At 53.8% G+C, this 136,377-nt stretch overlaps 6 protein-coding genes, 1 long non-coding RNA gene and 1 pseudogene across 18 annotated transcripts in view; 4 read left to right on the plus strand and 4 right to left on the minus strand.

Moving 5' to 3' along the window:
• Window positions 1–2,370, minus strand: part of LOC132672889 (uncharacterized) — a 6,831-nt gene extending 4,461 nt beyond the window's left edge. The window contains exons 1-2 of the long non-coding RNA XR_009607755.3: window positions 2,145–2,370; window positions 1,680–1,772 (exon numbers count right to left, since the gene is read on the minus strand). This is a non-coding gene — a long non-coding RNA (uncharacterized LOC132672889). The remainder of the gene's footprint in view (window positions 1–1,679; window positions 1,773–2,144) is intronic.
• A 15,945-nt stretch (window positions 2,371–18,315) lies between these two features.
• LOC144617038 (actin-4-like) lies at window positions 18,316–20,200 on the plus strand (annotated as a pseudogene).
• A 5,467-nt stretch (window positions 20,201–25,667) lies between these two features.
• On the plus strand, window positions 25,668–27,699 carry NPPB (natriuretic peptide B). The gene is made up of 3 exons (XM_060625271.2): window positions 25,668–26,235; window positions 26,472–26,727; window positions 27,305–27,699. The coding sequence occupies exons 1-3, from the start codon at window positions 26,110–26,112 to the stop codon at window positions 27,319–27,321; spliced, it is 399 nt and encodes a 132-aa protein (XP_060481254.2). The 5' UTR covers window positions 25,668–26,109; the 3' UTR covers window positions 27,322–27,699.
• A 6,276-nt stretch (window positions 27,700–33,975) lies between these two features.
• Window positions 33,976–35,497, plus strand: NPPA (natriuretic peptide A). Its single transcript, XM_060625270.3, has 3 exons — window positions 33,976–34,251; window positions 34,353–34,679; window positions 35,188–35,497. The coding sequence occupies exons 1-3, from the start codon at window positions 34,129–34,131 to the stop codon at window positions 35,197–35,199; spliced, it is 462 nt and encodes a 153-aa protein (XP_060481253.1). The 5' UTR covers window positions 33,976–34,128; the 3' UTR covers window positions 35,200–35,497.
• A 2,821-nt stretch (window positions 35,498–38,318) lies between these two features.
• On the minus strand, window positions 38,319–70,987 carry CLCN6 (Cl-/H+ antiporter 6). 2 transcript variants are annotated; one of them, XM_081796455.1, is made up of 23 exons: window positions 70,789–70,987; window positions 69,946–70,005; window positions 63,606–63,671; window positions 63,183–63,248; window positions 60,893–60,959; window positions 58,138–58,244; window positions 57,428–57,554; window positions 56,596–56,663; window positions 55,154–55,212; window positions 54,295–54,427; window positions 53,597–53,710; window positions 53,116–53,282; window positions 52,449–52,575; window positions 49,664–49,790; window positions 49,223–49,376; window positions 48,966–49,125; window positions 48,750–48,856; window positions 47,407–47,593; window positions 46,379–46,533; window positions 46,073–46,229; window positions 44,328–44,435; window positions 44,059–44,184; window positions 38,319–41,293 (listed from the first exon to the last, which is right to left on the minus strand). In XM_081796455.1, exons 1-23 carry the CDS (start codon window positions 70,873–70,875, stop codon window positions 41,213–41,215), a joined length of 2,610 nt encoding a protein of 869 aa, XP_081652581.1. In that variant the 5' UTR covers window positions 70,876–70,987; the 3' UTR covers window positions 38,319–41,212. The 2 variants fall into 2 exon arrangements, 1 of the variants encoding a protein (XP_081652581.1); XR_014138125.1 differs by lacking the exons at window positions 38,319–41,293; window positions 44,059–44,184 and having other exon boundaries at window positions 46,073–46,195.
• A 165-nt stretch (window positions 70,988–71,152) lies between these two features.
• MTHFR (methylenetetrahydrofolate reductase) lies at window positions 71,153–85,354 on the plus strand. Of its 10 annotated transcripts, none has more exons than XM_078452415.1 (12): window positions 71,153–71,268; window positions 73,754–73,996; window positions 75,167–75,405; window positions 76,238–76,348; window positions 79,506–79,699; window positions 80,410–80,660; window positions 80,941–81,075; window positions 81,291–81,471; window positions 81,723–81,905; window positions 82,853–82,954; window positions 83,859–83,978; window positions 84,305–85,354. In XM_078452415.1, the coding sequence occupies exons 2-12, from the start codon at window positions 73,764–73,766 to the stop codon at window positions 84,518–84,520; spliced, it is 1,965 nt and encodes a 654-aa protein (XP_078308541.1). In that variant the 5' UTR covers window positions 71,153–71,268; window positions 73,754–73,763; the 3' UTR covers window positions 84,521–85,354. The 10 variants fall into 10 exon arrangements, with proteins under 10 accessions (XP_078308541.1, XP_078308538.1, XP_078308543.1 ...); XM_078452412.1 differs by having other exon boundaries at window positions 71,155–71,268; window positions 73,751–73,996; XM_078452417.2 differs by lacking the exon at window positions 71,153–71,268 and adding an exon at window positions 71,334–71,753 and having other exon boundaries at window positions 73,751–73,996.
• Window positions 85,355–85,727: 373 nt separating this feature from the next.
• On the minus strand, window positions 85,728–110,899 carry CC1H1orf167 (chromosome C1 C1orf167 homolog). The gene is made up of 21 exons (XM_078452408.2): window positions 109,995–110,899; window positions 106,392–106,554; window positions 104,225–105,474; window positions 103,984–104,027; window positions 103,600–103,789; window positions 102,817–102,953; window positions 101,413–101,507; window positions 100,797–100,983; window positions 97,758–97,933; window positions 97,032–97,200; window positions 95,227–95,413; window positions 94,969–95,123; window positions 94,033–94,241; window positions 92,767–92,911; window positions 91,191–91,412; window positions 90,228–90,486; window positions 87,539–87,626; window positions 87,265–87,427; window positions 86,924–87,059; window positions 86,535–86,645; window positions 85,728–86,048 (listed from the first exon to the last, which is right to left on the minus strand). Exons 2-21 carry the CDS (start codon window positions 106,471–106,473, stop codon window positions 85,866–85,868), a joined length of 4,188 nt encoding a protein of 1,395 aa, XP_078308534.2. The 5' UTR covers window positions 106,474–106,554; window positions 109,995–110,899; the 3' UTR covers window positions 85,728–85,865.
• A 6,080-nt stretch (window positions 110,900–116,979) lies between these two features.
• On the minus strand, window positions 116,980–131,037 carry AGTRAP (angiotensin II receptor associated protein). Of its 2 annotated transcripts, none has more exons than XM_078452422.2 (5): window positions 130,890–131,037; window positions 122,944–122,978; window positions 121,103–121,208; window positions 120,042–120,216; window positions 116,980–118,661 (listed from the first exon to the last, which is right to left on the minus strand). In XM_078452422.2, the coding sequence occupies exons 1-5, from the start codon at window positions 130,914–130,916 to the stop codon at window positions 118,546–118,548; spliced, it is 459 nt and encodes a 152-aa protein (XP_078308548.1). In that variant the 5' UTR covers window positions 130,917–131,037; the 3' UTR covers window positions 116,980–118,545. The 2 variants fall into 2 exon arrangements, with proteins under 2 accessions (XP_078308548.1, XP_078308547.1); XM_078452421.2 differs by having other exon boundaries at window positions 120,021–120,216; window positions 130,890–131,036.
• Between the last annotated feature and the right edge of the window lie 5,340 nt (window positions 131,038–136,377).

Raw genomic sequence — 136,377 nt, forward strand, 5'->3', positions numbered from 1 at the left:
CTCTGCCTGTTAGAGGGCTGTGTGACCTTGGGCAAGTTGCTTCATTTCTCTGAACCTCAGTTTTACTCATCAGTAAAATGGAGCAATAATGCCTAATGCTCAGGTTAGCATCAGGATTAAACGGGTCAGCATGTAAAAGCACCAGATTGTAATAGGTGGTCAGTGGGGGTTGGTTACCTCCCCATTCACAGGCCTGGGGTCGGTGGCCTGTCAGTGGTCAGACCCCCGCATGCAGCTGTTTCTTACTCTACACTGTTCCCTGAGTAAGGATAGAATTGGGATCCTGGTAAGACAGAACTGAGGGGTGGGACAAAAAGAGTCCCAGAGACTGCTTTCTCAAGTGCATTTATAATCACAGTAATATAGGCATCATCCTGATTTTCCGATAATTCTTGCTTCTTTTACAACAGGGCTGGAGGGGGGGGCCTGGGTGGCTCAGTCGATTACATGTCCGACTTCGGCTCAGGTCATGGTCTCACGGTTCGTGAGTTCGAGTCCCCTGTCGGGCTCTGTGCTGACAGCTCAGAGCCCGGAACCTGCTTCGGATTCTGTGTCTCCCTCTCTCTCTGCCCCTCCCCCGCTTGTGCTCTGTCTGTCTCTCTCTCTCTCTCAAGAATAAATAAGAAAACACTAAACAAATTAAAAAAAAAAATAGGGCTGGAGGGAAAATTCTACTTCAACAATAGTGGCTTTTCTAGAAAAAGCCTGGCAAGACAAACATCATACTGTCTATATGTGATGTTAAAACATATCAGAGGTCAGGGCTTTAAGAAACCCAACAGAACCGAGTCCTGTGGGTGGGGGATTTTGGTTTCGTTTTCTCGGAAAGACCAGGACTGGGCCCCACTGACAAACTGGTGGGTGCTCGGCCATATGTTTGTGAGCGAAGGGTGGGGGGCAGCAGGGGCAGGGTTAGCCGCCAAACAGGTGTTTCCACAGTGCGTTTGTGCCCGGGGTGTCCAGAGCCTGGAGCCGCCTGTGGCTTCGCTTGGGTCTCCTTTAGGGCACCAGGAATGCTGGCTGCTTTCCAGTAAGGCAGGGTCTGCAGCAAATCAGTTCATCCCTGTCCTGAGGACGGATGAATCCAAAGGGAGGCATCTCTGCTGCCCTTCCCCCACAGGGGATCTCAGGGCTTTGGAGCCCCAAGAGGCAGGCAAGCCCTGGTGATGTGAGGACGGTTTGGGGGGTGAGCGGCCAGGATTGGGGGTAAAACAGGAAGCCTACAGATGGGGAGGTGGCCTCGGAGGTGGGGCGGGTCTCAGCCTGGAGCTCCTGGGATTGACATCTGTCAATCTGTCCATCACTGACGCCCTGTCTGTCACCTGACCCTTCTTTTCTGTATTCCACCAGCCAGGCCAAGGAGGGTGGGGCCGCCTTCCGAACGACAAAACTCTGAGTCACCGGCCTCATCAGCACCTCCGAAGCCTTAGCTCCACCCTGAGCTTTTCTCAGGTGCTGAGAGCTGGGAGCCGGGAGTTCAGGTAACAGGGTAGGGTCAGCTCGCCCGGTGCAGAAGTGCAGACTGTGGCTCCCTCTCCTGCAGGCGGCCCCACCCCTCCCCTCACCACACAGCCTTGACCTATCCAAGCAGGAAGAGCACCCCTTTGGAATCAGAGAGATCCGAGTTTAAATCCGTGCTGTCCCACTGCTGTGTGACGCTTGCAAAGTGCTTCACTCACCCGGGCCTTGGTTTTCCCAATCTGTCAAATGGACACGGTGGGCCTGCCCAGCCTGCTCACAGGGTCGGGGTGACAATTATACAAGACACTGTGCTTTGTAAACAACAACAAAAAAAAAGCATAAGCTCACAACAAATGCTTCCCCCCACCGCTCACCGGTCCTCCCCATGGCTGGGTACCACCCACATACACGTCTTGTTAGAAACTCAGCAGTCAGGAAAGATCTTAAAATTTTTGGCCAAGATTGAAAAATCAGATTTTTACAGAAGGTTTTGAATTTTCCACGGCATCTGACAATACAAGGGCAACCCCCCAAAAGATTCTCCAGGGTTAGGGTTAGGCTGGCCTCCGCAAGCCCTGCTGTGTCCCTGGCACTGAGGTCACAGGTCAAGTACTATTTGTCACCCGGCTTGCTTTGGTCCACCTGCCCTTTTGATAGGTGTTTGTAGCAACTGCGTTATTTACATGGGAAGTGCAGGGTTATCATCAGTCCCTCTGGTCATTTCAAGGCTTGGCACCACTTCTGGCTGAGTAACAGCCCCCCTTCTCCTCCTGGCGAGCGTGGCCATCTGCCTGGCACTGGGCACTGACTGTGGAGGGGACAGCATTTAGGAACGTTGCTGGTCTCTGGCTCCTTTCGGAAGAGTGGCTGGCTCTTGGGGCGCCTGGGTGGCTCGGCGGGTTGCCCAACTCTTGAGGGCTTCCCGAGGCCCTGATGTGCTCCGCTCTGGCTGGGTAGTTTGCTGTGTGACCTCAGGCAAGCGGGACGACCCTTCTGGCCTGCTCGCCTGGGATGCCTAGAAGGATCTGAGTATCCGGGACACGGACTGGGACAAAGGTGGTGCAGAAAGGGCAGTGGTGAGGATCCAGGGAGGGTGTCTGTGTGGTGACACCGGTAAAGCAGAAGGCGGGGGTCAGATCTCCTGAGTTCAAATCCCATTCCGCCCCTTGGCGGCCCCACAGTCTTGGGAACACCACCAGCGTCCGCCTCACAGGGTGGCTGAGAAGGTAAATGAAATAAATCATGCACGAGAAGCACTTGGCACCACAGAAAGTGCTCAGAAAATAATAGCAATAATTGTCAGCAACACAAGAATGGCAGAACCTGCAAAAAGGAAAATAGAGGCTTCCCTGGGTCGAGGGGTCAGCCGACCCATACTTCCTACGGGTAGAGGCTGGGCGGGGTTATTCAGGTTCGATTTCCAGGAGGGTGGGGACCTGAATTTGGGTCACACCTGAGCCACGGCAGACGGACGGGGAGGGGGCAGGCGTGAGTTCTGGCTGCTGGGGCATCCTGGCCCGGTGGGCCCAGTGAGCCACCCTCTCCAGAGGCCAGCGCTCTGGGTCAGGTCACATGGAACCTGGACACATGGTCACATGGACACGGGTTCCTCTAACAAAACCCATACAAGGCCTTGGGCCTGAGCTTACCAACCCGGACCGCAGGGATGCAGGGGGTTCACCTTCTCCAAGGAAGGGGCAGGGACAAGAGGGAAAACAGGGAGCTATTTTGAGAAGGTGTCGAAGGCCGGGACACTAAAATTAGACCCTTGGTTCCTAAAAAGACATTGGCACCAACCAAGACCTTGGAGAGGGGCTCTTCAGCGCGGAATGTGACCCCAGGAAGCGCTCCTGCGGGCCTGGGCAGTGAGGTCAGCCTGCAGGACCAATGGGGCCGCCCGATGGCTAGTGGTCACGGGCACCTCTCCCCCCAGCGGCCCCGCCTGCAAAATTCTGGAGCTGGTTCCAACCGCTTCCTGTCCGCGCCCAGCGAGCACGAGGGCGAGGGGGCAGAGCCGCCCGTCCCCGGGGCTGTCTGACCTTCCCAGCCGTGTTTTTCCTTTTTTGACTGTCCCCTTGTCTCCCCTGCTTTCTGTTCCATGCTGGGGGAGGGGGTGCTCAGGTGAACAGCCATCTTGGGGCCTGGGGCTCCAGAGGCCTGGCTGGGAGGGTGCAAATGCTCTACCCCTGAGCTATACCCACTGCCTAGCTGGGAGTGTGAGCCAGAGGGGCCTGGGGTTCCGGCCGCTTGGGCCCAGGCCTCTGCTCCGGCCCCCATACCCCTCCCCTGTCTCCTCCTTCAGTCTGTACACCTCACCCCTGCCCTCAGGGATACGGCCACCTCTCAGGAAGCTGTCGAAGTCCTATGAAGCCACTTCCTGGAATGATGTGCCAGGAGCCCTCAGTCCCCCGGCTCTGAGACGACCCCTCTCTCCCTCTCCCGTGCCCTGGCCTGAGGCCCAAGACTGTCATTTGACTTTCCTCTCACCCCAAGTTGTTTTCCACGGCGGGGAGGGTGGCACCTTGGGTCTTGTCACCACACACGAGTGAATTCCTTTAACTCCTGCCGGTGGCTCTGGGGATACGATCTCGAAAGCCCCAAGAGGTCCAGCCTGCCTCCTCTCTCCCCACAGCCCAGCCCCATGGCGGTCTCTTCCATTGCCCAACACGCCGAGTCCGTCTGATGGAGCCCGCCCCCCTGCTGTCCCCCTCCTGTCCCCCTTGTCCAGATAAGCCCCACTCCCTCAACTTCAGTGTCACTTCCTCGGAAAGGACTTAGGCGCTTGAAGACACATGTTGAATCAGGCTGAGATGGAACCGGGAGGGCAGTGCCCCGGCCACTCTCGGGTAACAGGGGCCTCGAGGCCCAGGGACCTGTGTAGACGGGCTGCCTGGGTGAAGAAGGACCGGTCCGCCAAGGGAGGCTGCAGCCGGGACTCAGCGGGGAGGGTCGTAGCTGGAATAGGGTCTGGGGGCTGTGTCCATGGCGCTCCCCACAGCGGGGACTCATCGATTACTGGCCCACCCAACTGGGCTTCCTGTTCCTGTCCTCACCCTGTAGCCTGGGTTCCTGGGCTCTCACAGAATAGATACAGCAGGGGCGCCTGGGTGGCTCAGTCGGTTGGATCTTGGGACTTTGGCTGGGGTCATGATCTCAGGGTTCATGTGTTGAGCTCCTCACAGGCTCTCTGCTGTCAGCCTAAGAGCCCACTTTGGATCCTCTGTCCCCCCCGCGCCTCTCCCGCTCACACATGCTCTCTCTCAAAAATGAATAAACATTAAAAAAAAAAAAAAGAATAGAGCAGATAAGCAGATAGATCTTCAATCAACCCTCAGGGAGACTGCTGGAAGTTTTGAAGGGAAAGTAGGAGAATCCACAAGGAAAATGACATACATGTCCCCAAAGTCTAGCACACTGGGTTTCCCTAGGAGTCCCTCAGACTTGAGGACCGCTGAGGTGAGCCCAGCCTAAGGTGTCTCCTACCCCCAGGCCCGCTTAGAAGTCACGGAGAGCACTCAGGAAAGATGTGTTCGATTGTCCAACTGTATCCAACTCAACTTTGGTTCGGGCTTTTTCACAACTCCTTCTAAGACCTGGTTGTCTAGGGAGTCCTGGTTTTTTTTTTTTTTTTTTTCATTTTTAAAAAATATTTATTTACTTTTGAGACAGAGTACAAGTCGGGGAGGGGCAGAGAGAGAGGGAGACACAGAATCTGAAGCAGGCTCCCGGCTCTGAGCCGTCAGCACAGACAGGGCCCGACAAGGGGCGCGAACTCACGGACCGTGAGGCCACGACCTGAGTCCACGTTGGGCGCTCAACCGACTGAGCCACCCAGGCCCCCCTGGGGAGTCCTGGTTCTTAACACCACCCCATTTCATGCTCGAAAGCTACCTGGTTTGGACTTTGTGGCATGATTATGCCATGAGGTCTATACATTAGGTCTATATGTTCGTATAGAATGGTCTTTAAGATCATGTAATTCAGTAACCGAATTGCTGGATAATTTAAGCAACAAAGCGGAAAATGCAAAGGACTGGATGTCCATGCATGTGCCCGTGTGTGGCTGAGCGATCCATGCAAGGGGCTGTGAGAAATGCATCAGCGCGCATCCGGGATCCGAGTAGAGCTGAGGGGTGGGGATCCAGACGGGACTCTTTCCAAAGCCCGATTTCCTTTTCGTTACTGGGGACGTGTGTTACTTTTGCCCGAAAAATAAAATTAAAGGGGTGCCTGGGTGGGTCAACAGTTAAACCTCCTATTCTTGGTTTAGGCTCAGGTCACGATCTCGCAGTTTCTGGGTTTGAGCCCCGTGTTGAGCCCCGGGATTCCCTTTCTCTCCCTCTCTCTGCCCCTCCTGTGCACTCTCTCATTGTCAAAATAAATAAATAAACTTTATAGAAAAATAAAAAGAAAGAAAATTAAAGAAAACAAAAGGTCGATCATCTGCCACCGTCCTCCCCCTAGGCTGGACTCCCAGTTTTCTCTTACACGACTAGGGTTTTTTCCTTTGTTATTTTTCTATCATTTATTTCTGGACTTTGGCAGGAAAATTGGGGAGATCTGGCCTTTGTCATTCATCACGTAACAAAGCAAAATACAACAACAGAAAGATGTGTTGGTCTTTCCCTCCTTCTCGACGACGAATGCTTCGAGGGCAGGGACATTTTTGGGGTCCCCCTTTGTGCCACAAAGTGTCAGGCTTCTGGTCAGTGTTGCTGGACGTTTGCTGCGTCCTGCGGGTGGAGGGACACCCAGCCTGTCTCTCAGAAGCAACAGGTCCAGGGGCGCCAGTCCTTGGTCTTCCTTCCACCTCTTCTGAGAGGTTTCTCCACCAGACACGTCCATCCTGTCACGGATTCTGGTGGCTTCGTGGCAGCTGTCTCAGGCCCAGCTAGCAATGCCTGCCGGGCACCACGTGGGGGGCGTAGCGCTATCCTGCGTGGGGCAAAGCCATCCCGTGGGACAGCAGCTCAGGCCCTCTCACTGAGGAATCCCGGGAATGTGACGGAGACGCAGACAGTGCCTCGTGCTCCGCATGTGACCACCCACGTGACTCCCGCAGGAGCCGGGTGAGGGCCCCACAGCCCTCTCCTGACTCCCCAGTGTTCCCCCGCCCCCTTAGGGGGGACCTGGAGCGGAGATTCAACAAGGAGAGCCAGTCGTGGGTAGCCACTCCCCTCTGTCCTCCTGGGACAGTGGGACAAAGTCACCATCATAGTGATAATCAGAGTCACAACAATAGCTCATTATGGGGGGAATACAATGTGCAGAGAATGATGCTGGGCTGATTCCTACAGGCATCGTCTCACTTAGCCTCCGTGAAAACCCCATGAGGTGGGCACTATTGCTATACCCATTTTACGGATTGGGAAAGCTGAGGCTGGCGGGTCCGGAGTGATGTGCCTAAGATCACGCAGAGCTGGTGGGCTTTAGAACTGGGATTTCGACCCAAGCCTGTCATTCAGACCTCTAGAGCCCGGGGTTCTTCTCCTAATTACTCATCTACTAGTTCTTACTGCCTGGGTGGCCCAGATGAATTATTATGGAAAAAAAATTCTAGCACACCTTGGGATGGTGCTCACACTGATTTATTATTATTATTATTATTATTATTATTATTTAGCAGCATTATTTTAGGTGTTATGAGCAGCAACCAAATGAAGCTTCTGGAAGCAGAAACTTTACTTAAGGGACCTGCTAAATGCTAGGCTGTCTGCCCAAGTTTCCCCTGTTCAGAGGGACACCAGTTATATTGGATTTTAGGACCCACCCTAATGATCTCACTTACACCTGATCATCTCTCAAAGACCCTATCTCCAAATAAGGAAATTCTGAGGGACTAGGGTTTGGTACTCCAACGTGACCATGACGGTGACCTTGGGTAAGTTAGTTAATGACTCAGCGGGGGACACCCGGGTGGCTCCGTCGTCGGTGATGCCTCTGACTTCAGCTCAGGTCATGATCTCACAGTTTGTGAGTTCGAACCCTGAGTTGGGTGCTGTGCTGACAGCTCGGAGCCTGGAGCCCGCTTTGGATTCTGTGTCTCCCTCTCTGTGTGCTCCTCCCCTACTTACGCTTTGTCTATCTCTCAAAAGTAAATAAATGTTTAACAAATTTGTTTTAATAAGAAAAATTTCCTTGTCTATGAGATGAGGCTGGAGACAACCCCTTCCTCCCCAGATCGCTGTGTAGAAACACCACAAAGAAGAAAAATGTTCGATGCAATGCCCAGCTCATACCTGGTGCTCAGGAAAACAGCAGCTATTATTTTTTTTTCTTATTTATTTACTTAATTTTTGAGAGAGAGAGAGAGAGAGAGAGAGACAGAGTGTGAGTGGGGGAGGAGCAAAGGGAGCGGGAGACACAGAATCTGAAGCAGGCTTCAGGCTCCGAGCTGTCAGCACAGAGCCCGACGCGGGGCTCGAACTCACGAACGAAGAGATCGTGACCTGAACCGAAGTCGGACGCTCGACCGACTGAGCCACTCACATGCCCTTCAGCTGTTATTTTCTACGGCGTTCCTAGGATGAACTTGGCCAAGAGACCGTGGGGTCAGGAAGGACCTCGGGGAGACGCTGGCCTTTCCAGGGGCATTTGATGCCTGAAGGCAGGGCCCTGCCCTGGCTCTGGCCCATGCCCGGGCTTCCAGACAGTTGCTGGACTTGACTTCTGCATCTCTGGGTGAGGGATTTGAAGGCCCCACTGCCAGGCTTACTTTTCTGTTGTCCAGCCGGGGTTTCTCGATCTCGGCACCGTTGACATTTTGTCAACAAAATGTTGGGCTGATCGTTCTCTGTTGTGGGGGCTGTCTTGTGCACTGTGGGATGGTTCTCAGTTTCTCTGGCCTCTGTCCGTAGATGCGGGGAGCACCCCCCTCCCTTGTTATGACAACAGTGATGTCTTGGGCGTTCCAAATGTCTTCCAGAGGTCAAGGCCCTGCTGGCTTAGCTGGCTGCCTTAGGAAAGGCCCCAATGCTGCTGCATTTGGAATCCCGCGCCTACCTCTCTCTAACCACCACCCCCCCCACACACCCCCCAAACCAAGGAAGGTTCTGGAAATAGTGGGTTGGCCTGCACTTGGGGCAGAAAAATCTCTGGCACCGTGGACGCACTCCATATCCTGAATGAACTATTCTTCCCGATCCTGCTACACAAGCCTGGTTCTCGGGGGTCACCTCAAGGTGACTGTGGCCCGGCCTAGGCACGGTGGCCGGGGCTTGGCTGTAAACAGGCAGCAGGAAGCCCAGAGCAGGGGTGGGCCCAGGGAGGCTGGGCCAGGAGCAGGTGTGGACAAGCCCGCTGACAGGCCCACCTTATCAGGCGTAGAGGCCCGGGCTCCAGACGAGCAGGTCGCGGGGCTTTATCAAGCTGTTAGAGTGACAGAGTTGCAGCAATCATGTGGGCCAAGGGTGCTGACAGCCAGGGGCTGGTGGGGCGCAGCTTGGGCTCGGGGCCTCTGGCCTCCGGGTCCCAGCACAGGGCGGAGGCGCGCTTTGCAGGGACATTTGCAAGAATGGCGGTGAGAAGAGAGACAGAGATGAATCTTGCTTCCCCCCTCCCCCCACCCTCCCGCTGCTTGCCTTCGAAGATTTAAGCATGTGTTTGCAGTTTCAAAGCTGATGCCTGCTGGCTGCGAGTTATTTTATTGTATTATATTTTGCTAGATTTTTATCGATTAAAAAAAGTTTTTTTTAACGTTTGTTTATTGTTGAGAGAGAGAGAGCAGGAGGGGGCAGCGCAGGGGTGGTGGTGGTGGGGAGACAGAGGATACGAGGCAGGCCTTGCACTGACAGCACACAGCCCGATGGGGGGCTCAAACTCAACTAATGGGGAGATCATGACCTGAGCCGAGGTCCAAAGCCCGACCCACTGAGCCCCCCAGGTGCCCCTACAAGTTATTTTAAAAGGAGTGGGGTGTTGGAGCACCCGGGTGGCTCAGTCAGTTAAGTGTCCCACTCTTGGTTTAGGCTCAGGTCATGATCTCACAGTTTGTGAGATTGAGCCCTGTGTCGGGCTCTGTGCTGACAGTGTGGAGCCTGCTTGGGATTCTCTCTCCCTCTCTCTCTGCCCCACCCCCACTCCTGCTCTCTCTCTCTCTCTCTCTCTCTCAAAATAAATACATAAGTAAACTGAAAAAAATAAAAGGGGTGGGGGTACCGGGATGCACTGGCAGGGAAAGGAGGAGGGGAGCAGGAGAAGGGGGAAAGGGCAGGGAGCCGCATCAGGACCAGAATCCCGGCTCCTTCCCACTTCCGCTGCCCCTGCTGCTGTCCTCCCTGCCTTCACTCTTACCGTCTGGAAACTACAGGAACCAAGAACCGTGCTGGCTCAGAACGACGCAACGCTCATGGTTCTGGAGGCCAGAAGTCCAAAATCTGTATCACCGGGTTAAAGTCAAGGTGTGGGAGGGTCACACTCCCTCGGGAGGCCCTGGGGACAGTCCATTCCCTACATCTTCCAGCTCCTGGTGGCTGCTGTCCCTTGGCTCGTGGCGCGTCGCTCTGGCCTCTGCCTGGGAGGTCACGCGGCCTTCTTCCATTCCGCCTGGGCCAAGTCCCCCTCCGCCTCCCTCTTACAAGGGTACCTGTGACTGCGTTTTGGGCCCACTTGGGTGATTCAAGCTAATCTCCCTACCTCAACAGCCTTAATTTAGTCACATCTGGAAAGTCCTTTTGTGGCCAGGTAGGGTGACACTCACAGGCTGCAGGGATTAGGCTGTGGACATCTTTTGGAGGCCTTTAATTAGCCTTTCTCACCCTTGCTCTGCCAGCCTGCTGGCTTTCTGCTGTTCCTCAAACACAGCACCCCTTCCCTCCTCAAGGCCTGGCCTCTTTTCCTGCTGCCTGGATCACTCTTCCCTGGAGTCTTGGCTTCTTCTCATTCTTCGGGTCTTGGCTCCAATGTCACCTCTGTGGAGAGAACTTTCTTAGTCGGCCCCTGTGCCTGGCACACAGTAGGTGCTCAACGCAAAGGTGTTGAATAAAAGCGATGGAGAGAGACCTGTTCTGAGCACCTGAGTCCTGAAGGGGAAACCTGTCTTCCGGAGCCTTGGAACATTCCCTGAGCCTTCCCCAGAGGCCCCCGGGGACTGAGTGGTGGGGGACAGAGGACACTGTTGCCACAATTCACCCACCAGGGGCATTGGGCAAGGCACCTGGCCCTTGTGCACCCCAGCATAATAAAAATACGAGTGAGCATTTATGGAGTGCTGCTCGGCCCCCGGCTCTGCTCATTTCTTCCTCGCTGTAAATGACATGATGATTACCTTCAGCGTGTAGAACCGTTCATGACCCCCGCTATGTGCTCAGTGAACATTAGCTTGTCTCCCAGGGCCCCTTAGAGGGCTCCTGGTGTATGTGTGAGCACAGGGAAGAAGAAAGGAAGGAAGGAAAGAAAAGAAGGAAGGAAGGGAAGAAGGGAAGGAGGAAGGGAGGAAGGGTTGGAGGGAGAAAAGGAGGGAGGAAGGTAAGAAGCTGATCCCGTAACTTGGAACGACGGCTTTACCTCTCTGGGCCTCCGATTCTCTTTCTATTTAAATTGAGGGGTTGGAAATGGGTGATTTTAGAGCTCCCCATTCATTCATTTGTTCATTTTTGAGGCTGAGCTGTCCTGGTGGCATGGGCTCCATTCTCTGGGCACAAGTGGGCACCTCTGTGCAGCTGGGACCTGAGGCGACGAGGCAGCCGTGTGGTTCTAGAAGGAAAGACCCGTCTATGGCCCTCGCCTTGGAGTTGGAAAGAGCAGAACAGACTGGTGGGTCCCCAAGAGCAGGAGTCATCTGTCAGTGACCATGAATGCTAAATGACCTTTAGCAGGTTTGGAGTTCTGGCCAAGAGCTGCTTGGCATCACGCAACCAAAACGATCCTCTTGAGATGACCACAGTGGTTGCCGAAGAACGGAAAAGCTGTCGGTCGGCTTTATCCCTAAGTGTCCCCACCTGGGGACATTCTTGTCACTTTCCTCCCTCATCAGAGTTTCCTCTCAAGTGGCAAGAGCCTGACAGCCCCCCGACCCCCCACAACAGAGCAGTGGAGGGGGGGCAGGACTTCCTGTCCTGTTCACAGGTTGTACCCCTGGAAGGATCCACACTTCCATGGGGAGTTGTCTCTCTGGCCTCCAGTTCGGGTGTGGGCAGTGGGAGGTGAGCACATCAGCCTCCCAGGAATCACTTTGTATGTGGAGGGGGGGGAATCTCTGGGTGTTGGGGTCACACAATTAGAGCGAGATGGATAAAAGCTGAACCTCGGTTGTGTCACTTTGCTGTGGGTCGAGACCAAATGACTTAGCAGGTTCAGGTCTCCTGCTCTGTGAGGAAGGGAGTCCTATATTCTTTGGTGCCTGTTTGGCCCCAGTGTTAAGGTAGTGCCGCGTAGAGTAGACACTCAGTAAACAGTTGCCGAAGGGATGAATTATTTCCTTAATTTCCTCATCTATAGAACAGAGATGATAATATCTAGCTGTATTATAGTATTACCTGTATTAGTTAGCTGTTGCTGTGTAACAAAGTAGCCCAAACCTAATGACTTACGAAAACAGGGGGCACCTGGGTGGCCCAGTCAGTTAAGCATCCAACTCTTGATTGTGGCTCAGGTCATGATCTCATGGTTTGTGAGATAGAGCCCTGTGTCGGGCCCTGTGCTGACAGCTAGGAGCCTGCTTGGGATTCTCTGTCCCTCTCTGTCTGCCCCTTCCTTGCATATGTGCATGGGCGCTCTCTCTCTCTCTCTTTCAAAATAAATGAATAAACATTAAAAAAAAAAAAAAAGAAAAAAGAGGGGGCACCTGGGTGGTTCAGTCAGTTGAGTGTCTGACTTCAGCTCCAGTCATGATCTCATGGTTCATGAGTTCAAGCCCTGCGTCGGGCTTGCTCCTGTCAGCACGGAGCCCACTTTGGATCTCCTGCCCCCCACCCCCACCCCTTCCCACAGAGCCCGATGTGGGGCTCGAACCCATGAACCGTGAGATCATGACCTGAGCTGAAGTCAGATGCTTAACCGACTGAGCCACCTGGGTGCCCCTACATATATTATTTCATTTAATCTTTCAATCACCCCCTGAGGTAGGTGCTGCTAATATAGACGGGCAAAGGGAGGCTAAAGTGGTTTGCCCAAGATATACAGGTAGCCCTTGGTTATCAATCGCTGTGTAGTAAATCACCCCAGAATTCAGTGGCTTAAAACGACAGCACTCATTTTATCCTGTCTTAGGGTTTCTGTGGGCCGAGAGTTTGGGAAGGGCTTGTGCGGTTTCTGACTCAGGGTCTTGGATGCTACCGCAGACAGGCAGTGGCTGGAACTGGGGCAGGTGGGGCTGGCCTGGCGTTTCTCTCTCTTCGTGGGGCTTCAGGGCTTCTCCAGGTGGGCTGGTCTGGGCTTCCTCATGGCATGGCGGCCTCAAGGCAGTGGGACTCCTCACATGCTGACTCTGGCCTCCAGCACAAGTGATCTGCTGAGCAGGGCAAAAGCTGCTTCACTTTCCAAGACTTAGCCTGAGAAGTCGGTGTGACTTCTGCCATAACCCTGAGCCTGCCCAGGTTCCAGAGGAGGGAACATGGTGGACCCTCTTTCGGAGGGAAGGAGAGTTACAGATCCGGTTGTAGGAAGAGCATGTCCCGTGGGAGATCTTGTGGCCATCTGCCACAGAGGGAAGAGGCGGGACTGAACTCCAAATCTCAGGCAGGCTGACTCCCGGAACCCAGACCCTACCTTGTCCTATCAAAGCCTAAGCCCCCCGGAGACCTACGGCATAAACCTAAGGACCCAGGAGCCCAGGCCAAAGACGCTTTGTAAATCCAAGATGCTTGTGTTCCTTCTTGTGGTGGCCACAGCACAGCACCACAAACTGGATGGCTGCAAGCCGCAGAAATTTATTCTCTCCCAGTTCTGGAAGCTGGAAGTCTGAGATGAAGGTGTCGGCAAGGCTGGGCTGTCTCTGAAGGCTCTAGGGGTGGATCTCTCCTTGCCTCTTCCAGCTTCTGGTGGTTGTTGGAAATCCTTGGCTTCTAGACACATGGCTCCTAACTCCTAACTCTGCCTCTGTTTTTAACACTGCTCCCTCCCTCCCTCCCTGTCTGTCTGGATCTGTGTCTCTTCTCTTCTTATAAGGAGACCAGTCATATTGGATTTAGGACCCACCCTATTCCAGTATGATCTCATCTTAACTAATGACAACTGCAAGGATCCTATTTCCAAATAAAGTCATGTTCTGGGGTTCTGGGAGAACATGAATTTTAAGGGACACAGTTCAACCCAGCACAATGGCCCCTGTCTGATCTTCCTATCACCCCCGACCTACTTTCCCAGCCCCTCACATCATTCCCTTTTAAATGAGGGAACATGGCTCTGACGACGGGGACAGGTCCCCAAACATGTCCCGGAGGATGCAGCTAGCTTCGGAGGGCCTGGAACTCTGAGGCGCCCGGGGACTGCCCCCTTCTCTGGGGAGTAGTGTTGAGGGAGAAGAGCCAACCAGAAGGCCTTGGGTGCCCTGTTCCGGCAGTGGGAGTGTCACAGAGCTCTTTCCCCCGCACGTGGCCCTGCTCCTGTGTGACCCTCCCCAGGCACAGAGTGTTCTCTCCTCAAATAGCTCTCATGTGGAAGTTCCGGGACGGCCATTCATGATCTTGGCCTCACGTGTGCCCCCCCCCCCCCCCACTCCAAGCCATTCATGAATGTGACCCTCCAGGCTTGGCCGGCTCCCTCTTCCTCTCCTGTGGCCGTTTCTGTTTTCCACTCCTTCCCTCCCTCCCTGCCCTTTTCCATTTCCAGAGCCTGCAGGATCTAAGCCACGATGTGCTTGTTCTTCAGAGTGACCCCCCCGGAGTTAGAGGCTGCTGTGTTCACATCGCCCCGGAAGTGAGCAACGTCTGCTCGGAGATGTGCCCCGCGCAGCCCTTCCCAGGGACTGCCGTGTGAACGGTGCCCCCTGTAGGTGTGCGCGCAGCAGTAGGGTGCCGTTCTCTCCCCGCGTGTAAGGTCTCCTCTTTCGCAGACACCCCCACCACTTTCACGAGGGTCCCTGACTCCGCTCTCTTGAGCCTTGTGACAAAGATTGTCAGCTGCTACAGTCCAGTTGGGGGGCCAGCCCCTCATCAGCATTGAGAGTCCTGAAAATGCTCGTGCTTTCAATTCGGTAACTCTTTCTTGGGCACGTAGCCTAGTGAAATACAGAAGTGGTTCTCAACCAGGTGGGATTTTGCTCCCCCAGAGGACATCTGGTAACGTCTGGACACACCTTTGGCCTTCATTATTTGCGTGAGAGGGACACCACTGGCGTGTGGTGAGTGGACACCGTGGATGCTGCTAAGAATCCTACGGTACACAGAACAGCCCCGCCCCCCCGCCCCTGACCCCGACCAGGAAGGATCTGGCCCCAAACGTCTACATGTTGGAGGAAGAGGAACCCACACCCAAAAGGACAAAAGGCCTACATGTGTAAAGGTTTTTATAGCGGCGTCATTTAAACTAACGAAAAAGAAGTCTAGGCACTACCTATCAAATTAGAAAATAATGACATTACGAATACAAAATTCAGTGGATTATAAAACGACCATTTAAAAGGATAAGTATGAGGGCGCCTGGGTGGCTCCGTTGGTTAAGCATCCAACTTCGGCTCAGGTCATGATCTCACGGTCCGTGAGTTCGAGCCCCGCGTCGGGCTCTGTGCTGACAGCTCGGAGCCTGGAACCTGCTTCAGATTCTGTCTCCCTCTTTCTCTGACCCTCCCCCGTTCATGCTCTGTCTCTGTGTCAAAAATAAATAAACATTGAAAACAAATTTAAAAGAGTAAATATGACAGCTCTTTAGCTACATTGAGAACTATATGAAAACTTATATATAGGAATGTTATAGATAATTGTATGTACAAATGCCTCGAATGATCGAGCAGAGTTACTGGATGGCCCATCCATTCCGCTCCTAGGTATATACACAAGAGAGGTGAAAAAGTACGACCTCACAAAAACTTGTGCGACTTGTGCGTGAATGTTCGTTGACGATAGCCTAACAGCGGAAGTAACTGCAAAGGCGGAAGAATGGAGAAGCACAACGTGAGACGTCCACACAATGGAATATTGTTTGGCCATAGGGAGGAGCGAAGTTCTCATACAGGCTGCAGCATAGACGAACCTTGAAAACATTACGCCGTGTGAAAAAAGCCAGACACAAGAGGTTACACATTTATGATCTCAACTTATATGAAAAATCCAGAGTAGGTAAATCTATGGAGACAGGAAGATTAGTGGTTGCCTGGGGCTGGTGTCAGGGGGGAGGGGGTAATGGCTGAAGGGCATGGAGGTGTTTTTTTTTCTGAGGTGACGAAAATACTCTAGAATTGCCTATGATGACTGCATCTATCTGCGAGTATACTAAAAGCTATTGAATTACGCGCTTTCTTTTTTTTTAAATATTTATTTTTGAGAGAGAGCGAGAGACAGCACGAGCGGGGAAGGAGAAGAGAGAGAGGGAGAGACAGAATCCAAAGCAGGCTCCAGGCTCTGAGCTGGCAGCACGGAGCCGGACGCGGGGCTCGAACCCACGATCTGCGAGATCATAAAACAAGAGTCTGATGCTTAACTTACTGAGCCACCAGGGTGCCCCACAAACAGACATATTTGCGTATCTCTGGGTTAACACATGTCTAAGGAGGCCTCTTCCATGTGTCCAGACCTGTGCCAGCCATTTCAGATACAAAATGGGTAAGTCTGACCCGTGCCCTGTGCAGCTCCCACCCCGGCAGGGAAAACAGACAGCCGCTGAATAATTACGCTATAGTATCAGGAGCCTGTCAATGGAGGTCCGCACCAGATGCTCTGGGAGGCACAGGGGAAGGAGGAAATACAACTTCTAGCGTCTTCTGGGACAGTCATTCATGATCTGGGTCTCGGGTGAACACTCTGCTCCAAGCCATTCATGAGGGGGACGGTAGGGGGAGGGTATGGTTGGCAGGATCAAAGCCAGCATCCCAGCATCATAGAAAACATGATGCCAAGCTGAGCAGAGCTTTCCAGATGGAGGAAGCAGCCACAGTGTGAAGGGCCTAGGGTCTCAAGGACTGCTGGTCCGTCGGTTCAGGGCGTGTAGGTATAAAGACTATGCCCAGAGGAGAAGTGGAAAGTGAGTTGGGGCCCACCATGAGGGACTCAGGAGGCAGGCCAGGGCGTTAGGTGAGCAGAGAACGTGGGACAGTAAGACCGACATTTGGCGGTGGGGTTGGGGGTTGCATTATGGAGAATGGCGGTCTCCCAAAAGAATCTGTCCACGTCCTGACCCCTGAGACCCATGAATGTAACCTTGCTTGGAAAGAGGGCCTCTGGAGATGCAATGAAATTAAAGATCTTGAGATGAAGTCATCCCAGATATGAGGTGGGCCCGATGTCCAATGACAGGTTATCCTTATAAAAGAAAGAGTGGGGCACCTGGGTGTCTCAGTCGGTTAAGGGACTCTTGATTTTGGCTCAGGTCACGATCTCGTGGTTTGTGAGTTTGAGCCCTGTGTCAGGCTCTATGCTGACAGCACAGGGCCTGCTTGGGATTCTTTGTCTCTCTGCCTCTCTCTGTCTCAAAAATAAATACACAGGAGTGCCTGGGTGGCTCAGTCGGTTAGCTGTCTGCCTTTGACTCAGGTCATGATCTCACGGTTCTTGAGTTTGAGCCCCGCATGGGGCTCTCTGCTGTCAGTGCAGAGCTCACTTTGGATCCTCTGTCCCCCCGACCCCCACCCCGCTCTCTGCCCTTGCCCTGCTCGTACTGTCTCTCTTTCTCTCTCAAAAACAAAAATAAGCAAATAAATAAAAACTTAAAAAAAAAAAACATTTGGAAAAAGAGAGAGGATTTGAGACACAGACACAGAGGGGACAAGGTGACGTGAAGACAGAGGCAGAGATACATTTATAAGCGAAAGAGCACCTGGAGCTGGAAGCATCCTGGGAGGATCCTCCTCTAGAACCTTCTGAGGGAGCGTGGCCTAGCCAACACTTTGATTCTGGATTTCCCGCCTCCAGAATGCTGAGAAAATTCCTGATGTTTTAAGCTGGTTAGTTTGTGGTAATTTTTAAAAAGTGTTTATTTTTGAGGGGGGTGAGGGGCAGGAGAGAGGGAGAGACAGAGAATCCCAAGCAGCTGTCAGCACGGAGGCCACCGTGGGGCTCGAACTCATGAACCACAGGATCATGACCTGAGCCAAAGTCAGACGCTCAACCGACTGAGCCACCCAGGCGCCCCCCGGGGGGTAATTTGTAATGGCATCTCTGGGAACGCGAGGGTGGCACTTTCCTTCCTACCGCCTTACGGGGGTGTCCTTGAGGCTGGAGACCAGGCCTTGTTCCCAGGGAAGCCTTGCTGCTGGGCCTACTGCTAAGGGCTGGTCGGAGACCAGGAACCACACCAGTTATTTTAACAGAGAGAATTTAATGTATAAACTTGTTAACGAGGCGCTGAGAACCTGAAAAGGCAAACAGAGAACGCTAGGTATCAGGGAGGGGGGAAGCTGCCACTCACCCCCTTGCTAGGGTAACGCAGGGGGCCCGTAGGAATGCTTCAAACTTAGCAGCTTGGAGGAGGGGCCCCAGGGTCCCAGCCTGATGAGGAGAAGCAGAAAAGGAGGTGTTTGGGGTCAGCTCCCCGGAACGGGCAGGGCCACACTTAGAGTGAGGCAGAGCATGTCCTCTCTGACCTGAAACCCTCCGACGGCCCCCATCTCACTCCAGCTAAGGTTAGCCAAGGTCTTAACCAGAAAGCTGTGCACTGTGGAAACATCACTACCTCTCTGAGCCCATTTCTTTCTCCTCCTCCTCCTCCTTCTTCTTCTTCTAAAGTCTGTCCATGTATTTTGAGAGAGAACACACAAGTGGGGGAAGGGCACAGAGAGAGGGAGAGAGAGGGAAGCCCAAGCAGGCTCCACCCTGTCAGCACAGAGCCTGACGTGGGTCTCAGTCTCATGACTGTGGGATCATGACCTGAACCAAAATCAAGAGTCAGATGCTTAACTGACTGAGCCCCCCAGGCGCCCCGTCTCTGACCCCATTTCTTATCACTCCCTCCACTCCCCGCGCTGGCCTGTTAGCCATTCTCCAATGTGCCAGATTCACTGTAGGGCCTCTGCACTGGCTGTTCCTTTGTCCGGCCCATGCTTGTTCGAGACTGTCAACACTTCTGCCGTGGTTGTGGCCATCCAGGCCGTGCTGTCCCTGTAGATCTTTGGCTGCACCACTGGTGCTGTCCTGGGCTCTGGAGATGGGGTCACCCACACTGCACACCTGCCCAGGCCACCCTGCGTCCGGACCTGGCTGCCCAAGACGTGATGAATTACCTCACGAACGTCCTCTTGGAGCATGGCTACAGCTTTAGCACAGTGGCCGAGTGGGAAATCATGTATGACGTCACAGAGATGATGTGCTATGTCACCTTGGACTTGGAGCGGGAGCTGGCCAGCAGCCTGTCATCCTCCTCCCTGGAGAAAAGCAATGAGCTGCCCACAGGTGGGGATCACCATCAGCGCTGCCCCGAGGCGCTCTTTCAGCCCTCCCTCCTGGGGAATCCTGGAGACCTCCTTCAACTCCATCACGAAGTTGTCATGATACTGACATCCGGAAGGACCTCTTCGCTGACACGGTGCTGCCTGGTGGGGCCACCACGTATCTGGTTGTCGTTTCTGTCTTGCTGGTCCGATGGGGCTGGGAAAGTCTGAGCCTTAGGACCCACTTCCGTTCTTTCTTAAAAAATTTTTTTTTAGGGGCGCCTGGGTTGCTCAGTCAGTTAAGCGGCCGACTTCGGTTCAGGTCATGATCTCGCGGTTTGTGAGTTCAAGCCCCGCGTCAGGCTCTGTGCTGATGGCTCAGAGCCTGGAGCTTGTTTCGGATTCTGTGTCTCCCTCTCTCTCTGACCCTCCCCCGTTCATGCTCTGTCACTCTGTCTCAAAAATAAATAAACGTTAAAAAAAAATTAAAAAAAATTTTTTAAATGTTTATTTATTTTTGAGGGGGTGGGGAGGGGCAGAGAGAGGGAGACACAAAATCCGAAGCAGGCTCCAGGCTCTGAGCTGTCAGCACAGAGCCCATCGTGGAGCTTGAACTCACGAAATGCGAGGTCATGACCTGGGCCGAAGTCAGACACGCAACGAACTGAGCCACCCAGACGCCCCTCTTTTTTTTTTTTTTTTTTTAGATTTTATTTTTAAGTAATCCTTTCAGCCAATATGGACCTTGAACTCACAACCCCGAGTTCTAGTGTCATATGTTCCACTGTCTGAGCTAGCCAGGTGCCCCCTGTCTACTTTCCTTTCTTTTTTTTTTTTTTTAAGTTTATTTATTTATTTTGAGAGAGAGAGAGAGAGAGAGAGCACACAAGCAGGGCATGGACAGAGAAAGAGAGATTGAGAGAGAAAGAGAGAATCCCAAGCAGGCTCTGGTCTGACAGCACAAAACCCAATTCGGGGCTCGATCTCACAAGCTGTGAGATCATGACCTGAGCCGAGATCAAGAGTCAGATGCTTAACCGACTGAGCCCCCCAGGCGCCCCTCCACTTTGCTTTCTTAACTGGTGTTTTCCTGCCAGAATGCCGTGGGGTGTTACTTGCCCTGAGTTGAAAAATGGTTTGCATTTACACCTGTACATTTATTCCTCCTTTTAATTTATGTAAGGTTTTTGTATGCAATTCTCAATTCTTCAAGAGATGACGATAAATTTTGGTGTTCTACTGTCATGTGAGAACTTTAGGCCCCAGCGCTACATCATCGCGTGAGGAAAATAAAGTTCTGCAGTAAACCAGAAAAAAAAAATTAGACAGTGCCCAGCAATTTTGTTTGCAAAGGCTCCAGACTTTGGGCTGTTACTAAGGGCTGTGATACCTTGTTCTCAAGAAACTTTTCTAAGAAAAAGGTGTGCAATTTCTTTTGGGGACTGTGTCAGGAAGATTTGGGGTGGAAGTGACAGAAATCGAACTTAAATTGGTCTAGGCACAAGGTGGGGGGGGGGCAGATTTACTGGCTCATATAACTGCAAAGGCTGAAGTAGATTAACTTTGGGCATTTCTGGGGCCAGGAGCTCTAATGATCTCACCGGGATGTCAGCTAGAGGGACAATATGGTGAAGTCCTTCCTGGAGGTGGTGGGAAGGATAAGGCGACCCTTTCAGAACTCTTTTCCCTTATGAGGTTATAGAAATGAGAAATGTCATTTCTTTCTTTTTTTTTTTTTAATTTTTTTAATGTTTATTTATTTTTGAGACAGAAAGAGACAGAGCATGAATGGGGGAGGGGCAGAGAGAGAGGGAGACACAGAATCGGAAGCAGGCTCCAGGCTCTGAGCCGTCAGCCCAGAGCCCGACGCGGGGCTCGAACTCACGGACCGCGAGATCATGACCTGAGCCGAAGTCGGACGCTCAACCGACTGAGCCACCCAGGCGCCCCGAGAAATGTCATTTCTATAGAGATAGAAATTACGCTCAGATGCTGCTGGTGACGCTGGACACGGGATGGGAAGAATTAAGAGCTATTTTCTTCCAGGCTACTGATCTCAGCCTTCCCTCTGATAACCATCAGTTTAGAGATTCGCTTCACAGCAAAGAAGAGCTGCACACTCACGAACTCATGCTGGTTTCCAAAGCACCCCCAACACACACACACACACACACACACACACACGCACACCTGCATTGATGCCACAGCTGTGAAGGATCTGATGGCTCTTCTGCAGACATTTTCTGGCCTTTGGAGAAAGCGTAAAGAGTCACAGAAGATGCAGATACCAGCAGGGGCTGGGAGCCGGCGAGCAGACCTAACCATGAACGAGGGGCAGCTGACTCTCACAGGGCTTTTGCACCTGTGAGAAATCTTCATTTCATTCCTTCATTCTACACAAGGGGGAACAGAGTCCCAAAGCAGAGAAATGACGTGCATAAAAGCCACACCATGAGACAACAGCAGGCAGAGACTTACCACCTGTGGACCCCCTGGACAGTGTGCCTTGCTTCCTCCTTCCCCTTTCCCCGGAGGTCGGTGCTCTCATTGTGCTGCCCTTTCTGGCTGCCCAGGGCTGGAGGTCAGAGTCAGAGGGGAGCTGAGGAGAAGTAGTTCAGCACATTTGCCCCAAACCTTTCCTTGTCTGCGTCTTCTCCCTTCTGACAAGAGCCTAGATGCTATAGATTGAGTGTCTGTGTCCCCTCCCCCACAAATTCATTTGTTGAAAGCTATTTCCCCAATGTGAGGGGGTTAGGAGGTGGGACCTTTGGAAGGTGATTAGGTCGTGGGGGTGGAGCCCTCACAATGGGATTACTGCCCTTTTAAAAGAGACTCCAGAGAGCTCATCTGTCCCTTCTGCCAGTTGAGGTTATATAGGGCAAAGACGGTGCTTACGAACCAGTAAGAGGGCTCTCACCCGACATGGAATCTACTAGTCTTGATCTTGGACTTTCCAACTTCTAGAATCATGAGAAATACATTTCTGTTGCTTATAAACCACCCAGTCTATGGTATTTTGCTATAAGGCAGCCCACACTAAGAGACTAGAGGTGGTAGTTGGTCAGTTAAGCAGCCCTCAGCTCTGCCCAGAATGCCCTCCTCATCTTCCTTCTAATGGATAATTCTTTCTTTTGTTTTTTAATGTTTTTATTTATTTTTTGAGACAGAGAGAGAGACAGAGCATGAGCAGGGGAGGGGCAGAGAGAGAGAGAGGGAGAAGTGGGCTCCAGGCTCCAAGCTGACAGCACAGAGCCCGACGCGGGGCTCGAACCCACAAACCGCGAGATCATGACCTGAGCTGAAGTCGGACGCATAACCGACTGAGCCACCCAGGCACCCCCGTGGATAATTCTCTCTAATCCTTCAAAGCCTTAGCTCAGTAATAACTTCTTCGGGAAGCTCCCCCTTCAACTGAGTCTTCCTGCTGTGCTTACAGAGCACACCCAGGACTCTCCAGTGTCGGTGGCCACACCACCCTGGGGAGTCTGTGACTGCATCTTTCTCCCTGCACTGTGCATTCCCCAAGAGCAGAGCTTGTCTCGTTCATTCTGTGTTCCCACTTCCTAGCAGAAAGCTTAGTTTTGCCTGCACAGTCTCATCCCTCCTCATGACAACCATGTAACACAGACGTGAGAAAAGATGAAGAGATGCGCGGTAACTTGCCTGAGATCCCATAAGTAGCAAAAGGTTGAGGTGCTGTTGAATCCAGGCAGTCTGATTTCAGAGTCCGGGCTCCAGACCACGGAGACCCCACGCGTTCAATAAAGGCTTGTTGAATGAATTAAGGGGCTTCTTTCTTTCTCTGTAGCCAGCACCTAGCACCTAAGGTTTGACACTGGTAAGAACCAACATTGCCGCCACAACCACCTTTACGGAAGCTTATTAAGTACCAGGCACTATGCTCGGCATTTTGCGTATACTGGATTAATCGCACGTTACCATTGAAACAAATTGCTGCGAACTTAGTGCCTTAGAATAACAAATTTATTTCCCTACAGTTCTGGAGATCAGAAGCCTGAAGTATGTTTCAATGGGCTAAACTCAAGGTGCTGGCAGGCAGGCCTGTGTTCCTTCTGGAAGCTCTAGGGAAGAAACCATTTTTGTGCTTTTTCTTGCTTCTAGAGGCCAATTGCGCTCATGGCTTCTTCCTCCATCTTCAAAGATGCCAGTTGTAGTGTAGAATCTTCTCTCATACCTGATCTCCATTTCCATCCTTCCATTTTTCTCTCTCTGACCCTGATCCTCCTGCTTCCCTCTTATAAAGACCCTTGTGATTATATTAGCCACCCCCCCCCCCCCATAATCCAGGATAATCTTTCTACCTCCAGATCTTTAATCACATAGACAAAGCCTCCTTTGCCATATTAAGCAATATATTCGCAGTTTCTGGAGACTGGGACATGGACATCTTTGGGGAAAATTGTGCAGTCTACGACATATACCATCTCATTTAACCCTTGTACAGTAATGCTGTGACATAGTGGTACAAGCTCCACTTAATAGGAGTGGAAGACGTGTGGCACACAGGGGGTGCGCATAAGTGTTCGTGGGGATGATCTGGTGTGACAGCTGATTGATAATACATTGTTCTTCACTGGACAGAAGGTCCTGAAGGATGTATCCAGTCCTGTGTCTTCCCTAAAATCTCCTCTACAATCCTCCTGGCCCACCCTGGGGCAGGTGGACGCTCCGTCAGAGTGCTTAGCACTTAATTGTTTCCCTGGCCTGACTCTTCTCCCAGTGAGATCACTATCTCCTTCAGGGAAATTGTATTCCTAATTCTTTGTCTCTTCCCATGATGCCCTGGGCTTTTCACAGACTTCATTTTCTCTCTTGTAGTCCTTGAAAGGAGGGAGTATGTGTCCATTTTGCAGAAGAGCAAAGTGAGGCTCAGGTTACATGCAGGGTCATTTCTTTTTTTTTTTAACATTTTATTTATTTTTGAGAGAGACAGAGACAGAGACAGAGTACAAGTGGGGGAGGGGCAGAGAGAGAGGGAGACACAGAATCTGAAGCAGGCTCCAGGCTCTGAGCTGCCAGCACAGAGCCCGACGCGGGGCTCGAACTCACAGACCGTGAGATCATGACCTGAGCTGAAGTCGGACGCTTAACCGACCGAGCCACCCAGGCGCCCCCCAACTCTTTACTTCTAACGTCAGCATGAGGGACTCTACATTCTCAGCAGCCTCTGACCCTCTGACTCAGCTCTGCCACTTGACTGGATTTTGTTTTCTCTTTCACTTTCACTAATCTCTGGATATTCTTCCTGTGGTGTATGTACACACACACACACACACACACACACACACATACGCACACACTCCGGCCCCCAGAATCTTCCCAGGACTGGCATCTTTATGGAGCTCTTACCCCTTGTCCCCCCATCTTCATCTGTAAAATGGTCATCTTAGCCACACTTTACATCCTTTTTCTTGCACACAGCCACCAACTTACACATCCCTCATGGCACAGCTTTCTCTACCTTTGGAAATGACAATAAATTAATCTACTTTTTCTTTTAGTAGAAACCCCTTGCAATCACCCTGGCAGTGATTAAGAGGGTCAGGTCTGGAATCAGACTGCCTGGGTTGGAACCCAAGCTTTCCTAGTCATTAACTAAGAAAGCATATTAATTCCTCTGAGCTCTGTTTCCTCACTTTTTAAAAAAATAAGTATGTTTTTTTGTTTGTTTGTTTATAGAGCACAAACAGGGGAGAGGCAGAGAGAGAGAGAGAGAATCCTAAGCAGGGATTCAGAGTAGAGCCTGACGCGGGGCTCGAACCCACAAACTGTGAGATCATGACCTGAGCCGAATCAAGTCGGATGCTTAACCGACTGACCCACCCAGGTGCCCCTGTTCCCTCATTTAAAAAATGAAAAACAATAAACAGTATTTTTCTCACATATCTGGCAGATGCTATTTTTTGAAGGTAAGATTTGTTTAGAGGTCACTGCTTCTGCCCCTTGCTGCCTTTTTTCCATCACCCATACCCCATTCTCTCATCGTGCTGCTTGTCAACACAAGGCATCTGGAAGGGGTGGTGACATCAGTCATGTACGCTTTGGGGGGGGGGGGTTAACCTGCTGTGTCTCTTCCCAGGGCCATTTTTCTTTGCAGCCTCATTTGCAATCACAGATGGGAGGTCCAGACCATCTGCTAATGGGAATTAGGTCACGGATGGTCAGATGAGGGAGGCACTGGGGAGGGGCACTCCTCATACCTGTAGTGTCCCACCAAATAGATAACCATCTTCCAGTCATCCTTGCTTTTTTCCGTCACGTGTTGGCTTGGTGGGGGAGAGGAAGTGTTGGCACCTGGAGGAGGTTTGATAGAAGGCATTCCTGGATGACTTCATCTCTGGGCCTTGCCTCTCAAAATTCCAGCCAAATCAGTTCTACCGTTTAAGGGATGGAAGCGGGGTCAGCATTCCAGAAGTTCCTTGTCATACCCAGGCTTTTAATCAGATGATACTGGAGAATTAGCATCCTAGTGCAGGCAGTTGTGAGAGGGTGGGGAGGGGTCTCAAAGGTCCCTGCTGCATGCTTGTCTTTCCTGCCAGACCTGGGTTGAGGAGAGCGAGACCTCTTGGTTGAGTTTGCTCAGAACCATCAGAACCACGGACAGCGGTCAGGGTGCCCTGAAGACCCGCAGCGGCGCAGGGTGCAGAGAGCAGAGCCCGTGCCGAGTTACAGGCAGGCGAGGGGAGGGAAGACGCGCTCCGGTGGCGGGGGGTTGGCTGGGACTGTTCTGGCTCTGAGTCACCCCGTGCGCCCCGTACTTGCGTCGTGGGGCCTCGGAACGCTGGAGTTGTGTCTGCCTTCTCCGAGAATGGTTGGGGGTGGGGAGGAGAGGCCCTGGGAGTTTTGCAGGAAAGGAGGCAGCGCGAGGCGAAGGACCTGTTGGTGTCCCCCGCGCGCTCCCGCCCCCCGGCCGGGCCCATTGCTATACAAGGCCTGCTCTCCCCAGCATCCACCCCCAGCGAGTATGGTCGCAGGCGCGGAGGGGTACATTCCCCCGCCCTGAGCTCAGCGTGCCGGAATGCGGCCGATAAATCAGAGATAACCCCAGGCCCGGGATAAAAGGCCGAGGTTGTCCTAGGATCCGGGAGAGCGTCCGCCGGCCTCTAGGAGGTGAGACGTGACCCGGAACACAGCGCAGCGGCAGCGGCAACGATCTCTTTCTCTCCGGTGACATGGACCCCAAGACGGCGCTGCTCCGGGCCCTCCTGCTCCTCCTGTTCTTGTACCTGTCGCCACTAGGAGGTCGCTCCCACCCGCTGGGCGGCCCCGGCCCCGCCTCGGAAGCGTCCGCAATACAGGTGAGAGAGCTTCAGCCTGCGAAAAGGCTGCTGTGGGTAGCAGCAGTTAAACGGGTCCTGAGCTATTGTCCCAAAAGGTCCTCAGCCCCCCTAGCGAATTAGTGATAAGGGATTAGAAAGCAACCGGATTGGGTGCCAGGACCCCTACCTAAGGTGGTTGGTGCATCTCAGCTCCGTCTAGGGCGGTTTGGCCAGGTGCCGGTTGCTGAGGCTGGGGCTGTCCCCACGCATTGCAGGAGCTGCTGGACGGTCTGCGGGACACAGTTTCAGAGCTGCAGGAAGTCCAGATGGCCCTGGGACCCCTCCAGCAGGGCCACAGCCCTGCAGAATCCTGGGAGGCCCAGGAGGAACCCCCTGCGCGGGTCCTTGCGCCCCGTGACAATGTCCTCCGGGCCCTGAGACGACTAGGCAGTTCCAAGATGATGCGTGATTCAAGGTGCTTTGGCCGGAGGCTGGACCGGATTGGCTCCCTCAGTGGCCTGGGCTGCAATGGTAAGCCCCCTCCCTGCCAGCTTGATCCCCCTGCCCCACTCCTATGGGTCCCACCATCAGAACCACTTCTGGGTTTATTGTCTCTGGGAACCACATTCTGAGAAAAAGACACTTGGGCTTTACTCTCTCTTGCTGACAGTGCTTAGGGCCAAGGGGCACCTTTCTAGAAATATTAAATGTGGACATCATTCGTTACTATGTCCACGAGTCCCTACCACCTTCTCTTGCTTCGCTGACCAAAAGGGGCAGAGTCGCCTTAGGATGGAATCCAGTCATTCTCTGGCTGCATCTCCTTGGAGCAGAAAGAGTCCTAAACGTTTTCCTCCTGGTTTCCCCCAGCCTGTCTATAGCCTCAAAGGCAGAGGACGGGATCACCAGGGCAGCAATAATTTACAGTTTACAGATGAGGAGACTGAGGTCCAGAGAGAGGGATTATTCTAAAGCCTCAAACACCCAGATCAGCCGAGGATGGGGGTGGGGGTGGTGGTGGCAGGGATCACACCCAGTGTGGGGAAGCTCAGATCCTGCCTCAGTTTCCCACCTGACGCCGTCATCACCTTTTCTCCCCCCCACACAGTGCTGAGAAGGCATTAAGAGGAAGTGCCGGTACAGACATCTGCGTCTGATTCTTCGTCAACTCCCTGAGCCCCTTTGAAGCAATTCTTATTTATTTATTTTTATTTATTTATTTATTGTGATTGTTTTATATAAGATGATTCTTATCTCCGAGCACACATTTTCCACGGTGAAATAAAGTCAACATTTTATCTTCTTCTTTCGCAACTGATTTGTCCTGGGGCGCCTGGGTGGCTCAGTTGGTGGAGCTTCCTTCCGGATCTTGGTTTCAGCTTGGGTCATGATCTCGTAGTTCGTGAGTTCAAGCTCCGTTGTCGGGCTCTGCGTTTATAGTGCAGAGCCTGCTTGGAATTCTCGCTCTCTCCCTCTCTCTCTGCTCCTCCTTCTCTCTCTCTCTCTCTCTCAAAATAAATAAATAAACTTAAAAAATGTTAAAGAGAAGAAACTGATTTGTCTTAGTGCATTAGAAGAAATACATCATTAAAAAAAAAACAAAACCCACACACCAAAAAAACCAAAGCCTTTGTTTTCCTGAAGGTTCTAAAAGTGTTCTAATGGTGGGGTGGGGAGAAGGCATCAGAGCTGGTCAGGTAGGAGTAGGGGTACCCTGCTTCTCCTGAAGGGTTTTTCTTGTTCTGAAATGTCTACAAATACCTCAAGCACTCAAGACACTTTGCAGAAACTGCTTTTCAAAGCTGGCAGTTTCTCCCTGGGAGTGCAGATGGGCCCTGAGACGTTCACGCAACACGGGAGTGTGGGTCAGTGTTTGCTCACTAGCTTTCCCTCTGTCTGGAATTCTGCCATCGGAGACATTCTCCCTGGTGATTGTTTCCTTTAAAGCCCTGAGTTCAATAGCATTTTCATTTCCCCATCCCAGGTTTAGAAGTGTCTGACAAAAGGCCCAGCATTTAGGGTGCCCCTTTTCCGGGGGCTCCACATCTTTACTTCCTCTCTGCCCCAGAGAGAGAAACCTCTCATCTCTAGGGCCGAAAAGGAAACAACCACCAGAGTCATACTGGGTTGTCTTATTCAGCAGGGAGTCCTGCTGGTACGCTGCCCTGTACCCCACGGTCCCCCCTTCCCAAGCGCCCTGCCTCTCGAGCATCCCGGGCCACACTCCTTTGCTTTCAGGCTCCCAGGCCTCAGCTCCTGCAGTCCCCTTGCCCAGAATGCCTTTTAGGATGCTAGCTCCGCAGAAGGGACAGGACTATTCTTATCCCCGTTTGATGGATGAGAAAACTGAGACCCAGAAAACCGAAGCCCCCCTACCTGGCCGCATGTGGCCACGGATGCTCTGAGCTCTCCCACTGAGTGGAGAGCCAAGTGACTCTTGAGCCTGTGCCCTCTCCCCGCGCTCCTGGCCTTGAACTTCACTCTCCTGACCTTCCTGCTGTTCTCAGCTAATGTTGCTGCCACCGAGGGGAACCACAAGTGGTAGGTCTCTGTGTCGTTTCTCATGTCAGCCCAGTGTGTGCCAAAGGTTCTGGACAGCCGATGACATCAATTAAGGTTTTTAAAATGAGGTTGAGGAGCGAGTTGCTTTCTAATAAAACTGTGAGCCACCTTTACCTGGCGTTTCTGACCCAGGGAGTGCAATGAATACTCAGCGTAGTTAACTTTCACAAAGCCCTCATCAGGCACCAGCTACTGTCTCGTTAACTCCTATAGTCCTTGCAACAAACCTCTGAAGAGCTCTTACTAACCCTCATTTTAACAGAGGGGGAAACTAAGGCACAGAGAGGTGATGTGACTTGCTCAAGATCATGCAGTTAGTTAGTGGCAGAGCCAGGGTTCAGGTCCAGCACCCAGGTCCCTAACCACTGCATCACCCCGTCCCTCCCAAGTCAGTGAAGCAGGTTTGCTGGTGGGAGGAAAATTGCCCTCCTAATGGCATCATTCGGCTCCGCGTTTGGTGAACTGCCGCTGCCCGCTGGTGACCTCTCCCCTCTGCTCAGGTGATGAAGGCGGGCCTTTCCCAGAACACCCACTCCCCAAATCCAGCCAACGCTTCTTCCCAGTGAGTCTGGCTTATCCATATGTAGGGCTCAGGTGGGTGGGGTCTGTACATATGATACGTGTGTTACTTGGGTCTTCTCCGCAGGCAAAAGTCTGAGAAAGAGGACCGCAGAGAGAACAGCAAAGGAGCCAAATGTGACCGCTGGAGGATGGGGGTGGGTAGCCCGTGTACTCAATGGAGGGACCTCTCATTGAGTTCCCCTCGTGTTTGGTGTTTGTGGGGAGCAATGCAAACACGCCCTGTCTATAGATGCCCTTAAAATTCTTTTAAATGTTTATTTTTGAAAGAGAGAGAAAGCATGCAAGAGTGGGGTTCGGCAGAGAGAGAGGGGGACGGGGGATCTGAAGCGGGCTCTGTGCTGACAACAGCAAGCCTGACGCGGAACTCCAACTAACCGTGAGATCATGACCTGAGCCAAAGTCAGACGCTTAATCGAAACCAAATGAACCACCCAGGCGCCCCTTATGGATGCCCTTTAAAACCTGCCTTCCCTGGGGCGCCTGGGTGGCTCAGTCAGTTAAGCATCAGACTTAGCGTCAGGTCATGATCTTGAAGTTTGTGAGGTCAAGCCCGGAGTCAGGCTGTCTGCTATGAGCGCAGAGCTCGCTTCAGATACTCGGTCCCCCTCTCTCTCTGCCCTTCCTTGCCTCTCTCAAAAATAAATAAACATGAAAAAAACATGGCCCTCCCTAACCTGTGACCCTGACCCCTTCAAATGTACCCCCCCCCACGTAGCTATAGCCATGGCATTCACCTCCCTGACTTCCCTATTATCAACCTCATTGTCCAACGAAGCTGCCAGATTATATCTCTCCGTAGATGCTCATCACTGTCATCTTCCCAGAAAGATGTGCTGGTGAAAATAGAGCCCAGGAGCCCTAACCCACGTCTTCAAAGCTGGAAAGGATTTAAGTAGAGAGTGGATGGGCTTTGCTGGGTCCCAAGTGTTGAGGTTACAGAAGTCAGGATAGTATTGGGACTGAATGTTTTCTTTTTTAATTTTTTTAAATGTTTATTTATTTTTGAGAGAGAGAGAGAGAGAGAATGTGAGCAGGAGAGGAGCAGAGAGAGGAAGACACAGAATCCGAAGCAGACTCCAGGCTCCCAGCTGTCTGCACAGAGCCCGATGCGGGGCTCGAACTCACTGACCGCGAGATCATGACCTGAGCTGAAGTCGGACGCTCAACCGACTGAGCCACCCAGGCGCCCTGAACATCATTTTCAAAGTCAGAAACAACCATCCCTAAACGTGCAGCAGGATCTTGCCAATTTCTTCCAACTGGGGCTTCTGCTGCAGACCATGTGTGACATTGCTGGGACCTCATGGCTCCCCGAAGCAGCCCACAGCGTCCCCGCGGAGAATCCTGAGATGGGGACTCTGCGATAGAAGCTAGAGACTCCCCAGTTCTGGATCCTCCCCCCCATTTGCAATGTTCATTCCATTGTGTGACTGAGACAACTTCTTTCCAGTGATAAGGAAATAAAGGCTGTTGACTTTTTAGCTAGTGGGAGAGGTGGGGGTGGGGGTGGATCTGCTTTTCTGTGCCTTTGCTTTTCTTCTGCCTCACTCCTCCAGGCTGGCTTCTAAACACGCCGTCAAATATTAACTTCTCCACGCGGGCGGTGTGCACACCCCCCAAAATTGGGCCGGGGCATGGAAAAGAAGAGAAACTTCACATCAAGCCATTTTCTGTCTCAGGTGCAAATGGAAGGCTTCACCAGGATTGGGGTAATCAGACAATCTGGGGCTGGTCTCTGTTTCCACTAAGCCTTGTCAGTGCAGAAGGTGGTAAGTTGGTTCAACGTCAAGTCCTCGGGGCAGCAAAACTGAATATGCTCTTTCTTGCCACCCCCCTTCCACAAAATAGACAGCAATAAAAACCAAACGCAACCCGGACAAAAAGCCGAGGCTACTAGAAGAAATGCGACAACTGACACTGAGGCCCTCCTCGGGCTTCACTCCGGAAGAGGAGAGGTTACTTTAATACAAGGAGCCGGGAAAATTCTGAAATTCTCTTTCTGGAACCTGGAAGGGCATTTCCCCCTCTCCTCGGGCCACCTGCAGACTTCAGAAGTGGCTCAGGACAGAGGAGCAGCACAGGCCCTCGGGCCGAGCTATTGCAGGGACTACCTGCCACAAGGCCCTTCTGGAAGTCGCCGCCCGCCTCAAAGGCCTGTCTGAAAGGGCATCTCCAGGGGATCGGCCGTGTGACGCACACAGCAAGGAGCATCAGTTCCCCCAGTGTGGCTGCTCACTGAATCCTCTTTGCTAATAATAACCCTGCCAACCGAGCGATTAAGCTGTGAGCACATTCCAGGGACTCATCAGGATACGAGGGTTTTGCCCCCAGACTTCCTGTTCAGGGTTGCACCCACTCTGGATTTCAAGCTGAGTTCGGCTGACCCTGATAAGGTTCCTGGAGAGCGCTCCTTTCTCCTTCTGTCTTAGAATAAAATCACCCTGGATACCTCTTGTGACCTCTGGCCTCGTACTGCCCCGATTTCCTGCCCGCCCGCAGAACAGCCTCTCTACCTGACCAGCCAGGGAGGGGGCTTGGCACATGCATTTCCTGGCTTCCGGGGAGCCCCTCGAAACACATCGGGTGTGTCGGCCGGTCGCGGGGCTTGGATGACCCTTTCCGTGAGGTAGTCCACACACACACACGCATGCTCACGGACTTGCCAAGCACACCCCCTGCCCAGGAAGGGGGAGGGTAAAGGAGCTGCTCAGAGGTCACCTGGAGAGTGGGGATCGGGGTGTGTTTAATCAGAGACCGCACCGAAAGGGCTGGCAAGGAACTGTCATGCTAAGGGGCAGCAGCATCTGTGAAATGGATTAGGAATTACGGGCGCTGGTGTCAGACCTGGGGTTCCAGCCCTGGCCTCGCCACTTAGGCAGTGACCTTGGGCAAGTGACATAACCTCTGTCTTAGTTCTGCCCCTCTGTGAATGAGAACAATATTACCCACCCCATGGGGGCTGTGATGAAAATTAGATAATCCATCTAAAGTTGTCCACATGGTGTCGGGCATGTTACCGCTGATCAACACGGGCAACCGTTCTCACCATCTTTCAAACAGATAGCACTTCACACTTGAGAACGCGTGTGCAGAATGCACACATTGGTAGTTCATCTAAGCCTCATGGCAACACTGAGGGGGTGGGTAGAGCACGGGGAAAATAAGGCTGTGACGATGTGTGTAACCTGGTTTGCTCGGGGCTCTAGCACGGGCCTCTCAGCCCTTCAAATTTGGGGTTTTCCCCCCAAGTCCATCTTGCACCGAGTAGTACGCTAACATGGAGTTCAGTGCTTAGTGAACGGAGGGCGCTCATTAAATGTGGGCAGCCTTGGGGAGCCTGGCTGGCTGTTGGGAGGGTGTGCAACTCGTGCTCTTGGGGTTGTGAGTTCGAGCCCCACGTTGGGTGTGGAGATTACTTAAAATCTTGAGGGGCGCCTGGGTGGCTCAGTCGATTAAGCTTGATTTCGGCTCAGGTCATGATCTCGCGGTCTGTGGGTTCGAGCCCCGTGTCGGGCTCTGGGCTGACAGCTCAGAGCCTGGAGCCTGCTTTGGTTCTCTATCTCCCTCTCTATCTGCCCTTCCCCTGCTCATGCTCTGTCTCTCTCTCTCTCTCTCTCTCTCTCTCTCTCTCAAAAATAAATAAACTTCAAAAAAAAGTTAAAATCTTGAAAAAAAAAGGGGGGGGGAAGACTTGTTGCCTGTTAATTTTCTTTGGGGGGGGTGGGTCAGGAAAATGGAGGCCTCAGTGGCTCATCACTCGCCTGGCCTCATGGAAGGTCATGGAAGACATTAAGGGAAACTGGGTGCCACATTCACCTCCCCGTCACTCCACCAGCCAACTCGCCACAGGAGCTTTCCTGGGAGTGTTGGGGCCATCATAAACTTCAAACTCAGAGTCTGAGCTGCTCTAATCAGCGAGGTGACAGGGATGAAACCATTGGCCTCTCGAAGTGCCCACCTCCCTCAACACTGTGGAGGGGAAGGAGGAGGAGCTTGGCAGAGGGATGGTTGCGTTCCCAAAAGTTTTCTTGGTGTTTACGTGTGGGAGCTGAGTTCTTGGGATGTTCATCACATTTGGTTCCCGGCTGACTTAATATTCTAAATAATAACTCCCTCTTCACCTGACTGCCGAGAATGACTGCCAGGAGTGAGGGCAGCTCAGTTGGAGGGAGAGGTCTGCCCTCACGGCTGATGAGTCAGGTGTGAGGCCGGCTTGAGCATCTGGACTAATTTGTCCCGAGCTGCCGGCCGCCTGCCACTTCCTCCTCTCCCGCCCTTATTTGGAGCCCCTGACAGCTGAGCCGAAAAACCTACCCGGGGAGCTGGGGAGCTGGGCGCTGGCCAACCGTCACCCTCTGCCTCTCCGCATGGGTCCTGTTGCCCAGGAGAAAGAAGCCCCAGGCATCACTGTGAGATAACCAAGGACTCTTTTTTGCTCTTCTCACACCTTTGAAGTGGGAACCTCTTGAGGCAAATCAACAAGAATGTGGCTCTTGCAGCTGAGGGTCTGGGGTTGTTGGGGCTGCTCAAGGTGGAGGGGGCAGTGACAGGCTCTGCTGGGCTGATAGCTTTAAAAGGTCATCTTCTGCTGTTCCCTCATTCAGCTGCTTTATCGCTGCAAGTGACAGAATGGGGAGGGTTCCGTCCCTCTTGCGCTCTTGGAGAGCTGGGGGGCTATAAAAAGAGGAGGCGCAGGGCAGCTGGGAGACAGGCGGAGGGAGGCTGAGAGAAGGAGAAGAGAGGACAGAGAGGCAGCAAGCACCAGAACACTCCTTGACCGACGCCATCATGGGCTCCTTCTCCACCATCACCGCGAGCTTCCTCCTCTTCCTGGCGTGTCAGCTCCTGTGGCAAACAGGAGCTAACCCGGTATATGGCTCTGTGTCCAACGCAGACCTGATGGATTTCAAGGTAGGACCGGGACAGGGGCCACAGTCTGGGACCAGGGGGCTTTGTGACACTGTGCTGGTCACTGAGACCTCTCCCTTTCCCCGTGTGTTCTTTTTGTAAAGAATTTGCTGGACCATTTGGAGGACAAGATGCCTTTAGAAGATGAAGTCGTGCCCCCACAAGTACTAAGTGAGCAGAATGAGGAAGCTGGGGCAGCTCTTAGCCCCCTCCCTGAGGTGCCTCCCTGGGCTGGGGAGGTCAACCCAGCCCAGAGAGATGGGGGTGCCCTTGGGCGGGGCTCCTGGGACTCCTCCGATAGATCTGCCCTCCTGAAAAGCAAGTTGAGGGCACTGCTTGCTGCCCCTCGGAGTCTGCGGAGGTCCAGCTGCTTTGGAGGCAGGATGGACAGGATTGGAGCTCAGAGTGGACTGGGCTGCAACAGCTTCCGGGTAAGAGGAGCTGGGGGTGGAAATGGAGTGGGGAGGAAGGCGGTTATGGTTTCACTGAGACTCAAACTTTGTCAAAGAACACCACCAGGGGATGCCTCCTGCAGTAAAGAGACCAGAGTAGAAGCTTTCTTTTTGGAAATTTTGTGTCCCAACTTGGGGCAATGACATCATTCATCATTCTCAGCTACAGGCTGCTAAGGAAATGCTAAGAAAAAAAAAGTTACTGCCATGAGCACTGGGGACTTAAAATGTTCATGGAGCCAAGTCACCTTTGTTCTGCTGATTGGCAGTTCATGTGCCTCCCCAGAATTGTCAGACCCCGAAGGATTAAATGAAAATGACCAGGGTTGACTTATAGCTTCTAACAAGCAATTTGTGTACCAGTTCATGAAACTCAGGGTTGTCAGGCCGGAGTGGGGGCTGCTGGGAAGTGAGCACAGTCCTGTGAGGTTGACTTTTCCAATAGGGCCAGGTCACCAAGCCAACCTTGTCTCTGTTCTCTTTGTAGTACCGAAGATAATGGCCAGGGAGGAAAAGGCAGGCCAGGCCCTGCGCAGACTTCGAGAGACCCTCATCCTTTGGGGTCTCTCACTCAACTTTGTCCCATCTCATTGCCATCAAGTTGAGCCGTGATGAGCACCCTATTCAAGCTTCAGCCTCTTGTCAACGTTTCTCACATTTTATGCTGAATGTAGACCAAGTGGTTTAATTGTGGCTTCCCCTCTGCTCCCATCCTATGCATTAAATTTTAGGATAGACGCTCACCCATTACTGAAAGCTGTTTGAATCATGAATAAACTTCAGCACCACGGACAGAAGCCGAAGGCTCGGGTTGGTGATTTCTTTCTTTTTCCTGGGAAGAGAATTCAGCCTGATACCCATTTACCTTTTGTCAGAGAGAATGCCCGGTTTCTCTCTTCTTCCTTTTAAACATAATAGAATTTATCTTGGGGAGCCATTTAAGGTTCACAGCAAAATGAAGCAGAAAGTATAGAGGCTTCCCATAGGCCCCCTGCCCTCACACATGCAGAGCCAGCCCCGTCATCAATGTGTCCTACCAGAATGGAGCCTTTGTGACAGCTGATGAACCTACACTGACACATTGTTGTCACCCAGGGTCCACAGCTGACATTAGGGTCACTCTTGGTGGCATGCTGTGGATTTGGACAAATTCTTGCTTGTATTCCCTCCCACCTCTTACCCTTAAATTTTTCTTTGGTGGAAGGTGGGGCACAAACCACAGTTCACAGTTTACTCTCTCACATCGGCCTTATCACAGATCCTGGAAATGCCCCAGGAGACTGAAAGGGCATTTATTTTTCAGATTTGCTCATATTCAGGGCACTTATTTATTAAAAAGAAAACTTACAAACATCTGGGTTTTTTTTTTTTTCTGGTTACATCTAATGTAGCTTGTACCCCATAGACAATTTTGTACACCCAGTAGTTTTTTGTTTTGTTTTTTGTTGTTGTTGTTGTTTTTGGAGGCACATATATACTCAGAGCCTAAAAAAAAAAAATCAAGGCACATTTGTAAATGAGGGCACTAACAAAACTTTCTCTGATACATTTTGAGAGAGTTACTTGGCACAGCTGAGTGACTGCACTTTAAGAAAGTGGGCAAAGCATTTGGGTTTAAGAGGTGAGCAAAGCAGGGCACCTGTGGGGCTCAGTCGGTTGAGCATCCGACTTCAGCGCAGGTCATGATCTCGTGGTTCTTGCGTTGGAGCCCCATATCAAGGCTCGCTGTTGTTAGCGTGCAGCCCACTTCAGATCCTTGGTCCCCCTCTCTCTCTGCCCCTCCCTCACTCATGCGCTCTTTTTCCCTCCCCCCCTCCCCAAAATGCTGAGCAAAGTGAAGAAAAAACGTTTGCTGACGAACCGCACATTTATGTGCCTTTTGGGTACTAACACATAATTAAAAAGTAGCCGCCAGCTTTCTCTAATTCAGGCCCAAGGTGACGGAGCAGGGCTGCACTGGAGAGGATGCCGTTTCCTTGTGTCCGTTTCTGAAAAGCAGAGAGTCCCAGGCACTAGGTTCACCCACAACAGGGAACTGTGCTCGAACCTGTTTTCCCACCCTACAGGCCTCATTCTCCATGTCAGATTCTACATTCCTCTGACCAGTGGGCTCCCCCACCCCCCCCCACCCCCCCCGCCAAAACGTTCACTTCATGCCCTCCTGTAATGCGATTTAGCCAGCGTTCCTGGGAACATTCTACACATTCAAGGCTCATTGAAAATGCCACTTCAACCCTGAGATCACATGCCTGGTACTAATTAAGCTCTGCACCGGCAGCATTTTGTATAGGACTATTACAACACAAGACAATTTGCCTTGGTATGCGATTGTGTCTGTGTCCCTGGACTGGAAGCTCCTTAAAGGTGAAGGCCTGGTCAGCACCTCTGCAGCACATGGCATTCTTGGTGCCCTATAAACGTCAAATTGTCGGGGCGCCTGGGTGGCTCAGTCGCTTAAGCGCCAGACTCTTGGTTTCAGCTCAGGTCATGATCTTGTAGTTCTTAAGCTGGAGCCCCTTGTTGGGCTCTGCACGGATGGTGTGGAGCCTGCTTGGGATTCATTTTCTCTCCTTCTGTCTCTGCCCATGTACTCTCTCTCTCAAAATATATAAACTTAAAAAAAAAAAAAGTCAAACTGTCTTGGTCGTGTACAGAAATTAGGAAAAGAGGGAAATAAAGTAGTAATTCGCTCTTCGTAGAGAAGAGGGGAGGCCAGAAGTGAATTGACAGTTTGGGAGTAGAGGTGGGGAAAGACCTTTAATCTAACCACCTCTGATAAAAATATTCTTCATGTGGACTTTGAGCACAGGATGGAAAACCAAGAAGCAGGGAAGGCCTAGCAAGGACAAGAGCAGCGACAGGGAGAAGTGTCTGTCCAAACGTGGCTGCCGAGGTCCGGGGAGGAGGGGCTGCTAGGAGGGGAGCGTGGTGAACCGTGCACACGCTCCTGAGGGGCCACTGGGACACGGCGGGCTCTCGCGGAACGGAACTGACAGACAGTGCCGGATACACAGAAAGTGCCCCTGGCACTTAGGAAACCAGGGGACAGGGTTGAACAGAGACCATCTCTACTGCTGGTCGAAGGGTAACTTAGAGCAGATCAACCAGAGACAAAGAGAATCCTGTTTCTGGCAGAGCAAAGAGAATGACAGATGGCACCAGGGAAGCCAGCCCCAAGGTCTAAACATCTACAGACTCAGTATGGATTTCACTTCTTCTGCTGGGTGTCGGGGAACCTGTCGGTGGGGCGAAGTCCTACACGCAGCCCTTCAGGCCTACAAACGGATCCTCTGCCTCCTGCTACGGACAGCGACAGCGACAGCGGACAGGGGACAGCGGTAGCTGAGGGAGCGGGTGCAAAGCATCAGCAACTGAGATCGCACGGTGTTCATTGGAGGGGAGAAACGGAAGACTGGGAACTGGGTTGATTTTTTGCTAAGATCCACAGGACTAAGGTGGGAGTAGATGGACCCCTGGGGACGAAGCCTTCTTGCTGGCAGAGCTCTAGCAGGAGACAGCTGAGACGCTACATCTACTCTGTGATTTTTCCATATTAGAAAGAGAGCAAAGTAAAAGCGAAGTACAACTCCAAAGAAAGAGCACCGTGGGGACAAAAGCTCGAAGGAGACAGATGAAGACATTTTATTCTGATGTGTTATGGTTACAATGAGAACTTCCAAGTTCCAAAAGTCCAAATAAAAATAGAATTTTACAAATTAAAAAAAAATACAATTTATGTACACAACAGGATTAGCTAGTATTACTATACAAACCAACAGTGCAAACAGAGAAAAGGAAGCTGCTACTGTCGAGGTGACCAAGGTCCACGGAGCTGTGAGGCAACACTGTATGTACATTGACCCCGCAGGGCCCAGGAGGGCGCTTCTGGCCTTTCCAGAGGCTTTCTGGTCTCCGAGGGCCGCGTCAGTACGCGATTTTGCATCAGAAATGTCATAGAGTTGGTTGGGTCAAGCAAGCAAGCGTCCATCCCAGCCAGGAACCGTTAGTTAATCAAGGTCATGAGCAAATCACCCCCCAGAGCGCAAAGGTCCCACGGTCGGGAGGGACTCTCGCTCCCTAGCTCCCGATCACCTCAGCTGGGGAACCGGAAACACCAAGCACGAGATGAAACACAGAAAACTGTCTCTGGCCACCCCTGTGGTCCTCCTGTGGGTTCTGTTTATGGACATGCCATCCCACCCGGAGGCGACGGGGCTGGTGATGGGGGAGATGGTGACAACGTGGGCTTCTCACTATCAAAGGGGTGAGGCTTCCAGTTACTTTGTTATAAGTGGGGCAGTCGCTGTCTTTGGGCTTATCTGGGAGGGGCAGACGCCCACAAAGGACAGGAAGCAACGTGCCTTCCCAGAGGGAGTCTGGGTCGGTGGCGGCCAGCGGATGGAGGCAGGCATTTGCACGGTGCCATCTGCCTCTGGGCTACACCAGTGGGGCCAAAGTATCTGGTGACTTAAATGCAAGGCAGTGTGCACTGCGGTGTGGGGGGGGGGGGTACATTCCAACAGCATTCACCCAGGGCGGCCTTGAGGCAGGCAGCTGGCGTCCCAGACCCCCGGAGGCCAGAGGTCCCTCCGCAGCACTTTAGTTCTGCCGATTCCAGGGAGGGATGGGAAGAGGGGGTTGTTCCTGTGATGGGTGGTCCTGACGTTTGCCTGACTCGGGGAACTGCTTTCTTTCTTAATAAAGGGGAAGATTAATGTTGGCCAAGCTCTGAATGCTGCCTTAAAACACACTGGCAGCCGGTTAAACACAGTCACAGTCAGAAGGGCTTGCCGTTTTTGGTCCTTGTGATTCCCCCAACTAGTTATTGGGGGGGGAGGGGTCCCATCCACATCTCACAAGTCAAGTGCATCCAAGGAAACCGAAAAATGTACAAGTTAACGTACTTTTGGTCAAAGAGGCAAGAAAACGGGAAGAACGGAGGGGGCCGCAGGCAGGTGGGAAAGACCCTGAAAGCAGCCTCCTGAGTGAGCAGAGTGTGCTGAGCACAAGGCCTGGGCCGGCCCGGCCCCGACGGATGGACGGATGGACAGAAGGACGGAAGGACAGACGGACGCCCACCCCCAGGCAGAGGGCAAGAGGTGTTGCCGAAGCCCTGGTGTCCACGCCCTCAGGCATCTTCCACAATTTACAAAAATAACTTAAATGCGAAGGAATGGCCGTCTTGAGTCCCAAAGCGCGTCTGGCCCAGGGCTGCAGGATGGGCCTCGGATGGGGACACAATAAGGGGAGAGCACGGGGGTCGACAGGGGAGAAGTGCAAATACCTGACGGCAAGTGCTCACTTTGGGTGCCCAGTCAGAGGACCACCCGGCCCGGAGGGAGGCAGGTCACTGACAGCCAGAGGCCTCCTTCCTAAGGTTAACGCTATAGCCTCAGGGCCTGGTCCTGCCCACCCTGGGGACCGGTTGGCAGCAGGGGGCTGAGAGAGGTTTGTGAGGGGCACACACCCTCCTCCGGGAAGAAGCTTCATCCTGACACTGGCTTCTCCAGCTACATCACGTTCCTGCCGAGGTCACTGGCTCAGGGCTCGCTTCTTTCTGTCTGAGACACAACTGTACCACCCCCCCGGAGTTAGGTAGAGCAGTCTGATCGTGGGGCGCCCTTTTAGCTAACTTGGGGTGGTGGGGGGAACGCCAAGATCCTCCTGCTTCACTAGGCTGCTTCACCAGGAAGACTCACGTAAGAACTGAAGGAAAGTTAGTCAATGCAGATCAAAGGGACGAGGGACGGAGTGGAGGAGAGAGAAGCTGAAATGTTAAAAACTGGGGGGGGTTGTAAATCCGGGCGTATGGTCAGACTTATCTCAGGGACGATCAGTGGGACCTTAATGCTTTGTGCTTCTGGAAGGCGCCGCCCCCACGGAGACCGCGGCCGCAGGGGTGCGCCCAGAGCAGCCGCCTCCAGAAAACAGGTGCTTCCTCCAAACGAACTGCTGAGCACATCGAGTTGAGGGTCCCAACGAAGGAAGACCTCCCCGAAAGGGGTCATTTTCTCACTGCCCAATCCCTAAATTTGGGAATTCACTTAATTTTGCGACTGGCGCTTGCCCCAGTGTCTGCCTTGGTCAAAGTCCCTCCTGTTACAATTTAAGGCAACAGCTGGGCTCCCTAGGAAAGCAGCAGGAAGGGGCGGGAAAACTGCTCTGGGGGTTACTCTCTGGGGGGTGAGGCCTGACGTCCCCTCTGGTCCTGGCACTAGTGGGGTGGAGGGGCCTGGGGCCTGAGCCGATGCTGGACGGCAGGAAAGCAGTGAGCAGGAGACAGGAAGATATACTTGCTGAGAGAGTCAGGCAAGTTCACGCTCTCCTGGTGCAATACCACCCCCGGGATGTCTGACCAGCGAAGTGTTCGATGATTGTAGGCTTTCCGAGCGAGTGGGTGTGTGGGAATCTTCCGTGCCCTGGCACGGCCCCAGCCAGCCGTGGCGGCGGAGCATGAGTGAGCTGCGCCCTCAGGCAGCTCTGGGAGAGGGTGGGCTGGCCACCCTGGCCCATCAGATGGTCTGGTAGTGCTGCCGTAGTCGGGCGTGCAGAAACTCGAACGTCAGGTTGTGTCGAGTGATGATCCCAACGATCTAGAACAAAGAGAAGACCCACGTCACCTGCAGAATAAATTCACTGGGGCAAGAACAGGAGCAAAGGGAGCTTGCCCGGTCCTTCACAGTAGGCGGAGGAGACAGAGTCCGGGCCTGTAGAGCGCGGGGACAACCCGGTCACGCTGTGCACTTCAAGGTTACCCAGTTTCCAGCTGAGAAGGAGATCAACGTAACCAGGGCTTGTAAACTGGAGGCCAATGGGACAAATTCACCCCCAAGAGGAGTTTTAGTCGGGCCAGCTAAAATCTGAATTTGAATGTCTTAAAAAAAAATTGAGACAGAGAGAGATTGAGAGAGAGAGAGCAAGCGAGCACAAGAGCGAGTGTGCGCACGAGCAGGAGAGGGCCAGAGGGAGAAAAAGGGAGAGAATCACAAGCAGGCTCCAAGCTGTTAGCACAGAGCCCGATGTGGGGCTCGAACTCAAGATCTCTGAGATCATGACCTGAGCTGAAATCAAGAGTCAAACACTTAACTGACTGAGCCACCCAGGCGCCCCTGAATTTGAATGTCTTTTGGAGCAAGGCACATGCTCCCTAACCTTCTCAGTTCCCACCACCCCTAGAGCCTGCCTCACACACATGTCCAAAAGGCATAGCTCAATGCAGGCTTCTGAGAGGCCCAGACCCCGCTACAGCTCATAAATATGGTCTCTCAGCATCACCTGAGTCATTATGATCCTGTGATTTATAATGGGACTTATAATAGGAAATTTATAACAGGTCTTCGTCCTAGTCCCTGCCACAAGCTCTTGAAATTCGTGGAATGAAGTGATGAGAGTGAGGTGTCTTTAGTCATTCATAGCAAGCTCCTTTCAACCATACCTGAGTTTACGTGAATAACATGACTTTTAGGAAGCTCCTGAGGACACAGGCTAGTTGCCAGGGGGGCCAACCATGTGCCTACAGGATTGGATCTTCTAGCCCCACCCCCTATCTCGGGGGGTGGGGGCTGGAGGTTGAATCAATCACCAATGACCCATGATGTGATCAATCATGCCTACGTAACAGAGCCTCCAAGAAGATTCCTGAACTACAGCGTGTGGAGAGCTTCTGTGCTGGGAGGGCAGCGTGCTGCAGAGCGTGGACGTGTGGCGCCCCTCGCCACGTACCTGTCCTATGCGTCGTCTCTTCCCATCTGGCTGTTCCCGAATCACAGTCTTCTAGAGTAAACTAGTAATCAGGTAAGTAAACTGCTTTCTTGAGTTCTAGGAGCAGAGGATCATGGGAACCTCCCATCTATAGCCGCCGAGCCAGAAACACAGATGACAACTGGACTTTTGACTGACATCCGAAGTGGGGGGAGGGGCCGGTAGGGCTGAGCCCTTAACATGTGCGGTCACACGCTACCTCCAGGTGCATGGTGTCAGAAACGAGCTACGCCGTGGGACGCCGAGCCGGCGTTCGGAGACTCGGCACCGCCCGTGTGCGGAACAGGGACAGAAGTACAGCAGAGGATGCATCCAGAGAAACAGGTTTTTGTGACCGAGGCGGCCACACACATCTGTCACTCACGTGGGTACTCTGCACCGTGAAACGTGTCAGAACCCTCACTGCACTTGTGTTTCAAGGAACACGATCTGGTCCCCCACAACTACACCCACGAAGAGCAGGCTGTGGGGTGCCAGCGTCTGCCACGGGATGCTTCTATTTAGAGAGGTTTCATTCCCCGGGGGTGGGGGGCCACTTGGCGGCACAGATCCAAAGTCTCAGGGGGGTGAACACTAGAGTGACATGTAACAAAATATCCCCCAACAGAGGACCGCTGGGTAAGTGGCCGACAGCCAGCCAGTGGAATGCTATCCAGCCAACTAAAATACCATATGCCGGGGGGGGGGGGCCTGGGTGGCTCAGTCGATTCAGCGCCTGACTCCTGATTTCTGCTCAAGTCATGATCTCGTGGTTCGTGAGTTTGAGACCTGCATCGGGCTCTGTGCTGACAGCTGGGGGCCTGCTTAGGATTCCCCCTCCGCCCCTCCCCCACGTGTTTCCTCCCTCTCTCTCTCTCAAAATAAACATAAACAAACTTAAAAATATATCTATGCTGTAGGCCAACGAAGTTTTCTGCCACGGAAAGTCATTTCCTCTAGATTAAACAAAGCATTAGGGTATTAAACAGTATAAACTGATAACATTCTCATTAAAACTTGATACATAAAATCTCTACTCCTAGATGCGGAGAAGAACGACAAAGGATCTACCTTGGCTAGACAGCGTGGCTACCTCTTAGAAATAACGCTTTGGTATTTCTTTTTGTTTATATTCTGCTTCTCTACATTTTCTCATATACGTCTTTTTAGCAACCAAACAATACCTGTGTAATGAGAGAAAAAAAATGGGAGTTCTAAGAAGAAAAAAAGGAAAAGTCTGCAGCAATGATTACTAGTTGTACCTGGCTGTATCTTTTAAAACCGTTCAAGTGTTTTGCTTGACGTTCTCTCATTTAATGTTATAAATGCTCATCCTAGGTGGAGAGCAGAGCCCCTCCTCCAGGAAGTAGAGGCCCCCACGGAGGGTGACGAAAACCTGGAAACCTGAAACTGCGCTGTGCTAAGGCTGCCGTGACACTGGCGACACCTGCTGGCCGAGCGGAGTGTGCGCGTCAGCAACACGCAGGAGGCAAAGGTCCTCCGAGGGCTGCGGAGGAGGTTCTGGCCCCAGGAACCTTGCTGGTTGGGAGGGGCGCTGCGGTCACGGGGTCCTCTCCAGAAGAGGCCCGGCTGTGGGCAGACCGGAAGTCAGACTCACCTCCCCCACGGCATTCACCACGGGCAAGTGCCGCAGGCCCATTGTTCTGAACAGGTTGAAAACTTGAGAGACGTGGGTGTTAGGTGAAACGGTGAAGGGCGAAGGGTTCATGTACGGGGTGACGTCCTGCAGAGGGGACAACACAAGTCACCGGCGGCCACCGCCGCCCTAACCAGGATGAGGCGCGAACGGCGCCGACCAGCTCCGCGTGGGACGGGCTGCTGGCCTCCTCTCTGGGGTCCCCGCCCCAAAGGGACAGCCCCGCTCACCACAATCATGCGTGGGTTCAGCAGCGTCAGGTCCAGGTCGTGGATGTCCGGGTACCGCGGGTAATCCTCGGCCATCTCGGCGTACGAAAGGCGAGGCTGGCTGGCGCTCTGCAATCCCGACCGAGACACTGTCCTTGCTCGGGCACAGCGACCGTCAGGGTCACGTCTAGGGCCCCTCCCCCTTTAAGTCCATGTCCCCCCCCAGCCACGGCCCCACCCGGCGCAAGGAACGCAGAACAGAGCGCTCGGCAGAGAGCCGCCGCCATCTCCAGCCGGCTCCCCGCCAGCCCGCCACCCTTGCAGTCTCCTGATCTCTCGGAACCTGCTTCTCTTCACCTGTAAGATGGATGTGGCTTATTCTGGAGTCTAAATGAGAGAAGAGCTAGCCAATAGCTGTCGTGGGTTGACTTGTATCCTTCAAAAGATCTGAGTCCTAACTCCTGCTGCCTGGGAACGAGGCCGTATCGGAAACAGGGTCTTGGCGGATGTGAGCCACTTAAGGTGAGGTCATACTGGATTAGGGTGGGCCCTAGATCCAATGACGGCTGTCCCTCGAAACAGAGGAGAGGATGCGGAGGGAAAAGCCCACGTGACAACGGAGGCAGAGACTCGAGTGACACATCCACAGCCACGCCGTGCCAAGGATGGCCGGCAGCCAGCACGGACTGGAAGGCAAGGAACGCCCCTCCCCCGGAGCCTCTCCAGAGAGCAAGGCCCGCTGACGTGTGGACTTGGTACTCCGGCCTTGAGAATCATGAAAAGAATAGATTTCTGTGGTTTGCAGCCACCCAGTTTGCGGCAACTGGATACGGCAGCCACGGGGAACGGACACGGCAGCCACGGGGAACGGACACGGCAGCCATGGGGAACGGACACAGCAGCTCTGTTACCATCCCCGCGTTCTGAGCATTTTAGATTTTCCCTCCGCCCTCCCTGGGCTCCTGGGCCACCACCACTGGCACTCAGGCGGGGCACAGTGGCTGCAAGCGCCAGTCACTGCTCTGTCCTGATCTCTCTCCCCGGGACCCCGCTCTGTCTGCACACAGCGTCCTCCACCCGCCGCCTGCCGGGCGGCACCTGCTCCGGCTGGTTTCTGCTCAGTCACCCAGCCCACCTCACCCCTCCTGTGCCCCACACGCCACCTCCACCCTCATCCAGCCAGGCTGTCCTCACCACAGACCGCTCTCCCCCGTGGCCCCTTTTGTCCTGCCCCACGCTGGCTCTCTTCCACAGGCCACCAGGACCACGAGTGACCTCAGGCTGGCCTCTGTGGGCAAGAGCCGAACCGGGAGTGTCGGTTTGGAAACCGGGCCTCTGGGCAACCTTCAGGGTCTTCAGGTCGCCACAGGGACCACTTTGAACAAGACACCCCCTCCTACCCCTGCTTTTCTCCGTAAACACCAAAGGAAAGGAAAAAGGAAATTAATGGGAAAAACAGTATTTTTGGGTAACGTACGTACAAAAGTTCGCCCGAATCAGAAATCAAAGCGTAGAAACTATGTTAAAAGTCCGCAGGCTAGAAGGACACTCGACAGCCAGCGCACAGACTAAGGGGAAGGTGACTGGGAGAGTCCCCTGCGGCTCAGGGTCACCTGACAGGCACGGACCGCGGCAGAGGGAGCCGCGGGCCGCACGCACCCCTCACAGCAGCCCGCTGGCACCTGGCCTCCCCAGCGGAGGCACAGGGACTGTCCTCCCGCCAGCCCGCGCCTTCGAGAATCCCAGTGCAGACCAGAGACACTCACTGATTGACTTTCAGAGTAACAAACTCCTCGGACGAGCAGCGTGACCAGTTGTGACCGCAGGATCAGGCCGTGGAAGGTCAGAGGGCGGAAGCGCTCCTCCATGGTCCAGTCTTCGCTCGGGGACTGGTCAGGGTACAGGTTGGGGTAGGGAGTGTATCTGTTACGTAAAAACCAGACGCTGCCTAGCACACCCTCAGCGGGACTGCTTCTTGCTTCTCCCCCGCGTCCCCAGCCAGCTCCCCAAATCCCCAGGAAGCTGGGGAGCTAACAGCAGAGCGCCGGCTCTTCCGGAGCCCGCGCGCTCACCTCCGCTCCAGCATCTGCTGCAAAAGGTCCTCCTTCTCGGCCGGCTCCTCGGGGACGTGCTCGTCACACACGTTCCGCAGCTCGCTCGACGGGTACGACTTCATGGACTGGCTCCGCCTGCGCTGTTCGCCGGCCCGGGTGACGATGCTGGACTTCTGTGCGTGGGCGGGAGGGGAGGGGACAGGTTTCTAGCGGGGCGGCCAGCGACGGCTGGGCGCGGGCACACAAACGTGGCATGTTCGTAGCTTGGGGATTTGGGGGACGGTGGGGTCAAAAGCATAAGCCGACAGAGGAACTGCAAGAAATCTTCACGGTGGCTCAGGGGGCTTGGGATTGAAAGGAACCTCTCTGAGCCTCGGGGCTGGGATCTTGCGGTTTTCTGCCGGCCCAACTTCCCCACCCCTTCGGTTTGGGAGCAGCCCCTCCTCAACTCTCCAAGGGAGAGCCCCTCTCCTACGTCACGTCGTGGGGGGACCGTCGACGTATGTGGGCCTGGCCCCCAGAGCCAAGGGGTGGGCACAAGGCCTCCGTGAGGCAGCGGGACTCTCCCACTGCCTGGATTTCAAATCAGGAGCAGCGGCTGGCGTCCCCTCCAGGGCGTCTGCCAGCCGCCCGCACACCCGGCGTGCTGCTCCCCACTCTCCAGCTCTCCTGTCAGTCCTGCAGCCTCCGGCTTGTTTCTTTTTCTGTCTTTAAGTAGGCCCAAGTCCATCTCTGTCATTGACAACTCTAGAGAGCCCCCTGCTACCACTTATACGCCATAAATCACGTCAATTAAAACAAAAGATCCGCCTACACGGATTGCCGGAATGAGAACGGACACATGTCCCAATGGCCTAACGAAGTCCACACTTGCTATCGTGTCTATACTCACTCACTCGCCGCACGTAATGAAGAGGCTGATTGGCTGATTCTCCCTGCCGAGAGCCAACCAGGGCACCCCATCTACGGGCTGGCAGGCACGAGATGAGGGTGTGTGTCAAGAAACCGCCTGGTTGTCGCCCACCGCTCCCCTCGGGCTGCTGTACCTTGAATTTGATGTTGTTACTGATGAGCTGGTTGCCCTTCATGAACTCCTTCTCGTTGCCCCGGTTCTCCGTGACCACCGGGAAGGCGTGGTGGACCGTGGTGCGCAGGATGCTAACCAGAGACTGGATGCGGGTGTGCGGGTAGACGTAGGTCAGGTTGGGCTCCATGATGTCACTGGCTCTCAGTCTAGAGGAGGGAGGAAAGCCGTCCGGCCTCAGCAGAGAGCCCACAGCACTCGGGAGCGAGTCCCGGCGCTCCTGCACTCCTGGACCGTGGGGGTCCTTCTTCCGAACCATCTCTGGCAGCTCCTCTTGGGGCGCCTGGGTGGCTCGGTCGGTTAAGCGTCCGACTTCGGCTCAGGTCACGATCTCACGGGCCGTGAGTTTGAGCCCCGCGTCGGGCTCTGTGTTGACAGCTCAGAGCCTGGAGCCTGTTTCGGATTCTGTGTCTCCCTCTCTCTCTGGCAGCTCCTCTGGATTTCTATCCTTTGCAAATGCCCTTCCCCGTGCCTGGAACGCCCTTCCCTGCTCTGCCAAACCGGTGGGCCTTTCCTCACCCCTCAGCTCCACACAAAATGTCCCCTCCCCACAGACCCCAACCACTTGGCCGGGTGATCGGCCATTCCCTCCTCAGCCCTCCATGGCACGCTGCTTGTGTTACCACTGAACTGCTAATCGTACTATTGGAATTAAAAGAAAAAAAAGCGTGGGGTGTCCTTTCACACCGGGGTGGCAACTGTAGGTTACAGATCAAATCTGGCCTCTCCCGCTCACGTACGTGCCATCTGTGCCCGCGTCTGCACTGCAGTGGCCGAGCTGAATACGTTAACAGAGACCACGTGGCCTGCAAGGCTGAAAATGCTATGTGCCCCTTTGCAGAAAGTCTGCTGATCCCTCTGTGGGACTCTCAGGGCCGGGTGGGATACCCAGACACAGGCGGCCCAAACCATTTGTGGGCTGATGGAGAATTTGGTGATTATGCCCAGAATAAGCACTGCTGATAGCATGACACTCATTAGGCACGTGGGACGCAGGCTGGTTCCCACTCAACAGGGCTCGGCAGACCCTTAAACGTCGTCACGACACAGGCCTCATCGAGAGACCCCCCTTCGCGTTTAACCGGAATGCCACAGGAGCCAAAGACCACCAGGAAGCAGCCTGCCCACCTCTGCCCCCACCAGGCCCCTCTGTCCTCCACCCCCGGGTCCCCGCCACACCCACATGCTTCCTGCAGTCCAACCGCAGAACCTTAATTACCACCTCCCACCCTGATACAAACATCCCTTGGGCCCCAGAGTTTATAAATTCTGAAACTAGCACACGAAGACAAGGCGTGGCCTCACTTGTCCATTTCCACCTCCGTCTCCCACTCCAAAAGTGGTACGCCTCGCAAGCCCACGTGGATGTCATAAATGCCCTTGTTGAAAAAGTCTCCCGTCCATTTGGCCACCTGAAACAGGAAACAAAGACTTGAAAAGAAGCTGCTGTGGGGGGCGGGGTGGGGGGTGTGGGGAATCTTGGCCGCGCACCTGAGAGAGGCCGGGAAGGGGAGCACTCACCATCAGAGTGATCATAATGGGGAGCCCATAAGTGATCTCGTTGGTAGACTCGATCAGGATGACCGTGAGGCTGATGGTCATGCGCACGACCCCACCCAGGAAGGCTGCGGCACCAATCAGGGCGAAGGTCCCCGAATAGATATGGCCCAAGCCGATGTAGCTGGGGACGAAGGAAACCGAGACCCTGGCTGAGGATCTCAAGGTTTCCACACCCGCAAGCATGTACGCACAGGCGTGCTCACGCACACACACGGTACCTTTTGAGGACATTGGCAACTAAACGCCCAAAAGCGGCTCCACACAGCAGGGAAGGCACAAACAGGCCGCTGGGAACAGAAGTGCCATAGGTCCAACACGCGAGCAGGAAATAGAGGGCGAAGAACAAGGCCAGGGTGACAGGGCTGAAAGTGCCTGCAAGGCAAGGGCCAGCCTGAGTCCCACCACCGGATGCCACCAGGGCCCACCGGACTGCCCTGGCTCCTTCCAGATCCTTCCGTACCCCGCTGGTCCACCTCCGACACCGGAGGCAGAAACTCTGGCCTGGTCTGGGGTGGTACTACAAAGGAAAAGTCCCATTGCTCAGATCTGAGGGCCAGCGTGGCTGTGTCCGTGGGCCAACGGAAGGGGCAGAGAAATGGTAATTTGTTCCCTGCAGAAAAGAGCGATCGCCCGAGAATGGCAGGCTCACAGATTCTCACCGTCCTGGTGGAAAAGCTGAAGGATGGCAAACTCCTGGGGATTGAAGAAGAGTGTGGCCATGTCATTGTAGGTCTCGTTGGGACAAAAAAAGGTCTTGATACTTGAATTGACATCTTCTGATGTGACCTGGGACACAGGAATCAAAAAGTAGGCACAAGGTCACTAAAGGGTCAATACACCGGACCAGGGCGCTCAGCGTCTTCAAGTGGGATGTCTCTGCTCAGGTTGAGAAAGTCTGGCTCGCAAGTTTTACCCAGAAATTAAACCTGTGGCAAAAACAGATCTCTAGCCACAAGCAGCCAACCGTAACGCTGTATTCCTTATGTTTTGAGGACGAAAGAATCGGGAGGAGGGCTCCTGAGTTACTACAATGAAATTCGCCATGGATCTGCCTCTGCTTCCTCTCCTGGTGCTAATTTAGTAGGTGACACTGCCAGAAGCCTGACCCCAGAGCCCCGTGGGCTGTGGGAAGAGGAGGTGGGTGACAGATGAGTTGCTGGGAGGTGGGAGGTGATGGTGGAGGACAGGCCAGGTTCCTGCCTGACCCAATGCCCCGACTTCGGGTCCAAATGGAAAAAGCCTCCCCCCCTGCATTTTCTGCAGGAGAAAAGCCAGTTCCACATGAGGCCTGGAGGAGATGCTCTGCTCCTGGCTGTCTCTCCCTCCCAGGCCCGTCTGGCTGAACAAAACCCCAACAGGGAAAAGAGGTGATTTCTCCACGATTCAGACCTCTCGTTCTCTCCGCCATTTTGTGTGGGAAGAGGACATCCTGGTAGCGGCCTGACTCATCGGAGGACAAGGGCATTTGGGGTAGGACAGTCCCTGTGTTTTAGCTTCTGGTGCACAACGGTACAGGTGGGGTACTTAACACTGTGTGTACGGGTACACTGTTACTACAAAGTTCATCACGAGGAATGGATCTTGCCTGGATTCAGTTCTATTGAGGACATTCTAGAGATGCCCTCCTGTGAGGTGATGGGTTTGCAAAGTCCTGCCAGGTGAGCCGGCCTGGGCGATACAGCTGGATGAGGGCCGCAGGAAGCAGGTCGGTGCCCCCTACTGGAGGAACCTGGCAGGGAGGAGCTGCCAAGGGAGAAATGTGTGTGTGACCGTGGAATGACCAACAGGCGTAGTGTTTCCCAGACTATGTCTAGAGGAACCCCAGTCCCGAGGGCTCCCAGGAAAGAGTCCTGCAGTCGAGTGCACCGAGATGCAGCACAGCACTTGTTGGAGATCAGGGAACCTGCTGAAGGCAGAGCACAGGCTCCATATGCAGAAGGACTGGCCTCTAAACCAGCCCCTCGCCAGCCCCGTGGGAGAGGCATTTCATTCTGTGAAAGCTTCAGCTGCCTCACCTATGCAATGGGAATAATGCCGACCTCATGTTATATGCTACTGAGAGATCACGGTCAAGACGTCACTTTGTCTGTCTTCCCACCTGTAAAATGGGGTGCCAACACAGCAGTGGTAAGGATTCAATGGAGTCATGCACGTGAAGTGCTTAGTGGAATCCCTGGCACCCAATAAACATTCCACGTCTGTCACACTTCCTGGAATCTTAAAGGCCCCAGGAAGTCCCGTATTAGAGCAACCTGTTTAATTCTGGCTAACCTGTCAGACTGCAGAATTCTTTTCTGTTTGTTCCTGAATCACATATGTCAACATTCCACAAAACACATTTGGAAAATGCTGGGCTGGTGATGAGATCGCCTCAGGACTGACTAGTGACAGTGGCTGGCAAACTTATTCTATAATGAGCCACATAATAAATCTTTTAGGCTTTGCGGGCCATAGACAGCCTCTGTTGCACATTCTTCTTTTCCTTAACGGCCTTTAAAAATGTAAACACTGTTCTTGGCTCGGGGGCTACACAAAAACAAGCAGTTGCCAAAGGCCAGCTCTGGCTCGTGGGCCATAGTTTGCTGACACCTGATCTAACACGTGCTATTCATGGATGCTCCTGGGGACACCAAAAGGACAGTCATCCAAGACAACGTCCCTACCGAGGCCTTGAGGGAGCTTAGCGGCTACTCAGGGGCAACAAGAGGACAGGGGACTTAGTGAACACTCCTGAGCCCCTAACCTAGAGGCCAGAACCTTGCATCTGGCTGACCAGATGCGGCTCTCTAAACCCAACAGGTTGGACCAAAAACTTGCGGGACAAAGCTCTAATGCTTCCCTCAATGACCCTGCTCTTTCAGGGAAAGGTTCTAGAAAATACTAAATACTCCTAAAAAGAGAGAGAAAGGGAGACGGAAAAAGAACATATGCCAGTAAATGACCTAAACCCAGTAAGAACCAGAAGATGCCAGGAGAGCCAGATCACTGATCACCCCAAAACAGACATTTCTTTCTCCCCATCTTAGGGGTGATTCTCACATTCACGGTGAGGCTGGTGGGCACCTTTCAGGGGTGAAGAGTTAGAAGAGGAAACTGGGGCTTGATGAAGAAGGGATGATCAGCTTCCTGAGCTGGTCTCCAGTTAATATGGATCAACAGAAAGGGGGGCCGGGGGGCTGGAGAGAGAGAAGACTTCCCCTCTAGGATGTCCATGACTCTTCACCAAAGTGAAAAGGACAGAGCGTGCACATTCTTGCTTCAGTAGAAAGGCCACTACAGATTCCTCTGTCTCTTAGCAATCTGACACAGGCGCAGAGCAATGAACCCAACGTAGCTACTAGCCCTAAGCAGAGGCAGGTCATACATTTCTGGATTCTTCTTTTTTTTTTTTTTTTTTTTTTTTTTGTGGGTAGAGGACAAAGGTAGCAGGTGCACACGGGTTACCTGGAGCTGGAATGAGTCATTACCGATTTGACTCGAAGAAGACATCTGTCGGCATTCTCCTAACACCATCGAGGCCATGAACACCACCACAGTGGTTACCAAGGACACCAAGAGGCTCTCTAAGACTCTAGGAAGCAAAGCACAGCTGTTACTACAAGACAAAAAGACACCCCAGTCCTGGGAACTAAAAAGCCACAACCCTGTCTACCCCCAACCTTCACTTCCCCAAAGAGCACGCCCAGCAGCCTCTAGTCAGTCAGCATCTGCGCAGAATTTGTCAGCGACTCACTGCATCCCAGCAAGGCGTATGTAAACAGTGGGTAGCCAGTAACACGGGCTGCTACATCCACATCATCTCTCTCACAGGAACAAAATGGCCCTCCATTTTAGGTCCCGGGGTGAGAGCCTTCTGACTCTGTCACATGTCCTAGCGGCGGGGACTCAACCAGCAACTCTGATGTAAGTTAAGCTCAGACTCAGCCTTTTGGCCTGTCTGACAAATAGAGGAGATCTACGACCCCGTCTGTGTTTTCCGTCTGAGACACGAAATCAAAGGTGGCACGGGAAGGAGGGTCAGTTCACACGCTCGCCCTCCTAGGGAGAGGTGGCCCGGTCCACAGGAAGCTCAGGGAGCCACGGCAGGCTGGGGAGGCGACTGCACAGGTACCTGACGAGCTTAGGTTTCGGGTGCACGTTTCGCATACGGTACTTTGCAAGCCTCTTGTTCAGACAGTTGAATGTGGCTCCCAGGAGGCCCCCAATGACCCCCATCACGACGAAGAAACCCAAATCCATAGCTGTCCAGAGATGACATTTTTTATCAGAGTCAGAGCACTGAGAGAAGGGGCAAGGGAGGGAGAGAGAAAAACCATAGTGCCCGTGAGAACAGGGAGGGATAGAAGCAGAGAAGAAAGAAGTAAGAGGCGAGGCTGCTTTCTTTCTACAAGAGCCAGTGCGGTGCTGGAAGCCCACCCACGCCAAGCACTGAGCACACACACGAGACTAACGGGGCAGAGATGCCCCACCGGAAGCCATACCTGCCCTTCTGACCACTTCTCTCTGGTACTTAAGAGCGATTTTCATAGGTCAAGTAAAAACAAACACAAAAACCAAAACCAACAACTATGGAAGAAAGGATAAAAACCTACCTTAAACTCGCCAAAGTTCAGCAATCCAGGGAGCTGGAAGGAACCCCAACTCCCAAACTGAATCCCAGAACGAAAGAAGTTGAGGGTGAAGGTGGCGGCCATGGAACAAAAGAGCTAGGAGAAAAGGGGACGCACGAGAACATTCAGTAGTGACAAGTCCTACTTTCTGCTGGACGCGGCCTCAGGAAACCTACTGCCCTGCATAGAAACCCGCCGTGGGCACACCTCAAGCGTGAGAAAGTGTGAAATCAGGCCGTAAGAAGTATGCATTCAACAGCCTATTGGGAGAGTCTGTTTATTTAGCGCCTATTATGGACTGGATATTGTGCCCTAAAAGGAACAGCAAATACAAGAGGAGGAACACAGTAGTCTGAGGTAGGACGCTAGTAGGGTTCAAGTCCAAGCTCTGCCACTGCCTGCCTCTGACCTCAGCTGGTCTCCCATTGTCACGCCAGACGGCTCATCAACAGAGGACAAGGGCAGTTTGATTTGAGGATGGGGGCATTAACGGGAAAAGTACAAAAAAGTCCAAAGTTTGGAGGTTACGGGGCTAGAGCAAAGGACTTTCTGATACAGTCACCCGTCCTGGTCTCAACCAAATGACAGGTAAACACACCAAGAAAGAGATGTCTAGTTTAATTCGGGGGCGGGAGCGGTTTTAGGTTTAGGAAAAGGTTTTCACTCAAAGTCCTCCTTACCACTTTCCACGTGAGCCCCTGGTTCCAGAAGGATGAGCCCTCCTCCAGACTGAACAGGGTCCCCCCGATGGGAGCCCCGAAAGCTGCAGCAACTCCAGCAGCGGCCCCCGCTGATACAAAGTCCCGCTTGTCTCTGGGAGAGAGAAGACAGACAGGTGGTTTACCCCCCAAAAAAAAGAGTCCTCAGGCCGCAGAAGGCAGTTTTTACTTCCTGGTCCACCAACGTCTTGTGACACGCAGTCAGGGCTCATGAAGGGCAGGTGTCTGGTGAGGCCGACTCAGCAGCAAATACGGTTTACCTAAGAGCCAAACACACTCCTGAGTCGGAGGGGCTCCCTGACGTCAGTCTGCTCTGAACACGGACTGAGTGCAGACTTTTGTCGGTCACTGCTGAGCCAGGTTCTCACCAGATCTTTCTTCCAGCAAGCCTCAGCATCAGCGAAAAATGTCAAAGTGCTGTTTACATGCCGAGGAGCGGTAACAGTGACCGGCGGGACTCCTGATACGAGAAGATGGACAGCTCTGAACCTGGGCCCCTGATTGCAAGGGCCCAGCAAGGCGTGCAGGTCAGTAACACACACAAATCCCACGGGGCGAAAAAGTACCAGGAAGAGCACCTTGCAACCCACAGAGGCAGCTGACCAAGTACGACATTTTGGAACATAAAACACGTTCTCGACAATACGCCTATGGACTTTCTTGGTCATGTATTCGATACTGGGCTGTCTTCTTCATTGCCTGAGATGGTTCTAGGCCTTAGGTCATGATAAAATAGAAGCCACGATGCCAGCATGGCCCTAGTTGCGTATTCTCAGAAACATTCAAAGCCCCCCCTTCTCTGATGGTTGGGTTTTCATACCTGTCACTTCGGAAATAGGGAAAGTTAAACTGGATCTTCCGTAAGGAGATGCTCTGAAACTAGAGGAAGGGAAAACAAAGTCAGAGGGGGGCCCACAGGGACCGAGGCCCTGGGAAGTCCCTTTGCTTGAGCACACCCAGCCAGATGTGTTACAAGAAGGAGAAGTCCAGAAGAACAACATGGGGGGTGGGGAGGGAAGGCATCATTTTTGGAAAGAACTTCTTTTCCTGCCCCCATATTTCTAGGATCTTTGGAAATCGCATTTAGTGCACAGTCAACAAGTCAGGAAGGAAGAGAAGAGGGGTGCCTGGGTGGCTCAGTTAAGCGTCCGACTATTGATTTCAATTTCGGCTCAGGGTTATGGGATTGAGCTCTATGATGTGCTCCGCGCTGACAGCACGGGAATTTCTCTCTGCCCCTCTCCCACTCACGTGCGCACACACATATGCGTGCACGTGTTCTCATGTTCTCTCTCTCAAGATAAATAAATCTTAAAAAAAAAAAAGAAACAAAGCAAAGCAAAAGGGGAAACTGCTGAGCAAAAGGAGGATCTGAAAGCTGCAGCAGAAGACGAAATAGGCTCTGCTCAGGGGAGGTCAGTAAGAAAGGGGCCGGGAGAGCCATCCTCCAATGTGTCCAGCAAATTCTCAGGCTGCTGCCGCCCAGCCCTCGCCTGGCCTCCTCCCCCCGTCTCCGCTCACTCCTGGGAGGCCAGGATGAGCACTTGATGTGAAGGAGATGACGCAGTAGCAAGAGAGAGACCAGAAGATGGGCTTGGACAACCCACAGCCACAGCGACTCTTCCCTCAGAGCACGAGGGCTGTCTACAAGGAAACACAGACTTCTCCAATTGGCAGCTGGGGAATCCAGAAAAACCGTGAGAAGCGGGAGCTCTGGCGTCCCGAGCCGGTTGCTCAGTTTCCTCAAATGCGAATGGGGATGACTGAGGCCAACCAAACCCTTGAGGCGGCGTGAAAGAAGAAAGAAGTCGGTATATGGAGAGTCTGGCCCAGAGGGCACTCAGCAGACAGCGGCTGCTACCTTTCCTGTGCGACCCCAAAGGGGGTCGGCACAGACCTGGGCCTGAGACCGCCTCGGTCAATGCCTCCAGCCTCTTCAGGTTTGGCAGCATGTAGATGACCCATCAAGCCCCCGGACGTGCAGGTGCTCGGCGATGGCTATGGGCGCACCAGGTGACTTTCATGCGAACAGAATGTCCCATGGCTGCTCCGGGCACTCAGCAGGGCCTTGTTAAAAACTCGAGGTACCAGTTACCCACTCTCCTGGATGACAGGACAGTTTCCACCTCAACCCAAACTGACATCTGATTCCAAAGCCACGTTAGGTGCTCCCGACGAATTGGTTATCAACTCAACCATGGATGTGCCCCTGCCCAGGGGCCCGCTGGGAGGGACGTATCGTCCCAGCCCATCAACTCTTACCTGAGGCAGGCCAGCTCCCACCACTGCTCCACTGTGGATCATGGGGCCTTCCTTCCCCACAAAGAGCCCTGGGAACAGGTGGAAAAGGAGAGACCATCAGTCAGCACAGACACCCCACTTGGTTAGGAGACCTTTGTTATGTAGACTTTTCTCTCGACAGCCGTGCAACAGAGATGATTATATGACTTTGTAAGAGAGTCAAATTCCCATCAAATAAGAGAAAATACTCTTTAAATTGAGGTGTCAGAAAACTATAGTCTGTGGGCCAAGATAGATTCAATGTCTGTTTCTACAGCCTGGGAGCTAAAAATGGTTTTTACATTCTTTTTTTTTTCCTTAAAGATTTTATTTTTAAGCAATCTCTACACCCAACATGGGGCTCGAACTCACAACCCCGAGGTCAAGAGTTATGCACTCCACCGACTGAGCCAGCCAGGTGCCCCTGGTTTTTACATCCTTACATGGATCTATTTCAAATGGTTATAGAGGTTTAAGTACATACATAACATCTCCCCTTTTGTCTCTTGGCCCATAAAGCCTAAAATATTTACTGTCTGGTTGTTTACACAAAAAGCTTGCTGACTTTGCTAAAAGCCAACTCCATGGACCAACTAGATGGTCACACTACTCCAAAACTAAATGTGTTTGTCACATATCTCTGGTAACTTCCTAACGCGTCTACATTTAAAACAATGACTTACCAAGAAACAGTGCAGGGGTCAGAGGGCAGGCCCTTCAAATCCAGATCGACTTAATTTACGTACATGATGCTTCTTGTTATCTTCACCCCCTGAATACTTGGAAGGATAAAAGTCAGAAAGAGCTTCCTTACCTCCAGCCACACTGAACAGCACTCCAAAGACTTTGCAGAGCAGGGTTCGGAGACGGACAATTCCGGGCACCTTCACACCGTTCAGGTAGCATTTGATTTCGGGTATTCCAGAACCTGCTGCCACTGGCTGAGGGGGGAGAGTAGGACACCCGTAAACTCAAAATCCATTGGTCCTATGGCTTACTGGCAACAGCCTCACTACCAAGGTGTGGGGGGGGGGGTGGGGGGGTGGGGCTGCCCTTCATTCGCATCAGCATCACCCGGTGGGCCCCACCCTGAGTTTCTGACTCAGCAGGTCTGAGGGGAAACCGAAACAGCTGCATTCCTATCAGGTTCTGGTGAGTCAGCATCACCTGGGAAACTTGCATCTGCCAATGCAGACATTCGCCTTCCAGAGACTCCGATCTCATTCATTTGAGCCGGGTATCTGCCATTTTTAAAGTTAGTTTAAAGTCATTTTTTAAAGTCCCCCAGGTGACTCTAATGTGCTGCCACGGTTGAGAACCACCCTCCTAATCTGGACTTTTCCTCTGTAATCTCACCAGAGGCTGAAACCTTTACTTTCAGAAACAACTCTTAAGTGTAGGAGGGGCCACTTTCTGCCGGAACTTACATTTCTAAGTCTGATTCAGCTTCCCGGCATTTCCAGCAGTGGACACGAAAGAATCCGAAACTTCGTTAGCAAAAAGGCAACACCCACACCACCTCACCTCAATCAGGACGAGAAGGCTTGCCAGGAAGACAAAGGTCAAGTTGAAACCCAAGAGCTCGAGGAGGGACAGGGCAAGGCACCCTTTCTGGCTGCATTCCTCCACCGCTACAGAACCAGGGTTAAGGAAAACATGCTCCGCCAGTCAAGGGCGTTCCCACCATCACCTGAAATGGTGCGGTGTCCCTTCCTCTAAGACGTAGTGGCTGTTTCCTGTGCATCTTCCTGTTCTCCATACGTAAACTTAAAAAAAAGGAAACTGCCTGAGATGTCTTCTACGTGAGGGGCCATTTTTAAATTATGAAATAGTGATGGGGAGAACAAAGGCAAAAGGAATGTAGAAAAACTCAAATAACCTTACAACTTGCAGCCCATCGACAAATACTTGAGGTGGTACAGTGATTGCCCTCCAGGAGCTCAAATGTCTGACCCTTAATGCTCCTGGCAAAGGGCAACTTTAGTGTGACATTTGCTCGACCTCCGGGATCCTCAGTCTTCTTTAACATACGAAAATCCCTTTGGAAACTTCTTTTATCTGAACTCCCAACCCAAGGTTTATGTTAGCAATCATCCTTCAAACATACGGCCCACTGATAACACATCTGAAGGGTTCCACGACAAAGATTTTACTGGACAATGGTAAATAACCTTATCTTAACAGCAGCTAGCCTCTCAAGGCCCTGGAAACCTTGCTTCCAAATTTCTTAAAGACTTAACGCAAAAAAAAAAAAAAAAAAAAAAAAAAGACTTAACGCTATCCTTGACCCCCTCCCAACTTAAAAGTATATAATCACTCACTCCTCACAATCCTGGGGCAGCTCTTTCTGCCCATGGCTCCTGTCCCTGTGCTTTAATAAGACCACCTTTTTTTGCACCGAAAACGTCGCAGGAATCTTTCTTGACCATTCACTCCCGGACCCCAACATTTCACATCAACACTTCACTTTATAAAAAGTAACAAACACCCTCCCCCCCCCCCCCCCCCCGCCTCCATCCTTACTTTAACAAATCCTGAATTTGCTCCAGGTTATTTTTTTAATTAAAATATTAGATACCATTAAAAAAAAAAATCCTGTGTTTCCCTCCCTCTCTCCCCTCAGAGAAACCACTAACCTGAAATTATTGTGTGTCTTTCTGTGTTTTTATACGTAGCCATATCGTAGTATATGTTTCTGAAACTAAAATAATGGGATTGCACTTCATACACATTCTACAATTTCCTCTTTTCTCTTCTTCAACATCACGTTTTTGAGAATTAGTCATGTTGATATATACGGCGCTGGTCCATTCATTGTAAATTCTGCGTAAAATCACACCATACGAACCACTGTACCATGGTACCATTGTAGTGGTACAATGTTTCCATTCTCCCACCTGGTGTGGTTTCACCTTTCTGCAATCACAAAGCTGTTATGAACGGGTACGTACATGTCCCAGGTCCAAGGTCCGCAGGAAAAAGAGGGATTCAGGAGTTGCTGTCTATTTGGCTGGCATTTCCCTGGTTAGTGGTGAGGGGAACCCTTTCCCCAGGTTTATTTACTGACCATTCAATTTTCCTCTTCTGAGAATTGCCTGTTTGCTCCTTTGCTCATTTTTCTATTAGGCTTTTTCCTTACCGAGTTGCAGCTCTTCCTGTGTTCCAGATACGAATTGCTTGCCTCTTAAATGTATGGTGAACCACCTCTCCTAGGCTGTGGACTCGTTTTCCATTTTGTTTATGGTGTTTTATTGTTGTGGTTTGAGGTTTTTTGTTTGCATGAAAAACAAACTCGGGTGCTTGGGTGGCTCAGTCGGTTAAGCATCTGGGTTCGGCTCAGGTCATGATCTCACGGTTTGTGAGTTTGAGCCCCGTGGCGGGCTCTGTGCTGACAGCTCAGAGCCTGGAGCCTGCTTCTGATTCTGTGTCTCCCTCTCCCTCTGCCCCTCCCCTGCTTGCACTCTGTCTCTCCAAACTAAATAAACGTTAAAAAATTTTTTTAAAAAAAGAAAGAAAAACAAACTTACTTTGCTGTGGTCAAGTTTATTGACCTTTTTCCCTTTCACTCTGCGCCTCCTGGAGTTTTAAGAAATTATTCCCTACTCTTGACATCACGTGGTCTCTTCAAGTTTTGTTTTGCTTATTTACATCTTCAATCCATCTGGAATTAATTTACAGTGCAAAGAAGGAATCTATATTTTTCCAGATGGATAACCAGTGTCCCAGCATCTTTTGTTAAATTATCTATCTCTTCCTCACAGACTTACAACATTAACTCTGTCATTCACCATACCTCTCTACATGTGCAAGCTAATTTCTGCTTCTGTTACCTTCCGTTGGCCTAACTGGGAATTCCTGCACCAGTATGACATGGTTTCAGTTACTAGATCTTAAATTATGCGAGCCTTCACGTTGAGTAGGACAAGTTCCCCCTGCTTGTTCAAAACTGTCTCGACCACCTTTGGCCCTTTACTCTTTCCAACAAATTTAGGAAGAGAATTTTTCAGTTCCTCAAAAACTCTATTGGAATTGTGACCGGAACACACTGAATTTACAGATGATTGGGAAGAGCAGGCATCTTTGTGGGATCTGTGTCTTACCAACCTGAACACGAGTCTCTATCAAATTCTTCCTCCTGTGTCCTTCAATGATCATTAAAAAACTTAAGCTGAATGGCTAATAAAAACTCTTCAACAGGCCCTGTCTACTGTTCTTAGGTAAGAGAGCAAAGTCAGAGACTGCTGACATCTGGGAATGCCAAGAACCGGGAAAAGGATACAGGTCTGAACCACTCCAAACTTGAGCTGGCTGAAGAGGCGCACGAAAAAGTCCACAAAGAGACCCACCTGTGAAGAGCAAGCAAACCGTCACACAGCTTTTCCCCACCGGGGCGCAGGTACTTTGCTCAGAGGCTGGGATGACCCCCTGGCCTTTCCTGGCTGGCACTTGCACCCGTGTTACCAACAGGCAATGCGGAAACAGGTTTCCTGTTAGGGACTCTGACTCTCCAGGAGATTCCCTGCCAGCCTGGCCCCACCGCCTCTCCAAAGAACAAAGGACGGGGGCATAGCTCTGCCGAGAGAAAGAGAGTAAGACAAAGAGGGAAAAGGATGCCGGAAAAGACGTGAAACCGAGGAAGGCCATCCTGTGACTACAGTAATACCCAGAATCGTGGACTGCTCAGCATGTTCCAAAGGCAGTTTCAGATGAAGAATTCCAGTCATATCTTCAGTGATGCTTAGCTAAGTATATAGCTTAGGATGTAACTTTGAAAAACAACATTTACTCAGGTGTGTATGGAAAAGCTTCACCAACCAGTCCATGTTAAGCCCCAAGTCTCGGCTCGGGGCTTAAAGGAGAACTTCAGGAAAGGTTTATGATTCAGTGGATTCAGGATCAAAGGCTTCATGCCTTTGACTCTGGCCTTCCCTCAAGCCAACGCCTGCAGGCTTTCAAGTACTGCAGCAGATACCGTGACAGACCTAAGGATAAGCGAGCCAAGCAGTAACAAGGGCTGGTTGCTAGGCTATAAAGGCAAGTCTGCCTTCCAATAACACGAAGGTACGTGGTATAGTTGCTGGTACCGGTAAATGGCAGCTCAAAGGAGTTTGATATGAAAGTAGCAGAAAGACTAAACAGGTAGATGCTTACTGCCGGGAAATCTGCAACCAGAAACATACACAACAAAGTAGACACTCTAAAATTTCAGGAAAACAATCCGGTCACCCCAAGTTCCCCCCACATCGGCATCCATCAGAATGTCACTAAAGAGGCCTTCTGAGTGCCGTCTGTCTTAACTAGTAAGATGGTCCTTGGCCTCTGAATCTACTACAGTAAAAATTTGACAAGCGCCAGAAAAATAAAAATTGGTCATAGCCTTTGTGGGTACGTTACATTAAACACATGTTTGCATTTTATGGGTATATCATACAGAGTCAAGGTGAGACTTGTAGTCATTCCAGAGAGATAAACAGGCTGCTGCTTAGGAATACTTATAACCCCAGTCCTGGACTGAACGTTTGCATCCCCCCCCCCCCCCCCCCCCCCCCCCGCCAATTCATCTGGTGAAATTCTAACCCCCATTGTGACGACCTTAGGAGATGGGGCCTTTTGGGTGGTTTAAAGTAAGTCCTGAGCATGGAGCCCTCGTGAATAAGGTTAGTAGTCTTATAAAAGACCCCACAGAGCTCTTGCCCCCTTCTGCCCTGTGAGGACACAGCCAGGAGCCAGGAAGCCCAGGACACAGATCTGTTGGTACCATTGATCTTGAACTTCCTGGCTTCCAGGACCGTGAGATATAAACACCTGTCGTTTAAATCCCTGCAAGTCGGTGTTTTTATATAGGATAAAAGGCAGCCCTGATGGAGGAAGACTGCCTATTCTAACACTGTACTGATGGCAAATCATATCTGACATCTCATTTTGACTGTCTGCTGACTTTTCCAGTTTCTCTTCCCCAGCTTTAAGTGTGGTTAGGTCAGCAGTTGGGATTCCAGGCCTTGTGCTACTACTCAAGTTTGGCAGTGTTTCATAATCTTTTCTGGTCTGTGATTCACGTACGAGCAAGCCGACCCCAGCCGGCTGAACATGCATTCAGGCATGTTCCTCCACCCACAGCCACCAGCTCTACCTTCTAGATAAAACAAGCCACGTGCAGGGAAGCAGCCCAGGACAATAAATTCACTGAGGTCTACGGTGTCCTGCTTATGGGCATGCCATACTAAAGGAAAGGGTACGACGGTCGGTTTTGTTTCACTACTTTGCTTTTTCCCTACAGAGTGACCTCAAATTCCACTCAGTACTCTCCCCACTATGTCTGCCTGACGGGACAATGCCATGTTACGACAGCTTGGTCCTAACCAAGCCTTTGAGTGCTTTAAAGAGTACCAGTGATGTCTGGTTCACTTTCATAAAGAGAAAAACAAGACATGAAAACGGTGTCAGGATTATTATTTGGGGGCGGGGGAGAAAAACAGAAAAGGTGGTCTCTGTTATCATGACAAATGACTTGCCCTCTGACCTCTGCCACCCCTCTGGCCCGCCACATCCCCACGCCCCCGCCTGCTCACCAGCCCAGTGCAGACTCCAATGGCAAACACCATCATCCACTTCACGGCTTCATACCTGCGACCTTTCTGTTCACACAGAGAAAAACAAGCTCAGTTCATTATACGGTTTTGTTGGCAGCAAGGAAGGAACACATCTTGGCCAATCAGGGTCAGGCTAGATTCCACAGGGACAGCAAGCACGGTAATGGCGTCTGCTATAGCAGGTGCTTTACAAGGCTAGAAGGATATACTGTAAGAGGCTGGGCCAGGTACACTGGCTGTGGGTACTGTGGTTGACAGGGTGAAGGTTTCAGGAGTAAATGCAGATATCTCACGAAAGGGGCTAAAAGCCACGGGAGTAAGGCTATTCACAGGGGCATTTAGATGGGAAAAAGAAGCTACTGTGAGATTTCTCCAGTCCCAAGAAATCAATAAGGGATTCACCTTATTGTCCATGGTCTCCAAAACTTCCAGGTAAGGGTCATTGATACAGCGATCATAATCCAAACTCTGAAAGACAAACAGGAGTAAGAAAAGTCACAAGACAGGAACAATTACCGAAACCTGGAAAATAAAGCTCTAGGTTCCTGTTACTCCAAGTGTGGACGGGTAGGGCAGTGGGCCTGTAGCACCGGGGGGGGGGGGGGGGGGGGGGAGCTGGTTAGAAGTGCAGCATCTCAGACCTTTGATCTGTCACATCAGAATTGGTGCTGGACGTGCACGAACGTTCCAGCAGCACGGCTACAGACTCCTGCTGTGGGAAAAGCGTTCGATTACCTACCTTTAAACATCCTGCTTCTGCGAAACATGAAAAGACCTCTGGCTATCAGTGTTCCCCAACTTATCCCACTACATCAACTAACCAGAACCAAATTCATTTAGAGAATCAGTTAATTACAAGTCTCTTCAGTAGTCAGCTTCCATGAGAAAGAGGTTAGTCACGAGACGAACCAACGTGCAAGGTATTTTAAAAAGCAACTTTCAGCTTATGTTGGGAAGAGGCACAGATTCAGCACAGCTCCTAAAACTGCATCGACAGCAGTGTTCCTTAAACTGAGCTATTCTGCAACACGGCTATTCTGCAACAAATCTGTGTGTGTGCCAGAGGCATCTTGAGAAACAACTCAAAGGAACTAATTTTATTTCTTCTATGTTTTGTAAGAGAAGCAGCAGTCTGGCAACAAAGGAAATGATGTGTTGTGTGTTCTCTCCTTCCTAAACCTGTTGCTACCTACGCATAGGCTGGTGAACAAGCTGGACGCTGGCCCGGTAGCCACACTCCCACGACAAGAGTCAGCAGTCAGCCAAACACAGGTGTGACACGTGACAATTTATTCCATCCATACGTATCCCCAAAGTCCAAATCCCTTTTTTCAAAGGGTCCTGGGGCATCGACAGGCAACGTAGTAAATCGATGATCCAACATCCAAATATGGAAGACTACATAACCATACTTATGATAGGTCTCCACAGACGGATGTGGAAAATGTATAGAAGTTATTAAGTAAAAGAAAATGCAAAGTACACAAACAGAGCCAGATGCAGAATGAAATATATAATATGATCGTGTTTTGATGACACAAAATTAAGATTATTTGAATGTCAGCAGATAATGCCAGACATCTGGGAAAACTTAAAAAAAATTTTTTTTAAAGCTTATTTATTTTTTGAGAGAGAGAGAGAGGCAGAAAGGGGTAGAGAGAGAGGGAGAGAGACAGACTCCCAAGCAAACTCCACACTGTCAGCACAGAGCCTGATGTGGGGCTTGAACGCATGAACTGTGAGATCATGACCTAAGCTGAAATCAAGCTGGCTGCTTAACCGACTGAGCCACCCAAGCACCCCTGGGAAAACTGTTAACAATGCATATCTCTGAGGTGGCTGTTCACATCTGGGTGTTGTTTGAAATTCTCACATGTACTTTTTATATTTAAAAAAGACTTTTTTGGGGCGCCTGGGTGGCGCAGTCGGTGAAGCGTCCGACTTCAGCCAGGTCACGATCTCGCGGTCCGTGAGTTCGAGCCCCGCGTCAGGCTCTGGGCTGATGGCTCGGAGCCTGGAGCCTGTTTCCGATTCTGTGTCTCCCTCTCTCTCTGCCCCTCCCCCGTTCATGCTCTGTCTCTCTGTCCCAAAAATAAATAAAAAACGTTGAAAAAATTAAAAAAAAAAAAAATAATAAAATAAAATAAAAAATAAAAAATAAAAAAGACTTTTTTTTTCTGATTATGAAACAAAATACCGCAGTAGGTAAAAAATACTTCTGCCAGGAAACGGACTCATCTGTGAATGATGAGGATGTGTATGTATTTAGTGATTACATATACATAACATACTATACGTGTAATACAGTTGACCCTGTAACACTGATTTGCACTGAGCAAATACACTTGTACACAGATTTTTTTCAAAAGATACAGTACAGTACCGTAAACGTATTTTCTCTTTTTTCTTAACGTTTTCTTTTCTCTAACTTACTCTATTGTAAGAATACAGCATATGATACACGTTACATACAAATTATGGGTTAACTGACTTTATGTTATCAGTAAGGCCAACAGTAGGCTATTAGTAGAAAGTTTTGGAGAGTCAAAAAGTTATATGTAGATTTTTTTACTGTGCAAGGGGTGGGATATAGAGTATGTGCGCGTAATACATACATATTTATATGTGTTTTATGTACATACATATAAATATATATGTACATTTAAAAAAAAAAAACGTTAAGGTTATATCACGTTCCAGGAACAAACGGGGAAAAAATGTTGAAAAATGCGAATGTCCTTCATACCAAACATATAGAGAAATTGCCAGCCAATTATGTGCTTCACGGTTTGTTTAATAATGCTACGGCTTCATAAACATTTAAGAGGTTTTTCAGATGTCCAGAACAGGTAAATCTCTAGAGACAGAAAGTAGACTAGTGGTTGTTTAGGGTGAGGGTCAAGGTCAAGGGGAGTGAGCAGTGACCAATAACGGGTACAGGGTTCCCTGTTGGGGTGATGAAAATGTTCTAAAAGTGATCTGGGGATGGTGGCACAATTCGGTGAATATACTACAAAAACCACTCCATCATATACTTCAGATGGATAAACTGTATAGACTATGAGTTATAAGTTCAAGAAAACTGTTAAAAGGCACATTTTGAAAACCATTCTAACACCAGGACATCGATCTTTTCTTTTTTTAAAATTGAGTTTGACACTTCGTTAAGTACGTACCAATGGACCAGATAATTTATTCATTAAAACGAGGTATCGTTTACTTCTCTTTTGTGACAACGAACTTCCTTTTATTTCTGCTGTATTCTGCTCTTGGGTCGGGGGTGGGGGGCTAACAACTTAAAATAAATTTTAATGTTTACATTTTTGAGAGAGAGAGAGAGAGAGAGAGAGATAGTACACGTGTGCACGTGAACAGGGGAGGGCATAGAGAGAGGGGGACAGAGGATCTGAGGTGGGCTCTGTGCTGACAGCAGAGAGCCCGATGTGGGGCTCGAACTCACGAACCATGAGATCATGGCCTGAGCTGAAGTCGGATGCTTAACTGACTAAGCCACCCAGGCGCCTCAACTTTTTTTTTTTTTTAATAAAATGTGTATAGGTGTCCTGCTGCCCAAGGTTATGAGCAAAATGGTATACAGCCACGGTGGGGGGAGCGGGGGAAGAGGGCAAGTGGGGCTGAAAGGCAGCCCATGTTCCACCAACAAGAAGCACTTTCAATGGGTCTTGAGCTACAGGAGCTGCTGTGGCCCAGAGGGAGAGGCCTGTTATTCTAAATCCTCTGCTCTGAGGGGTGCCTTTCCCTAATTCAAAACAGCAATAGAGGGTCTGTGACCAGCATGAAACATCACTGTCTGTTAACAGACTCATCCCACAGATGAACCATCCAGAACGAGACAGGATGTCAAAACAGCAATCCTAACATCTTGTAAGACCCCCAACTTATCAAAGAAATGAGTCAAGTAGGTGTAATGAACTCTTAGTGAGGCAGGAATGAGAAGGAGCACATTTTAGAAAGATTTTCAAAAGAAGGGTTTTCTAGTTGATCCCTAATAAAATCTGAGCAGACTTTTCTGATTAAGCGTCCAGCTAAATTTGCTCTTATGCAAGGCAAATGTTCTCAAGAAGCTCATCCTTGAAGATAGTTAATTGAGAAATATTAATGACTCACATGAAAGAACATTAACCCATAACATTTACATAAATATGCATATCAGGTGAAAGTAAACGCATTACAAACGTAAGTGCAATTTAGTAAAAGGAGAGAAGGAGGCTTGGGAATAGCAGGATCAATGGAGCAGAGAAACCATGGTGAGTTCCAGGGGGTAGATGAAGGCTGCCAGAAAGTTCCAGTCATGGTCACACATTCAGGGTGACATCACTGGGCTCAGTGAGGGAATGAAAGGTGACAGCGCAATATGGGGCTTCTTATACTAATTGTTGCAAACCTCTCAACAGTGTGCACGGACACAAATATTTTAGAAATATGGGAAAACACATCAGTAGATGTGTGCACAGTAGATACTGTGCTTTTTTATTTTGACTCATGAAAAGCATTCCCGTCAGTGTAGCATATACCACGGTGGTGCAACTGGCAAATGCCAGAGTCCTAAAATTATTCTGTCAACTGCAAGGGAAGAAAAAGATGAAGGAGAGACCTACAGATTAAAAAAAATTTAGAAGGAGGGCACCTGGTGGGCTTGTGACTCTTGACCTTGGGGTTGCAAGTTTGAGCCCCACACTGGGAGTAGAGATTACTTAAAAAAAAAAAAAAAGTTTAAAAATACCTTAAAAGATAATCAAACAAATGCAATGTGAGGACCTTATTTGGAACTGTGTTGAAACAAACTGTTAAAAAATTATATGACATTTATCAGACAACTGACAAATTTGAACACTGGACATTTAATATCAAGGCATTATTGTTAAATTCTTAGGTATGAACATGGTATCCTGTTTTGCTAAAAAAAAAATCCCTGGGGCGCCTGAGTGGCTCAGTAGGTTAAATGTCCTACTTTGGCTCAGGTCATGTTCTCACAGTTTGTTAGTTTGAACCCCGTGTTGGGCTCTGTGCTGACAGCTTGGAGCCTGGAGCCTGCTTCAGGTTCTGTGTCTCCCTTTCTCTCTGCTCCTCCCCGCTCATACTCTGCACCTCTCTCCCTCTCTCTCAAAAATAAATAAACATTAAAAAAAAAAACAAAAACCTTATCCTCTACAGATGCATGTTGAATTATTTATGGGTGAAATTACGTGATGGGTAGAATTTTCTCCAAAATAATAAGGGAAGGGGAAGAGGATGGGAGCCAGATGAAACAAGGTTGGGCAGGAGTTGAATGCTGAAACTGTATGATGAGTACAAGGGATTTCAATATACTATCCTGTCCATTTTTCTCTATGTTTGAAATTCTCTATAATGAAAGGTTTTTTTGAAATTCCATGTTATTCCAATAAATCCTATTAGCTGTACTAAATTCTACAGCAAAAGATAAAATGTTAAAAAGAAAACTAGTCTGTTAGTGCCCTAAAATATTGAACTTTTAGTCTATGTGACATTTAAAAAAAATTTTTTTAATGTTTATTTATTTTTGAGAGAGAGAGACAGAGCATGAGTGGGGGAGGGGCAGAGAGCGAGGGAGACACAGAATCTGAAGCACACTCCAGGCTCTGAGCTGTCAGCACAGAGCCTGACTCAGGGCTCGAACTCACAAATCGTGAGATCATGACCTGAGCCGAAGTCGGACACTTAACCGACTGAGCCACCCAGGCGCCCCTATGTGACATTTTTGAAAAAGCGTTATACATGCATGATTAATTACACTTCTTAGAATTGCTTAAGGAAGCGATTAAAAATGAACAAGAAAGGATAGTCAAGACTATACAGTTCATCCTATAAAAAAATCAAATTAAATAAATTGTGGCTTCATAAAAAATATTTGTCTATTTAAAAAGATACTGTAGGAAAGTACTTAGCAATACGAAAGTTGTTTTCAAGTTGGGGGAAAACATGTTAAAATAGTACATGTAGTAAAAATCACACTTGTTACTTAAAAAAAGCAGGAATGGGAACATAGAAAAGGACATTCAGTCAGGTTAATGGTCATCTTTTAATGAACAGGGTTATGGGTTTTTCTCTAGCTTCTTTTTGTAAACAGTTTAAGAATTCTCCATCACAACCAAGGCTTGTTTTTGTCATTTCAAAAATCACAGACACATTATCGTAAACGGATTAAATGATAAAGAGGTGTATTTGTTTGGTTTCACTCCAGCAGCACTGGCCTTACTAAACACACACACACACACACACACACACACACACACACACACACTAAAAATCCCATACTTGAAACAAGGACTATAATTAGGAGCACTTCAGAAAAAAGTTCCTTGGGCAGGAAACAATCATCTATCTGAAAACAAAGTTCTCTCAGAAGAGAAGCACACACTCCTGTCCCACACCTGTTATGAACACACACTGTCAGTGGCTTTGACTCTGGGTCTCTAGCTGTAAGAGCAAATAGTTTAACAGCAAACATATTCTATCCAGGTTAAGGTACCATAGACCTGTGAATGCATGGAGACATACCCAGACCCTGTTTTGGGGTCATGGTGAGAAAAGGGCTTGTTAAACAGCTCGTTTCTCGAGAGAGAGACACATGACCTCTTCTTACCCATTCACTCCCTGGGAGAGACAAAGAGCATCTCTCACTGAAATCCTAATGTTTCGGTCGGAAGTGACCAGGTCACTCACTGCTTTTGTTACCCAAGACAGCATCTAAGAATCTCACCTCATAGTCTTTCCTTGGAAGGATCTCATCCTCCTCCTCCTGTGTTTCTCCAAGGATGGTCTAGAAAAACAGATCCACAAAAGCAAGACTCTTTTAACGGTTAAAAGTAAAAATAAACAGAAGTATTTATGGAAATTTGTTGCTAATTTCCAAATCGTCTCGAACTATTATCAAATGGGAACAAGACCTCAAAAAAAAAAAAACACTTTTCGGATAGGGGGTGTTGTGGGTGGCAATCTACGGTCATCCAGCTGAGCTCTTTGTTTCTATTGATGTGTTCTTCAAATAACGATTTCAGGACACCTCAAAGATGTCCCTTGCCAGCTAAAGGGGGGAAAAATCAGGTTCCATCTGACAATGTGGCGAATCTGAAAACAGAAGGGACCTGTCAACTCTGGGACACAGCAACTCAAGTCTTCCCAGGGTGCTTTGCAGAGGGAAGGTGGATTATCAATGACCCAGAAAAGGTGAGGGATACGGTGAGAAAGGGCTGGGGAAACTAAGCCAGCTGCATGATAAGCACAAAGTCCAGCGAAGGGGCTCATTCTGAAAACGCTGGTTTCATTCAAAACTCTTTTCACATGGAAATAAAAGAAAACACGGAGGGGATTAACTGGAGCGGGCCTGGATATTCCCTCAGATTCCAGGGAGGGGTTATGAGAAAAGACCCCAGACTTGGGCACGTGAAGCCCGGCAGATGCTTCGAGAGCTTAGGATGCAGTCCCCAGACCCCACCCGCTGCCACCTGAGGCCCCAGCGCGGCTCGGCCCCACCCCCCGGCAACGCCTCTCGCCATCCCATGGCAACCGCCCCCTCCCCAGGCGGGCTCCGCCTGCTCCTTACCAGCTCCTCGGGGGTGCGGGTCTCACGCTCACCGCAGCAGCAGCACCACCTGCAGCAGCAGCACAGGGACCCCCTGCACCCCGCCATCTCCCTCCTTCACTGCCACTCCGGAACCCTCCACCGACCCCCTCCCACCCAGAATCCGCGCCTCACGTGACTGGCCCCGACAGTGTCACGTGGCCCTCTCGAGCTTGGGACCGAGACAGGGAGTGGCTGCAGACGGGTGGGGCGAGGGCCCGCGTCACATGACGGTGGAGGGACCACTTCCAAAGAGACCTCTGGGCGCGGCCATATTGGGGATGGAGCTTCCGGTCTCCCGCACGGATGTTTTCCGCCCTCTCGTCCCGCCTCCGTCTGCTCTGCAACCTGACACCTGCGCTGCGCCCCGCCCCCCGCGCGCCCCGCCCGTCCTCCGGCGCTCACACAGCGGTCACGCAGCTGCGGCGGGTGCGAGGGCTCTGAGTCACCCGCCAAGGGAGGGTGAGTGGAAGCGAGGCGTGGGGTCGCCAGGGAGGGATATCCGGGAAGTGGGGACCACCCACCGAGGGGCGGGGAGCGAGGGAGGCCCGGCCCGGCCCGGCCCTCGAGGTGGTGGGCTCCAGCTCTTCGGCGCACGCCCCCCGGGGGACCTCTGTAACCTCCAATGGCTGCGAACCTCAGTGACTTCCAACCCTGAAACGAAGACTCCCTTGCAGTCTCCGACCTGGACGGAGGGACCCCGGGGAAGAGGCGGCCCTGAGACGGGGGTGGTGACCCAGACCCTCGGGACCGGGTCTGGGTCCGCGTCCGCGTCCCCGCCCCCACCATGACCCAGTGACCCGGTGACTAGATTCGCGGTTTTGGAAGCCACCCGGGTGCCGGTGGCGTTTTTCCGGCTCCAGCCTTTTAAACCTGCCTCCCAGCTGAGCACCTGTGGGCCGCTGGCACTGCCGTCTGCGGTGCCCACTGCGTCGGGCTGCGCACAGGTGTCCACCCCTGGCCCTTCTGGGAGCGATGGGTTTTGCATTCGCGCACTTCGCGGTGCTTGGCACAGATTAAGCGAGTGGTCAGTAAATGTCAGAAGGTTATTTTGAGAAGAGAGTGACGGTGCCTGACCTGTTGGCGCTGAGTGCTGGCTTTTATCATCGTGGGGATGCCATAGGCAGGATATTGGGCTCTCCTCTCAGGGCACTGGGGTGGGGGAGGTGGGTAGGAGAGGAGACAAAACCGTGAAGCCACAATTACAGCCCTGTGTTGGGTGCTATGGGAGTCCAGCTTAAAATGGGTAAGTAGTGCTGGGAGGTAGAAGGTTGAAAGAAGGCACATGCCTGGCACGTTCTAGGAATGCTGTAAGTCTTTATTAAAGAAATGAAAGAGCAGGTAGTTCGTGGGTGGTTCTGCTTCCTGCCCCCTCTCCTGGTTTGGTTCCAGCAGACAGTTAATGAGCCACTCTCTTGAGTTCAGGAGGAAGGCCAGCTAGGCCCATCTTGACATTCTTCCCTTCTTCACTCACGTTGGCCATTCCTGCCGAGAACCTTGAGTTTTAGGATCAAAATGGGCATCCCTAGGGAGAAAAATCGTCGGTATGAGTGTTTTTACTCTGGTCCTGACTCCTTGACTTTGGACGTGCAAACTTGTGTTATGTGCACTTGTGTGTGTTTCGGGGGAGAGGAGCAGTGGATTTCATCAATTTCTCAGGAGTCTAGAGCCCCCAAATAGTTAAGAACACTGGCTTGGCAGTGGATGATCCCTGAAAAGAATGAACTTGGCCTGGTTGTTCCTCTGATGACCCCAAGTCACCACACATTGGATTTTCGCTACCAAAAGTGTGTGTTTGCACATTGCTGTGCAAGAGTAGCGTTCTGTTTTGTTTTTAAGAATTTGTCTTATTTTCCCCACCAAACCGGCCAATGACGCCGTGCTCTCCGTTGGCCTGCCTGTGGTTGCCAAGGCTCAGGGCTTCCTATGTGGTTGCTGTGCAGTCACTATAATTACTTTAACTGACTTCAGTGGTGTGTGTAAGGAGGACAGTCTGGAAGGCAGGCACAGACCGGACAGCTTTTGTTCTGAGTTGAACATAAATTCACGCCCTTACTGAATTTGGGTCTGTTTCCTTGTGGAACCTACTCAATGTCAAGTTCTAAGCCATGACGCGTCTTTTTTTGGAGAAGCGTGAACTCAGGAGAAATCTGGCTGCCTTGTCATGCCCGCACCCTTCCATCCTGCAAGCACACAAACCGTTCCAAGTAACAGGAGATATTCCAGGCAGGGCCAGGCTGAGCTCTGCCTTCTTGGGAGAGTGATCCAGTGACCCTGAACGTCTGTTGGTCTCATATCCACCAACCCCTGCAGCCTCCAGTCAACATCCCCCTCCTTCCAGCTTCTGCTGCTAGAGCCCCAGCGCTCGCGCTCTCTCTCTCTCTCTCTCTCTCTCTCTCTCTTGCCTAGAAGCCTTGCCCCCGCCCCTTGCGCAGGGCCCCAGCTCTAGCTCTGGGCTCTTCCCTTGTCACACCTCCCTCCGCCCAGACAAACACACTGGCTGGGGGAAGGTTCCTCCTGTTTTGTCCCCACCCACTCTGGGTCTGAGCTGGCGGAGATGGACCATCCAACACCCAAGGTCCTCCTAGCCAGGCCCCACTGCCCCTCCCTACGAATGTGGGCTTTGGAGGCCAGCAGCGGGAGGTTCTCAGTGCCACCCTCCATCAGGTAGCTGTCACCGAGGATCCACGGGCTGAAAGAGCGTGTTTCTGTGCCGGGTGGGGGCTGGTTTATTTAGAGCCAGGCAGCTGTGGAGGGCAAAGCTTTGAGTGAAGCAGTGTAGACAGTCATAGCTGTGGTGTGTGCAGCCCTTGGGTGGGGGCACCGTCACCCTTACCCTCACCAGCCTTCTTCCCGCGTGGAAATGCAGCATCTCTCACTTGACCCTGCCACTCCGGGTCCTGGCTGCCTGCCCTCTGACGCTCCTGCCCTCCACCCCGTGCAGCAGGAACCCGGCCATGGTGAACGAACCCAGAGGGGATGGTGGCCCCACGTCCCGCTCGGAGGGCAGCAGCAGTGGCAGCGAGAGCTCCAAGGATAGTTCGAGATGTTCCACGCCGGGGCTGGACCCCGAGCGCCACGACAGACTCAGGGAGAAGATGAGGCGGAGGATGGAATCTGGTGACAAGTGGTTCTCCCTAGAATTCTTCCCTCCTCGGACCGCTCAGGGAGCCGTCAATCTCATCTCGAGGTGCGCTGATGTCCTTAGGAAATAGGGGCCGAATGAGGGGGGTGGGGGAGGCAAACCGGCAGCCCGGGGGCAGGGCCACACTTTGACCCGGCAGAAGAAGGCCGCCAGAGGGGGTGGAAAAGAGCGGGGGGGGGGGGGGGGGGGATGGGGGGCGGGGGGGGAGATCATCTGAGCGCCAGCTTCAGACCCTGCAAGCAACTTGGAATTTTTAGAGTCACACACTGCACGCAACGGGTTAAAAATGTTCATTCTCTCAGACCGCATTCTTTGGCGGAACTTGGGGCTGGTGCACAAATACAGTTTAGGAAGTCATAAAGCAGCGGCTCGGAGAACATTTTCCACAAGTTAGGAATTTGACTTAGGCCTCTTGAAATCTAGAAACGCGAGATGAGTTACGTTAGCAGGTTATGAATTGCAGTTCCTTTTTTAAGAAAGAAAGTGTCTGCTTTTTACCGTTTGTATCTTCCACGTGTCGCTCGCTCTCACGGTTTTGAGGTTTAAAGGCACAAGGATGTTTAAATACCCTGTTACAGCTCGTGCACGTGTGCACACCTGTGGCTCTTCGGGAACCGTGGCCTTGTTCCATAAGGTCGCTGGCCGCTGCACCGCAGCCGGGAGGCAGCATGAAAGAAACCTGTGTCTGCCGACCCTCTTTTCTCCCCGTTCCTAGAGTGAGCCTCTGTTTGCCACTCTGAGAGTTCCCCAAACCTCTGACCATCGAAGTGTCTTAGCTCACCCGAGATAATGAGTGTGCAAACGCTTTGAAAAGGCTGATGTACTGCTCTCACACGAAAGGGTTTCGCTGTTGCTCATCAGTTACCTCTACAGTCGTCATCATCATCATCGAAGCTCACACTGCCTGAGTGCTCGGTGTGTACCAAGCACTTTTCTAAGAGCTGTGGAGCTGTCTATGGTAGTACTTCCGTAGTGTTATCACGAAGTAGGTACCGTTCTTCGCACGTTTTTGCAGTGAAGAAACTGGGGCTCAGACAGATCAAGTAATTTTCCCGAGATCACACAGCTAATAAGCAGCAAAGCCAGCAGGAGATGAATGGAGGTGGCCCGATTACCACCTGCGTGTGATGGTTCCCTAACCCCTGGGCCCCAAGGGAAGGTGGTGAAGGGTAGTGTGCTCTCAGGAGCCCCTCTTCAGAAAGAAATTCCATACAGGTTTGATCGGATGGGGGCAGGTGGCCCCCTCTTCATAGATGTGACCTGGCACCCGGCAGGGGATCCCGGCTCAGACAAGGAGACCTCCTCCATGGTGATCGCCAGCACCGCCGTGAACTACTGTGGCCTGGAGACCATCCTGCACATGACCTGCTGCTGTCAGAGCCGGGAACAGATCACAGGCTATCTGCACAAGGCCAAGCGGCTGGGCCTGAAGAACATCTTGGCGTTGAGGGGAGGTGTGGAGCCCGCACCCTGCTATCTGGGATCTCACTTCCTCGAAGGCCTCTTCTGTCCCTGGAGCGGTCCTTTACTTTTCTCTGGGTCCCACACTGAGCGCGCTCAGTCCCCTCCCTGCCAGTAGTGTCCACGGGCACTGTGGGTAGTGAGCACTGTGGGTACCACACACGGAGCCGCTTCTTGACCTCCTGACCCCGGCGTAGTTCAGGCGGGAATGCAGCCAGCGCCTGATAACCCTCTGCCCTGGCCGCACACAGCTTCATCGATCGCTGGCTGTACCCAGCCCTGGGCCCAATCAAAGAGCGTGGTTCTGGCATCGATCCCAGGGGTGAGACAGTCGCCGGTGCCTCTAGTACCTGCTGTCCCACCCAAGTGTGAGGAGGAGGAGCCGGACGGGTGGGATTCTGTGGCCTCGTGCCCTCCACAAGAACTCACTTGAGTAGACATTCTCCCGGGAGGCAAGAGGTCCAAGAGGGCGGGAGAGTAAGCAGTAGGGTTGGGTGAGGGTGCCTGAACACAGCCAGATTGGGGTAGGGAAGGGGTCTCCGACGCCCCAGGCTAACTGAGGAGGCGCAGCTGCCCCCTGGTTAGCCCTGCCGGCGCACTGCCCGCAGAGTCGGTGCTCGGTAAGCGTTTGGCAGGATGGCCACGGTCTTCCTGGCCACCATTTGCCAAGTGCCACGCTGGGAGGAAGGGACGCGCACCCTGGAGGAAATCAAGGCTCTACCTCTGAGGAGCTGACAACCCAGGTGGGGGGTGGGGAGAAGGAACAGAAAGGCTGTCTGGAGGGTGGGTGACACCCAGTGACTGTGACCTCTGCCACCCCTGCAGACCCCGTGGGTGACCAGTGGGAAGAGGAGGAAGGAGGCTTCAGCTATGCTGCAGACTTGGTGAGGCACATCCGAAGCGAGTTTGGAGACTACTTTGACGTCTGTGTGGCAGGTGAGTGGCTGGGCCTTCCCAGTGCATGGGGACAGGGGAGGGAAGGAATGACGCGCCCAGAGGGCACAGAACGCCCACCAGCACTCAGTTCAGGACCCGATATCCCAGGGCGCCGTGGGCCTGAGCCTGTGCCAGGTGAGGGAGGCTCAGGGGTGCATCGCCCTTGCTCTCACTGTCTTGCCCCACCCTTTGAATTTTTATTCCTCTGCCTTTTTGCACTCTTACCTTGCTTCCTAGCCCTATTCTTCTTCTTTAAACAAAAAGAATATTTATTAAGATGGTGGGGGGGGGGGGCAAGGAATCTCAGAACCCCAGTCAGGAAATGGCATCTGACCTCACTAGGCCCCGGCTCAGAAAGCAGTCAGAAACCAAGGCCTCCCTCATTCTGTCTGGAGCCACATAGTCCCCCCACCCCCACCCTGACCCCCTCTCTACCTCCCACCGCACATTTGCTCCATGCTTCCGGTAGTTCTGATAGGTCTGCTTTTACACACACTGACCAGCTGCCAGCCCCTAAGTGTACGTGATCACGTCCAGCCAATGGTCCAGACTGACCGACAGGTCTCAGTATCGGTTCTGAATTCTCAGGAGAGAGCATTGGATCAGCTCAGCGTCCGTTCTGTGGGCTACAGCCAAGACGCAAGTTGCACTTGCCGGAAATGGCCTTCCCTCTTACCCCCGCTTACTGGGATTGGGCCTCAGCTTCTCAAACCAGGGCTTGGGTACGGTGAAGCAAATGTGCCAGGGATACCAGAAGTCCAGGGATTGCTTTGACACATCATTTAGCGTGACAACTTTTCTGAAACATTTTTTGGGAAAATCCTATCATTTTTATATTAAAACAAACATAGCCACATTCTGGAGTAGCATGTCCAAGGGACGTGATTTTTACAAAATAAGCCACGTGGCTTCAAGGTAGCTAGTTGTTGCCTATGGCTTTGGGTTTAGTCCCAGGCCCCCATGTACGTATCCACTTTTCACAGTCAACAGGCGTGTTTAGGTGAGTGTAGGAGGCCCTGATGAGGAGTCAGGCACATGGCGGGCATTGCCACCTGTTCAAGTGTTAGCTGCCCACACTGGCCACCCTTGGGTCAGTTAATTGAGGAACATGCACATGTGCAGTAGGCATTACACGCATGGAGACTGGCTGAGCTGTGAGCTTGCAGGTACCGAGGGGTCTGGTGCTTCGCCTGTCATAAAGTGGGCGAGAAGGCTGATCCCAGGGTTGGAAAACAGCAGATTGGGGCTGTGACAGAAAATACAGTAAATGGAGCAAAATCTAAATGTAAGTATGTGCTGTGTTTGCTGATACTGATGATTTACAGCTCTAGTCTCAGCTGTGAAAATCGCCTTGTTTTTGAAATTCCTGCTGGAAGAATAGCTTGTTATTGAAAGTGAAATTGTGGTGCTCAGTCCCTCCCATGTTTCACCCCTTGAAACAAGAGTTTTTATCTTCCCTTTTGACTTGCAGTTTCTTCAGAACAAAACTGCCTTTATCACAGCAAAGCAGGCTGTCTCTCCGCAGCCTGGCTCAGGGTCCTGCCCAGGGCTGAGGCTGAGGAAGCCAGCACTCCTGATAGCTTCATTTTTTTTTTTTTAAGATTTAACATATATTTTTAAAAATTTTTTAATTTATTTTTGAGAGAGAGAGAGAGAGCATGAGCAGGGGAGGGGCAGAGAGGGAGAGAGAGAAAGAATCTCAAGCAGGCTCCGGACTGTCAGTGCAGAGACTAACACCAGGGTCCAGCTCAGAAGCCTTAAGATCACGACCCAAGCCGAAATCAAGAGTCGGACACTTAACCGACCAAGCCACCCAAGCACCCCTCACCAGGACATAATTCAACTTTGGTGATACCTGGGGCTCATCATCAAGAAGACAGAGGGGAAGCAAAAAAAAAAAAATTTTTAATAAAAATATAAGAAGACCAGAGTCAGGAGTATGCATGCAGTTTCTAACCAGATTCTGCTTCCAGAAGCTGTGCACCCACGGGCAGGGCATTCTTCTGTGGGCATCTTTTCACTGGACAGTCCCCGATGATATTTGTATTCCTTTCCTCTGGCTTGATCCCTGTTAGAGATCTGGGAGTTCATTATACTGTTTTCATTACTTGGGAGTAGTAAGTTTTCAAACTTCTGTAATAAAAAGTTGAAAATGGGAGCACCTGGGTAGCTCTGTCTGTTGAGCATCCGACTCTTGGTTTTGGCTCAGGTCATGATCCCAGGGGTCGTGGGATTGAGCCCCGTGTCATGCTCTGCGCTGAGCATGCTTGAGGTTCTCTCTGTCTCTGTCTCCCTCTCTCCATCCGTCTCTGTCTCTCTCTGTCTCCTCCTCTCCCTCTCCCTCTGCCCCTCTCCGCTGTAGCTTCATCAAGGCCTACCGTCATCCTTTGCAGGCAGGGCCGCTTAGGGAAGCAATCAGTTTCCAGAGCTGGGGAGGAGCCTAGGTGACATGTGGTCCCACCTCCCGAATCCCATCCTCAGCCTCCCCGGCAGCCCCAGTGCTTCACCCTCCAGGAACTTGTTACCTGGTGGGGCTGCTCGCTGGGACCGATACTGGCTCTGTCATCACAAGCGACAGACTATGACTGATAAGGAACTTGATGCAGGTGAATCCCTTCTCCCCGTATGACAGACCATTGGGCTTTTGGCGGTAGTTACGGAATTCCGTCCATTCTTTCCTTCAGGTGGAACATCTCCACTTTAGTCAAGGCTTCCCTCTGTGTGCATGGTTTCGAACTTTCAGTCTCTTGGATCCCTGAATAATTTTGATGTTCAATTAATCCACTGCCCAGACCCCAGATGCCGCCTGACCCGTGCTGAATGTGGTACTTCCTCTTTTCTGTGGCCACAAAGTGCAGGCCTGGTTTTTTGCCCGGCTGGTTGCAAGGGACGTGAGGCAGGTCAGGGAGCTGTCCCCCACAATTCTTTGGCGGGTGGCCATAGGCTGCCTCTCACCGAGGGTCATGTCCGGAGTGAGAGGCACATCCCTGCGAGCCCAGCCACCCACTGTTTCGGCCCGTTCGTGCTGCAGTATTGCAGGGGACGAGTCCAGAACCCCCGAGGCAGAGAACTCTGGGTTCCCAGCTTTCTGGTCTCTTCGTCATTCACCTTGAGCAGGTGGGAGCCAGCCTCTCCCAACTGTCATCCCTATCGGCAGGTTACCCCAAAGGCCACCCCGACGCAGGGAGCTTTGAGGCCGACCTGAAGTACTTGAAGGAGAAGGTATCCGCAGGAGCCGACTTCATCATCACCCAGCTTTTCTTTGAGGCTGACACATTCTTCCACTTTGTTAAGGCTTGCAGCGAGATAGGCATTACCTGCCCCATCCTCCCCGGAATCTTTCCTATCCAGGTGAGGGTCCCAGGAGGGCTGTCCTAGCATAGGCCAGGGCCCTGGGGTGAAATTGAAATGCCAGGTTCCTGGTAAAGTGCTTTGATGCTCATTGGATTTCCCTTCTGACAGATGCTCCAGTCCTTGGAAAATGCCACCCCATTTTGATTACCTCGTCTCCCACCCTCCCAGACAGCAACAGGGGCTGTCGGAGGGGCCTGCTGACAAGTGTCACTAAAGGGGATAATCACTGTCGTTATAAATCTTGGTTAAGTCAATGTTTCCCAAACTCGGCCGTCATCAGAATCATCTGAAAAGCTTTTTCAAAATGTAGGTTTCCAAATCCCATGCCTAGAGGTTCTGATTTAATAGATCTGAGGTAGGGCCTGGGAACTCTCACGTTACTTAAGTTTTACAGGCCGTGCTGATGATCAGTGTGGCTTGGGAACCACTGGCCTTGATGCCCACTATGTTATCAGTGAAGACAACTAGGGGCGGAAGGGCTGGCTCAGACCGAGGGCAGGAATGCCGTGGGCAGCCGGTATGCTCTGTGGAGTGGAAGAAGCAGGACAGGGCGAGGGCACGTGTACAGTCTGGTCTGACCTCCCGGAGTCCCTCTGTGCCACGCGACAGTTGGCCAGGAGGCCCGGCAGGGATGGGGAGGGCAGTAAGTATTTCGGGGAAGAGACGGGCTGGGAGATGGCACCCAGAGTCCCCTGTGTCTCGGGCAGGGCTACCACTCCCTTCGGCAGCTTGTGAAACTGTCCAAGCTGGAGGTACCGCAGCAGATCAAGGACGTGATCGAGCCAATCAAAGACAATGACGCTGCCATCCGCAACTATGGCATCGAGCAGGCTGTGAGCCTGTGCCAGGAGCTTCTGACCAGTGGCTTGGTGCCAGGCCTTCACTTCTACACCCTCAACCGCGAGATGGCCACCACAGAGGTGCTGAAGCGCCTGGGCATGTGGATTGAGGACCCCAGGTGAAGCCGGCGGCCCCAAATTCAGGCCTAGGAGCCACAGAGGAAGGTCGGGTGGGCGGAGAAGTCAGTAATCACAGAGTGAACATGCCCTAGTGGTGCTGGCCGCCACAGCCGTCCAGAGGGAGGTCTCCCCTGGCTAGCGGTACACTTAGGGTTCCGCCTCAGGGGGAAGTCCACGCACAGAGTGAGAGCAGAGGTCTCCATCCGGCTCAGTGGTGCGCCCCTCTTTCCTGCGTCCTCTGGCCAGTTGCTCATTCGTTCTGTCTCCATTCTCCCCCAGGCGTCCCCTGCCCTGGGCCGTCAGTGCCCACCCCAAGCGCCGGGAGGAGGACGTGCGTCCCATCTTCTGGGCCTCCAGACCAAAGAGTTACATCTACCGCACCCAGGAGTGGGACGAGTTCCCCAACGGCCGCTGGTGAGCACCTGGTGGGGACCCCGTAGCAAGTGTGAGTGTGTCCTGTTTCTTGGGAGGGAGCTGAAGGGAGTTTGCCTGCTTCTCTGCATGCTTTCTGGGGAGCAGTCAGGGACAGGATCCGCAAGAATGCCCCCGGGTGGGTGGGGGCGCCTGTCCCTCCATCAGGAGCCCCGGGTCAGGAGTGTGCCTTGCCCTCCGGGTGCCTCCCTGGCCAGGGGCAATTCCTCCTCTCCAGCCTTCGGGGAGCTGAAGGACTACTATCTCTTCTACCTGACGAGCAAGTCCCCGAGGGAGGAGCTGCTGAAGATGTGGGGGGAGGAGCTGACCGGGGAAGAAAGCGTCTTTGAAGTCTTTGCCTGCTACCTCTCGGGAGAGCCCAACCAGAATGGCTATAAGGTGAGGGCCGCGGGGGGCCCTGTTAGGTCCCCTGCCCTGTCTCCCTGTGGGCCAGGCCTCAGGGCTGGGACTCATGCCGCCCCCTGTTTACCTAAGCCTCACCTCTCTCTGGACACAGCACCTCAGCAAAGGGAAGGGTGAGCTGGGAAGTCCCCGCCCGGGGTGCCCGGTGACAGGCGGAGCCCGCAAGAGGGAGGAAGGCAGGCTGCCGGGCGTGATGCCGCCCCAGCCTGGCCCGCCCTCTCTCCCAGGTGACTTGCCTGCCCTGGAATGACGAGCCCTTGGCAGCCGAGACCAGCCTGATGAAGGAGGAGCTGCTTCGAGTGAACCGGCAGGGCATCCTCACCATCAACTCCCAGCCCAACATCAACGGGAAGCCATCCTCTGACCCCATTGTGGGCTGGGGCCCCAGTGGGGGCTATGTCTTCCAGAAGGTGTGGCAGGGACACATGGGGCTTCCCCACCCCGGCCGGCATCCAGGGGTTCCCCAGAGAGGAGGACAGAGAAGCCTTCCTCTCTGGGGTCTCTTTATTCTGAGAGGTAGAGCGGATAGGAGCTCATGCTCTATGTCAGGCAGACCTGGGCAGGCGGGTCGCGTGACCGCTCTGAGCCTCAACTGCCTCCTCTGCAAAATGGGGATAGATCCCGTCACGTTCTGGGGCGGAAACGTGACAACGCATGGGAAATGCTTAGCACGTGGGAAGAACGCGGGAAGCGTTCACGAAATGGAACTGTTACTGGTCTCCTGAGTTGGCACCTTCCTCTAGAAAGGGGTGCTAGAGGTAAAATTACATTATAAACTAAAGCCCGTGGGCTCTGGAATTTCAGAGACGTGGATTTGAGGACCAGGTCTGCTGCACCTTCCGTGCGGCCAAGTTGCTCAACGTCTCTGAACCTAGTTTCCCCATGTGAGAAATGGGGACAATAGTGCCCCCACTCAACCCCTGACGGGCAGCTGGGGTTCAAGAAGCCCTTGCCATCAGTGTTACCGTGAAGGGAGCGGGGAGGCTGGGATGAGTCAGGCCTCTCTCCCATGTCTCAGCTCGTCAGACTGGGCCTCCCGTCCGTTTTCTGAGATGGCTTCTCCGTGGAACCTTCCCTAGTGGCGAGAGGGGGGCAGGTGTCCCTCAGACCTGTCCAGACTGAAACACCTCAGATACCTGCTCCTGTCCCCCTTGCCTGGATTCATGATGCGATCCGCACGGCCACGCTAGTCCCAGTGCCTCAAGTCCTGCCACACGTGTGGGCGTGGGCGCCTCCCCGGGACGGTCCGGAGGGCCAGCGCCCGGTGTTGCGGAGCACGTGGTGTGCTTAGCAGCACACGGAGCAGGGTCGTGCGAGGCCCGGGGCTGATGTGGCGGTGCCCGCCCCTCTCCCGCAGGCCTACTTGGAGTTCTTTACTTCCCGTGAGACGGTGGGGGCGCTTCTGCAGGTGCTGAAGAAGTACGAGCTCCGGGTTAATTACCACATCGTGGACGTGAAGGTAGGCCGGCTTCCGGGGTGTCGACAGCGCTCAGCAGGCCCAGACACCCGGGGCTGAAGGCACCACGCTTACTCCTCCACTCAGCGAGCACCGAGCGCCGAGCCCTGGCCAGGCACGGAGGAAACGGATACACGTACACAGAGCCAGGCCCCTGCCCTCAGCTCAGAGCGCCCCCAGCCTAGGGAGGGGGCCCAGTCAGTGGGTAATTACAAATCCAGCTGCACTTTTAACAATAAAGTTCAGTATGGGATGCTGGGACCCAGGGGAGGGACGTCTGACCGGGGAGGTCAGGGAAGGCTTAGAGGGGTCCCGTGTGGCTGGCTGGACTCTTTGAGGACAAGGGCAAGGACATCACGGGGAAAGGGCAGAGGGTGTGCGAAGGCATTGTCTGCACAGCCCGTGGGGACGCCGCGGAGTGGGTTCAGAGTCAGGCTAAGTGTCGACTGTCCGGCTTGGAAGCTGGGTTTTCCCCTAAACACAGGAAGGAGCCTTTCCCAGCAGCGGTAGCTTGGCTCCGTGTTTTGTCGTAGGCAAGTCAGGGCGGACGGTGGTGCGAATGGTAGGGCCAAGGAAGACTAGAGTCAGAGGCCCCTGTGGTAGTCCGGTGGCAAAGACAGGCCCGGCTGGGCAGCCCCGAGGGGACGGATTGCAGAGTAAGCCGGCAGGAGCTACCGGATGTGGGGGATGGGACTGGGGGGGAGTGGAGCTTGGAGGCTGGGAGGAGGAAGGAAGCAGCCTGTGGCCTCTCACAGGGTGGCAGAGCTGGGAGGGGCAGGTGGAGGGGATGGAACAGAGCGCACTCCCGGTGGGTTGGGTGAGCTGGGTTCGCAGGCACTGGAAGGACTGCAGGTGTGTGGGCCCGGGTCTGTTCTGACCCCCTCCCCCACCCCCACCCCCCCATCAGGGTGAAAACATCACCAATGCCCCCGAGCTGCAGCCCAATGCAGTCACTTGGGGCATCTTCCCTGGGCGAGAAATCATCCAGCCTACAGTGGTGGATCCTGTCAGCTTCATGTTCTGGAAGGTAAGGACGCTGGGAGCGGGCCTGCCCTGCCCACCTTGCCAGCCTTAGGCTGGCAGTGGCAGCGGCAGCTCAGGGCTGGCGGACTCTGCCTCGAGGTGTTGAGTCCTGGGCTGGGGGATGGGACGCGACCCTGGCAGTGAGCCTCGTTTCTATTCCGGGAAATGTCCTGTTGGGCAGCATGGAGGCCCTCGGGGCACTGAGCGTGGAGCCCTGACCTGCGGCTCTGTTAACCTTGCGCGTGTCTGTGGGTGTGTGTGTCTGTGTGTGTGTGTGTCTGTGCGTGTGTGTGTGTGTGTGTGTGTGTCCGCACGTGCCCGTGTGTGCAGGATGAAGCCTTTGCCCTGTGGATCGAGCAGTGGGGCAAGCTGTACGAGGAGGAGTCTCCGTCCCGCATGATCATCCAGTACATCCACGACAACTACTTCCTGGTCAACCTGGTAGATAACGAGTTTCCGCTGGACAACTGCCTGTGGCAAGTGGTAGAAGACACGTTTGAGCTGCTCAACAGACCCGGGCCAGAGCAGGAGACAGAGACCCTGTGATCCCGCGCCCTGATGTTCTTGGCCTGAGGCCACTCGTGTCCTGCCTTCCTCCTCCCCAGTCCTGGTTTTCCTGGGGACCCCTCTTCTCCTTCATCTCTCCCCGAGCCTGGCCTCCACTCCTCACACGGTGATGGCAGCTAGACTTGGTATGAGGCTTGCCGGCTCCGGCTGGGCCTGAGTCCGCCCCACGTCGGAACGGGGCGTTTGTGGCTCAGCCTAGTGCTCTTTGGTGAGAAGCACCCCCCTCCTGCAGAGGACCGTGGGGGGTGGAACAGCATCTTCCCTGACAAGGAGAGAGGATGGTTGTTGCCGACTGAGGCCTCGAACCAGGGCAGCCCCTGGGAGCCGGCCTGGGGCTGCCAGTGACCTTGCACTTGGGACCCACGGGGATGGCAAAGCGAACCTGGGTAGCGGGCGCGGGCAGTGCTGCAGAAGAGACATAGAGCGAGGGCGCTGCACCCTCATCTCCGAGGTGTTGGCCGCCGGGCACTTAAGTGCTCGTGGGCGGGAGGGGCAGACCACTGCCCTGCCCACCTGCCCGCGTCCCAGGCCTCCGGACAGGCCTTGGCCTGAAACGTGATAGCGTGGGCATTTCTTGCCAGCGTCTGCCTGCGAGCCAGCCGGGCTTTCACCTTTCCACAAGGCTGCTTTTTGAAAGAGCCGTTTCTATGTTCTGGCGGCTCGAGAGGGAAAGTGTCTCTTAAAGGTTGAAGGCATCTATACCCTTCTACTTGGTGGAGCCCTCGGCCTTCCCTCCCCCCAACCCCCGCCATGGAGCGCTACCCTGTTACCGTCAAGGGCAAAGATGAGGCTCCACTGAGCAGGATTTATTTCTTCCTGGCTTATTTTTTTAGATGGGACCTTTTCCTGCCAGCTGCTCTGTCCCCTCTGCTCCCTCCTCCCCCCCCCCCCCCACACTCCCTCGCCATCCCCAAAGCTGTCTGCCTGGCCCTGCTCCCCTGGAGTCAGCCCTCAAGCCCCACTGCTCAGGGACAGTGACCAGGGGATGCACAGAAGCTGGTCCCTGTCCCCGTCCCTGCCTGCTGGCCTTCGCTGGCTCAGCAAGGGTGGGGGTGGGTGTCCAAAGAGCAGCCTGATGGCAGAAGAGGCAGGCACAGTCGTGGGTTACCTACCCTCTTCCTTCCCAGGGTGGCTGGTTGAGGCAGAGGGGCAGCCCTTAGGAGAGACTGAGCAAGAGAAGCAGCTGGGACCAAGGAGGGTGTTTTATTGTCCTTCAGAGCTCTGTCCCCAGGCTGTGGGATGAGTGCCTGGTGGCTTGAGCCTGCACTCCCCGGATGGGTGGGACATGGTTCCTTCCTTTCGAAGGCTGGGCACAGTTCTGTTTTTATTTCCATGGGAACAAGTCACAGCTGCAGCTGGGCCCCTTGCCCCGCCCACGTCCACCCCAGCAGCTTCCAGCCTGCTCCCAGGGCTCCCGATGCCCGCCTTGCTCAGGGGGTACCGGGCTGCCGGTGGCTCCTCTCTTCCGGCCCCTGGCTGCCAGCTGTTGGCACCACTTCTCAAAGGCCTGGAGCCAGAGAGGAGAAAGGAAAGGCTATTTGGCCCCCTCCTGGGTCAGTGCTGTCTGTGCTAGGCGAATGCCTGTGCTCAGCTCCTTCTGTCCCCAGAGGGAATAGGAGATCCCTCCCTCCGCTCCAGCTACTCAGCCAGCTCTGCCCCAGGCCAAATGCAGAGGCTCAGAACAGCTCTGATCTGTGATCTGGGGAGCTGTGTTCTGAGTGGGGCAGATGAGGGAGTGGGCACCCGGGGACCCATACCCAGCGTGGGCTGGCGTTGAGTGGCAGCTGTGCTGTGACTGAGCCTTGTTCCCACGCTGAGTGGCAGGGTAGGACTGGGCTGAACACATGGCCAGCAGCCAAATCAGAATCCAAGCTGTGTTTTCTCAAAGGAACTGACTCCTCCCCGGGAAACGAAGGGGCCTCCAGCTCAGAAATGTCCAGGTGTGGCCCTAGTTTGGGAAGGCCTGCCGGGGGGGGGGGGTACCCCCCAGTACCTGGGAAAGGACCCGGCCGCCTTCCTGTTGCTGCAATCGCCGAGCCGCCCGCAGCCGCAGGACTCGCCGCCGCCACACGCGCCAGGCCCGCTTCAGGTGCCACTGCCTGAGCTGTGGGGACAGGTGGTGAGGCCCCAAGCTGGCCCGCCACCCCTGTGCCACGTCTTCCCCTTAACACCCCTGCAGCACAGGACAGAGGGGCCGTGATGGGGCGGGGACGGGGGTATCCCCTGAGGTGTGTTAACGCAGATCCCGTCGCCTGACCCCACGGATGCAGACCAAGATGCTTCGGGAGGCTTCATTTCTAGGGGTTAGGGTTGAGGTGCGATGAGCTGAGAGATCAGCACAAGGCTGGGAAGGGGGGGGCGGGCGGGGCTGAGCCTGCTCACCAGCGTCCGTGCCAGCTGCTCCTCTCCCTGAGCGTCCACCCAGTGCTGCCATGTTGCCGCCAGGCACCTGGCCTGCTGGGAGCCCTGGAGCCGGCGAAGCAAGGCCTCAAGGTGCCAGCGCTGCAGGTACCTCCTCCTGGTGGGGTGAGGCCCTGCTGAGCACCCCGACAGCCCAGACCGTCACGAGCCCTTCATGACCAGGTAGAAGGGCAGCGCCACGGATCCCCCAGGATCCTCCAGGAATGAGCGCCGGCCAGAAAGAGCCCAGCTCCGGCCGTGGCTCAGGCAAGCCCCGGGGCCCTGCCGCACGCACGCACGGACGCACGCGCAGCTGATCTTACCCCAGCTGCCTCTCAGCGGCCACGCCTTGGCCTTTGAGGACGCTGGCCTCAGAGCTGCAGTCCCCTCCTGGTTTTCCGGGCGGCGGGCCCTGGGCCTGGCTGGTGCGTCCAGGCCACTGCAGCTGGACCTGGAAGGCACGGCAGAGGCGAGGCTCTCTGTCACCTGGAAAGAAGAGGTTAATAAAGAATAAGTACATAGAACGGATTTGCCACCTCGCCGGAAGCTGATTTCCAGGCCTGCGAGATGATGGACCCCAGGGGCAGGTCTCCTTACTCTGAGCCCAGGACATTTCTCTCTGCTCCTTCGGTCCACCGCGGCCGTGGTGCCGCGTTGGGCTCGGCCGCGTCCTGCAGCGGTGGGTCTGAGGGAACAGCCGGAGAGCAAAACCTGAACCCGAGGGGTTTGCACCCCCTGGCACTCAGGCGACCTGGCAGGATCCTTTCCTGTCCTGCCCCAGAAGCAGGGCCTCCTGCTCTTGCGCGGCCCTGGGGCTCCCAGGGGGAGACGGAGAAGGTGTAGCATGGCCATCGGTACACATTACAGCCTCTCCCCCGTTCTCCCCAGCAAGGCTGGAAATTCAAGCGGAGGGCAGGCCAGTGACAGCCACCACCTGGTGACAGCGTACCGGTGCCAGCACAGCCTGTGAGCAGGTTGCCCCCCTCCCCGCCCCCACTTAGGCTTTACAGAATGAGATTACTTGTCTGAGGCCCCCTGTCTCGGGAGCAGTGTGACTCCAGAGCCTGAGACCCAGCTTCTACTCGACTACAGGCCAGGGGCTGTCCGAAGGCCTCTGCACCACGAGGTGGCAAAAAACCTGCTCGTGTCGATGGGGGAGGGCTGCCTGGCTGCGTGCGTTCATGTGCTAGAAAGGAGAGGCCTGGAACCAAGCACCCTAGTTCTCATTTACTTTTGGTTTCCGTATGCCTGTTTCTCCACCAGCAAATGGGATCCCCGCCTGCCTTTGCCGATAAGAATGGAACGATAACGAGTTAATTTATTTATTTTAAATGTTTATTTGGAGAGAGTATGTGCACGTTCGCACGAATTAGGGAGGGGCAGAGAGCCAGGGGGAGAGAGAATCCTAAGCAGGCTCCACGCACAGGGCAGAGTCCAACACGGGGCTCATCTCATGACACTGGGATCATGACCTGAGCCGAAATCAAGAGTCAGGCGCTTCACCGACTGAGCCACCCAGGCACCCCAGGATGTTAATATATTTAAAAAAATTTTTTTTCAATGTTTATTCATTTTGGAAGAGAGTGCGGGCAAGCAGGAGAGGGGCAGAGAGAGAAAGGGAGAGAGAATCCCAAGCAGGCCCCAAACTGTCAGCGCAAAGCCCGACGTGGGAGCCGATCCCACAAACCTTGAGATCATGATCTGAGCCAAAACCAAGAGTCGGATGCTCAACTGACTGAGCCACCCTGGCGCCCCCGGAATGTTAATATTCTTAAGCACACTCTGAAAATAAAATTGTCTTGTGACACAGATCTAGAAATAAAATACTCTGAAACCCCAGAATCTGCTGTTGCCATAGCCCTATACGTGTGCATACACGGATTCTGCAAATAACCAAGCTAGCCCCTTATTCCATTTTAAAAAACAATTTAATCTTTTTTCTTAGACTCTTTCTAGAATTTATTTTATGCTTCCTAGCATTCTGAAACAGGATTCTTGATGATTCCAATTCCTTTTTAGGAACACTAAGTGTCTGGCCGGTAGCTCTGGGGCTGTGTGTCCTCCAGTGACACGTCCCAAGGCTGCTATGCTGTGTTATTCCTTGTCCCCGGCTCTCACTGTGGCTTTGAATCAGTCCTGTTTGCCATCAAGCTCTTGTCGCCATTTGCTAGTGTCAGGACTGTTTTTTTTCTTTTAAAGATATTTAAAACTGAAAAAATTATTTTTTAAATGTTTTATGTTTTATTTTTGAGAGAGAGAGAGACAGCACACATGTGCAACCTGGGGAGGGGCTGAGAGAGAGGGGGGGAGAGGGAAAGCAAGAATCTCAAGCAGGCTCTGTGCTGTCAGCACAGAGACAGACGAGGGGCTCAAACTCATGAACTGTGAGATCATGACCTGAGCCAAAATTAAGAGTTGGATGCTTGGGGTGCCTGGGTGGCTCAGTCGGTTAAGCGTCCGACTTCAGCTCAGGTCGCGATCTCGCGGTCCGTGAGTTCGAGCCCCACGTCGGGCTCTGGGCTGATGGCTCGGAGCCTGGAGCCTGCTTCTGATTCTGTGTCTCCCTTTCTCTCTGCTCCTGCCCCGCTCATGCTCTGTCTCTCTCTGTCTCAAAAATAAAGTATTAAAAAAAAAAATTAAAAAAAAAAAAAAAGGGTTGGATGCTTAACCGACTGAGCTACCCAGGTGCCCCCCAATTGTTTCTTTATTTTTAAGTAATCTCTATACCCAATGTGGGGCTCAAACCCACAACCCTAAGATCAAGAGTCACATGCTCTACCGACTGAGCCAGCCAGGTACTCACAGAACCAACTGTTTCTGGTCTGGAGAGTGACTGGTGGTTTATCTTTGGGTGGAGAGGGTTATGAAAGAAACTGTTTTTTCCATTTATATTTCCTGATTTCCCCGTAGTGACCATGCGTAATTTTTCCAATAAAGAATAAAAAGGACTTGCTAGTTGCTCCTGTTCCCCTGCACCCATCTAGATCTAGGTTGCACCGTGACATGTGTGAGTTTAGGTGCCCATCTCCCTGGTAGATGGTGCCCAGAGCATTTGTCTTTGGGGCAGATCTGCACTGGGCTGGCACTGGCTGATGGGCCCAAAGATGGCAGTCTTCCAGAGCCAGGAGACCATCCCACAACCAGGTAGGGGTGTTGTCCCCAAGGTCGGTGGGCCCCCGGATAAGCATCCAGCCACGCTTGCCACCTTGGGCTGAAACAAGCTGATTCTGAGGCCACTGGCCCTCAGGTCATTTTCGGACCTCCCACCCCACCTAGGCTACCTCACCTGCTTCCACGGGGCTGGAGTGTCCATCAGTGCTAGGAGGCGCCCTCTGCTGGCCACCCCGGGCCGCTGCCTGCGGTCAACCGGGCAGGCCTCCTGGGCCTCTGCCTCCTGTGGTTCCAATTGCCCACTGAGCAGCACTGCCCGCCACTGGGCCCAGCAGGTCCACAGGAGGCGTCTGGACGCAGCCTGCCGGAATTGGGTGATGGCGGCTCCCCGGACACGGCCCCTGGCTGCTGCCTGGGCCCAGGCCTCTAGGACCCTGGGAGAGAGGCAGGAGCCCATGTTTGTGGTGGGCTGTAAGGAGCCCTCCCCTGCCCCAGGCCAAGCCCCTGCCAGTGCTCCTCCCCTCATCCCTCTTCTGGGGAGATCCGGTTCGAACAGGCACCGAAAGCTGCAGAACATCACACGCGGGGGGACAAGCGCCCCGTTGAGGGGACAGAGAGTGGGTAGTCCTGCGGCCACACTGCTCCTCCCCCTCCTTCACAAGAAAGAGCACTGTCTGTTGAGCACCTGCTGTGTTTCTGACCCCTGAACTGAGCATTTGCGTGCGGTATGTCTATAAGGCAGGCCTGTTCTCTCCCTTTGACCTTTCAAGTTAGAGACTTGCCCAAAGAGGGGTCACACTGCTGGGAAGCGCAAGTCTGGAATTGGACCCCAGCACTAGCCCCAGCGGCTGGGATCACCTCTCCCTCCGACCCCCGCCTCCGAAGCCCCGTCACCAGCCACCAAATACCTTCTACCTGTGCCCCAAACAAGCTCAAGACCTCAAAAACAAACCCAGCTGGAAGCACAGTGTGGGGCTGCCCGTGGGCCGTGGGCACCCACCTGGCGCTCAGCTTCTGGGCAGCATGGGCTCTGCTGACTCAGCGTGGGTGGGACCCACGCACCCACCGCGTCCAGCACAGAGCTGCTCTCTCTTCCGCCAGCCGGTGGGCCTTGCAGCGCCGGCCCAGAGCCACTCACCTCCTCAGCTGCCCGTCCGTCGGGCCCCCCCGTGCACGGCTTCTCCAGTGGGTCACGGGGACCCGGGCCACGTGCTGCCCCTGTGCCCAGGCTTTGGCTGCTCCGGCTTCCCGCCACATGGAAAATGTGGTCCCCAGGGCCCTTCTCGGGCCATCCCGAAAGGCTCTGGTGGCTGGGAACACCCCTGTGTCTCTCACAACTCCACACGGGGCCTGGAAATGGCTGCAAAACAGGAGCAGAGGAGGGGCCCGGCGGGCTTTCGGAGTCAGAAGTCACAATGTCAGAGGTAATACGCGGCTTTGCACATACAACCCTGCACCTTAAAAAACACACGGACCCTGGGGCACCTGGGTGGCTCAGTCGGTTAGGCATCCGACTTCGGCTCAGGTCATGATCTCACAGGCCAGGAGTTCGAGCCCCGCGTCGGGGCTCTGTGCTGACAGCTCGGAGCCTGGAGCCTGCTTCGGATTCTGTGTCTCCCTCTCTCTGACCTCCCCCACCCCCGCTCCCTTCATGGTCTGTCCCTCTCGGTCTCATAAATAAATAAACACTAAAAAAATTAAAAATGCACGGACCCACGTGTAATAGGTCAAAGTGCTGGCTTTTAAGAGCTGCTGCAGGAGCCAACTGACTCAGGGCGGCAGGGGCTCTCCGGGAGGTTGTGGGAACCCAGCGGATGTGGGGTCCAGTCTCAGTCAGTCCCAGTGCGATCGGGGGAGCAGCCAGGCCTGGTCTCCCTTCACAAGCCCACTCCGGGGCAGGAGGTCAGTGAGGGGAGCACAGCACCCACTCCAGGAGGGGCCAGAAAAAACGATGTCCACTGCTCAGGGGTGAAAGCCCAGGAGTCAGCCGCTTGGCGGTCTGTGGCCGGTGGCCCGTGTGCGGACACCGTGAACGTCAGGGTATTTGTGGCTGAACGGTGGGAAGAGGCGTCATCTGCCTGCTCTGCTTTTATTTTATAACATTTTATTTATTTTTGAGATAGGGAGAGACAGAGCATGAACAGGGGAGGGTCAGAGAGAGGGACACACAGAATCTGAAACAGGCTCCAGGCTCTGAGCTGTCAGCACAGAGCCCGACGCGGGGCTCGAACTCACGGACCGCGAGATCATGACCTGAGCCGAAGTGGGCCGCTTAACCGACTGAGCCACCCAGGCGCCCCCCGCTCTGCTTTTAAATACGCACGAATGACGTATAGGCGTTTTACTAGAACATCTCTGTTCAAGATTTCACTCCTTTGGCAATGGTATAGAGGAGAGCCTGCCTGTGTTTGAACAACACATGGTATTGGAACACACGATATGCTGGGTGTTTGAGGAGCTGAATTCCCCCATCTTTACCGTGTCCTCTGAAACCAAAGGACTGACCCGGTCGGGAGTCGGAGATCTGGGGCTCATCAGGGCATCGGGTGGAGTTAAAGCCTTGCCACCACCCCCCCCCCACCCCCCACCACCACTCAAACAAAGCAGGTAATAGAAGGTCGGTGGTCGTGGCTCTTTGGCTCCTTCTGGGCTCTCTCCCTGCTTCTTCCAGAGAGGGTGTGACCCTCATCCCCCTACCAGCAAGGCCCACCCACCTCTGCAGTAGGGGCTGCTCTGGCGGGGCCGCTGTGCGTCTCCGACGAGCTGCTGCCCGTCGCCAGTCCCGGAACACGGACCTCCTCAGGCCCTGGAGTTGCACCTGCACCCACTGCTGGTACTTTTCGTGCAGGAGCTGCCGCCCTGTGGCCAGAGAGAGGCTGAAATGCCACTGCGTGTTCATCCCAGCCTCGCCCCTCTGGCCCCGGGTGACTGTGGGGCCCTCCTCAGCCAAATGCAGACAGAGGAGGCCCCCTAACCATTGGGGGTTATGGGGCGCCTGGGTGGCTCCGTCGGTTAAGCATCCAACTGTGGCTCAGATCATGATCTCGTGGTTCGTGGGTTCGAGCCCCATGTCGGGCTCTGTGCTGACAGCTGGGAGCCTGGAGCCTGCTTCGGATTCTGTGTCTCCCTCGCTCTCTGCCCCTCCCCCGCTCATGCTGTGTCTCTCTCTGTCTCTCAAAAATGAATAAAGGTTAAACAATAGACAGATAGATAGATAGATAGATAGATAAATGCTTCGGTTACAAGTGTCCAGTGATGACCAGATCAACCCAACTCGCTGTTTTTCGTTTCTTGGCAATGTTTAGGAGTCAGGAGAATTCATGTTAAAATCCAGACTTCCAGCTTTTCTTTGGAAGCTAGGTCTGACCACACTGGGACAGCAAGTGGACTGGAGCAGCAGCTGTCCTCAGTGAACAGGACACGGGTTCTCCAGAACCACCGGGTCCCCACCTGCCAGCCCATCGATACGATGCATCTGTGCAGTGGGAAGCCTCGAAAGGGGCCCCCGACGATCCCCACCCCCCATGTCGGGCTCTGAGGGCACCATGACTCAGCGCTCAGACCCATGACTCCTGAAGGCCAGGTGAGGATAATGAAGATGAGGACAGAGGCGAGGACAATGGAACATCCGAGGGGAGCTGGGTTCTGAGCCAAACGCTGCACATGGATGGTCTCCGAGTGTCCCCACAACTGCCCCCTGAGGAGGGTGCCGCCCCGATTCCCATTTTCCAGCTAAGTAAGTAAGCTGAGATTCGGAGAGGTTAAGCGGCTTGTGTAAGGTCCACACAGCTGGGGAATGGAAGGGCAGTGTTCACAGTGTCCACGCCCCCAGGTTCTGCTCTGCCCCTCCCCATCCCGGGTGAGCTCTGTGGACATCCCATCACCGGACCCTGTGCGGGAGGACACAAAATCCTGGGTCGCCCCGATGAGCCCTGGCCCTTCTCTCACCCGCGGGGGCCCGGACCCAGGCCCTGACTCACTCTGCCAGCAGCCGTGCCAGCGGTGCAGGGCGCCCCGGACCAGTGTGCGACCCCGGGCCCAAACGCACCGCTCTGCCTGCAGCCTCTGCGCCAGCCGCCGCCGCCACAAGCCCAGTGCGGCCCTGCAGCTCCGCTCCCAGGCCCAGCCAACAGCCAGCTCTCTCTGGGCCCCTTGGGCTGTTGCCCAGTGGCTCCAGCCGAGAAGGATGCTAGGAAGCGGAGAGCCCACCCTGAGGATGGGCACGGCCACCCCAGGCTCTCCCAGCCCTCCCCTCCGTCGGGAGCTTCAGGTGACTCTTCTCCCTGTTTCCATCCTGGGGGAGGGCGGGCTGCTGGGGGCCGGACCGCTCAAACGCTACTCTGAGTGTCACGGTGACAGGCGGTAGGGATAAAATGGGATCCCGGACCCCAGCGCCAAGTCCTGGGGCTCAGCCACTGGTGACAAACATTGCTATGTGCCAGGGACTGTGCTAGGGGATTACAGGCCCCTACCTTGTCGATTCCCATTGGAGTACTATTATTATCCCTGAACAAATGGAGAGACGGAGACTCAGAGGGGTTAAGCAACTTGCCCAAGATCACACAGCCAAGCCAGCGAGGGGCAGAGCTGGGATTAGAACCCAGGCAGACCGACCCTTAATTAAGCATTGTGCTACGAATGAATAAATGAATGCGCCACAGCTAACAAAGTCTCTGGGAGAAACGATTACCCCGTAGAGTGCCTCAGGCCCCCTTCCCTGTCAGCAGGGCAGGCCAAGAGGGCAGGAGACGTCCAGAGGATCTGAGTCTGGGGGTGTGAGATGGGAGCCCTCTAGGATGCAGACCCCAAAGGGATGAGTGGTGAAGGACAAGGACTGATGGGAAGGGGGCTGGGAGACAGGATGTCTATGGAGTGGTGGGCAGCATGGCTCATCCCTCAAGGGGAGGGGTCCCTACCGCCTCCGAAGAGTACACCGGTGCCACCTCGCTGCCCTCCGGGACTGCTGTGCCCGCACCTGCCAGAGCAGAAGGCACCGCCTCTTCTGCTGCCGCCCAGCTGCCCACACAAAGCTCAGCCGGAGCGTCTCCAGGAGGGTGGGGGCCCTGGAAACCTGGGGAAGGAGGGATGGAGTCCTGGATCCCTGGGCCCCTGCTCCGTCCCCACCCTCTCCTCCCACCTGCCACCCTAGCCCGTCCCCACCCCCGGCCCCTCACCTTCTCTAGTGAGCTTCGGGGTGTGCTGCAGCCCGGCAAGTCCTCCCCCCCCGGGATGCTGCCCAGGAGCTCCGGGGCCAAGGTGGTCCTGGCACTGTCTGATGGGGTGCCTGGACCCCAGGCCCTCAGGCACCAGCCCTTCAGGATACGCCGAATCATCTGCTGCCGCATGCCCTGGAGGAAGGAGCTACAGGAAGGGGCAGGTGAGTCCCTGGGCCCCAAGCAGGTGCTACCCCCCAGCTGGGTCCCTGCAAAAGCGCTGGGCTGGAAGGGAGCCACTGTGTGCCAAACAAAGGCTAGAGCACCACCTCTCAAAGCCAGCTGCACGTGGGACTCTTGGGGAGTCCTGGGAAGTACTGAGGCCCATTGGGATCCCGGCCCCAGAGTCTCTGACTTAACAACCTAGGTGGGGCCTGGGCTTCCTAATTTTCCCAAAGCTCCCAGAGTGACCCTCGTGAGCCTCTCGGGCTGAGACCACTGCTACACCTGCATCACCTGGCTGATCCCTGCCACACTCCTGATGGGGATGGAGCTGCGCCCCAGGCCCCAGGCCCCCAGATTCAAGAGGCCACAGGTATAACCACTTCTGCCTCTGCTCAGTTAGGAAGACAGGGAAACTGAGGCTTGGTGAAAGGTCATTTCCCCAAACTCCAAATAGCAGAAGATGTGGGTTCCATATACTCATTTTATTTTCTTTCTTTTCTACAATTATTGTAATGTTTATTTATTTTTGAGAGAGGGTATGTGTGCACACGCGCAAGCGGGGAAGAGGCAGAGAGAGTTGGAGACAGAATCCCAAGCAAGCTCTTCGCCGTCGGCACAGAGCCCGACGTGGGACTGGAACTCAGAGAGATCTGAGCCGAAATCAAGAGTCGGACACTTAACCGGCTGAGCCACCCAGGCACCCCCAAATACTCCTTCTAGGTCACAGGGTGGCCCCAGCTATGTCGTAGATAGATAGGGACTGCTCCCTGATGCCCAAAGGGTAGAGGACGGACTGGAGGAGGGAAAGCTGCCTTCTGGGAGATCACGGTGAACTGACTTTCCCGAGAGTTCTAGGGGTACATTACAAGAGACTGAGGGTCCCAGCGGACCGAGCGGGCGGGGGATAATGGATGCTAGGCATGTGGCGTTCAGTGACAGAATTCTTCTCCCTACAACTGTTGGTGTACATTCCACCTGTCGTATCATCGACGCAGCTGGTCCCTCCTGACCCCCTCCACCCCCCTCACCCACCACGACCATCCCGGGGACTCTGAATCCCGGCCGCGACTGTCTTGTGCAAAAGCAACGGGGACCGTCTTCCTCCTACTTCACGTGATTTAGAGCAAGCTGTTCGACCCGCGGAGCCTCAGTTTCTCTAGTTGTATGATGAGGCAGATAGGGGCACTTACTCCCTTACAGGATTTTTCCCATGCCTCTGACGTGTCAGATACTTGCCAGGCACTGGGGGACAGAGGTGAGACACACACGGTTCCTGCCACCCGGGGGCTCCCACCCGGCCGGGAGATGAGCAAGAAACCGACCTCTCTCATCAGGGTTCCAGCCCCTCGGGGAGAAGTCTGTGTTTGTGCCCCCTGCTACCCCGTGGCTCCTGCAGCTCTCTGCTCCATCACGGCCTCCAGGTCCCTGGGCCACCTCCCCGCAGTCCCACACCTGCTGGGAACCACAGTGTGCCACGGGGAAGAGCGGGGTCTGGCCTGTTCCCTATGGGGCACTCCTGCCAGTGCTGGGCACCGCTCACGTGCCCACCCTGCACGCATCCCCCAGGTCCAGCCCCGGGCCACAGGCTCGCGGACACCTACTCAGCCTTCCGACGCTGGGAGAGCCGCGTCCTCCAGAGCAGCAGCGCCCGGCGGAGGGCCAGTCTCCGGCAGGCTTCCCGCAGGGAGCTGCCACCTTGCACCTGGGCCATCGTCCCCAGGCCTTGGGCTGTGGCCACGCCAGGGGCTGAGCTGCAGAGGGCCACGTTCCCTGAGAAGCAGTCGAGGGATGAGTCAGTCCCGTCCCCAGTGACCTCCTTCCACCCAAATCTGTTGGTGGAACCCACGGCAGTCACAGAGGCTGTCACAGAGGCTGCTGCCTCACCTCCCCCCACCCCTCCTGAGGACCCTTCCCCTCCCAGGCACTGCCTCCTCCCACTGCCTCCAAATCCTCCCTTCAGAGGCCCCATCTTTCCCTTTCAGATTTGGGGTGGGGGACAAGGTCTGTGCGTCCCCCAGACCAGGAGCTTCCTGAGAGCAGGGACCACATCCCCCTCTTGTAGAAGACAGAACAAAGTCCCTTGTCCAGAGAAGCTCACGACTGGGGATGAGAATGGGGCCCAGCCAAAGCCTGCCCACTCCGGGGACCCCGCCTGGACCTCCCGCGCCCATCAGACTGCACTCCCCCAGAAAGCTCCCTGCGTCACCATCCCCCATCCCAAGAAGCCATCGGTTCAACCGGGGCCCATCACAGACGGAGCTTAGGTGATGCTGTTTGCTGGGGTGGGAGGGAAAGGGAGCCCCTCCGCCCGCCACTCGCTTGCTCACCTGCCTTCTGCCGGCAGAGGGACAGCTGGGTCACCTTCGCTCCATCTGAGGCCTGGAGCTGCTTCATTCGCACCCACTGCTGCAGACATATCCTCAGGGTCCTGGCCCGGCGGTGAGCCAGGCGGTCCCGGTACCGGGCCCCTCTTTGCACAAACTGCTGCCAGGCCCCAAAGCACCTGGGGAGCCGAGAGAAGGTGCTGGTACTAAGAGCGATGATTGCAGCAACAGCCGCCTGCCCCATACCGCATCACCTCTCAGAGCCTCAGGCTTCCCGTATGTAAAATGGGGCAGCTGTAAGGACTTACTGCGCCACCTGCTCAGGCCGCCACACCCGGGCCTCTGGGTGCCCGGATGGCCTCAGCAGCCTCCTGCCCGGCCCCCTGCAACGGCTCTCCAGACAGCCGCTGCTCAGTTGCCAGAGTGATCTTTTTCAAATCTCAAACGCGGTCAATCTCGCTCCCCTGCTGAAATCGTCCGGTGACTGCCCCCTTGCTCTTAGGACAAAATGTCAGCTACTCTGCACGGCCCACAAGGTCGCGCAAGGTCTGGCCCCGGCACGGCCCCCGCGGGGCTCCAACTTGACTGGTGTCCTTTGCGCTTCTCATGCTCCTCTGTCACAGGCCTGTGCCTGTGCTGTTCCCTCGCCGGGCACTCTCCTGCCGGCTCTCCCTCAACTAACCGGCCAAGCACCCAGCCTCACGTCTCCGCTGAACCCCAGTCTAGCTCAGCAACCTTCACTCAAAGGTCTCACGGAAAACTGCACTTGGCGGTGTGTGTGTGGTGGGGGGGGGGATGCCTGGGTGGCTCAGTCAGTTAAGCATCCAACTCTTTTTTTTTTTAATGTTTATTTTTGAGAGACAGAGCATGAGTGAGGAAGAAGCAGAGAGAGAGGGAGACACAGACTCCAAAGCAGGCTCCAGGCTCTGAGCTGTCAGCACAGAGCCGGATGCGGGGCTTGATCGTGTGCCCTGAGCCAAAGTCGGCCGCTTAACGAGCTGAGCACCCCAGCATCTGACTCTTGATTTTGGCTCAGGTCACGACCTTGCAGGTCGTGGGTTCGAACCCCACATTGGGCTCTGCACTAACTGTGGAACCTGCTTGGGAGTCTTGCTCTCTCTCTCTCTGCTCCTTGAGCTCTCTCTCAACAAACAAACAAACAAACTTAAAAATATATATATGAAAAATGAAAACCGCACCGGGGGGACATGCAGTCAGCAGGATGCAGACATCGACGGGTTAACTCTATTGGACCAGCGGCCTGGTTTCCTCAACAGATAAACTGCAGAGAAAAAAACTAGAGGGGACCCCATAATGAGGGGCGCCTGGGTGGCTCAGTCAGGTAAGCATCTGACTGTGGATTTCGGCTGAGGTCATGATTGCAGGGTCTTGGGAGAGAGCCCGGAGTCAAGCTCCATGATAAGTGTGCAGCCTGCTAAAGATTCCAGCCGACTTCAACATGTTGCCTTTCTTTCTTTCTTTTTTGAAGGCAATAGATCATATTTTAAGTGAATCTAATGAATCTAATGAATCTAAGTGAATCTAATGAAATTCCAACGCCTATTTTATGTTATTTTTAATGTTTATTTATTTATTTTGAGAGAGAGAAAAAAGCACGAGTTGGGGACGGGCAGAGAGAGCGAGCGAGAGAGAGCGAGAGAATCCGCAACAGGCTGTCTCTGTCAGCTTGGAATCCAACTCGGGGCTCGAACCCACAAACGGTGAGATCATGACCTGAGCCGAAGTTGGAAGCTTAACCAACTGAGCCACCCAGGGCACCCCCCCCGCAACATCAATTTTAACTTCTTCAAGTACTCCAAAGAGAAAATATTAAATTTAATGTTTCAACAAGTAGTATTTTCTATAAGTAGTCTGTGGGCTGTCAGAAAAAAAGTCCCCATTAATGAAGCACTATTTGGGTACAATATAAAGAAAAGAAACTGATTCTTTAAAAACACAGTACAAAGTTTTGGCGTTTGAATGAATGTCGGCCTCTTCTGGGTTGTCATTTAGGAAGCTGGACACATATTCTGGTGAGTGACCACCCCTCAAAATATTTTGTATTTCTTATTTTGGAATCGTTTTCAAAGACTGTAACGTGTGGACTTGATTTAGATCCCAGTTCAAACAAACTATAAGAGAATGCATACCTATAAAAAACAATTGAACATTTGAATGCTGACCAGGTATTCTCTGGTGTTAAGGAACGACTGCCCATTTTTCGGGGTGATCGTGGCATTGTGGTTGTGTCATTGAAAAGAGTCCCCATCTTTTAGAGATGCTACAGAAGTACTTACAGATGAGACGCTATGATGTGGGCGACCTGCTTTAAAATAACGTAGGGGGAAACAGTTGGGGCACAGATGAAATGAATTTTTTAGGAGGTGATTTTCTTGAAGCTGGGTGATGGGGACCCTGGGGTTTAGGATCTATTCTAATTTTTGAATTTTCTTTAAAAATTTATTTTTTTGTTTTTGAGACAGAGAGAGACAGAGCATGAGCAGGGGAGGGGCAGAGAGAGAGGGAGACACAGGATCCGAAGCGGGCTCCAGGCTCTGAGCTGTCAGCACAGAGTCCGACGCGGGGGCTCGAACTCACAAGTCACGAGATCATGGCCTTGAGCCAAAGTCAGACACTCAACCAACTGAGCCACCCAGACACCCTCTCTCTCTCCTTTTGTATAAGATATAAATGTCCCATAATAAAACGTTAACCAGAGAAAACCCCTCTTACAGATCTGTGTTCCTTCCTTTCACAACACTGAACTCAGCGGGACTGGAGCACACCCTCTGTGACTGCCATGGTTCCACCAGGGTGGCGGGGGCAGGACTACCACTGAGCTTTGCTTTGGACCATATTCCAGAGTTCCGGGGAGGTGCCTTCGGCTCTCAGCAAACCGCAGCTGTTTTCATTTCTTATTTTTATCACTGTTTCTGGATACCAGGAGTCAAGAACGGACTCAAAGGGTACCTCCCAGCTGCGTCCCAGCCCCTGCCTCCAGGAGAGGGGTCCCCACTCCACATTTCTTCCCCTTCTCCCTACCTGCCGAGCCAGGCTCTCTGCTGCTGGGTGTCCAGCGAGGCCACCTTGGGTGCGTCTGCAGCATGAGAGCACCGGGCCTGGGGGGGTCTCCCCTTCCTCTGAGTCCTCAGCGTGGCCCTGGAGGCCTCTCCCTGGACCCTCCTCTCCTGCCTGGCCCATTCCTTCTGATGGCACCATAAGAGGAAGCCTGGAAAGCGAGGAGAGAGAGCAAGAAGAGAGAATGAGTGAGTGGGGAGGCTCAGGGACAGGAGGCGGCCACGTTGCTCCCCATCTCTGGACCTCAGTTTCCCTGTGAGTGAGGGATGGCTGAGGGACTTTCTGGTTCTACCATGCAAGCCTGGGCTGGACCCGAACTAGCATCGGTGGCACCAATGCAGGACGTGTGCCTCTCATACTGCGTGTCCTCTAGCTGGCCACTTAACTTCTCTGTGCCTCAGTTCCCCATCCGTAAACTAGGCACAGTGCCTCGCCCGGGTCCCCCAAGGCTCACATGAGATCATGTCCAAAAAGCCGTCTGAGTAGATGCTCAGCAAACCTTCGCTCAGGACCCCCTGCCCTGCCCAGTGTGGGGGCTCAGCTCCCTCTCCCCTGCTTCCCCCGCAGGCCCATGGCTCACCAGCCAGTTGCTGCAAGGCCTGAAGCATCTGTACTTCTCCATCGCCTCCATCTGGTCCCGGCCAGGCTCCCGCCTCCTCCCTCTGACTCCCTGGACTGAGAGTAAAGTTGCCCAGAGAGAAACCGATGCCCAGGCATCAGAGGGAGGGCGCACAGTCCCAACCCGGCCACGCTGAGGATGCGCTGAGCTGGCCCTCCCCCACCCCCTTCTCATTTCACTCCGATTATCTAAGCAGTCTGCAGGGAGGTTCTGTTTCTGCTCCCTTCTCTTCAGTGCTATTTGGGCTCTTGCAACAAACGTGTGTTAAAATAAATGTTATCAGTGGGGCGCCTGGGTGGCTTAGTTGGGGGGTTCGAGCCCCGCGTTGGGCTCTGTGCTGACGGCTCGGAGCCTGGAGCCTGCTTCGGATCCTGTGTCTCCCTCTCTCTCTCTCTGCCCCTCCCCTGTTCACACTCTGTCTCTCTCTTTTTCTCTCTCTCTTAAAAATAAACATTAAATAAATAAAATAAAACAAATGTTATTGGAATAATGATGTCAAGCACGTCTAGTTAATTTGCAAACGAGAAAAAAAACAAAACAAAACAGTACACTCCTATGGTGGAAGATTGAGGGAAGAGAGAAGAAAAGAGTCAACTTGAATTCCACCGCTCCAGAGATAAGCACGACCTGCTTATCTTAGCATGTTTTGGGGTGTGTGTGTGTGTGTGTGTGAAATATTTACTTATGTTCATTTTTAACAGCAGTAAAATACACCAAACATAAAACTTAACCACCTTAATCATCTCTGAGTGAGCAGTCCCATAGTGCTAACTCATTGAGCAACAGATTTTTCCTTCTGTACTGTTTCACGTGCAGAAAGCATATCTTACATACTATTTTCATTCTCCACCCCCCCCCCCAATTTAACGTCATCATAACCATTTTTCCTTGTCAGCAAAAATTCCATGCAAAGACCCGTGAAACTACTTCTAGGAAGGGAGAGGGATGAAACTTTCAACCATTTGGAATGTTCTTCAAAGCAAGCACGCATGACTGTTACAATTAGAAATAACACCAATAAAAGCCACTCGATACGAAAAATTTCCCAAAAAAGAACGGGGAGAAAATTGTAAAGTCTTGACAAACGTCACACGGAACGGTTGCCAAATGCTCACCACGTTGTTAAACCGTCATTTTCTCAATCGCTATCGGGCATTTAGGCTGTTTTGAGGTTTTTACCAGTATAAATAATGTTGCAGTGGACGTACTTGAGCAGAGATCTTTGTCCACATCTGCTGGTGTCATTCTCATTCTCTTGTGGGGGAGTCGAGAAGGGGACACTGAGGCAGGAAGCGGGGGGAGGGAAGGCCCCCAGCGCTGCCCAGGCCACACTGACCAACTGACCACCGGGGTGTCCCAGACTACCTGCTTCTCCAGGCGGGGTCTGCCACCGGCTCCCTTCCTGAGGGGCTCTGGCCTTGGCCCGTCCCAGACGGTGGGGGTCCCGGCCCAGCCTGGACGCAGGGCTGCCCTTGCTTCTGCTGCAGAATCTGGTTTCTCCACTGGGGCAAGAGAGAAGGGAAAGAAGGATGTGGGCCATAGCCTCAAATGTGCCCCAATGGTGGACAGGAGTGGGACATTTCTGTGAGACTCCAAAGTCTCCGGTCTTAACCTATAGACTACCTTGCCCCTTTGGGAATTAATGAACGCATGGAGAAATGCAGCGCTTTCCTTGGGGGGCAAAACCTGGAGCTGGGCCCTCCCAGAGCACTCCCTTCCCAAGGAGGGAAGACCACAGACGTGCCCTCCCAGTCCTGGCTGGCTAACGGTTAGAAAAACATAGCAGCTACTCATCCGGCAGAGTGCTTCCTATGTGCTAAGTAGGGTCCTAAGTCCTTTATATTTATTAATTTAACCTCACAACAATCCCGAGAGGTATGTACCATTATTTTTATCCCATTTCGGAGCTGAAGACACGAAGGCACAGAGAGGTTAAGTAACCTGCCCAAAGCCACGCAGCAAAAAATTTGTGGAAAAAAGAAAGTAGCGGAGGCTGGATTTGAACTCGGGCAGAGCTGGGTCAGGTGTCTGGGCGGGCCATCATCCACTGTACTGCTGATCACTCAGGAGGTATAAAACATGTGGCCTCCTCCCCAGACACACCAGCCTTCCATCACCTCCCCACGGCCCAACCTGGAGGCCCCTGACCTTTCGGAAGCTCTGGGCCAGCAGGGCCTGAGTGTGTCGCTTCCATGCCACCTCCAGCTGGGCCTCCCGGAGCCGCAGTGCCCACCGAAGCGCCCGCAGGCCCCTGCGCAACAGCCGCCGGCGGCCCAGGGCCACCGCCGCAGCCACGGCCCGCCGCTTCCGCACCCGATGCCACCAGGCTCTGAAACATCTGAAACACCCCCCAGCAGGGACAGGGTGAAGGAAGTCCCCTCCCCCCTTAAGTCCTGTGTGGATCTGCCCCCCCGCCCAGGGCCTGCCCTCCACCAGGTGCTTGTCTCCACTGGCCCAGGCAATTTGGAGAGCAGCTGTCCCAGGAGTGTGGCTGGCACCCCCCCTCCGCACCCCCACAGCCCATGGCCTCACCGGGCCGTCCCGGACTCCAGGCTCCCAACGTTTCGGGCTTTGTTCTTGGAAAGCAAAAGAACAGGTCTCGGTTCTCAGGCTGAAGAGCAAGCAGGGCGGGACACCAAGCCTGCCTGTCCCCGGCCTCCCTCCCTGGGGGCGGGGAATGTAACAGGGGAGGGGCGGCCAGCTGGCAAAGGGAATTCCTGGGAGCACTCCTGAGGTCCCCCGGCTCCCCCACCCGGCCTCCTCTAGCCTCTACCTGCAGGGCGCTCCTTGCTGGGGCTGCATCTGGTGGGCAGGAAGCTGTCCTCTCCTCCTCCTTGCTGACCAGCTCCTGCAGGGCCACCTCCCTTCCTTCCTGCCCAGGTGGGCCGCCCCGGGCAGCACGGGAGCAAGCTGAAGAGCAGGGTCTGGCTTCCCTGTTACCCACCCCTGGAGGGAGCCGGGGGTCCCTCTTCGGCCTGCTGCCATATGTAGGCCCCGGGGAGAAGTTCTCTCCTTGCCTCGCGGGGTTGGCCAGAAGGGCCCCCTGCTTAGGGTCGAGGAAATCCCCTGTCGGCATCCTCAGCGTGGCCTCCGGTGACGCAGGCTTACTGCTTGCCCGACTGTCTGAGAGGCCAGCCTGGGCCCCCTGTGTCCCTGGGAAATCCGCAGTTTCCCTGAGGCCTCGCACGGGTTTCTCCCTCCCCTCCCAGGATGCAAGAACAGGCTGGCCGGGCCCTCCCTGCCCCCCGCCAGCCCGGCCACTGCTGGTCCAGGGGTCCCGGTGAGCAGGGCCTGGGGGTTCCTGGGAGGCCCGGCACCTGAGACGGGCTACCTCGTGCTCCAGGTGTCGCACAGAGGCCAGCAGCTGGTGGATGGCAGTCTGGGATGGGGCCCGAGCCTGGCTCTGGACCGGGACAGTCAGGTCCTCCAGGGTGAGGGGCTCCCCCATGAGCCTAGGGGGCCAGTTCCCCAGGACACACCAGGGTCCGGAGCCTGGAAGTGTGTGCCCACTGAGAGAGGCGAAGCCTGCAGCAGGCTGGACGTCTGGGCAGGGGGTGTCTGTGCCCAGCCACCGGGACTGTCTCAGGCTGGTGAGTGGGTTAGCCAGCGACGCTCGGGATAGAGGGCTTCCCTGGGGTATCAGGTGGGGCCAGAAGCTGTCCAGAAGCTCTGACCGGAGGCGGGGGCTGAGGTGACTCCTGCCTTCGGCCAAGCTGGTCCCCCTTATGCTCAGGTTACTCTGCTGGACGACAAGCTCTCGAGCTCTCCCCTGGGGCCTGCCGGCCGGGGTCTGCAGGTTGCTCTGCTGTTGCAAGCCTGAGTTCACCAGCCGGCCAGTTGCGTCCTTCAGGACGAGGCTCGGGCCGGCCAGGTTGGTCTGGACCCGGCAGGGCTCCTGGCGCCGCTCTGCCCCCGGGGAGCGTATGGTGGCAGGCCCTTCCCTCTCAGCCGGGCACTCGTGCACCCACCGGCCATGTCCGCTGCCCCGGCCGACACCTCTGCTCTTCGGAAACCTCCGTCGCTCTTAAGAGAGGACAGAGTCGTGAGCCGAGGGTGGACGCGGTGGTCAGTGCTCGGGTGGGTTGGGGGGAGCGGGTCAGAGACAGGATGCCAGGCAGGAGGGGGCCAGGACTGAGGGGTGGTCTGACTCGATGCCTGGCTGCAGGGAGCAGGGCTGGGGTGCGAGGGGGGAGGAGGGCAGAGGGAAGCAGGGGGACAGTAAAGAGGCTGTTGAGGGCATCCCAGGCGAGAGAGGACAGGGCTGGGATCAGGGATGGGGGAGAGAAGGACGCAGAAGCGGATCTGCCGTGGAGGCTCGGGGCTGGGGGGCTGGGGGCCGTGAAGGAAAGAGAAGAATCAAGGATGACTGATTCCTGGCTTGGGCAGGGGTGATGGGGAAGCAGCGCTGGGGGTCAGGGCCAAGAACCACACAGCAAACAGCTGCAGGTGAGCTGCTCTGGGTGACTCAGGGTGGGGCTTAGTCTCCCCAGCTCCCGGGGCCATGCGTCAGCCGGAGACCAGGAAACACCTGGGGACCTAGCAGCTATATTGGGCCATAGGAGGTGTGCGTTTGAAGACAGGAACTAAAGCCCAGAGAGGTTTGGCAACTTGCCCCACAGTCACGCAGCTAGGACTTGGAGAAACTGGCACGTGCATCAGAATCTGAATTTGTCTGGGGGCGGCTTCCAGCCTTGGCTCTGTAGCCAAGCGCCTTAGCAGGGGGCGGCCAGGCCCACTCCTGGTCCTCCTCTTCCTGGCCTCACTTCCTGACATCCTGACTCTCCCTCCGTCCCAGGCTAGGAAGACTTCGTCCCGGCCCAGCTGGCCCTGTACGGTTAACCTCTGGAATTAGCGAGGCCCTGGGCTGGCCTGGCGGAAAAGAAGCTCTGGGCCAATAGCGAGAGGGGACCCTGTTCCCGCCACATCCAACCCAGACCCACCAAGCCTCTTGCCTGGCCTCAGGGGCGTCGCAGGCCTGGGGGGCACATTCTCCTTGCAGCTGGCGTCGTGTCTCAGCTCCATGGACTCGAGGGCAAAGCCAAGGCGGAGGCGTCCTTGGTCCACACTAAGGCCAGCGGTCTGGCCTGTTTGATCGGATAGGTCCTGAAGGGCAAGGACAGGATGCCCAGCTCCCACCGGGCCACACCCCAGCCCTGGCCCGCACCGTACCCTCCGTCAGCACCTCTGCTTGCCCTGGGGCCCAGCCTCAGCTGTCCTGGTCAGGCCCCCACACCGCCACCTTCCCCTGATGATTTTCGAATGTCCTCCAGCGCCCCCTCCTTCTAACACTGACCCCAGACCTCTCTGTGGCCCCTGCTTCCCAGACAGCCCTCCTGGGGGGGGGGGGGGCTCTCTCAGACCACTTCCTTCCTTCTCCCCGCCGACCCCAGAACACTGCAGCCCAAAGCTGAACGGGACTGAAAACAGTCTAGGCCCCGTCCCCTCGTTCCTTGAAGGTTTCAGCTCTGGCTCACTGTGGCAGTCACCAACACACGCCTCAGTCCTTGGTGATCTCACCGTCCACATGGCTGATGCCTCTCACTCCTGGCCTGCGGAGTCCTTGACCTCTTCCTTTCCTGCCATCTTGCCCTTTGTCCCACCTCAGCCATCCCCTCCCATGGTGCCCCCAGGCTCTAGCATCCTAAATAACTGTACCTGCTCCAGTTCTGGAGCCCACCCCCACCTTCTAGTGCCCATGCTGGTGGTCTTTCCCCCATCAGACCCCATCCTCTGGCCCCACCACCTCTGACTGTCCCTTGCTGCTTGCTGTCTCTCCCTTCCCTCCACGTAAAAACACCCGTGCGCACACCTCGCCCCTGGACCGCGCCCCTCCTCCCTCTGCACAACACTGATGACTGGTTTTCACCCTACTGCTGCACCGACAGCCTCGCTCCAAATGACCGCCTTTGATCCCACGTGGGTGCAAAGGCTGCTGGAGAATGAGACTAGTTCCCTCCCCCCTCCCTCCTAGATGCCAATCACACTTTCCCCTCTGTCCTCAAGCCCCTGCCACCTCTTCTCCCCTCCCCTCTCCCCCCAGCAGACCTTACTTTCTGTTGCACTCACAAAATAGGGCAACAGAAGAGAAATGCCTCCGTGTTCCTTCCTGGCCAGCTTCCAGGACACAGCCTTCCCCCACCTGCCCTCCCCCCAACTCCCCGCTCCATCCCGTGCGGTCCTATTCCCAGGCTGACCTTCCCCTGCGCTCTGGGGGCCATCCCACCTCATCTCCCCAAGGAAAGCACCCAGAGCCACCACTGGCCTCTGAGGTGCCATTCTGGACATCAAGACAGGCACCCATGACCCCCACAGCCCCACGGCAGACTCAGGCCCGAACCTGGACACAGAGCTTGGGGGGTGGGACACAGGCTATGGTGGGTCAGGGCCATGTCCTTGCTTCGAGAAACCACACCCCCATCAGTACTTCCCCCTTTTTTACAAGGTCATTCCCATGAGCACTTAAGCAGGTGGTTATTTCTTCCAACTTTATAAAACAGAAAGCAGGGGCGCCTGGGTGGCTCAGTCGGTTAAGCATCCAACTTCAGCTCAGGTCATGATCTCCTGGTCCACGAGTTCAAGCCCCGCATCAGGCTCTGTGCTGACAGCTCGGAGCCTGGAGCCTGCTTCAGATACTCTGTCCCCCTCTCTCTGTGCCCCTTCCCCACTCGCACTCTGCCTCTCTCTCAAAATGAAATAAATGTTTAAAAACAAAATTAAAAAAAATTAAAAACAGAACGCAAAACCCCCACCCTCACCCCCACCCTTCTTGAGCCTCAGGTCCCAGGTCATCGCTCCCTCACACCACACCCAAGTCCCCCTATTTCTCTCCCATCTCCAACTGCTGGCCTCGCTGCACTCGGCACCCCACCCCCACCTGCCCGAGGCTGCTTTCCTCCAGGTGATCCCCGAGACATCACACCCCTGGCCGGCCCTGGGTTCTCTTAAGGCAGCAGCAACAGCAGGACAGTGGTCACTCACTCATCTTCCTGGGACCCCTTGCTTCCCTGACTCCAGGGTGCTCCCCCCTGGGTATCGAACCAAACGCAAAGGGAGTCACTTATATCAAGAACAGAATGGAGACAGGACAACGCAGGTGCATAAAGGACACTTAACCTAACCTTACAGGAACTCACAGCTCTTCTCAGAAATCAGCAGAGGTCACCAGCCAATCCCCCAACCACCAAGTCTGTTCATGCCTGTTCAAGTCTCTCTGGACGTCCTTGTCCCCCTGACTTAGCTACCCTGATCCAAATAAAAATGACCACTAGACAGCCAACCAGCTCTAAAAGCCAGATCACTTCTGTATTTATCCCATAAAAACCCTTTACGAGCAATCGGAACTCCTTGCTTCCTGAGCCCTGAGTTTCCTGCCTTGCAGGTTGAGAGCCTTGCAATTACTCAGGCTTCCTGCTTGTACTCAATATGCTGAGTTTGGCTTTTGACTGGGTTTCCTTTCCTCCCTCCTGCCTGCCAGCTCCTTCCCAGTCACCTCTGCTGGTTCCTCCTTTGCTGAGCTCTTGCCTTCAAGGCCCCACAGCAGGGTGCCTGTTACGTAAGTAAAGTTCTCTTGGAACACAGCCACATCTAGTGGTTTAATGGCTTGTCTCTGGCTGCTTTCTTGGTACAGGCAGAGTAGTTGCAACAGAGACCTTATGGGCCTCAAAGCCTAAAGCATTTACTCTTAGGCCTTTACGAAAGTTTTCTGATCCCTGTCCTGCATCATCTGGCCCTCAGTTACCTTATCGGCCTCACCCCTAGACCCCCTTGCTCTCTCTGCTCCAAACACACCAGCCTCCTTGCTGTCCTTCAAAAATGCTGTGCATGTTGCCGCCCCAGGGCCTTTGCACTTGCTGTCCCCGCTGCCTAGAACTGTCTCTCCCTCTCTCCTTCAAGGCCTGCCTCAAACGCAGCAGTGAGCCCTTCCATGACTGTTCTCCCAGACTTTAGCACCCTCTCCACTCTGTCCTCTCTTTACCCTTCGTGGTTTTTCTCCATGACTTGCCACCACCTAACAGACTAAAGAAAGTATTGTTTGCTCCTATCCCTCCAGGGGTCTATGAGCCACTGTTATTTTTTTTTTCCCCCTGCAGTATTTGCAGCACATGCAATAGTGCTGGGCACATAACAGGGGCTTCTACACCGTGTGAAACGAGCGACTGACCGTGGTAAACCTCATGCAGCTTTAGGAGACACCCTGTCATTTAACCCTAAGAACTAGAGATGAGGAAACTGGAACTTAAAGGGGCTCCCTGCCCGGCCCAAAGCCTATAGCTGGTCAGTGGCAGCAGAGGGGCCACGGATGGAGGAGGGGCTGATTCCAGGCGCATGCTCATAACCAAGACCACCTGCCCCCCACCTCTTTCCAAAGGAGATCTCAAACAGCTCAACCCACAGTATCCCTACCTTTAGTGTCCCCGCCCCGTGGCTGGGTTCATCTGTTCATCTGCGTGCTCCTCACTCCCACCCTCTGCTCCCTGGCTACCCACCCCCATCCCTGTCCAGTTAGGGACATCAGAGCCTCCCTCCTCTTCCCCCCAAAGAACCGGTGGTCAGTGCTCTTGGCCTCTGGGACCCGTCCTCCGGGCGTCTGTCTTCCTCAGGTCCTCCGCCTGGTCCGGTTTGAACCTGGAGGGGACCTCCCGCGAGGGCTAACGACCCAGGCGGGTAAGGTGCGGGACGTCAGAGAACTCGCGGAGCCTGGGGGCGCGCGGGCGGTTCCACGAGTCGCGAGCGTGGCCGCAGGTTCCCACGGCGTGGGCTACAGGGCACGAGCGGAGCGCGTGCTCCTCCGCCGGAGTCTCGGCTCCGCCCCTCATCCGGGGACTGAGATCCAGCCTCGTGGCTTCGTGCAAGTGGCTGGCGTGCGGAAGACGGGCCAAGCTGGCCGTGGCCGTGTACCACTGGACCCGCCCGGAGTGCACCCTCCCCACTCCTCCAGTGCCCCGTGAGGCCCGGTCCCACTGCCCTCTCGGCATTTTCCACCTGCGACCTTTGCCCATGCTGTTCCCTGGGAGTCCTGCCTTGCCTTTCCACCCTCAGTCCAGATTTCATGCTTTCTCCTCCCCGAGATGGGAGGGCAAAGAGCCCTCGGCCTCCGGGCAGGTGACCGGTGACTTACCTGGGTGCTGCAGTTGTGTGCCTGAGGCAAGTCCTTCGATTCTCTGACCCTCAAGCTTCCCATCTGCAAAAAGGGTGTGGTAAGGCCTCCTCTACCATCTCACAGGTTTGACGTGAGAACTTCATAAATAAATGCCAAAGAGCTTCTTAAAGTCTAAAGCAATTCTTAAAGGAGGGGGTATTTATTACTTCCTGAGTCGGTGTATCCGACATTTCCTCCTAAACCTGGTGTATTGGAATCGTTTGTTATTTAGATCTTGGTGTTCTTTGATCTCAAGTAGTACTTTATGCCTTAAAGGCAAGTTGGTCTGATACTAATTTAGTAAAGTTTTTTTTAAATTATTTTTTAATGTGTATTTATTTTGGCGGGGGGGGGGGGGGGGGAGAGACAGAGTGTGAACAGGGGAGGGGCAGAGAGTGAGGGAGACACAGAATCCGAAGCAGGCTCCGGGCTTAGCACAGAGCTCGAGGCTCCGCCCGGAGCCGGACACGTGGGACACAAACCCTCCAACTGAGAGATCATGACCCAAGCCGAAGTCCGAAGTCTGACGCTTAACCAACTGAGCCCCCAGATGTCCCTAAAGCTTTTTTTTTTTTTAAGATTTATTTTTAAGTAATCTCCGCACCCATCGTGGGGCTTGAATTCACAACCCTGAGATCAAGAGTCCTGTGCTCCACAGACTGAGCCAGCCAGGCTTTAACTTTTTTCATTGTTGTACTTTCAGCTTTCCTGTGTTCTTGTATTTTAGGTGTGTCTTGTATTTATTTATTTTTTTAATTTTTAAATTTTTAATGTTTATTCTCGAGAGAGATAGAGAGTGACACACACACACACACACACACACACGGAGTGTGAGCGGGGGAGGGGCAGGGAGAGAGGGAGACACAGAATGTGAAGCAGGCTCTAGGCTCTGAGCTGTCAGCACAGAGCCCGACGTGGGGCTTGAACTCACGAACTGTGAGAGCATGACCTGAGCCGAAGTCGGACGCTTAACCGACTGAGCCACCCAGGAGCCCCTAGATGTGTCTTTTATAAACACAATAGAGCTGGAAGTTCCTGGAAAATCATTTACAAGGTATGATCATGATGTGTATCTATGAAAACATCTATTTTTGTGTTAGCTAGTGGTCAGACTTCATGTTTCTTTCTTCTCCTTTCTTGCCTTTTGAAGAGTTGCTCACATAGCAACAACAAAGGAGTTGATCAAGGCTTTCTTTTTCCTCCTTTTTTCCCTCCAATGGTGTCTTGGAAATCACACATTCTACTTCTATTCTTTCAGTGGTTCTCCAAGACATTAATTTAACAAAGCCTAAAGTTAATCCAGTGTTTACTTTCCTTCCAGACAGAAAAGGTCTTTATTACACTTTGTCCCTGGTGAGCTCCTCCTGAAATATACCAGCATTTTTCTGAACACTAAGCCACATGTTTACTGTTTCCTTTGTGAATGGCAGATCTTCCCCATGGAAAAATGTCCTTCTTCTACAAGAAGATTCTTTATACGTTTCTGTATCAAAGGTCTGTTTGTGATAAACCCTATTGTCATTTCTCTGAATAGGCCTTTATTTTTCTCGTTCCTGAAAGATAACTCCTAGTCCACAATTTCAGGTTTATGTTATTTTTCACATCACTTTGAACATATCGTTCCCTGTCTTCTGACTCCTTTTGATGCTGTTGAGACATCAATTGCCAGTGTAATTGTCATTTCTTTTAGGACAACATCGTTTCTACCTGGTTGCTTTTGGGATTTTTGTTTTTTAATTAAAAATATTTTAGGGGCACCTGGGTGGCTCAGTCAGTTAAGCATCCGACTTCGGCTCAGATCATGATCTCACGGTCTGTGACTTTGAGCCCCGCGCTGGGCTCTGCACTGACAGCTTGGGGCCCGGAGCCTGCTTATGATTCTGCATCGCCCTCTCTCTCTGCCCCTCCCCTGCTCTCTCTCTCTCTCTCTCTCTCTCTCAAAAATAAATAAACATTAAAAAAATTGTCAATGTTTATTTTTGAGAGAGAGAAAGAGAGAGGACGTGCACAGGCAGGGGAGGGGCAGAGAGAGAGAGGGAGACACAGAATCTGAAGCTGGCTCCAGGCTCTGTGCTGCCAGCACAGAGCCCAATGTGGGGCTCGAACTCATGAGCTGTGAGATCATGACCTGAGCCGAAGTCGGACGCTCAACCAACTGAGTCACCCAGGCGCCCTGATAATGTTTTATAATAACGGGTTGGCTCTGTCCATAGTTGCTAGACTAATAGGTATGAACGTAAGCCCTCAACTACCTGAAGAACTGGACCCACAGAGGTCTGCTGTTGCCAGAGGAAAACCTCTGTGTTCCTTCCTGACAATTTTTTCAAAACTTGTAGAAAGCACTCAATAAATGTTTAGAGGACTAATAATGAATCAATAAAGGAATGGGCGGTCAGACAGACTGGTGATGGGACTCACGACATGCTACCCCCAGAATACGGCATCTTGGATATCGTGGACATCTTGGCATCATGGACATCTTAACCTGAGCGTTTGAAAAAATGGCAGAAGCAGGAAAGTCACTCTGACCCCTCCCCCTGTCGTTTCCTGAAACAGGTCCCAAATCTACTACGTGAAAGTTACCCTTCCTGAACCAGGAGGAAAGAGGACATTCTTATCACCGGAGACAGGGAACGTATGGCCAAGAAATCTGTAGAAACCAACCTTTGTTAAACGGACCCTTATATCCCTAGACACTTCTTCACCGCTCACTACCCCAGCCCACACCCCTTTGTCCTGTAGGTTCTTCACACATTTTTAAAAAATGTTTATTTATTTTTGACAGCGAGCAAGCGAGCGGGGGTGCAGAGGGAAGGGGCAGAAAGACAGGGAGACAGAGGATCCAAAGCAGGCTCTGTGCCAGAGACCCCCGCCCCTGACGTGGGGCTCGAACTCTGAACCTCGAGATCATGACCTGAGCCGAGGTAAGACGCTCAACCGACTGAGCCACCCGGGTGCCCCGCTCACACATTTGTTTCTTTGTGTGAAAGGTAGAAACGCTTCCTGCTGTTGTCACTTCAGGCCTTCCTTCTCTTGTGAAGGTTCTCGTAGACGTGTAAACGTCCCATAAAACGTACACGATTTCCCGGTTAATTTTGTCAGTTCACTTTTCAGACCCAGCCAGTGACCCTAAAAGGGTTGAGGAAAACTCTTTCCTTACCTCACCCCCTCCCTCTCTCTGAATAATTAAACGTGGCAACACAGGTAATGAGAAACACTGACGTGACACATTTTCAGACCTTACTAATCCATGAGTCAGGCACTATTATTATCCAACTTTTCAGATGAGGAAACTGAGTCACGGTGAGGTTAGGACACTGTCCTGTCTCTTATACAGCCAGTCACAGGGTGCAGTAGGGATTTGACCAAGCCTTGCTGGCTCTAGAGCTGTTTTGGAGGGAGGCTGGGAGAGTTGGAACTTCCAGGCTGTTCTGGAGACTCGTCCCCTGGGCCCAAAGCAAGGGCCCCGCATGTATGGCTGGCTCTGGTCTAGTTTGGGCCAATAGAAGACCTCGATCTCTCCCAGGAGGAGGAGGGCTCGTCTCTGGCTCCCTCATCTGGAAGGCTCAGCGTTGTGTAAGCAAGAAATACAGGATTTGGGAACTAGACCAGTGGCTTCAGCCCTCCTTAGCCAGAGACCAGAGGCAGGAGGAAATCTGCTTCCTGGGGCGGGCAGTTTCCAAAACATACCCCTGAGCTGCCCTGTGGGGAAAGGCAGTCTCTTGTATGCTGTCTTTTTTATTTTAATTTTTTTAATGTTTATTTTACTTTGAGAGAGAGAGAGAGAGAGAGAGCAGGGGAGGGTTGGAGAGAGAGGGAGACAGAATCGGAAGCAGGCTCCAGGCTCCGAGCTGTCAGCACAGAGCTCGACACGGGGCTCGAACCCACCAACAGCGAGATCCTGACCTGAGCTGAAGTCAGACGCTTTACGGACTGAACCCCGCCCCGGGCACCCCTTCCATGGGGTCTTTCAACCCCACATGCCTGGTAACAGGGGCCTTGAGGCTGGAACACTTCCTTACCAAGAGATAAAGAGCCCACCCCACACAGCCCGTGCTGACCTTGTCACCTCGAGCGGGAATATCTTTCCCAGTTTCAGGCCCAAGGTGAGCTCTTTTGTTCTGCTTACGGGTGCGTGTCATAGGGCAGCCGGCCAAGCCCCACTGCTAGATCTGTCCTCTCCCTCTCCTCCCTCTCGGGGAGGGGAGCGTCCTGCCACTGTGGCAGGAAGGCGGGGAGAGCGAGCCACTGGCCCCGTGCCAGTTACTGGGAGAGGCCTGCTGGCCACGGGGGACTGCCGCCAACCGCCAAAACTCATCTTGCTGCCTCCTCGGCGTGAGCAAAGCATGATTCATCCAGTGCTGGACTGCATCCCTTTCCCGGGTGCCTCTGGCCACAGGGTGCAGCGGGCAGAGCTGTCTGATGTCCTCCCTGGAACTGATACCCGGTGCGTGGTGTTCTGCTCAATGTGGCCACTTGTCCCCACCCCCACGTCCCAGCCCAAGCCACCAACATTGTCCTTTCAGAGCGTCAGATTGTGTCCCATTCTGTGCAAAGCCCTCCAGTGGCCCCCATCTCACTCAGAAAGAGCCCAAGTCTGGGGTGCCCAGGTGGCTCAGTCAGTTAAGCGTCCGACTTCGGATCAGGTCAGATCTCATGGTTTGTGGGTTCGAGCCCCTCATCGGGCGCTGCGCTGACAGCTCAGAGCCTGGTGCCTCCTGCGGATTCTGTCTCCCTCTCTCCCTGCCCCTCCCCCACTTTCTCTCTCTCTCTCTCTCTCTCTCTCTCTCTCAAAAATAAACATTAAAAAAAAAAAGGCGCCAAAGTCCTCGAAATGACCTACTAACCCTTTGCCAGCTGGTCCCTGCTGCCTTTCTGACCTCATTCCTCCATCCCTCCCTTGGCTCCAGCCGATCGGCCTCCTGGCCCTCCTGGCCATGCTCGGTAACAGGCTGGACAGGAACACACCCGCTCAGGCCTTCCTATGAGCTGTTCCCCTGCCTGCAACCTCACGCCAGGTGCAATCCCCTGACACTGGGGCTTTTTTTTTTTTTTTGGTCTGATTCTGGTAGCCCAGCATCTAGAAACCTCCCAGTTCCCATAGGCTCTTGGCTGCTTGTTGAATGGATGTTACAAAATCAGTCTTGAGACATGCTGCGTGGAAAGGGGGCACCCTGCCGGTGGCCCTCGCTCTCTCTGGGCCTCTGATGGCACTCTTCTTGCAGGACAGTCCTCCGGCTCCTGGGGCCACTTGGTCTGCATGGTCAGGGCGCCAGAGTAGCCTGGAAGTTTAAGTCACAGTCCCCCGCCCCCGGAGCAGCCCTTGGCCAGTGACCGGAAAGCCCAGCTCCCTTGCTTTGTACTGAGTCACACGCTGCATTCAGGGTCTGCTTCTGGGGATGCCCACCTAGGATAGGAACCTTCCTCTGCCCCCCATAAAGATCCGGTCAGACTTGAGGGATCTCTGGCTATACTATCCCCTCTGCTTGACACAGGCTCTCTTAGCTGTCCCCCCCCACCCCCACCCCCCTCACCTTTTCATTCCCTTTGGAAATCTGACATATTCACAACATACACACGGGAGCACGTGCCTACTGGAGGCCTCCCATGTGCCAGGAACTGGTAGAAACCAGAGAATTGGAACTTGGGTTTTAGTCCCATTCCTCGAAGGCCACACCCCTCCCCAACCCAAGGCCGCCTCAACCATGACCTTGAGGGGTGTTTCCTTCCAGTCCACTCTTCAATATTTCACCACACGTACCCTCATGAACGACATACAGGATTGCTTGGAGGTTTTTAAAGTCATGCTAACACTCTCATATTGCACACGCCATTCTGCAACCTGTTTTGCTCACAACAGGGGGACCGATGTCCATAAGAAATAGGTCTGGGGCGCCTGGGTGGCTCAGTTGGTTGAGCATCCGACTCTCGATTTTGGCTCAGGTCATGATCTTGCAGTTTGTGAGATCGAGATCCACGATGGGCTCTGCACTACCAGCGAGGAGCCTGCTTGGGATTCCCTCTCTCTCTCTCTCTCTCTCTCTCTCTCTCTCTCTCTCTCTGCTCCTCCCCTGCTTGCACTCTCGCTCTCTCTCATAAAATAAACTTTAAAAGAAAAAAAGAGGGGCGCCTGGGTGGCGCAGTCGGTTAAGCGTCCGACTTCAGCCAGGTCACGATCTCGCGGTCCGTGAGTTCGAGCCCCGCGTCAGGCTCTGGGCTGATGGCTCGGAGCCTGGAGCCTGTTTCCGATTCTGTGTCTCCCTCTCTCTCTGCCCCTCCCCCGTTCATGCTCTGTCTCTCTCTGTCCCAAAAATAAAAAAAAAAAAAAAAAAAAAAACGTTGAAAAAAAATTAAAAAAAAAATAAAAAATAAAAAATAAATAAAAGAAAAAAAGAAATTGGTCTGGTTTATTCATTTGAACTGCTGAACCATAGCCACAGGATGAATACAGCACGGATTATCTATCCGTCCCCTTCTGATGGTGAAGCTAGTTCCAGGTTTCTTACAGCTGCAGCCACTCACCAACCCTTGGTCCAGAGCACAGGTTCGGTCCCAGAGGTTCCTTTCGGAGCTCCTGCCTCCTGACAGCGGACTCCTAATGTCTATTCCCTGAGAGCAGGCACCAGGGTTCAGCCCTGCAGCCCCAGGCACTTGCCGCAGCAGGCACTAAGCCCCTTAGGACAGATGGACACAGGAGGATGGTGGGGTTGTGCACTAGGCTTTGATCTCTTTGTGCCGGGGACAATCCAGGACGGCCTGGGGAAGTCCAGGCACATGAGGCCCGGAGATCAACACTCAGTCCAGTGGGAGTGGAGCGGGACCCTGGCCACGGGACGCTTGGGGCTTCTGGACAGGTGTTGGTCCTGCTCAGCCCTCACACCAAGACACAGGGTCTGCCAGGGAGATGTCACCCTTTGCCTACTGACCCCACGTCATCACAGGCTCAAGGAGCAACCCACCAATGCTGTTACTTTGGGAACTTTCCAAGGGCCAGGCATTGCACTCTTTGTGTGTGGCATCACCCTCCGGGCAGGCATTAGCCCTTTTCCAGAAGACACTGAGGTCAGAGATGTTAAGTTGCTCAAAGGCACATAGCCAGGAAGTGGCAGAGAGGGATTCAAACCAATACCCAAGTCATCTGATTCAGAGACACACATGCCCGTCTGCCACACCAAAGAGGGCCCTCCTCTGCCCAGGCCCCGGCGAGGGCAAAGCTGGGTGCACGGCAGGCCCAGCTGGTCGTGAGCCCAGGCTTCCTCCCGCCACGACAGAACTGGCAACTAAGCCCAGTTTCCCTGGGGACTCAAAGGAGAAATCTCAGGAATGACAGGTCCCGGACCCAGCCCGGCTGGGAGATTAAACGTGGCTCAAAACACACCCAGCTACAGATTCCCCAAGCTTTTAATGCCGTGGCTCTGGGAAGGGCAGCTGGAGGCTGCAGAGGGTCTCAGGTGCTGCCGACACCCCTCCGTCTCCGGCCCCAAGGTCCCCAAGCACCGAGTGACCAGGCAGCGAGAAGCCCAGGGACCTCACTGCCACGCTGCACTGCTCCTGGGACTGAGGGCTGAGTACCACTTAAAGCTCTCAGAGCTTCTGCGGGTGGGGTCAACAAACTGTGGGCAAGGCCTGGCCCAGGCGGAGCTCGGCCTGGGGCTGCACGGGCGGGTGAGGAGAGACCAGGTTCCCAGCCTCACTGGCACGGGCCAGTGAGCTACCCTGAAGGGAGAGGAGGTCTCAGGGAGTCTGGGACAGGTATGCATGGGGCTCCTGGCCACTCGGGGCACCTGATTCAGGCAACCCCTGAGATGAGGAACAGGAGAACACAGTCCAAGGTGGGCGAGGCGGGGGGGGCATCTAGAACACCATCCGAGGCGCAAGGAAGGTGGTGCAGCCTGAGCCGCCTCCACGGTCTGTCATACTGGCCCCAGGCTGGGGCCCGGCAAAGCAGCCTGGCTTCAGTACCCTTGCGGGGCGTGACCCCTGCTCTCCGAGCCTCCGAAAGGGTCCGCGGGTGCCTCTGATGAGTCAATCGTCTGGTAGTCGCTGCGCTCCTGTGACGGTCCGAGGAAACCTAGGGGCGGGGGGACATGGGGGTAGGGGAGAAAAAAATGAAGGGTGAGGACTCGCGATGTTCTACCCACCCACCCCCACCAGGAGGGCCCTGGGACAGGGATGGCGAGAGCACCGCCTCCAAGCTACTGGCATATGTGCAGCCAATCCTCCCATATCCCTACAGAGCAGGCGTCTTGTTGCCCCCGCTTTACAGACGGGAAAACTGAGGGTCAAAGAGGTGGACTGACTTGCCTGCGAGCAGGGAGCTTGAAGCTGGGGACACTAAGAGTCAAGCCAAGGCAGCACGAGTGCTCTCGGCCACCACGCTTGGCCCTGCACAGTGCACGCTTAGCAACTCGAGGAGAGGGTGCCCAGCCCTGGGCCCACAGGCTCCTCTCCGAGGCACAATGGACACCGTGTTACTGCGTCCAGAAGGCCCAGAGCTGGCACAGCCGCAGAGCCCAGAGCGCTGGGCTGGGGGTGCCAGGTAGGTGAGAGGGTTCGAGGTGCCCATGCCCTCCCTCCCATCCCTGCCCTGCACATCTGTCCCGTGATCCGGAGCAGGTCCCAAGGGCTAAGGGCGCCAGCTCCTTCATGTGTCCAACGGGAGGAACGTTACTGGCTCCCCCAACCCCCCGGCAGTGCTGAGGTCAGCCAGGGGGAGGCCACAGGCCACCCCTGCCCTGGCCCGGCTGCTCCCCTGGGCAGGTCATGGGCCCCTCTGGGCCTCTCTTCTCCAGACGGAACAGGGCAAGACTGCCCCCCAGCCTCCCCCTACTTGTCTGAGATGAGATGTCAGAGAGAACAGGAGAACGGCCTGGCCACCATGAGAGGGGTACAGCTCAAAGCCGGTGTTGGAGGGGTAGCAGTGGGCCGGGGCGGGGTGACACAGATGTCAGCAGGGAGAGCACCCGGGGCTCAGCCGAGGCTCCCGCGGCCCATGCCATGCCAGCGCCTTCTTCCTTGGCCACCCAGACCCCACATGGCAGGAGGGGAGGCTCCAGGCTGCTACCGCCCAGAGCTGCCTCGGAACTGGGGCACACCCAGCCGTATCCGTGCTCGGGCTAAGAGGGGGGTCCGGTCGCCACCCCCAACTCTGCCCGCGGCCTGATGCCGGGGAAAGCTCCCAGCAGGCTGGATTGGGAGCACAGGGCTGGTGCAGCAGAAGCCAGAGCTTGTACGTCTCCTGGTCTGGGGTTCAGCGTCCACACCACACTCCTCCCTGCACCTTGAGCCTTTGTCCCCAGGGCAAGGACGGCCCACTCGGGCAGGGGCTGTGGGCCAGGCTAGACAGAGTCAGGGGAGACGAGGAAGGCGCTGCCAGCACCTGGGCCGGGGACAGGACAGTCAGGGAGCCGGCCGCAGGTGGTGGCCTCACCAATATGGAGCAGGAGCTCACCCCCGCGCTCCCGGTACATGTGGTAGACGAAGCAGCAGGACAAGGGCTTGAGGAGCAGGCTGAGGATGGCCATGCCGGCACCAAAGCGCTCCGTGTCCGAGAAGCCGGTCCGCTGGTAGAAGATGCTGATGTGGACGATGTCCAGGAAGATGGTGGCCGCCAAGCCACCCAGAAACTGCAAGACAGGCCAGGCGCAGGGCCCGTGGTGACCACGTGTCACCAGGGCTTAAGAGCGTGCCGGTGCCCTATCATGCCCTCATGCCCCCGCCCCCCGACCGGAAGCTCTGTCTGTGCCCTCCTGTGTCCTCAGGCTTTGCTGCAAAACACATCAGCAAGCAGGCAGGACCCTGTGGATGAGGCGCCTGCCCGAGGACTGTAGCACCGAGTACGGGGACGTGGGGACGCGGGGACCCGGTCCGCACCTAGCCTGTGGCTCCACCAGAGCCCCACCCCCCACCACTGCCCCTGTTGCCCTTGAGGCCATGATGGGGCACGAGCCTTAGCTCCAGAACCTCCAAGACAGAGGTCCCTTGGAGCTCACCCAATCTGTCTCCAGCACCAGGGAGGCCCTTCCTCGGTCATCCTGACGGGCCGGTGCTGGAGCGCCCACCGCCCGCCGGGGCGCAGCGGGTGTCCATGACAGGGCTCAGCAGGGCTGTGTCCACTCTGACCTCGTAAGTACAGGAGCTCCCTCTTCGTGGGTCTCCAGCCCCATCCCTCCCCACCAGAACCTAGAGGCGGGTTACAGGAAAGGGGTCCAGTGCCATCGAGGAGCGGCCACTCTGGGGCGCCTGGGGGGACCCCACCCGTGCCACTCTCTCGGGGAAGGCCCCGAGCAGACTCGGGGCGCTCTGGGCCCGGCAGGCCGAGAAGCAGGCCAGGCTAGTGAAGACACACGCGGGCTGGTAGCCTGGGTGGGCTTATTCACAAGGCTTTAGAGAATGGAAAACGGGGGCACGAAGAGGAGAGAGGATCCGGATGGGTGAGGGGGAGACCGGGGGGGGGGGGGGGGGGCCACGACCACCCTGAAGCCAGTCCTCTCGCTGCGTCCCCCGCCTCACCAGGCTTATGGCGTCGATGGAGTCCCTCTGAGCAACGGCCCACACGCCCAAGGCCAGGATGGTGAAGTTTGCCCAGGGATAGGGGCCCTCGAACGCTATGCAGCCCCTGTGGGAAGAGGCACCGGAGTCACATGAGGTGACCGCCCCCCAGGTGCCCGCCCCCTCCAGCTCCCGGGCCTCAGGACCCTCTGACGTGCCGTCTGCTCGGCTCCAGGGCACCTCCCCTGCCCTGGAAATGTCAGCAAGCAAATCCCCGTGGCGTCACTTCCCAAAGGGACCCCGAATCCGGCCATATCCCTCCAGCTCCAAAACACCATCCTCCCCTGGATACATCCAGGGATTGATCTCTGTGGCCTCTGCCCACCGGTCTCTCACTTCCATTCCTGCCCTTCCAGGGGCGACGATGTCGCTCTCCTGCTAAGAATTCTCCAGCAGTTTCCCGTCCCACTTGCAGTGAAATACAGACCCTTCCCGTGGCCTAAGGAGCCCTGTGGGATCCGGCCCGTGACACAGACTCTCTTACGGCCCAGCCACTGCCCGTGCTGTGTCCTCTACCCTGAACACTTGGCCCTGTTGTGTTACTTTAGTCTCAGCCCAAACGTTACCTCTGAGACTCTTTCCCCGACCACCTAATTTTAAGTACCACCTTGTCACTTTCTAACACAACACCCGCCCGTATCTTCTGTTCTGGGGGATCGTTACCAACTCCCGACGGATGTGTTTACGACCTGTCAACCCAATGACGCTATTAGCACAGAGGCCCTGCTAGCGACTAGCACAGTTCTAGATGCTTTAAAGGAACTCATCTATGTGCATTTATGTTCGCAACTCTAGAAAGGGAGCACAAATTACCGGCCTCGTTTTTAAACATGAGGAAGGTGAGGCACAGAGAGATCAGGTAACGTGCCCAGGGCCACTCGGCTTCTAAGTGGGGGAGCTGGGATTTGAACTCCAACAGCCTTAGCCCTTTTGCAGAAGACACTGGAAGACACCGCCATTGACGCAGGCAGTGTACCTTGAAGTCTGCAAAATGCACACAGAGGCTCACCTGTTTCCAGTCCTGGTTTGGCAGAGAAATCTCCCCAGCAGCTCAACCGTCTATTTCATTAGGCGGCAATTATGAAAATCAGCCCTGCAATCCTCGAGCCTCCCTTTGTGGCCCCAGGGAGTGTGGGATGAGCACTGCCACGCCTCTCCCCCACAGCTCCTGAGGGATGCGCCATCCATATACCCATCTGACAGATGGAAACCAAGGCCCCAAGCGGTGGGTGGGCCACTTGCCTAAGGCAACCCGGCTGGACCCTGGCTGGGCCAGGACCTGCCCGGGTCCATCTAATCCTGAATCTGCCATCTCTGGGCAGGAGTGTGATGGAAGAGTAAGGGTCTGTCCCCAAGCAAGTGACCACCCTGCGTCTCTCAGCTCATACAATATCTACTTGCTGAGCCACTGAGCTAAGCCACAGAAGGCGCTCAGCCCAGCGGCCAGCCCCGAGACACCCTCAATAAATGTTAGCGGTTATGACAGTTTCTAAAGCTATGCTTTCACCTTCCAGCGACCTTACAAGGTAAGGAGGGGTATCGGTAATACCGTCATTGTGCAGGTGAGAAAATGACTCAGGGGGTCTAAGTTTCCTCTGGAAACTGCCTGCCCCTCATACATTCTTGGGACGTGGGGAGCTTGCTGAGGACGTTCTTGGCGGAGGTGCTATTTGGCTTTGGAACTGGCCAGGAGACCCGCGGACAAGACCCAAGCGACACACGGACAAGACCCTGGCGATATGTGCACCCAGATCCCGGGAGACAGGTGGACACACAGCCGGGACACCTGTGGAGTCACTCACCAGGTCGTCAGCAGCCAGTGAACCAGGAGGATCGTCTGCGGCACAGAATAGGGGAGAGGGAAAGAAAAGATCTATGAATGTGACCACCAGATGGCTGGGGGGGGGGGGGGGGCGCGGCGGAGCTTTTGCAGCCAGAAAACACAGGACGCAAGCCCCTGTCTAGCACCTAAGAGGGCTTCGCAAACACAGGAGGGGAAGAGCAGGAGGAGAGGAGGGTTGGGGGTGGGGAGGCAGGCCTTGAGGGTCTCGGCAAGGAACGTGGATTTCATCCTCAGTGCATGGAGGGGACGCCACCAAAGGCTTTTCTGCAACGAAGTAACCTGGTATGGTTTAAGAAAAAAAAAAAATCCCTCTGGCTTCTTTTCTAAATGTCTACACTATTCCACCCCTCTTATCGCCCCAGATGTCCTTAAAATCACAGCCCCCATTACTGGAACTGGTCTCTCCTCCTGGTAATCAAAAGGGCCCTGCTTGGAAAGCAGACGGAGGAGGGAGCAGATGCTATGGGGAGGGCAGGGCGGCTGTGAGTTGGCGTTTCCGAAGGAGGGCACTCGGTGTTAAGGGGTAAGCGGGGACCCGCCAGGCAAAGGGGAGGAGAGAAAGGTGTTCTGAGCTGGCGCGTGACAACAGGAACGGGGAGGCAGGAAGGGGAAGAGGGAGTGGTGCTGAACCCATGGGGGGCCAGGAGCCCCAAGTCAGGAGCTTCAATGGGGTCCCAGTGGTGGATGGGGGACCCTGAAGGAGTTACTCAAGGGATTGGTGGGGGTCAAGCTGGGAGGGGGGGGAACGCCGAGAGCATGGGGAGGGGATAGCGTGCCCGCCGGCCCGGAGAGCGGAGAGCCAGGGCAGGCAGAGCACGGGTGTATAGTGAACGGCCCCGGCTTCTGGACTGGTGAAAGGGCAGAAGTGGGGGTCGCCACCTGCAAGAAAGAACCCTGGCTAGGGAGGGAGAAGCCCCTCGAGAGGAGTTACCACTTACTGTGCACATACTCTGTGCCAAAAGCCTTACACAACCTCCTTGGGGCCTCAGAACAGCCTCTGGAACGGACACGAAGCTCATTCCCATTTTGGGGGGCCTGGCTAGCTCAGTTGGGGGAGCATTCAGCTCTGGATCTCTGGGTCATGAGTTCAAGCCCACGTTGCGTGGGTAGCGATTACTTCATAAAATTAAATAAAATAAAAGATCATTCCCATTTTACAGATGGGAAAACTAGTCTCCGAGGAATATCAAGTCGATCCGGATTCCATAGATGGCAAGTGGTAAAACCAGAGTTCAATTGTAAGTGTGCCTCCAGGGCACCCAACTTTGCAGCGGAGGCCCGGGCTTTCAGCGGAGCAAAGCCATTTGAACTTTCGACAAATGTGGACATTTTCTGCACATGGGGGAGGTGAAATCCAGAGAAGATGGCTGGGATGTTCCGCCCCAGTGCGAGTGAACCAAAAAAGCTTTGGTGCCATGGCCCAAAAGCTCAACAGACTAGGAGAATAGTTCTGTAAGGACTGATGCTCCTGACTTTATGGAGGTCCCAAGACTCTGAAAAAAACAAGTCTGTACAGTATGGAAGGCTGGCGCTAGAAGGAATCTTCGAGGGGCACCTGGCTGGCTCAGTCGTTAGAGCATCTGACTCTTGACCTCAGGGCTGGGAGTTCGAGCCCCACGTTGGGTGTAGAGATTACTTAAATAAATAAAACTTAAAAAAGAAAAAGGAATCTTCATGACTGGCTACCTTTGTTTACTACCGAGCGCTTCCTAAGTGTCAGACCCCCGTACTAGGTACTTTCTATACACGGACGCACCTCATTCTTACAGTCCGTGGAGGTGCCATTTACAGTTGAGAAAACTGAGGCTCAGAGGTAAGTCAGTGGCAGAGCCACTCAACAGATTCAAATCTGACCATTAGCCCAGTGTTGTCTGACTGCCAGGCTTCTCTGGGCCTGGGCAGATGTGCTCTTCCCGTTACAAAGATGGGGAAACTGAGGCAGAGAAGTCTTAGTCTGCCACGGGGTTGTTAAAATGTTTTTTGCAATGTTTGTTTATTTTTGAGAGACAGAGAGAGACAGAGCGTGAGCAGGGGAGGGGCAGAGAGAGAGAGAGGGAGACAGAGAATCCGAAGCAGGCTCCGGGCTCTGAGCTGTCAGCACAGAGCCCCACGCGGGGCTCGAACCCACGGACCACGAGATCATGACCTGAGCTGAAGTCAATGCTTAACTGAGCCACCCAGGCACCCTTTCCTTTTATTTATTTTTTTAATGTTTATTTATTTTGAGAGGGGGGAGGGGCAGAGAGAGAGAGAATCCCAAGCAGGGTCCGTGCTGTCAGTGCAGAGCCTGACACGGGGCATAAAGTAGGGCAACATGAGAAAATAGAGGATCTCATGAACCATGAGGTCACGACCTGAGCTGAAATCCAGAGTCAGATGCTTAACCGACTGAGCTACGCGGGTACCCCTGCCATAGGTTGTTTTTTTTTTTTTTTCCCAGAGGCTTAAGAGATGCGATCTCATGGTGCTCCTTTTCTCAGGCATTTAAACTTTAACCCGGCATCCCTGGCACCTGCTAGGCACCCGCCCTGGGGACTCAACGGTGAGCAGAGGAGATGTGGTGCCCTGCGGGCCTTCCAGAACTTTTACATGGTGGAGGACACCTGCTGATCAGATCATCACCTTAGAAACGAAGGCTCCAGTGAGAACCTCTTCCAGAAGGAGGGTGATAGCAAAGGAACCGGAGACCCATTCTACAGCCGGGTGGGGTGGGGCCGTGGGGTGGTTCTGAGGGAATGACTTTAAAACAAATTTTTTTTTTATGTTTATTTAGTTTTGAGAGAGAGAGAGAAAGCACGAGCAGGGAAGGGGCAGAGCGAGAAGGGAGACACAGAATCCGAAACAGGCTCCAGGCCCCGAGGTGTCAGCCCAGAGCCGACACGGGGCTCGAACTCGTGAACTGCAAGATCATGACCTGAGCCAAAGTCAGAAGCTCAACCCACTGGGCCACCCAGGTGCCCCGGGAGTGACTTTTAAGCAGGGGATTAACTAGGGGCAAAGATCAAAGAAGAGCCTTTCAAGCAGAAGGGACGGAGCCTGCAAAGGCTCTGTGGCAGAAGGAAACATGGAACCTTCTGGAAACTGAAAAGAAGCCAATGCAGTCGGACCGAAGAGGAGAGCAGAGGACGGACAGGAAGCTGGGGGGTGGGCAGGGCTGGGCCTGGGAGGTGTGGGAAAGAATTCTGATCTTTATCTCAAGAGCTAACCACCACCACCCGGTCTGTCTTAACAGGAAACCCTACCCACAAGAGGGGAGAAGTCTTGCCTCGAAGGCCACAGCACGTGACCAGTCGCGAGAGTCCTGGTGTCCGGCTTTTGGACTAAGAGAAGACACTGAGAAAGACAGCACAGGGGAGGCAGCTCACATCACCACCTTCCTCCTGAAAATCAACACCTAAGCCTTCCGCACTGCTGGCTTCTATTCCAGGAACCGTCTTAATTTCCAAGTGCTCTGCTTCCTCCATTCAGACCATGCACACAACGGGCCCCGCAGAGCTCTGCCTGATTAAGGGGAGCTGGATGAGGAGCAGGCCCCCAGGGTGCCCGCCGATGCCCAGGCAAGCCTGTGGGGAAATCGCTCTGTGTCACCTGTGAGATAAAGATTTGTCCTGGAGCCGAAAAGACCTGTAAATGCAGCGAGCGCCTGCCTAACGTCCAAAACTATGCCATCTGTTTGGGGAAGAAAAGAGTGCAACCTGGAAATACTGAGGATCCTTGAAGACACAGGGTGTCCCCACCATGTGACAGACATCATTTTTGTTTTATAAATACTGAAGAAATTAAGCACCTTTTGATCATGTCTCTTAAGGCCCTGGGAAAAGGAACCCACAGAAGACTAAGCCTCAGTTTCCTCATCTTTGTAGTGAGAGGACACGCCCACCCAGGCCTAGAGTCCAGGAGAGCTCCAACCAGACACCGAGCCAAATGGGCCCTGCCCTTCCCGACACAGGAGGGAACAGTGACTCATCTCAGCACAGAGAACTGTCTGCCGGCTGTTGGGGAGGTTTCTGGGAACCAAGGGGACACCAGGGATTCTCAGGTACTGCCTGAGAGACTGGGGGATGGGGCGGGGGGGGGGGCGCTGGGCTCTGAGAACGTGCCTGGGCAGCCCTTCCTGGCTGGGCAAGAGGACAGAGACCTGAGCTCCTGGACTCTTCATACAGTGCTCGGCACAGGGGGCCTGCCTGGCTCTTCCCCAGGGAGCATCCAATGTGTCAGAAGACTGGGGAGGGGAGGGCCAATGGGCCACGGCAGCCAGGGGTCACAGGATGCTGGACTGGAGACCTGGGTTCTGATCCAGGGGCCATGTCCCTTTGTGTCTGTGCCCCAGGGTCCTTCTCTGTGAAATGGAGGCAATACCTATGTCCCCATATGTCCCAGCGGGGTGCCTCAACTGTAGAGAGACAGCGTCTGATAGTTACTGTACGTATCCAGTCATGCCAAGTACCCCCGTGAACAGGCATCTTGGAACAGCGTCAATAACACAATTCCTGTTACTGATGAGGACCTGTCTGCCATGTGTCTACACTGCCCTGAACACTTGGACCATGTCACCCTGCAACTGTATGGGGGAGAGAGTATGAAGGTTCTTTTACTTGTGAAGAAACGGAGGCAGTGAGAGATTAGGTCACTGGCCCAAACTGGAACACTTATAAGCAAGAGAGCTCAGATGCAAATCTCCGAATCGGTCTGTCTGGTCTGAGTTTTTCTGCTAATAAAAATGTAATGCCCCAGGGTGCCTGGGTGGCTCAGTCAGTTAAGCGTCCGACCCTGGATTTCGGCTCAGGTCACGATCTCACGGTCCATGAGTTCGAGCCCCACGTTGGGCTCTGTGCTGACAGCTCAGAGCCTGGAACCTGCTTCAGATTCTGTGTCTCCCTCTCTCTCTGACCCTCCCCCGTTCATGCTCTGTCTCTCTGTCTCAAAAATAAACATTAAAAAAAAATGTAATGCTCCACCAACTTCTGGACCACTGGATCCTTCTCTTAGCACCCTAGAAGGTAGCGTTTATTTTTATCCTCTTTTTACAGCGAGGAAACTGATACTCAGGTTAAGAAACCTGTTCAAGGTCACACAGCTAATAAGTAGCAAAGTCTATGCTACACGGTCGGGATCTGGAGGAGAAAGGCAAGGGTGGATGGAAATGAGGTTTAAGCAGAAGGGAAGGCTAAGGGGAACCCAAGCGGTCATGTGGACCATGACTTAGACCCCTTGTTTGCCACTAGAGGGCCCATGGACGAATGGGGTTGGGTGTGGGGGAGATTCCTAGACAGGTGGTAGACAGAGCTAAGGTCAACCTATACAGATCAATGTCTGGAATATAGTTCTATGAGTCCTGTGTAAACATTCAGCAGCCTGTTACGTGAGGCAGTAAGACCGCCCAGGGCAGCTAAGGCTGAGGGACCCACGTCAGGAACGCCACAGCAGGGAGGCAGAGTCGGGCGGTGGTTAACTGCCTGGGCAATGAGGCCAAAGATTTGGATCTGATCCTGGCTCCATGATGTAGAAGCTGTGTGATCTCGGGCAAGTTACCGGATCTCCTGGAACTGCTGTTTGCTCATCTGTGAAGTAGGGACAATAACGCCCGGGTCATAGAGTTGTCATGTGGATCTAGCGGCACAGGGAGGTAGAGAGGTACGTGAAACACGCAACACAGTGCCTGCCAGGGAGGCAGCCCTCAGCACACGGCCATCCTCGTTACTCCCGTCAGGAAGTCGGCTTCCTAATTTTTAACCGAATGCTGCTATTCCCTGGCCCCTCCTCCCGAAGATCTTTTCTCACAAGACCTCACGGACCCAAGTCTACTCTGTTCTCAGCTTGTCGCAATGTCATTTCTGTAGCTGAGGACTTGCCTCTCGGATGGGGCTCGGTTAGGGGCTGCCCTTTGGGTAAAGGGCCTGTGGCAGCTGTTTCTTTCACCTGTCACCACTGACCACTCTGGCTGGGCTGGGCACAAGCCGGCATCCAACCAGTTGCCAAGGAATGTATGAAATGAGGGGGTGCGGGGCCACAGGGGTGCGTTTTCCCGGCTCCCCGGGGGTCCTGATCTCAGAACATCCCACTTTGGTGCCTCCAGGGAAGGAGTCAACAGCCGCTCTCCATAGGGTGGCCGGATTTAACAACAACAAGACAGAACGCCCAGTGAACTCTGAAGTTTGGTTAATAAACAGTTTGTTAGTATGTCCCGAATATTGCCTAATACTTATGCCTAAAAGTTACTCGTTGTTGGTCTGAAATTCAAATTCAGCTGGATGTCCTGTATGCTACCTGGCAAACCTGTCCCCTCAGAGCCTCCTAGTACTTCCTTATCTCTGACTGGTAGCATCAGTGACCTTTGGAAACATGGGGTCTTGTTTCTGCCTAGGGAACAGCCAGCCATGTCACTCTGGGGCACCGAATACCAGGACATAACCTGTGGGTGCATTTGGCCTGTTAGGCACATGAAGTTGCTCAAAAACAAAGGAAGCCCCAAAGGGACTAAGGCTCCCCCAGTGGATGGAAACCATCAAGGCAGAAGTCAGTCCTAACTGGAGGCCAGGAAAGGACCTGGCTTTGAAGTCTGACCCCAGTTGGTCCAAAGCCTGACTCTGCCACTGAATCCCTGTGGGACCTCGGCAGGTTACTTATCGGACCTGAGCCGGAAGTTTGCTCCTCTGTAAAAAGGTGACAGTATTGGCTTTCTCAGAAGGTGGCTGCGATCGAAGGTGGCTGCGATCGAGTAAACAACCTGGCTCCTGGGAATGAGGAGGGTTCCCTGCCCTCTCCATTCCCACAGCTCTGCCCCTCACCTGATTCTCTCCTAGCGATTATTGTAGGCAAATCCGTCATCAGAGAAAAGGCAGCCGGCACTGACTCACAACTGCCCGGAACACAGGGGATGTTGACCCCAACAAACCGCAGCTGCCCTCCTGTAAACCTCTTAGGCTGGAAGCTTCAGGGAGGCAAATGGCATTAAGGAAAACCTGCCCATGTGGAGTCCGAACACGACCCCGTCTAACAATCCGCAAACGGATCACGTGTTGTCTTGTAGCCCTCTAGGCGTTAGATTCCTTTGGTGCTGGACGCCACGCGTGCTAAGTGCTTCGTCACTGGGGAGTAAGAGGCCATTCCTGGATATAGCCTCAAGGGGGAGGGCGCCCAGACCCAAAATGGCAGGTCTGGCCCAAGGCTCACACCTTGCTGCCCAGAGCTAAAGGTCCCAGCCCCTCGCTGGCAAACTCAGCCCAGAAGCGGAGGCCGCCGGCGGTGGGCGGGGAGAAAATGAAGAAGCCGCTGGCATCTTGAGGAGCTGAGGACACGCCACAGGAAATGAAGACACCCCAGAAAGGCTCTCAGCGTCCTCCTAAGTGTATACGGTGGGGGTTTTCTGCTTTTAAGTAACTTCTCTCGGAGTTCCCGTTTTCTTAAGAAACAGGGACGCTGCACTGATCAACTTTGGAAAAAGCACTCGTCTGGGAATTTCGGCTTTTCTTAACCCGATTAAGCCAACAAAGCCGCAGGGCGGTGCTGGGCGTGCAGGTGAAAGGTCTGCCCCCCTCTCTCTGGGAAAGGGCAGGTGTCCAGCCGCCGAGACCCCCGTCGGGCTCTCAGCGCCCGCCCCCAAGTCCGCCCCTCCCACCCTCTCCGGGGGGAATTCTGGGCTCCTGGGCCGAAGCGATCCTCCCGCCCCCGCCGCCTCCAGCTCCCTCGCGGTCTTCCCTGCCGGCCCTTCCCTGGATCCCTTTCCTTTTCCGGTCTGCGCATCTCCTTCCCGGCTCGGCTCCACGCACTCTTTCTCTCTACTACCCCTCTTGCCCCAAGCTCTTGATCCCCTCACCTCTAAAATCCTTCTTGGAAAAAAAAAGCAAACGCCCGACACACTCTGGAGGGCCCGCCCCGCCCGCGCCCCGCCCTGCCCGTCGCCACCTTCAAGTTCACGGTAGGGAGCTCCATCCCGAGCTAGGCGGAGGGCACCTGCGCCGCGGCCGCGGGGGCTCCTGGGCTCCGGGGCTCCGAACTCCGGGCGCAAACTTGCCTTGCCCCGCCCCGCCCCGCTTCGGCCACTCCACCTCCAGAGCCGCTCCGGGCCACGTGAGGCGGGCCACGTGATCGCTGCCCCGTTGCTAGGAGACGGCGTCCGGCGGCGCCCGCCCTCCTCCGGGTTTCCAGCTCCGGCCGCCTCGGAGGCAGTTCCCGCAGGCGGTTGGAGAACGCTGGGGTTCGTGTCGCCAAGGGCGCAGTATCTCGCCTGGTTAGTAACCTGACAGGTGGATCGAGGGGACCACCTGCAGCTGAAGAATTGGGGGGACCGTCCAGGTGCCCACAGCTGGTGTCTGGTCTCGTCCCTGCGGGTACCCCCCTCCTTGCTTCCTGGCGTCAAAGTGGAGACACTGACAATACCTACCTCATAGGATCCTGGTGAGGTTAAATGAACTGATTCCTGTTGATAATGAAAAAATTATTCTGACACTTGCTGGACGGGTAAGGAAGACTGTTGCCGTAGGGGTATTGCAATGGGGAAGCCTGAGGAAGCTCACCTCCCAGGACAGCAAGGACAGGCGCAGAGGGAGGGTCAGTGGATGGAAAATACCAAGAACAGACATCAAGGGTAGGGAGATTCTTGCTAAACTGACCCAACAGGATTCTTGCTAAAGGCGGGCGAGGACACCAAAGGTGGGGGATAGGGAACTTGATCAGATATGGAGAGTGATCAGATATCAAGGGTGGGGAGAGTCTCACTAAATTGATTTAGCAGGGTTCTTAGGGCTCTGCAGTCCCAGCAAGGATAGGCTGGATACAGAAGGCCAGGCCTAGTCTGGAAGAGGGCTCAAAGGAACCTAGCTAAAATTTGATCACGGATAGTGTCTTTGTGAAGGTAAAATGCCCAGAACAGTGCCTACCACTTAGTAAGTGAGCAATACACATGAGCTGTTGTTATTAGCGAAACAGAAGGTTATTATCACTATACTGGTTGGGCCCACTTGAGTCAGTATACCAAAAGCTAGCTGGAAAATCTAGCTGGAAAACCAGCAGAAAACCTACAGGACACAACTGTCTCCAGAAAGAAGAAGATTGGAGAGCAAAAGATTGTATCTAAACACTGTCTGCCCCTCAGCTGTAAATGGAAAGAATTGAGGAAGGAAAGGGCCGTCTTACCTGGCACCCCTCTTAGACTGTTGACCACCCTCTCCCCAACCCAGACAGGAACATTAATTCTCCCTACCTCCATCCCCCTCCCCACCTCATCCTTCACCCGTAACCAGAGAAAATTTTCATTTGGAGAGCACCAGCTTCCATTAGAGTCACTTGGGGTAAGAGACCCCCTCGGATGCGTCTGAGTGCTTGTTCTTGCTTTTAGGAGGGAGAAACCTCATGGGAGGCTACAAAACTACCTGGGATTGGCGGTGGGAGGTGAGGCGTGGGAGGGTCCTGAGATCAAATCAAGACACATCCTCTGGAAGCGGCTGGGTGGCTCAGTCAGTCGGTTAAGCGTTTTCGACTCAGGTCATAATCTCACGGTTCATGGGATCCAGCCCCAACTGGGACTTTGTGCTGCTTGGGATTCTCTCTCCCTCTCTCTCTCTGCCCCCCGCCTGCACACACGCACTCTTCCTCCAAATAAACAAACAAACCTTAAAAAAAAAAAAAAAAAAAAAAAAACAAGACACATACTCTCTCCGGACATGAAGGGAGACTTTTGCAAGACTCCAGGGCCCACTGGCCTAATTTAATGCCCTTTTGGAGATGCAGTCCTCCAGCCCAGGGGGCAGAGAAGCGCAAACTGGCCACCGTGGTTGAGAGCTGGTAAACAGCTACACCTAGTTTGATTTTTTGTGATTTAGCACACAGCGGAACAGGTGTTTGAATCCCGGCTTTGCCACTTACTGTTTGAACTTGGGCAAGTTGCTTCACCTCTCTGTGCTTTAGTTTTTGCAAGTGTAAGAGGAAGATCGTAATGGTAACTTCCTCAAAGGGTTGTCAGTAATTAATACACAAAAAGCGTTTAGAATAGTGCCTGGCAGATAGTAAGCACTAAATCAGGATTGGCTGCTATTGTCATTAAGTATTAGTTATTGTTAATTATTGCTGTTGGATACCGAGAAGAGAGTAATTCCTCAATAAATGGTGGATATTATAACACTATATTATTATTTATCAATTTTTTTTTCTAAGAAAAAGTCCCCATCCGCCTGAGATCCTAGAGGTGTTTCATCCAAGCCTGTAGGGGTGTAATAAGACTGCAATCCCATTAGAAGGAGAAAATAAAAAACAACTCCTAGGATTAAGACTGACATTTATTAAGTACTTATTTTGTGGCCCACGGTGTGAAAAGCGTTCTGTAGTAAATGCTCACAATGACCCCATGGTGTAGGTGCTATCCTGATCCTTATTTACAGTAAGATGATTGAGGTTAAGAGAAGTTGGAAAGATTATCCAAATCACTGGTGGGTATGAAACTGGCCTGGGGACCGAGGAGGTCTGGCTCTGGGACCCTCCCTGACATTCAGCCCCTCGGTTCCACTGCCTCCATCTTGGGAGGGAAAATACAGCCCCGGCTGGGATGCAAAGGACAGAGGGAGGCGAGGAGGCAAGACAGATTGCGGATGAAGCACAAGGCTGGGTCTGTGGAAGGTCCTTGCCGCTCACACAGTGACACTGCATTCATCCCGACCAGCTGGGGCCAGAGGCATGGGGGAGGGGGCAGAAGACCCAGCTGGCTGGGGTTGGGGGGGTGGGGTAGCTCATAGGAACAAAGGAAAGTGACTATTCTCAAAGGAGTCAGAGTTTCTGCCATGACCCAGTCCCGACTATGGAAGGACAAATGCCCCCCTCCCCAAATCCTATCCCACAAGGCTTTGGGGTCATAGCTTTAGTGAGCACAGTTTTGGAATTCAAGTTTAAATCTGTCGCGTCCCTCACCAACCGTGTGTGCCTCAGCCAAGTTTTATCTTTGCACTTTCAGTACAGAGAGAGACATGAAGAACACCGAGTCATTCATTCATTCATTCATTCATTCATTCAGGGGAGAGTTATGGAACACCTGTTTGGGTAAACATCTGGGAGCAGAATGACCAGATCATATGGCAAGTCATATTTACCTTTAGAGGAAATTGCCAGGCCACTTTCCAAGGTGATTGCAGCGTCCTATCTTTTATTCTCTGTAGCACGTAGCACTTATCACTGTGGGAAGGTGTTGCCCTATCAGTGTACTTGCTTACTGCTTATTATCTGCCCCCCCCACCCCCCAACTAGACTGTAAGCTCTAGGAGGGTGTGACATTCTCAGTGCCCAGCCCCCTGCCTGGTGCCTTAGTAGGCACTCAGGGAATGGACCGACATACACCAACTGAACGAATATGTGTGCCCCACCCCCGATCACAGACATCTGAAAGACCTGCCGCCCAACCTCCTGCTTATCCTCAGCGTCAGGCTCCGTCCAGGAAGCTGGGTCAGTGGCGCTGGTTGTGGGGGATGCAGATAACAGATAAAACACTTAAGGCATTGGGGGGGGGCGGGGAGGGGCTCTGGGGTGGCTCAGTGGGTTAAGCGTCAGACTTCAGCTCAGGCAGGTCATGATTTCACGGGTCGTGGGTTCGAGCCCTGCGTCGGACTCTGTGCTACCAGCTCAGAAGCTGGAGCCTGCTGTGTCTCCCTCTCTCTCTGCCCCTCCCCTGCTCATACTCTCTCTCTCTCTGTCAGAAATAAATAATAAAGATTAAAAAAGTAAAAAAACCACACCTAAGGCAGGGAAGCTACTGGGACTCCATTTTGGAAAGGCTCATCATGGCTTTAATCCTTGCTAGGGTAGAAACTTCTACCTTGTTGATGGAAACATTGTTACAGTTTGGATGACTTAACCCAAGTTGCAATTAGCAAAGCTTGCATGGGAGCCCTGTAAAGAAAACATGTGAACCCGCCTGGAGTTCTGTCTTTGGGGGCCAAGGATTCCGTCCCAGGTACAAGCCCTTTCCGTGATTCTGGAGATGAAGGTGAGCATATGTACCCCCCATACTTCTAGAACAATGAGGCACGGATCAGGTGGATGAACCCAAAAGAGTCAACAGTAATGGCTGGTTTTTATTTTTTTTATTAAATTTTTTTTAATGTTTATTTGTTTTTGAGAGAGAGAGAGAGAGTGAGACAGAGCACAAGTGGGGGAGGGGCAGAGAGAGAGGGAGGCACAGAATCCGAAGCAGGCTCCAGGCTCCGAGCTGTCAGAGCCCGACGTGGGAATCGAACCCACAAACTGTGAGATCATGACCGGAGCTGAAGTTTGACGCTTAACCTGACGCTTAACTGACTGAGCCATGACCGGTTTATAAATAGGCTTTCCTCAAATTCATTTGTGTGGTATGGGATGGGGGAAAGGTGAAATCTCTGGAGAACGTTTTGAGGGGGTGATACTGTTTAATCAGAGGCATTGCAACGTGGGTATCCCGGGAGGTTGCTCTCCCCGGGTGCCGTCTGGGTGGCACAGGGAGCATAGGGGCTCAGCCCCATGATGTACGAAAGAGCGGGTCCTTCACCTTGACCACACCTCCTCCCCTTGAGTAACCCCCCCCCCCCCACCTGCCTAACAGGACTCGGACCCTTCCTCAGCCAATCGGCTGAGGCCATAGCCATTACCTCACCAACTGCCCCTAGGCCCCAATAAAACCTTTGTCCTTTTGAAACTCGCTCTCTCTCCCTGGTATCTCACCGCTTGTCGGTGCAGGTAGGGGATTGAGCTCGAGCTAGCTCGAATAAAGGCTCTTTTGCTTTTGCATCGGACTCGGCTCCCTGGTGGTCTTTGGGGATCACGAATTCTGGGCATAACATTTGGGGGCTCGTCCGGGATCCCCAAGACCCCCAAGGGACCCCCGACCTGGAGAGCCTGACTGGCCATGGTTAGTGTCTGTCTGTTTGTTCTGTCTTTTCTGTGTGAGCTCATTTCTGGAATTCTGGTAGTGCCCGACGCGGTCTAAGTGGACGCACTGGAGGACCACGGGCCGGGAGTTTCGGAAGACGTTCCGATCCTCCCTTCTGGAGGGACGTGGAATCCCCTCAAAGGTCTGAGTCAAAGCGGGTTGCTCCTGCTGGTCGGCGAGAGGCCGTCGTCTTTGGAGGGACGTGGAATCCCCTCATTGGTTTTGGAGGGACATGGAATCCCCTCAAAGGTCTAAGCTAGCTTGCAGTTTTGCTTCCACGGAGTTGGAAGACTTTCTAGGAGCCCTCTGTTTGTCTGTTTTTGTGTTTCTCTGTTTTGTTCTGTGGACTTACTGGACGGACGTTATGGGACAGACTCAGACTACTCCTCTAAGTATTATGATTGATCACTTTAAGGATGTGAGGGGAAGAGCTAACAACCTCAGTGTGGAAGTCTGAAAGGGTGGGTTGCAATTTTTTTGTTCTAGTGAGTGGCCAACTTTCAATGT

Source organism: Panthera onca, chromosome C1 (genome assembly GCF_046562875.1).
Source record: "Panthera onca isolate mPanOnc1 chromosome C1, mPanOnc1 haplotype 2, whole genome shotgun sequence".
NCBI lineage: Eukaryota > Metazoa > Chordata > Mammalia > Carnivora > Felidae > Panthera > Panthera onca.

Coding starts and splice junctions, on each gene's coding strand:
- NPPB (XM_060625271.2), top strand. CDS start 26,110: ATGGACCCCAAGACGGCGCTGCTCCGGGCCCTCCTGCTCCTCCTGTTC. Junction 26,236..26,471: donor CGGAAGCGTCCGCAATACAG/GTGAGAGAGCTT, acceptor CACGCATTGCAG/GAGCTGCTGGACGGTCTGCG.
- NPPA (XM_060625270.3), top strand. CDS start 34,129: ATGGGCTCCTTCTCCACCATCACCGCGAGCTTCCTCCTCTTCCTGGCG. Junction 34,252..34,352: donor CAGACCTGATGGATTTCAAG/GTAGGACCGGGA, acceptor CTTTTTGTAAAG/AATTTGCTGGACCATTTGGA.
- MTHFR (XM_078452409.1), top strand. CDS start 73,364: ATGGACCATCCAACACCCAAGGTCCTCCTAGCCAGGCCCCACTGCCCC. Junction 73,997..75,166: donor GCCGTCAATCTCATCTCGAG/GTGCGCTGATGT, acceptor AATTCCATACAG/GTTTGATCGGATGGGGGCAG. Junction 81,472..81,722: donor CCAACCAGAATGGCTATAAG/GTGAGGGCCGCG, acceptor CCTCTCTCCCAG/GTGACTTGCCTGCCCTGGAA.
- CC1H1orf167 (XM_078452408.2), bottom strand. CDS start 106,473: ATGGAGCTGAGACACGACGCCAGCTGCAAGGAGAATGTGCCCCCCAGG. Junction 90,487..91,190: donor ACGGACGGGCAGCTGAGGAG/GTGAGTGGCTCT, acceptor CCTCTCTCCCAG/GGTCCTAGAGGCCTGGGCCC. Junction 87,060..87,264: donor GCCGCTGAGAGGCAGCTGGG/GTAAGATCAGCT, acceptor TCACCCCACCAG/GAGGAGGTACCTGCAGCGCT.
- CLCN6 (XM_081796455.1), bottom strand. CDS start 70,875: ATGGCGGGGTGCAGGGGGTCCCTGTGCTGCTGCTGCAGGTGGTGCTGC. Junction 56,664..57,427: donor GCTGTTCAGTGTGGCTGGAG/GTAAGGAAGCTC, acceptor ACCTGTTCCCAG/GGCTCTTTGTGGGGAAGGAA. Junction 46,534..47,406: donor GTAACAACATCAAATTCAAG/GTACAGCAGCCC, acceptor GCCCACGCACAG/AAGTCCAGCATCGTCACCCG.
- AGTRAP (XM_078452421.2), bottom strand. CDS start 130,916: ATGGAGCTCCCTACCGTGAACTTGAAG. Junction 122,979..130,889: donor TCCCTACCGTGAACTTGAAG/GTGGCGACGGGC, acceptor TCTGTGCCGCAG/ACGATCCTCCTGGTTCACTG. Junction 118,662..120,020: donor TGAGCTCCTGCTCCATATTG/GTGAGGCCACCA, acceptor CCCCGCCCCTAG/GTTTCCTCGGACCGTCACAG.